General features: G+C 31.6%; 1 protein-coding gene and 1 long non-coding RNA gene across 2 annotated transcripts; both read right to left on the reverse strand.

Moving 5' to 3' along the window:
• Window positions 1-28,891: 28,891 nt before the first annotated feature.
• On the reverse strand, window positions 28,892-96,909 carry LOC139490711 (uncharacterized). Its single transcript, XM_071277641.1, has 22 exons — window positions 96,786-96,909; window positions 91,630-91,873; window positions 90,381-90,590; window positions 79,283-79,543; window positions 77,420-77,662; window positions 74,253-74,489; window positions 70,280-70,429; window positions 67,567-67,821; window positions 65,702-65,944; window positions 62,531-62,767; window positions 58,547-58,696; window positions 55,834-56,046; window positions 53,970-54,212; window positions 50,804-51,040; window positions 46,814-46,963; window positions 44,101-44,355; window positions 42,240-42,482; window positions 36,384-36,620; window positions 34,731-34,880; window positions 32,736-32,893; window positions 32,340-32,517; window positions 28,892-30,265 (listed from the first exon to the last, which is right to left on the reverse strand). The coding sequence occupies exons 3-22, from the start codon at window positions 90,457-90,459 to the stop codon at window positions 29,982-29,984; spliced, it is 4,203 nt and encodes a 1,400-aa protein (XP_071133742.1). The 5' UTR covers window positions 90,460-90,590; window positions 91,630-91,873; window positions 96,786-96,909; the 3' UTR covers window positions 28,892-29,981.
• An 18,043-nt stretch (window positions 96,910-114,952) lies between these two features.
• Window positions 114,953-116,468, reverse strand: LOC139492389 (uncharacterized). The gene is made up of 3 exons (XR_011656812.1): window positions 116,371-116,468; window positions 116,098-116,214; window positions 114,953-115,239 (listed from the first exon to the last, which is right to left on the reverse strand). It is a non-coding gene; the product is annotated as an uncharacterized lncRNA (long non-coding RNA).
• Between the last annotated feature and the right edge of the window lie 27,711 nt (window positions 116,469-144,179).

The following is a 144,179-nucleotide window of genomic DNA, read 5'->3' on the forward strand; positions in this document are numbered from 1 at the left end:
TTAGATATAAATGAATTAAACTGTTTGTTATTTAATATACCACAGGAACTATTCCCATCAATGAGGGCCCTCATGGGGTTTTTGATTATGTGATTACTTGGCCGTTTTTTTAATGATTATTTGATTATTAAGCCAAATATTTCATGATTATTTGATTACCTAGGACTGTATTTTTAGTTTATGATTATTTGATTACTAAAGATAAGCAAATATTTAATGATTATGTGATTATATTGGCAAAAAAATGGTGATTATGTGATTACTAGGACCCCCCCCATGAGGGGCCTCATCAATGTATGCATATGTTTATTCAATTTATCAAATTAGTTATGTTATCAATTCAGGTGGTTTAATTCATACTCTTTTAACACCATATAATGATGACATAATTTTGTTGTCATCCATCATCGACACTTTTTGCAAATTCCGTTTATACTGTTCAAATTTGTCACAAATTCCTCCATATAGTGAATATAGTTTATTCATATTTTATTATGGGGCCGGATCGACTTGGGGACGGATCGACGTGGGCCGGATCGACTTGGGCCGGATCGACTTTGGGCCGGATTGACTTGGGGCCGGATCGGTTTGGGGCCGGAACGACCGGATACCACATAAATATACATGTATCAACCATAAAATACAACTAATTTAATTTACACCACAACTGTTGGAAAAAACCTTTATGTCTATCATGTATATAACTTATCTCATTCTAGTCCATTCAACTGACAGAATCGGTGTAAATTTCATGAATTCTTTAATATCATGTATAATCATGGACTATTCTTTTATATAGCAATATCTGTTAGCCATTTAGAGGTCTTTTGCATTTAAAGTTCAGTTTAAGTGGGCTTATTTTGCGAAAACAAACTCAATTTCCAGATTATAGTTAACATTTTCTTTATATTTTGCTGTGTCAAAATAACCTCAATATCAAGGACAATATATAGACCCAAAAACCATCAATCACATTCTACACATGAGATTTTAGCAGGAAAGACTGCGATTGGAGTATTTAACCATTGCAACTTTTTAATTTGATCTCCTCCACTAATTGAAGTAGAATATTTAATGAAGGTGTGTCCACATTTTGGAATATGTTTATACATGTATAGAAATGATGTTGAGCCTGTTTTATAAATTGAAAAGGTTACATTTTCCCCCTTATTTCAAAATCTAAGCTTGAATGTAGTGCCTACATGTATACTTTCCCAAACTGTTCAGGGTTCAACCTCTGCGGTCTGAAAAAGTTGCGCCCTGCCGGGAATCTGGTTGTAACATGTACAACAATCAAAGATCAACCCACACTAAACTGAATGTAATTGAAAGACATCTAGAGGTTGATATCAGAGGCGGATTTAGGGTTGGGGGCGGGCCCCAGCTTTTTGGTTGCTTATATAGGGAATCACTGAATGGTGACTGGAGTGAGCCCCCTCTTAGGTCAGTCAGTGGGCCCCCACTTACGAAAATTTCTGGATCCGCCACTGGATATACAGTATGGAACAGAAGATGAAAAAGGGAACAATATGGTGAAATTTAGAGATTTATATTATTTTGTGTACATGCATTTGAAATATTTAAGATATATTGTACGATTGTTTTAGTTCTAGGTTCCATGGTGACCTAGCTTCCATTTTAGAAAACTGCCCAAGTCAAAGTGAAATGCAGTTCTTTAGCAGTTAATTAGCATTCACAGTTCCCACTTGACAGCAGTTATTTGGCAGTTTATTAGCATTCACAGTTCCCACTTGACAGCAGTTATTTGGTAGTTTATTAGCATTCACAGTTACCAAATATAAGGCAATGATTAATTTGCATAAAGGCATTCCAATAGCATTCCATAGCTGTTTCTTAGCAGTTTATTTAGCCTTCACAGTTCTTTGGCAGTTATTTTTAACGAAAAATTTAAATGAGATCTGAATATTCATGAGAACTGCTATAATAACAGCTATCAAATAATGAATATTCATGAGAACTGCTATAATAACAGCTATCAAATAATGAATATTCATGAGAACTGCTATAATAACAGCTGTCAATAATGAATATTCATGCCAACTACTAAGTTTCACATCCTAATATGGTTTTATAAACTACTAATAACTGCTGTGGAATGCTATCAGATCTGCCAAAAGTTGCAATACAAAGGCGACACATGAATACTGGTAATCAATATACAGTGTACAAGATATGAAAGCAAAAATTATTAAAATTCTAATATTTTACTGTAAGTCTTATGTGAAATTTCAAAAAGTTGTACTTAAACTTATATTTGTAATTAGAGCAGTAACTATACAATCTAATAACAGACTTAATTTTAAGGGAATGTAAAAAAAAAAAGAGTAGCACTTACTTTAGCTGGTCTTAGACCCTTTATTAATTATAAAAGTGGCCGTAATGATATAGGAACAATTAAAAATGCACTTTAATTATCAAAACTTTTAAAAAAGCAACTTATTTAAGAGCTATTACTGCTAAGAGGCTTATCACTACCTTGACTAAGTGATTTTCAAATAAGAAGTTATTTCATTGTTATCATTATTTTATTACCAAACATGCCAAATGTACTGTTTTTATTCTATTAAATGTGGACCAAAAGACAACAGTTATATCCTCTCAGGGGCGGATGCAGGAATTTTCGAAAGGGGGGGTGCTAACCCAGGGCAAAGGGGGGGTGCAAAGGGGTGCAAAACATATGTCCCGATACAAATGCATTGATCGGCAAAAATAAAGGGGGGGGGTGCGCACCCCCGGAACCCCCCCCCCCCCCCCCCCTGGATCCGCCACTGCCTCTTTCTCTTTTGGAATTTTAAACAAATAAATTCTTGATACATGTCATATATATTATGTTTCTTTTTTCTGAAACAAACTAAAGTAAAATTATATATTATAAATTAATTTCATTAAATTGATTGTTTGGACAATTTTAACCAATCAGCTATTTGCAGTCTAGGTTTACCTATGAATTCCCTCCCCCTTTTTTCAACTCTCGAATGTGATTAGATTTGTTTTTTTAACAAAATAATAGATTAAAATAATCATATCTATTTTTAAATAACATCTTGAACTGTAAGCATATATATGCTAGTATTCTAATACAATCCTGTCAACATCAGATATTCTATTTAAGTAAACAACTATCCCCCCTTTTTGTTGGCTTTCTGTATGATTTCTGTTTCCTCTAACAAAGTTATGTCAGAATATACACAAGCATTAACTGTAACTTTCAACTTACTGTACTGCAGGTGTGTAAAAGTATTCAATTCATCCAAAATTAAGCTTATAAATGACAAAAATACAGTTTTTCACTAGCAAGTATTTCCACACAACATGGAGCCAAAATGCACATTTGAAAATGATCAAATTATCTTCAAATAAATGTTTAACTTCAAGCTGAAAACATAGCCAGATCCAAGCATTTTTATAACAAAGATTAATAGGTCAACTGCTATCGAACTGCTGTCATAACTGTTGTCCTGACTGCTAAGAGGAATGCTAAGACGAATGCTAAGTCGAATGCTAAGATGAATGCTAAGACGAATGCTAAGCCGAATGCTAAGAAATGGTGAAATGTGGCAGTTTTTCAAACTGCTATTAGATTGAATGCTTAGAACAGCTAAAGGACTGCTAAAAATATGAAGAACTGGCAAATAACAGCTAAAAAACAGCTAATAATAGCAGTTCAGTTTGACTTGGGTGTGATTTAAATGCTAGTCTATCAGAGGGATGTTTCCTTTTAATTGGTTGTAGATATGGAATCTTATTTTACCATGAAGTCAGATTTGAACATGACTTTCATAAATACTGAATGTCAGTTTCAGTCTTATATACATGTATGTACTTTATAATTTTAGTCTTGCATGTATATAATTATGTGTACGTATATCACTGATTCAGTGGCAATGGTAAATAGACTGCCAAGTCTTAGATAATATTTATAGTTTTAAATGTTTTGTCCATTGACTAAAACTAGGTGGAGGTTTGTGTGTTCTTATTTCCAACAGAGGTAAACTCAACATATATCAATATGTGCATGAAGCAAATTGATAGTTGCTAGATACGGAATGATTATACCACAAGAAAATTTTAACCTGTGTATGTATACTTAAGAAAATATGATTAAAAAAATCATGTCTTTTTCAGGACTTCCGAATCCAACCATGTAGTATGGAATGTTTTTGAGATATGGTTTTGGTCAATGGATGTTAATGAAGGACCTGTAGTACAAAGTATATCACTGGATTTAGCTCTTTGTCTAAGTGTATTATTAAAATACTTTGCTTTGAGCTCAGTTCATTGTTATGCAATTCATTCTTTGTGAAATAAAGATTTGACGGAAAACTCTCATGTACAAGGATTTGTCAAAGTAGTATCACCTCTATTTACAATGTAAGTATTAGGGAGATAAAAGCATTCTATTTTGATTTGAACCAAACATATTATAAAAAAAAGAACAAATTTACCCCAGAATGCTACTCCCACTACTAGGCTAGCAATATGATGCTAGGTTGTTTTAATACATCTGTAGACTGTACTGCCTACTGATGACTCGGTCCTGAGTGTAAATGGTCCTTCAACTATGTGGGGAAAAAAGTTATAAGGCCTATCTAGGCTTATCAATTTCTAAAACTATATTTCATTGTACATGTTTGAAATTTTATACAACCACAGAAATTTTTGCAGTTGAAATACATGTAGGTATCCAGTCGTCGTCTTCCCAAGACGGATGGTTTCCAGATAATAACTTCTGTATAAGTAAAAAGGAAGCCATAAAATTATAGCATAATATTTATAATCATAAAAGGAAGCTTGGGATTGTTTTGGGGGGTTATATATATATAGTCCCTAAGGTTTATGAATAAAGGTTCCAAATGTGCCCAAAACAAGCATTAATCTCGTGTCAGGACAAAAAGTTGTGTATAAGTATTTCAATTGTTCTGAAATTGTACCATTATATTTAATACCATAAGTAGAAGGTTGGGGTCTATTTTGTGGGTTATGGGGCAAACAGTCTAGGAATTGAGGGCCAAAAACAAATATTTTTTTAGATTCAAGACAATAAATTGGAGTTATCTTTCTTTCTCCAGAATGGTTGTTGAATTACCTAAAACCATTGCTTAATGAAATCTTCGTTAAAAATGGGAGTTATCTTTCTCTGTCCAGAATAGTAGTTGAATCGACTTAAAATAATGCTATATATACAATATACAATGCAAAATTCACTTTACTACCAACTGATAAATTTAAGCAGTCTTTAGTAGCCATTCAGTGATTACAAGCACTTTGATTATCATTCTAGGGTTATGCCCTTTCACAAATGGAAAAATTTCTCAAGTTTGTCTCAACTAAATTTAGTGAAATGTGTATATAATGCTTATTACCTCTAAACTCAGTTTAAGTTCAATTTCTAGCAGCTTCACTTTTACAGTTCTTGATTTATGTACCTTTACAACGTTATATGCTAGCGGGGGCATCATCACCATGACTGTATGACATTTATACTTTATTCTTTTTGATGTATTAAAATGAGTAGTTGAATAATTATTGTTGCAAACTCCATTAAAAATTTGATTTGATATCATTTTTATACGACCGCAAAAATTGAAAACTTTTTGGTTGTACTTTGGTATCACGTTGGCATCATCATCTTCATCCAAAGACATTCGGTTTTCGACTCTAACTTCAGTAAAAGTAAAATAGATATATATGAAATTTAGACACAAGGTTTATGACCATGAAAGGAAGGCTGGGATTGATTTTGGGTAATTTGGTCTCAACAGTTTAGGAATAAGGGGCCAAATTAGCATTGTTCTTGGTTTTTGCTCTATAACTTAAGTATAAGTAAACAGAAATCTATGATATTTTAACATAAGGTCTATGGCCACTAAGGAGGGTTGGGATAGATTTTGGTAATTTTAGTTCCAACAGTAGGTTTTAAGGAGGCTCGCGGGTATAAGATTTTCAGAAAAAAATTAAACATTTAATTTGCATTACAAATTTTATAAATTACCTTAAGTAGTTGTTACTTTATCATATGGCACAAAAATCATTCCAAAAAAACAATTTCATGTTGGCCCCAACTGACTTTTAAAATGTAGATATCATTGAAAAAGCTCAAAATTATCTCCCTTTGGTGCCAAAATGCTATTTTTTGGCATTAAAATTGAAATATCTTTTTTTACTCATCGGTGACCTATATTTTTTATTATTGTTTTCAAAAAAGCTGTACATAAACTTAATAATTGTAAAATTTAAGCAATTTCTGTAATTAGGTTCTTTTTTTATTTCGATATTACCTCTTTTTCTCCTATTAGTTCAACAGACAAAAAGTACTTTTACAAAAATGTATGTTTCTTTCGAAGGCAGATTGTGAGCGTAAATGATCGGTGACCCCTCTTTTTTATTTTATTTTTCTATAAGATATAAGATAAAGTTCATTTATAGAAAAAATTAGCGAAATCTTATATTAAATAAAAAAAATGATTTAGACCCGCGAGCCCCCTTAAGGCCAAAAACAGGTCCCAAATAAGCATTTTTCTTGGTTTTTGAACAATAACTTTAGTGTAAGTTAATAGAAATCTATAAAGGTTTATGACCACAAAAGGAAGGGTTGGATTGATTTTGGGAGTTTTGGTCCCAAGGAATTTAAACTTTGTTTGATTTCATCAAAAAAATGAATTATTGTGCTTCTTTGATATGCCAAATCAAACCGTGTCCAAATTCTTAATCTTAGGTCCTGTTTTCTAATTGGTCTACATTAAGAACCAAAGGGTCCAAAATTAAAATAATTTTGATTTTAATAAAAATTGAATTCTTGGGGTTCTTTGATATGGTGAGTCTTGACATGTACTTAGATTTTTGATTATGGGCCCAGTTTTCAAGTTGGTCCAAATCGGGTTCAAAAATTATTATACAAAATATTGTGCAATAGCAAGAAATTTTCAATTGTGCAGTATTCTGCAATAGCAAGAAATATTCAATTGCACAGTATTGTTCAATAGCAAGAAATGTTCAATTGCACAATAGCAAGAAATTTTTAATTGCACATTATTGTGCAATAGCAAGAAATATGTATTTGCACAATATTGCGCAATAGCAAGAAATTTTCAATTGCACAGTATTGCCAATAGCCAGAAATATTCAATTGCACAGGATTGTCCCGTTTTCAAATTGGTCTACATTAAGATCCAAAGGGTCAAAAATTAAACTTTGTTTCATTTCAACAAAAATTTAATTCTTAGGGTTCAAACACATTGGTCTCAGCAATTTCTTCACTGCCGTTCCCTCAATAACTGCAATAAACAGTTTCTAATCATTATTCATTCAAAACCATTTTATTATACCAACGTCTCACACACAACATATTATAGTATACTGTTGTCTATCAGTCCATCATCCACACTTCAGACAATAACTAGAAAACACTTCCCCCTACTTTCAAGAAACTTTGTTGAAATGTTTATATCTATTGACATTAGCTCCACTTCGATTTTATAAATTGCAGAATTTTCATTTCCATGTTATGAAGAGAGATTTTATCCTTAAAAAAGAGAGAATTTTCCAATTTTGGACAATAACACAAAAATGCATCTATCACCTTTAATTAAACTTTGGTGAATTGTTTACACTATATATATATATATTAACCTAAGGTCCCTTTTGATTGTAATAAATTTCAGATTATACATTTCTGTGTTATGAATTTTTATATATATGCTAAAACAAAGAAGGGATTTTATAGTTTTTGGACACCTATAAGTGCAGGAGTTTCTGGCTACATTGAAAACCCATTGGAGGCCTTCAGCTGTTGTCTACTCTATGATTGGGTTGTTGTCACTTTGACTCTTTCCTCATTTCCCATCTCAATTATTCACATAAACACTTCCACATCATTTTATAAAACTTTGGTGAATTGTCTATGTCTGTTGACTTCAGCTACATTTCAAAATTTAAAACAAGATTAACAACTACAGGTCCCCAAATAGCCTTCAACAATGACAAAAGCTCATACAGCACAGTCAGCTATAAAAGACCTTAAAATGACAAATATAAAACAAATGAAATGAGAAAACAAATAGACTAATAATTGTAAAAAACAAAATAGTTCAACCTTTAAGCAAGCTTAAAAGGAATCAAGACATATCATGCACTTACAGTGCAGCTATTTATTAACAAACTCCATATTCAAACACTCAAACAACATAGAGAGGGGTTGAAGTTGAAGCCCCCTTTTTTATCAGTCAATGCATTTGAATGAAGACATGTACACATCAACTCAATTTGTTAATACACATTTCCAGTCTAGCTTTCAATGCATTTGTAACGACCTTTAACCCCACTGACAATTTGCGTCTGTGTCCATACTTGTATTTAATATTAAAAAATAGATCCTCTTTATTAATATTAAATAATCATTTTTTAATATTAATAAATCATTTTTCTAATATTAATGAATGGACTTATTTTTTTATATAAAAAATGAATATTTAATATTAGATATTCAGGTTGATTTTTTAATAATATTAATAAATACGCCACCTATATATAAGAGTTTTTATTATCATACGTTACTGCAAGCATGTAGCTGAATTAGATCAGTGGAAAATATGAATAACAAAAATAACACAAAACACCTGCTTTTATCCGGCAATCGGCCAATTATTGTATAGATAACAAGTTGAAAAATAAAGTTTTGTTTATTCTTACTTCTACAAATAAAGTCCCTTGTTACTCCAACTCCATATTGAGCAAAGATCAGCAAACGGTAACGAGAATATTACTGTTTCTGCCGTGACCACATCACGGTCCGCGGCAAGAGTTGCTTTTCGTTCTGTTTTTAAATCTTCCCGGAACTGGCAAAAATGTGTGATTTTAACAGGTAAATGTAATTACAGGTGACCAGATTATCAAAGCTTTACTTGTTATATTGCTAATATATGGCAGAAGTTTAATTTTGATAACAACTGCCCCCAATAAATGTTGCCATATTAACCATGATAACAGGAAAAAAGTAATAAAAGTTACTTTCATGACTGTCCAATACCACGGCCGACACTCGGCTAACCGAGAGATTGGTCGGTTAATCTATATTGAGTATGCGGCTATATCGGCGGTTGGTCTGTTAATCGGGTTGGCTAAAGTCTGTTAATCAGGTGTTATCGAGAAAATCATTGAAAGTTCAGCATGTTTCATTGTATAACTTTTTAAAAATATTTTTATCAGAAAAAATATTCATGTCTAACAAAACAATTCAATGTACTGAATCCAGTGGTGTAATTATCATTTTTCTAGCTTCAATGTACGATCTATAAAATGAAAAGGCGGGTTACTCATCAATAAATTTATACACATTTTACACACACAAACTGTACACAAAATGACACGTTGGTTGAATTTACGTGCATGAAATATTTTGAACATCGAGAAAAGACAGGTATTATGTTTGTTAACCATAATGAAATCATTGTGTTAAAAATCTTCACGAAAATCTGTATTTTGGTGACATAAATCAATCTTTATTTAAAACCTTGTCTGTTAATGGGTCGGATGTATAAAACTCAGTCTGTTAATTGGTCTGTTAAGAGTTATGAATGGCAATAAAAGTATAATTTTATTGCTATACAAGTACACACCCGTGATATCGCGGGTCCGTGACTGAATTAAAGTATATAACTATGCCTAAGCCTTATTTTAGTAATTGGTATTGTCATCTGATAAGTCATGTCGATTATAAGATACACAGTTTTCTCTGCTTTCAAATCTTTCTGTTTGAACCCGTCGACCTGGAACTTATCAATTATTGGAAATATTAGTTATTTGGAAAACAAAAGGTCCTGGCTATCCAGGAATGGATAATTTTTTTTTCAAAAGCATTGTCCTATATTAGTTATCTTAGAAAGTCTTGCTGATTGCTGAATAAAACTACAACAGGGAACAATTTGACAATGATTGAATTTAGTAGTGTCAGTCCTTTGATTATGACCCGTGTATAGCAAAATCCTAAATACACCGTTTGATGGTGCGCCTGTCAAATGCGGAACGTACAGATAATGTAATAGCTGAATATACTATTTGTATCGGTATCGGATTCGACCCGGAACTTGTTAATTATTGGCAATATTAATTATGCTGAAAACAAAAGGGTCTGGAGTGGTGTAATTTTTAATCTACACCATTGTCCTAGTATATTAGTTATATATACAGTTGAATTCTTTGATTTGTCGTTTTTACCCGATGACGGCTGACAAATTGGACCTCGTAATTTTAGTATTATAGATGGGGTGTTATCGGATCAAATGGGTAGGCTCAAGACGAGCGGCTAAAATATACGGAAACAACACATGAGCAATGAAACATAAAATATACGGAAACAACACATGAACAATGAACAATTTAAACAATGGAAATTGAAAATTGATAAAAACGGTTTCAACAAGTGTAATATTAAAGTAATGTTAATTTCATCCAAGAATGGTCGCATAAGTCATGTGGATTCTGTTTAATTGTCATGAATAACACCAATTTGTCATCTACATTGGTAACCAGTCATGATATAGATCAGAGATAAACATCCTAATGTAACTAAACATCAGTAAGTAAAATATATTGGGATGCTAAAATATAATGGAGTTATTGTCTGGAAACTAGAACAATGCTTGTTTTTGGCCCTTTTTTGGTCTCCTAATTCCCGCATGAATTGGCCAATTACCCCCAAAACTCAATCCCAGCCTTCCTTTTGTAATATGGAACCTTGTGGTACAATGTAAGAGAGATCCATACACTTACACAAAAGTTATTGTCCAGAAACTACAACAGTGCTAGTTTTTGGTCCCTTTTTGGTCCTTTATACCTAAACTGTTGGCACCATACCCCTCAAAATGAATCCAAACCTTCTACTTGTGGTATTAAACATTGTAGAACAATTTTAGAGCAATTGAAATACTTATACACAAGTTAATATACTGAATGCATGTTTTGAGCCCCTAATTCCAAAACGGTTGGGCCCATCATCCCCAAAATCAATCCCAACTTCCCTTTTGTGGTATTGAACCTTCTTATTAAATTTTATAGAGATATAAATGTGTGGTGTTCAGTTTTTAATGCCTTTGTGTTTCATTTTTGAACACTTGATGTTAAAGACCTTAACATTAGTGTTCAACGATTTAACGTGTCCGAATGTTAAAAATCTTAATACGTCGACGCGTTCAACAGCCATGTAACACTTTTTGAACACACAGAACATGTTTAAAAACCAAAATGTTAAGATTCAGAACACCAGACGTTAACATTCAGAACAGTTGACATAGGTGTTCAAATTGATGGTGTTCAAATGTGGAACATGTTCTATTGTTAAGCGTACATAATTTGCCATAAGTACTAAACTTAATTTAACTGTTATAAAAACTATATTGAATCAGGCAAAATACAACAATAAAACATATTTTAACAAGTAATTCTTTATATAATCAAATGAGCATATATGTAAGAAAAGTGCACAAGAATACCATATGATATCACAAGTAACAGTCAGTGAAATCACATACATAATGTTTTTAAACCGACTTAAATATATCACAAATAATTATTTTCTTCTACATGACAAGATATAGTTGCTACATCATGTGTATCCTAACCAAAAAAGCATGTCAATGTGATAAGTAGATAGTTTATGATATAGATATTTGTCACAATGAAAGTTTAAAAGTTTTCAAATTCCAACAGTTCTAGTGCGATCACACACAATGTACGCTCAACTTTTCAGTGCATCTTCACTAAAAGCTATCAACTGGTTCAACTTGGCATTTTATGTGTTATCATCAACTTCTAATGTCAAAATCCTCCACAACAAGTAATGTCTATGCGCCTATATATCCTGCAAAATAAAATTTAAAATTTATAGAAGAGAGTTGTTCATAAAGCATCAAATTATGCAATAGTTGTTAGGCTTTAATTGGATTTTCGATATATACTAGAGTACAAATTAATATTCTATGGCAGTGAAATGCAAGTTTTGACATTATAAATTACATAAGTCGATTTCTTGACCTAAGTAAGGTATACAGATATAGAAAAGATACACCTACATAAGCTATTAATATACATATATATTGTCATACCTTTTTGACATCTTTCTTTTTTCCAACACATTATAGCATGTAGAAATGGCCTTCGTGGGCTTATTTGCTACCGGTTTCTAATTCAAACATTCCAATCTAACGATTCCTGCAAAATAAAAAAAAAATTGAATTTTCTAAGTCAAAAATGATGTTCCTTATGTTTACACTAGTGTTCATCAATTGAATGTGTGGTGTTCAGTTTTTAATGCCTTTGTGTTTCACTTTTGAACACTTGATGTTAGAGTTATTTAACACTTAGTGTTCATCAATTGAATATGTGGTGTTCAGTTTTTAATGCCTTTGTGTTACATTTTTGAACGCTTGATGTTAGAGTTCTTAACACTTTGTGTTCATCAATTGATTGTGTGGTGTTCATTTTTTAATGCCTTTGTGTTTCATTTTTGAACACTTGATGTTAGAGTTCTTAACACTTAGTGTTCAGCTAATATACGTGGATGTCAAAAATCATCATTTATTCTATATAACAGACAGACGATCACAGACTGGTTATTCAGCAGTTTAGAAAATCACCAGAACAAAGCTGACAGTTATTTACGTTAAATACTGTTCTTTAATTCGTCTTTTATGTTGAATATTGAAAATTTGGATATAACAGTTATGAATATTTGACAAATATATATCTGACATGAGAAAATAACAAGGAAGCCTTCGAACTACCTATGGAGATTATCCTAACTTAATTGTTACTCACTTCTTTCATGTTCATGTGGGATAGAAGTCCATTCTCCAGTTCTCTACCTTATGTGTATCCTTTCTTTGTTTAACCGCCTAAATCACCAGCCGATATCTGTTTCCGGTATTTGGTACCCTGGTATATTTTTTTTAACGCGATGTGTTCAAAATTTCGAGCGATTTGAACACTGATTGAACATGTAATGTTAATAAACTGAACGGATCATGAAATAAGATAAACATCGACATATTTTTATTCCGATATTACCATAACAGGCCTCATTAATATGCATAATTATGTCACTTATAAGTAAAACTAGTAATAATAATAAAATAAGTTCATAAACTATACACGTATGCCAGCTTGGAAGTTTAATATTTCACAATTACTAAATTATTTGTCAAAAATTCACATGATCATCCTCCTGCGTGTACATTCATATTTTTAAATGAATTTCTTTGTAAATTTGCCAATTAGAAATATAGAAAATCGGACAAACAACTATCCTCTTTTTCAGATCAGAATTTGAACACCGGTGTACACTGTGTCTGAACACACATATTAATATTTTAAACACAAAAGTTAAAACTTTGAACACGTCTCTAAGCATGAACATATGACGTTAAAATATTGAACATTCGGTGTACAAATTTTGAACGCGTCCGGACGCGTCAGGCGTCAGGTAGATTTACAGTGCATCTAAACGTTTTATATAGAAAGTCTTTTAAAATATCAGTATTGACTATAGGACATACATCGAGTACCATCTATGACTATGGGACATTTAACAATTACAATGTATCTACTATAGCTATATAACATTCAACAGGTTCCTGTTATAACTATAGGACATTCAACAAGTACCTGCTATATTTATAGGACATTCAACAAGACCTGTTATACCAAGAGGATATTCAACAAGTAACTGCTATATTATAAGGCATTCAACAAATACCTTTTATAACATTAGGACATTCAACAAGTATCTTCTATATCAATAGGATATTTAACAATTACCTGCTATATCTATAGGGCATTCAACAATTCGTATCAGGTCAAAGTGTATGTAAAGGACATTTATCAACTCTAGAAATACTAAAGGACATTCAACAAGTACCTGCTTTGACTAGGAAATTCAACAAGTACCTGCTATTTCTATAGTACATTCAAGAAAATCCGTCTATATATCAATAGGATATCAACATTTTCCTGATAAATCTATAGGACATTCAATCAGTACCTGTTGTATGCAGAGGACATTTATCAACTCTAGAAATACAATAGGACATTCAACAAGTACCTTATATGACTACTGGACATTCAACAAGAAATTACTATACCAAAAGGATATTCAATAAGTACCTCTTATAACTATAGGACATTCAACATGTAACTGCTATCACTATGGAACATTCACTAATTACATGCTATAATTTTAGGTCATTCAACAAGTTTCTTCTAAAGCAATATGATATTCAACAAGGACTGCTTATACCAACAGGACATTCAACAATTACCGGTTATAACTATAGGACATTGAACAAAAAAGTATCTGCTTTAACAATAGGATATTCAACAATTAATATCTGTTATAAGTATATGACATTCAACAAGTACCTGCTATGACTAGGACATTCAACAAGTACCTTCTATATTTATAGTACATTCAAGAAAATCCCTCTATATATCAATAGGATATCAACATTTTACTGCTAAATCTAATGGACATTCAATCAGTACCTGTTGTATGCAGAGGACATTTATCAACTCTAGAAATACTATAGGACATTCAACAAGTACCTCATATCACTACTTGATATTCAACAGGTACCTTATTTGACTACTGGACATTCAATAAGTAATTACTATACCAAAAGTATATTCAATAATTACCTGTTATAACTATAGGACATTCAACAAGTACCTACAAAAACTGTTAGATATTCAATAATTACCTGTATAATAATAACTATAGGACATTCAACAAGTACCTACAATAACTGTAGGACATTCAACAAAAACCTGCTATCACGAAAGGACATCCAACATGTTCCTACTATAGTGATAAGATATTCAACACGTACCTTGTATATATATATAGGATATTCAACAAGTACCTGCTATACCAATAGGATATTCAATAAGTACCTGCTATACCAATAGGATATTCAATAAGTACCTGCTATAACAATAGGACATTCAATAAGTACCTGCTATAACAATATGACATTCAATAAGTACCTGTATATAACAATAGGACATTCAATAAGTACCTGCTATAACAATAGGACATTCAATAAGTACCTGCTATAACAATAGGATATTCAATAAGTACCTGCTATAACAATAGGACATTCAACAAGTACCTGCTATAACAATAGGACATTCAATAAGTACCTGCTATAACAATATGACATTCAATAAGTACCTGCTATAACAATAGGACATTCAATAAGTACCTGCTATAACAACAGGACATTCAATAAGTACCTGCTATACCAATAGGACATTCAATAAGTACCTGCTATACCAATAGGACATTCAATAAGTACCTGCTATAACAATAGGACATTCAATAAGTACCTGCTATAACAATAGGACATTCAATACCAATAGGACATTCAATAAGTACCTGCTATAACAATAGGACATTCAATAAGTACTGCTATAACAATAGGACATTCAATAAGTACCTGCTATAACAATAGGACATTCAATAAGTACCTGCTATAACAATAGGACATTCAATAAGTACCTGCTATAACAATAGGACATTCAATAAGTACCTGCTATACCAATAGGACATTCAATAAGTACCTGCTATACCAATAGGACATTCAATAAGTACCTGCTATAACAATAGGACATTCAATAAGTACCTGCTATAACAATAGGACATTCAATAAGTACCTGCTATAACAATAGGACATTCAATAAGTACCTGCTATAACAATAGGACATTCAACAAGTACCTTCTATAACAATAGGACATTCAACAAGTACCTGCTATAACAATAGGACATTCAACAAGTACCTGCTATAACAATAGGACATTCAATAAGTACCTGCTATAACAATAGGACATTCAACAAGTACCTGCTATAACAATAGGACATTCAACAAGTACCTGCTATAACAATAGGACATTCAACAAGTACCTGCTATAACAATAGGACATTCAACAAGTACCTGCTATAACAATAGGACATTCAATAAGTACCTGCTATAACAATAGGACATTCAACAAGTACCTGCTATAACAATAGGACATTCAACAAGTACCTGCTATAACAATAGGACATTCAATAAGTACCTGCTATAACAATAGGACATTCAATAAGTACCTGCTATAACAATAGGACATTCAATAAGTACCTGCTATAACAATAGGACATTCAATAAGTACCTGCTATAACAATAGGACATTCAATAAGTACCTGCTATAACAACAGGACATTCAATAAGTACCTGCTATAACAATAGGACATTCAATAAGTACCTGCTATAACAATAGGACATTCAATAAGTACCTGCTATGACTGCAGTACAGGGTATAATTATAGGACATTCACCAAGTACTTGCTATAACTATAGGACATTCAATAAGTACCTGCTATAACAATAGGACATTCAACAAGTACCTGCTATAACAATAGGACATTCAATAAGTACCTGCTATAACAATAGGACATTCAATAAGTACCTGCTATAACAATAGGACATTCAATAATTACCTGCTATAACAATAGGACATTCAATAAGTACCTGCTATACCAATAGGACATTCAACAAGTACCTGCTATACCAATAGGACATTCAATAAGTACCTGCTATAACAATAGGACATTCAATAAGTACCTGCTATAACAATAGGACATTCAATAAGTACCTGCTATAACAATAGGACATTCAATAAGTACCTGCTATAACAATGGGACATTCAATAAGTACCTGCTATAACAATGGGACATTCAATAAGTACCTGCTATAACAATAGGACATTCAACAAGTACCTGCTATAACAATAGGACATTCAACAAGTACCTGCTATAACAATAGGACATTCAATAAGTACCTGCTATAACAATAGGACATTCAATAAGTACCTGCTATAACAATAGGACATTCAATAAGTACCTGCTATACCAATAGGACATTCAATAAGTACCTGCTATAACAATAGGACATTCAATAAGTACCTGCTATAACAATAGGACATTCAATAAGTACCTGCTATAACAATAGGACATTCAATAAGTACCTGCTATAACAATAGGACATTCAATAAGTACCTGCTATAACAATAGGACATTCAATAAGTACCTGCTATAACAATAGGACATTCAACAAGTACCTGCTATAACAATGGGACATTCAATAAGTACCTGCTATAACAATAGGACATTCAATAAGTACCTGCTATAACAATAGGACATTCAACAAGTACCTGCTATAACAATAGGACATTCAATAAGTACCTGTATATATATAACAATAGGACATTCAATAAGTACCTGCTATAACAATATGACATTCAATAAGTACCTGCTATAACAATAGGACATTCAATAAGTACCTGCTATAACAACAGGACATTCAATAAGTACCTGCTATACCAATAGGACATTCAATAAGTACCTGCTATAACAACAGGACATTCAATAAGTACCTGCTATAACAATAGGACATTCAATAAGTACCTGCTATAACAATAGGACATTCAACAAGTACCTGCTATAACAATAGGACATTCAACAAGTACCTGCTATAACAATAGGACATTCAATAAGTACCTGCTATAACAATAGGACATTCAATAAGTACCTGCTATAACAATAGGACATTCAATAAGTACCTGCTATAACAATAGGACATTCAACAAGTACCTGCTATAACAATAGGACATTCAATAAGTACCTGCTATAACAATAGGACATTCAATAAGTACCTGCTATACCAATAGGACATTCAATAAGTACCTGCTATAACAATAGGACTGACATTCAACAAGTACCTGCTATGACTGCAGTACAGGGTATAATTATAGGACATTCACCAAGTACTTGCTATTACTATAGGACATTCAACAAGGTCCTACTTTAACAATAAGATAATCAACACGTACTTGTTATATCTATAGGTCCTTCAACAAGAACCTACTATACCAATAAGATATTCAACAAGTACCTGATATAACTAATATCTGTTGTAACTATAGGACATTCAACAATTTAGTTGCAACATTTTGAGTACAAACAAAGATGATGAACTGTTATCACAGAGATATGTCTCGCTTTTTTGTAATTTTGATTATGCAAATGATGACATTAGAATAGCAATACTTAACATGATACATAAGTAAGGCAAATATTCAAAGTCAATGAACCATGATCGAGGTACTTGGCTAAGCAATCTCCATGTAAATAAGATGTTCCAATGCTAGAACAAATATCATTGACTTATTATAAGTCACTAGAACACACCCGCGAAATCGCGGGCATTCAGAGCGTATAGTTTAAAGTATGTAAAGTGTTGTTGGAAGAATTTTGTAAAATACTGAATGACTGAAGAATTTCAGCAAAAGTATCATAAGTCATACTAGGTTATTGGGGACAGGAAAATGATTTTTTTTATCCCTCCACCTTTATTTCTAAAGTTCCTAATTTTTGGTTTTAATTTTGACTTTCACTTTCAAATGGACGTTAAGTTACGAGAGAGATGGTGGCCTCGAGACTCAAATATGCAAATTTTGTAGGAGATCGATGTTTAACATTTAGTAGCCAACCACGATTTTTCACCTCCTTGACAGGAGATCGGTATTAAGCATTTAGTTCCGACCACGAGAACAATCGGAGGCTCTCGGACATTTAGATAACTTGCATCGTAAATGAACGAAGTGTTACATTATGGTCATTTGCATAAATCATCACTGTTTTCTCGTGGTCACGTGATAATCTTTGAAAATGAAAGACAAAATGCAGAAATCGATGGGTCTCTGTGAAAACTGTTAAAATATGGAAAAATAAAGGTTGGCAGGTAGGTGAAACTTACATAAATGAAAAGATAAATAAAAAATGAACAGATTGATGCCCGATTTATATAATTCCAAGGTCGTCAGTCGGCATCAGAAGCGACGAAGCAGCGCATCTATTTTGGGTGGGTAAATATCCACTTTTTGATATGGGACGAGCTCTGACGTCCCACGGCCCCAGCTTGTCTGGCAAAACAGCCGTTAGACGTCAGAGTAATCTCGGACTATGAAGATGGTATCACTATTCTTGACTGAATATTTTTGAGTTTGATGGTTAATATCCCAACAGATAGTTGGTATAATTCCTATTTCTACTAATTGTTTACCACCACAGGCCGAAAGAATATTATCAAAGACAAAAAAGGCCTCAGTCTTTCAAAGTTCTTTAATTCTACTTTCCGATAATATAATTGATGATGATATGTCACTGAATAACCCACATTTCAAAGAGTGGTTACATTTCATATATCATAGTTAACTTATATTATGCTAATGATACTAATTTTGAGACACCAAAATTAAATCCATGATAAACGTGATAAATCAACTCAAAATCAGCTTCCCTCAGCCCCTCGTCTGTTATTTTAATTTCTCAATAAAATGTGCCATGTGCATGTATGCTGCGCCTGGGCTTCAGGGTTCTTTATAAAATTATGCTGTGGATTTTAACTTAACTTTCAGAAGTTTTAAATACAATTTACTTATAAACACGTTGGAATTTGAGTATTGAATGCTTATTGACTATTTGATGGAAACAACATGAAGGCAAATCCAGCTAAATTTCAGGTTATTGTCGTAGGACATATTAAAATGTTTGTAAAATATCCTAACATAAAAAATCACGAACATGTTCTTTCTTGTGAGAAAACTGTCAAGTCTTGGTATCGATATCAGTAAATGACATTTGATGCACCAACATCATCTATACTATTAAACGAGAAGACCTCATTTTGTGTGTCGCTTCTCTTCCTTCCACAATAAATTAATCATCATGCCTCTGTGTCCTATAGGTACCATGTACTGTCGCATTTGTCATCCATTCTTATGATTATTCAGTTTGGGTTATTTTCGGAGAAAAACGAAAAAAACTGCGATCGGATATTTTTCCGTCATTGGAAGAAATTTTAAGTCAGACTAGATATGCGGTTTGCGTTTTTAACACGCCTCTGTGCCCTATAGGTACAGTGCATAGTCACATTTGTCATCCATTCATATGATTATTCAGATTGAGTTATTTGGGGAGAAAAACGAGAAAAAAGGCATCCGGATATTGTCCCGTCGTTGGACGAAATTATAAGTCAGATTATACTTCCGGTTTGCGTTTTTTTGTATACTTTGAACATACATATACTACGAATAAAGTGTATTTTAATTCTATCTGCTATCATTTTCAAGTTTGCTATGCACGGCGGTCACAGAGTTTATTAAATAGAGGGTCTGTATACTATATCAATGACCACCATGGATCGATTAGGCAGCAACCATTTGATTTTCCGGGGGGGGGGGGGGGGGGGGGGGCTATGGTTATTTTTTCTGGACAAACAATCTATTTTTTTCGCGACAAGTCGAAAACAATTTTTTTCTTTCAATTTTAGCATTACATATAGTGGCAGCTGAGCGTGAAACAAACAAATTTATTTCTCAGAATCAAAAACAAATTATTTTTTTTCTCCAAAAACTGGAAACAAACTTTTTTTCCAAAAAAAACCATAGCCCCCCCCCCCCCCCCCCCCCCCCCCCGAAAATCAAATGGTTGCTGCCTTAGTAAACTTAGAATTGAAAGTAAATACACTTTATTTATATAGTAATGAATGTTCATAATATCCATATAAGCGCTAAAATTATTCATGTGAACTTTTGATACCTTTTCTGAAATTCTCCAGTCATTAAATCTTTTACAAAATTCATTGATTACAAAAAAAAAGAAGATGAGGTATGATTGCCATGTGGAGACAACTCTCCACAAGAGACCAAAATGACACAGAAATTAACAAACTATAGGTCACCGTACGGCCTTCAACAACAAGCAAAGCCCATACCGCATACTCAGCTTTAAAGGGCCCCGAAATGACGATGTAAAACAATTGAAACGAGAAAACTAGCGGCCTTATTTATGTACAAAAAATGAACGAAAAACAAATTAATATGTAACACATAAACAAACGACAACCCCTGAATTACAGGCTCCTTACTTAAATGTTCATAACATACTAAAGGTATGTTCATATTAAAATTGATAGAAAACCAAAAATTGGGAATTTTGGAAATAAAGGAGGAGGGATAAAAAAAAAACATTTCCCTGTCCCCAATAACCTATGACACTTTTGCTGAAATTCTCCAGTCATTCAATATTTTTACAAAATTCTTCCAACAACACTTTACATACTTTAAACTACGCTCTGAATGCCCGCGATTTCGCGGGTTTGTTCTAGTAGTTATGAGGCAAAACAACCAAAACGACACCTAATAAATTGCAGTTGGTTCAATTTTATCAATACCGTGTTGGTATGTATCAACTCACTGGGAAATGTTTTTGTGATCAGAGATTTCTATGTCGGTTGATCTCTAGTTCAATTATTAACGTTAACATTTAATTGACCGAGTAAATTCGCATGCTGGAGAATGCATGCATATCAGGAGGTGCTTATCTTGTAGACGCAGCTGGTTTTTCGAATCAAGTCACCAAATGTATTTAAGTTGCCTTGATTTTTCTCTCCTTCCTCTATGTACGTTTTGAAGATTAAAGTTAGTCGATAATTTGCTTATTTTAACATTTTAAAGCGTTGACTTCCAATAAAAAATTTATTGCACCATGATACCATTTCAACAAAAATTTCAATTTGCGACATGAATTTTATCGATATCTTTACAGTGCCTTAGTGTTATGATAAGACGTAAATTTTAATATGTAGTACAATAACTTGATCTGTGACCCCGACATTATTTCCCTTTTCTAGACGTTGTAGTGTATTGAAATTGTTTTCAAAGAAAGGAGAAAGATATCAGAGCAACAAACCCAAAGATAGAAAATATACTGACAACGTCATGACTAACAAAAAAGACCGACAGACAAACAATAATACACAAAATATAACATAGAAAACTAAAGACTGAGCTAGCATTACGAACCCTAACAAAAACGTAGGGTGATCTCGGGTGATCCAGAAGAGTAAGCTGACCCTGCACCACATGTGGCAGCTGTCGAATGGCTCATTTTGTACAAACCCGGCAATAAGTCTTATTCGGTAGGTCCCATTAGGGAAAAGTGACGAGATTGTAGTTACGACATTTTGTATATAATTATCCAATATCATCTGTGAAACGGATATTCAATAACGGTCAACCAACTCGTGAAGTCATCTGTACAATTTACGAAGGATGGTTTCAACTCCAACACTTTTGGTTTGGAAGCTGTCTTTTGAGTCTGAAACATATATCAAGGAAATCATGACAGAAAAGTTAACACAAAGCTTGGAATATAGTGTCAATTGGGAGATATATACTCCACATGCAGGCGGTGCTGGAATGTTGCTAAATCGAAATTAAGAGTTCACAATTGGGAAGCTGAAATCATCTCTTTCTTCATAACGTTTTGTTTTCAACCTTCACTCATTGTCAATTTCTTAATATAAATCAAGATCATTGTATCTGTTGTATTCTTTATCTCAAGTTCGAGTGATAGATGTGTTCAATATGGGCACCATATTTTGAATTATTTAGTGAGAAAACACCGTTATTATAGCAAAAAGTAAACTTAAAGGACACTACTTTAAAACTGATTTCATTTTTCATAAAAATTTCAGCCTCATATAAAAAAAAAAAGGAACAAGTAGGCAAGTAGAGGAAAAACAGTTTATCCCCATGGGATTGACGATTGATTGTTGAAAAACACGACCTCAAAAAATTGCGTAACAAATATGTTGCCAATAAATAAATCAATTGTCTTGATAATATCAGATTCGGCGATTTTGTATGTTTGAAATAGTGATTTTTTACAATGTAGGGTAAATCACTTCCTAAGACAAAAAGCTTGTCATTGGTCATTCTTTTTTTTTATGAAAAAAACCCAAGACCAAGTGTTTCAGTTTGTCCCTTAGTTTGTAATAGGCCATTGTTGTGCAAAGTGTATAAAAGTCAAATGTTTTAATACTATTATCAAGATAACAGAGTCTTACATTGTAGATATATAAATTTAGTATCAACATCTGATTCACGGGACTGCGGACAGGTGCATGTGGTTTTCGAAAAAAAATGATGTTAATTGAGCAATGTAGAAAAATATACCTATGTTGTCAGTTGCTTTGACAGTCGAGAAAAATTAGTGATAACAAAGAAAATATAGTTGGGAGAGACAACTCTAACAAGGAAAAGTGTTCAGTTAAACAATGTCAATTTTCAAATGCATAAAACCTAATTGATATGATATCATTACATATTATATCAAATATATAAGTGACATCTTGCAAAAGCAAACTACCCTACAAGAAATAAAAACAAATCATCAGAACAATTTCTAACGTGCTTTCAACGATAAATTTGAAAGACCTTATATAACATATTCAAAATGTCTTAATCTATGAAAGGTGGATGACCCAATAATCGAAAGAAAACCAGAATTTTATTTCAAGAAAAGTAGTAAGAACAAAATAGAGCAAATAAAAAAACTCCCCACTAAACATATTTATCAATAAGACTAGATCAGAGGTATACATACACAAAAAGAAGAATACAGAAGCAAATAACAGCTTTAATCTGTAAAACTATGAATTCGCTATAGGATAAATATTATCAATACACATTTAAAAAAACAATGTATAACATAAAAATGGAATTAAAATACAACAGAAATTCCTAATATGAAATCAATATAAATTATCACAGTTTTCGTTCCTATTCCTGAGCTGATTATGCAAAGAAAATATATATTAAATAATTAATAGGTATCATTGTATATGTTCTAGAACTACCCGAACTAACATCCAAAAACAATCTCATTAATTACGATTAAGAACTATGTGCAGCAACACCTGTCCAACTTTTTTTCTATCAAAAGACAAAAACTGCTCTACCTGAACTGTTTTGTCTCCTCTGAGGTCAAATTCACACGAATAGCAATTATCATTACAATAATTAATTATAAATAAATTTTATAATACTTCAAAATGGCAAACAAAATCTCCCATAAATAAATTTTATTAGGAGCAAGATATACCCAAAACATCTAATAGCGGTCATCAGGTATTTTTTCTTCATCCTAAATAATAATATACATGTAGAAATAAATGTAAATTAAATATATAGCAAATAAATATACATCATGACCAATCCTATTCTCACTTGGGTACGTGAAAAATAATAAAAATATTTTAAAACTACATGACATGTATCAACGCTACTCATATGAAATAAAATAAAATGCAAACGATTTGTCTCTAAAACAACTAAAACAATCAACTTACAAGTGATAATTTCAAAAATAAGGTTAAAGACATAGATTATTTTTTACCGACTAGTACATGTAAAAACTGCTAACCACATCAGATATAAATAACACATGCAATATTATTAGTTATGCCGTGACTGTAAGGTGATCGCATGCAGACATATTGGGGTCCATGAAAGGAACTTCTTGGTTCAAAATCCAGTGGAATATTTGTTATGGACATTACATATTACCTCATTCAAATGCTCTCAGTATTCAGATAAAATGAATTTATCATCCAGAGACATTTTGTGGTAACAACATTCTGAAAACGTGTTCTTAGCTTTTACAGCTTATTACATAACGTTGAGTTAACTTCAGAACTTAACAATTTGTAAGTCTCAATTTTCATAGGCATTTTTATTCCAATCTTTATTATAAGTAATTTGTTTTTCCTTTTAAAGCTAATGTGCTTTGTCTATATGCCTTTTGTGTTCCTTTATGACGTGGCTTTGTACTTATACAATCTGTCATTGTGTTATTGTGCTTTGTGCTATGGTAAATTTTGTGTTCTTGTCTTTCAAATTTGGAAATGTGCTTTGTCTATATGCCTTTTTTGTGTTTCTTTATTACATATTTGTTTTTTTTTGTATAGTGATTAAGATCATAACACAATGTTGGCTGTTGTACCACTATTTTTGACATTTTTACCTGTTATGTCTGTTTGTTTTGTTCACACATTGTTGTCAATATAATGGAATTGTATGCAACTAAGAGGTGTATCTAGCTATAAAACCAGGTTTAATCTACTATTCTTTGCACAGGAAAATGCCTTTACCAAATCAGGTATACGACTCTATTCGTTTGATGTGTTTAAGTTTTTGATTTTGTCATTTAATTACGGACTTTCCGTTCTGACTTTTCCTCGGAGTTCGGTATTTTTGTTATTTTACTTTATATTTAATCAGAACATTTCTTGGTGCATTTAACATCATATACAATACATGTTTATATCAACAACGAACTTTTAACTATAACATACAAAAATGTGTTTCATATTACAATATATGGCTTCGTTCCTGTACCAAGTAAGGAATATGACAGTTGTTATCCATTCGTTTGATGTGTTTGAACTTTTGATTTTGCCATTTGATTTGGGACTTTCCTTTTTGAATATTCCTCGGAGTTCAGTATTTTTGTGTTTTTACTTTTTACTGGAATTAAAACCATTCTTTAATGAAATGCCTAACTTTTTGTCAGTTTGATATAGAAACAGCTGTCCTTTGATAATATATTTGAGATTCAAGTTCTACATTCAGAATATTATTCGACTATACAAAGGCAAAGTGACGTCAAAATATCTTAAATTAAAATATAAAATAAAAAAATTCTTACAGCTTTTACATTAATGCTAGCAAGACAAAATTTTGTTTGGCTTGCTTGCTTTGTTTGTATCAGTGTTTGCTCAAGCATGGTAATTAAGATAGGCGGGGCTTCAGCTTGTATACATTATACTTAAATTTTATTGGACGTTTTGTTGGAGGTTAAGGACACTAAATTTTAAAACATCACATGACACATATTCTCACATGTTTCCTTACCTGTAAATATACAATACAGACAGGATTCTACTTCGTCGAAATTATCTTCCTATTACGCCAGTTCATTTTCGCAATCGTAAAAATGGAAGACAATTTTTTTTCAAAGATCCAACTTAAAGACTGTCGTCAAGCACTTTTAGTAAAATAACTATTCGAACACACCTACTCTGATTTTGTGATCCATTGGATAGGTATTTCACTTGACCCCTATATTTCATCTTTTAGTACTGTGATTTTTTTATGTTATAAAGTCAACCTGTAGCTTTGCTATATAAAATGATATAGTCTGAAGCGAGATGATGTATCAAATACTCTTGTTTTGTACATTTTCAAGACAAAATATTCATCTCAAACACACCCTAACATAAAAAAAAGGTGCACTCGATTTTCTCTTTTCGATACAATTGTTTCCCATTTTTTGGAATATTTTCTTGAGTTACATAATCGAAGGACAGACATATAAATAACTGGCTGAACTAATAGATTGATATGTTATAAAAACAATATTAGGTCAATTAATTTCTCAGCCTCATACAAGAAAAAAGTTTATATTTTTCTTTCATTGACAAATTATTGTATTTTTACAGGTGAGAAAACATGTGAGAATATTTGTCATGTGATGTTTTAAAATTAAGTGTCCTTAACCTCAGACATAACGTCCAATAAAATCTAAGTATGATGTATACAAGCTGAAGCCCCGCCTATCTTAACTGCCATGCTTGAGCAAACATTGATACAAACAAAGCAAGCAAGCCAAACAAAGATTTGTCTTGCTAGCATTAATGTAAAAGCTGTAAAAAGTTCTTTGTAAAATAAAATAAATATCCATTATCCATTTATTTGATGTGTTTGAGGTTTTTTATTTTGCCATTAGCTACGAGGCGCCGAATGGGACTCTTGTGGTTTTGTACTCGAAATTCAATTTTGTACGGACAAAAGTGGGTTTTGTTCAACAAAAATGAGTTCAGTTTAACAAAATTTGTAGCATACTACAAATTTAAAATTTTGTCATACAAATTTAAAATTTTGTCATACAAAATTATCTTTCAGTGGACAAAAGTTACTTTTGTCATGACAAAATTCATTTTTGTAACACAGACTTTACTTTTGTGACCTAATTTGAAAATTGGGCGACAAAAGTCAATTTTGTATGCAAATTAGTTTAGTTTGGATTCTGTGAACTAATTTGCATACAAAATCGACTTTTGTGAGACAAAATTGACTTTTGTGAGACAAAATTGAATGTTGTGAGACAAAATTGACTTTTGTGAGACAAAATTGAGTTTTGTCTCACAAAAGTCAATTTTGTCTCACAAAATTGAATCTTGTCTCACACAATTGACTTTTATGTTTTAATTTCCATATCAGGTTACAAAAGTCAATTTTGTAATGTTGTATGCTAATAAGTTTATATTTGCATACCTTTTTGACAAAATTGACTTTTGTCATAACAAAAATGAATTATGTATACAAAAATAAATTTTGTCATGACAAAATGAATTTTGTCATCACAAAATTGAAGTTCTCATAAAACAAGTCTGTATCACATAGTTTTGTAAGGCAAACATGATTTTGTTATGACAGAATTGAATTTTGTACAAAACCACAAGAGTCCCATTCGGCGCCCCGTATTAGCTCAATGACTTCCTGCTTAGAATTTTCATCGGAGTTCGGTATTTCTGTTATTTTACTTTATTGTTATTCAGGAATGTTAATACAATAACCTTTTTTTTTATTGCATTGCAATATAATATTTCCCACAGAAAGTAACTAAAAAATTAGCGTGCAATAAATTCCAATATTGCACTAGTGCAATAATTCTTCAAAATTCATGACGTCATCAACGACAAAATCTTAGTTTAAACCAATTTTTACTTTCAAATATAATATTGCTATTCAATAAAAGGATTATTGCATGAATATTTGGGAAAATTGTCCCTCGTAGAACATATATTGCACTCGCAAGCTCGTGCAATATAAAATTCTACTCGGGACAATATTCCCTTATATTCATGCAATAACCCTATAATATTATTTCATATAAATCTATTCTGTTTTATTTGATAGAAGCACGAATTTCTAGCATATAAGAAAAAGGAGAGATGGCTAGGCAATATAGACAACTGTATGGTTTAAAATAACAAGAAAAACCAATACAGTATTGTCGGGTTCCAAAGGCTCCGACATGCAAAATGTAATAAAATTTAGAAGAAACAAGTGGTTCTAAAGAGCCCGAATCACTTAGCTGTTATTTTTTGCTGAAATATTTCAGCAATGAGTGTTTTTGCTTTTCAATATATATATATCTACAAGTGGCTTAAACATGTCATTTAAATGTTCTTTGTATCTATTATATTTTCTTCAAAAGCAAATAAATGCATTTAAGGAGGCTCGCGGGTATAAGATTTTCAGAAAAAAAATTTAACATTTATTTTTCATTACAAATTTTACTAATTACCTTAAGTAGTTGTTACTTTATCATATGGCACAAAAATCATTCCAAAAAATCAATTCGTGTTGGCCCCAGACTTTTAAAATGTAGCTATCATTGAAAAAGCTCCAAATTATCTCCATTTGGTGCAAAAATGCCATTTTTTTGGCATTAAAATTGAAATATCTTTTTTAACTCATCGGTGACCTATATGTTTATTGTTGTTTTCGAATAAGCTGTACATAAACTAAATAATTGTAAAATTTAAGCGATTTCTGTAATATAGTTCTTTTTTTTATTTCGATATTACCGCTATCTTCCTATTAGTTCAACAGAAAAAAAGGACATTAACAAACATGTCTGCTTCTTTCGAAGGCAGATTGTGAGCGTAAATGATCGGTGACCCCATTTTTTTTATTTCATTTTTCTATTAAGTATAAGACAAAGTTCATTTATAGAAAAATATATCGAAATCCTATATTAAATAAAAAAATCGATATAGACCCGCGAGCCCCCTTAACCCATATGTTCCATTTGAGCAATAGTGGCTGTTTCTTGACGTAATAGGAAATAAATACCAAATTTATACTAGATTCATTTAAGAAGAATTTTTTTAATGGTTTTAGAAAACATAAACATGTTGTGTAAAATAGTCCTTATGAGGTCAATTGACAATTTTTGTCATTTTGATTTATTTGTAAATCTTACTTTGCTGAACAATTTTACTGTTTACAGTTTATCTCTATCTATTATAATATTCAAGATAACGACCAAAACTGCAACATTACCTATTCAGGGACAGCAACCCAACAGCAGGTTGTTTAATCGTCTGAAAATATCATAGCAGATAGATCGCGATCTAATGAATAATTTTACCACATGTCAGATTTGCTCTAAATGCTTTAGTTTTTGAGATATAAGCCAAACACTGCATTTAATCTCTACATGTGTATGTTCAATTTTTAGCCATTGCTGCAATGTTTGTTGATGGATCAAAAATTCAGATACAATTCACAAACTAGATTCCTAAAGGAACATTCATTTAAATAAATGTTTAAAAGTACTAGGCACAGTAGTTTCAGAGGAGAATATTTTTAAATGTTAGCAAACATGAGGAACACATTGTGTAAAATTGTATTCAAAGTGCAATAACTCCTTAATATAAAAGGTTGATTGATAATTTTGGTTATGTTAACAATATTGCTGTTAACAATTTATCTATAGTTATTATGATATCCAAGATAATAACAAAAAACTTTCTCTAAAATTACTAATTCAGTGACAGCAACACAACAATGGGTTGTTCGATTCATTTGAAAATTTCAGGGCTGATAGATCTTGACCAATTGAACATTTTTACCCCATATGCTCTAAAAGCTTTTAAATTAGTTTTTTTCAGATATCAGCCAAAAACTGCATTTGTGTCAGATATGCTCTAAAAGCTTTTAAATTAGTTTTGTTAGATATCAGCCAAAACTGCATTTGACCCTTGTATTCTATTTTTAGCCCTGGCGGTAATGTTTGTTGTTGGATCAAAACCTAGGATACAATTTTTACACTGGATACCATAAGAAACATTCAGTTCAAGTTTGAAGATATTTGGCCCAGTAGGTTCTGAGAAGATTTTTGAAATAGTTTAGGACAACAGACGACGATGACGACATCAAACAATTATTTGAAACCTTATCTAAAAGTTATCATATATGCAGGATAGGCCTGTGTATCATGGAAAATGATATATATGGTCGGATCTGTAGTGTTGTTCACAACACAATCGTATAAAATATCATGAGTCCCAGTCTTGTTCGGAGGGATTTTCATTCCTCTTCCCCCTAATGTAAATTCTCCTGTCAATACTTTGCAAAGGTACATTCTTTTGTTGCCACTGGAGTCCGGCACCGAATACGTATCTGATGCAGAAAGGCTTGCATCTCTAGCAAAATACACACCTTCACCATATGCTATAGCTGTAATAAAGTAAATTACCAAATCATACGTGTGAGTGCAAAAAAATCAATGTTCATAGTGACTGACTTTATTACAGGTTATAACAGTTACAGCATTGTACAAGAGGTTAAAGGAAAATGGGGAGGAGAGTGGTTTTGAAGCAAGTGTTATTGTATTAGCCTAAATAAAAAAAACTGTTACTGTTGACAAGCCGACTTACTGACCTGTTAATGAGAGTGACATATTGAAGCAACATAAACTGTTACCGCAGTGATATGTCTCACCTTTATTTAGTTTTGATAGTAAAAGGCACATGTTGAAATACAAATAGCAACTCTTTAACCTGTTTTAAACTATGCACTCATACCACATTATCCTTATAACTATATGCAAATATAATTGGCTTCCCTTTAAACTGAACTCATCACAAACGTCAACATTTAAACTATGATAAAGTTTAGTAGTCTATGCACCATAATGTAGTGAGTAGAGCCATTCAATTTCCACGGAAAGGAGATATGTAAATAATCATTGAACATCATGTCAAATACCATTGACTTTCAATTTGTGGTTCATTTTAAACTGACCAAATTAAAAAAAAAAGATATTTACTATGCAAAGATATAAAAGGTAATCGACCATGACTGAGGGGGCGAAACAAAACAATCGCCATGAATATAAAATGTGCTAATTTTGACATAAAACAAGCTATCATTGGTGTACCATGAGTGGTTCCCCTTGAACAGACCTTTATTGCCAGAAAGTAGTAATTGACTTACTTAATGCGTTCAAATTTAAACTGACTCACAAATTTTATCAACTCGTCGACGCCACAAACCACTACCGAAACAGCACACCACAGTTCAGTCTCTACCTCTTCGTATGGTTGATACAAATAACCAGAAGACATTTAAGTCAACATATATTCGTCAATAATACACAAGTGTCAAACTGTAAATTGACATGAACCAATTCGTTGTAAACAAATAAAATTATAAGGTCTAGCTGCATCAATACAAATTTAAATTCCATAAAAAACAAACACATTTAGATTTATCAGGAAATAACCACTCACAAAATACCGGAGGGTTAAGCTACATTTAAGTACTGTAGAAGTTACTCTTCACCTTTGTATAAACAAACTATTTACAGGAAAATGTAAAATAAGTTCATAATGACTATTTTAACTCCCCTATTTATATCATGATAACGACATATTTTACAACAAAATAAAACATGCCCTTCTTAAATGCTCCTCAACTTCCGAAATGCTCTTCAACTTTGTACTTGTGTGGCTTTATAACTCTTTTGATCTGAGCGTCACTGATGAGTCTTATGTAGACGGAACGCGCGTCTGGCGTATTAAATTATAATCCTGGTACCTTTGATAACTTCTTTCTCTAATATAGGAGGGTTAACCTTGGGGAACATTGCAAAGTTTGACTTCTCATATCTTTGTTTTAATCCATCATAATTGCTTTCAAAACATTTTGTCCTGTAATTCCTAATCCAAAACAGTTTTTTTTAAAGCCAATCATAGTCCAAGATTATATTGGGCTGTTATTTTTCTCATTAGATCGAATTCCCATCAAGTTTCAGTGCGATATACATATATGTGACAGTGAAATGCCAAATGCTGCCAATTTGCCACACAACCAACATTACATTGGGTCATTAATGAATTTTTTCAAATAATCAATAAAATTGTTTATAGAGTGGCATAAGGTTATTTTTATTTCCATATCATTACTATAAAGTTTTATTCTAATATCTAAAACTAGAAAACAATTCCATTCTGTAAATATTTAAATTTTGGAAGGGGTACAGATATTTTTCATTTTCTGTTTTTTTTTATTCTTGTCATTTTTGATTTAATTGATATGAAAAAACTATTTTTTAAAAGGATAAATTCTTTTTTTTTAAATTCAGTTCATATTTTCTAAGAGGCATTTAACAAATGTAAGTTTCTCCTTTTTATTTAAATGGGTGATAATTTCCAGTTTTATAATCTACTCTGTCTCTTTTCAGTTGTTTTCAAGAATTTTATGTACAGTTAGAAATAAGAACCTTTGTATATTTGAACAAGTATCTCACCATTTTTACCACAATAGCTTCTATTAAATCCACGACTATTGATACTACCCATAGCATTCTTGGCAAATCCATGCCACAGCGACCTTTCATTTTGATGACCAGGTAAATTGGTACTGTCGATCATCTTCTTCTTGGCTGCATATTGTTGGTAAAGGGTTTTGTTTTGAATTCTGTGTATCTGAAAAATTATTTATGCATATTCAAAAATTAGGTTTTTTTGGCTTTTAAATATATCGATTTAAACAAAATTGTTAATATAAACTTTTTTAATATAACCAAGAATATCTTGTTGATATTTCTATTATGGTACTTATTTCTAGGGTCATCAACCATAAAACTTCATGATATAGATCATGAAAGTGGGAATATAAGTATAAATTGCATTAAATCTCATACCTCAACGATAGTTCTATGACCTCCCACACTAGAAAAGAATTTCTTGGATACGTCCTTGTATTCTGAGGTACGGGTATTCAAAATAACAGCTCTGGAGATCTCTCTATCATCTGTGATTTCCCAATGATCGGGAATCTGAAATGTACTATATGTACTATCTGAAAAAGATTTCATTAGTGTGATAATCAAAGTCCTAGAAAATGCTTCACCATTATTATCGTACTTTGCAGACACTTCAACTGAATAGTATTTTAATTTAAAAATGAGAATTTCTTATACACATTTTTGTTTACAACTTAGATACATTTAACATATATATGCACGTTAAAAATATTAATCAATGTTGTGTGTACATTTTTTAATAACTATATAAAATTTAAGCGAGGTTTTGCGATTTAAATTCTAAATCTTTATGGATGTAATTTTCCATTTATTTTGATATTAGAAAGAATCTATAACAGATCAATTCATTGTAAAAGTACGTACTTTTTATTATCTTAAAAGGAGTTTATCTATGTTTAAAACGGGTAAACTTTCATCACTTAAAACAATGTGTTCTACATACTCTTTATATTGCTTATTAATTGATAAATTAAAGGAAAAGACTATGTTACGAAGTCACTTTGTTTCACAAAAAGTAATTTCCAGTGATAAAAATTCCCTCTTTGCCAAATTAAATGATTCATAGATCTTAAAAGCCCCCAAACAAACATTATTGCAAAGACTACACAACCTTTCATGTGAATCAGATATTGCTGTTCAGGGAATTTTCATATTTTTAAGTCAAACTGTCTCATTGAAAACAAAAGTGTCTATATTTATTTTTGTTCTTCATATAATGTTATAATTTAAACGTGTTCTTTACCGGATTAATTATCTAAACAGATAAAAATAAATTTTGAAACGGAATTTGGCTATGTTCCCTGTGACTTTCAATTTAATTTTGTTTGACTTTTATAAACTTGAAAATATAACTGTAAAACATTTGCATGCCACCCTGAATACATGCATTTTATTTGTAAACATCAATTTACCACATAGCTAAAGGAAAACAGTTCCCAAAAGAATAACAGTAATTTCCTTTCAGAAAGTGACAAATATACTGGTCTTTGATACACATTTTGTAAATCTTGGTGACCTATTTGATGAGGAAGCCATATTGATCATAGGAACTTGGGAACTAGACATTTATTTTGGCATTCTCCCTTTTTGCGAAATCCTTTAAATTTAAATGAAATTTGCGTTTGATCAGTGACCGTTGTGGATAGTAAACTTGAAATTAATTGATAGATAATAGCAAATACAAGTTATATCTTAGTAAATATATGTTCATATAACCCAGACAAACGCTAAATAATTGAAATTAATAGAAAACCAAACAATCACATGAATAACAGATTTAAAAAACGGGGTAGGGCCAAAATTAGTGTCATGTCCTGAAAGTACCTATTGTTTTAATGTTGTTTGTATTTTTCATCCTTGTAATTCAATCAATATATTGAAACCCTCTCTGATGTTAAAAAATTGAAGAACAATGTACAAAACAAAAAAACTCTGGATTGAAGACTGGTACTAATGAATAAAGAAAATGCTCGCAAATCATATACCTAAATGAATTAAGAAAACATGTAATAATTCTCTGTCAATAGTCTATAATTGACCTACAATTGTGATCATTGCTATAAAAATGTGTGTATTTAATACGATTCAGTATTGGTACATGTATTTACATGTTTTGAAATTGATCATTATTTTACTTTATCTATCCATTAATGTAAATTCTATATTTTCTTTTCCTCAACACTCAAAGCAACAAGTTTGTCAATCACTTGTATCTATACACACTAATATTTCACATTTTTTATATTGAATGGAAAGTAAGCACATATGATTGTGTCTTAACATTTCGACAATATTCCAAAGTTTTGACAAGTTTTTTGCAGTCTTTTGTTTCAGCAGTAAGAGCACATTCCATGATTATCTAAGTAAATTTACCTGTAGGCATCTTTTGAACACATGCATTGTTTGATTTAAATTTTGGTTCATCTCCAGTAGCAGTGCCACTAAGACATTTATAGTATATCTCAACTTTGACGACACTTCCTTCTATTTTGTGTATCTTTTTACAGACTGTTGTTACAGGGGCTTAGCATGAAATGAATATAAAAATACATGTGAATTTTGATTTCTATTTGGATTTTGGGTGGGTATACACAAATTTATAACTAAATACCGAAATCCAAGACATCGTGAATTCAAACGTAATAAATTCTGTTTATGAAACAAAACTACAGCTAACTTCTAAAACATCTTAATTATTGAAAGTTATGTATTTGAATTCGAGAGTGTGATATTTTCATGGGGCATAATTTAACATAAATTCATTTTGGTTTTGAAACTATGTATAAATATTGGTAAAACACAATGGATCCTATCTTAGATATTTATTACTCCCTCCTTTTTTGAAAAATGTATTATGTGTGAACTTGGTGAATAACATATCTTTAATCAAAGCTAACATAAAAAGTTATTTAGGTGATACTTATACTATCTCTGTAGCATATTGTAATGTAAATAGTAATGCGAATTCACAGACACGAATAATTTTATATCAGAATGGTGTAAAAAAGAAAAATCAGAAAGATTTAATTTTTGAAATACATTAGTTTGTTAGTTTTTAAGTCAGAAAGACGATAGGTTCTATGATTTGTTAGGTTGAACGTATATTACATAATCATGATCTTGAATTGAATGCTGAATGATTGTTTGAATTCGTGGTAAAGGTTTAAAGCAGAAAATAGTTTCCGCGTGAACCTTGTAACAGTAGTATACAAGCCTTTTAGTAATTTCCCCTAAACAAATCTAGTATTAACCCCATTACTTGAGCATTAAAGTAATGAAACTTGCCAGTAATTGACTTTGTACATATAAAAATACTCATAAGTTAATTGAAACATTTGTTGTAAGTTGAGGATCTAAGACATGATCTATTCAAATGGTTCAGAATACTTTTCCTATCTATATATGTGCATGCGTTCGAATCCCTGTGAGAGAGGATTTTTTTTGTTTGAAATTTGCAGATTTAATATTGTTGTGCTGATATTTAAAGTAATTATGAATATAAAATGTGTTTTCATCCGTTTATCAGCTTCACTGGCGATACAATGGTTTGATCTATTGTAGAGTTGTTACTTGTATAGACGTACTTATCAAATAATTATTTATGCTCTTTAACAACAGATAATTTAACTAATCTGCAAACAATTCCATGTTCATGTATTATGTCTTCTATGCTTAGTCTTATCCAGTAACAACTCGAGTTTCTACTGACGAGGAAATGTAACACTAGGTAACAAAAAACTGAATTTTGAGTTCAGTCAAGGCTGCTGAGTTTCACAGTCCAGCACCTGGAGGCAGGCAAAACAAAATACGTAATAGTTCAGTGAAAATGGAAGTCACACTAAACTTAGACACATATAAGTGAATTGAAAGAAGTCTTTTTGTTTTCAATAGATGATTTAGCTTTCTTTTGTTAACTTTTCTGAAGAGTTATTACAGAAATGATGAGGTTTTCTCGTCTTAACTGGAAAACAATTAAATACAAAGTCTTTTCAATGATAATAATATACTCATAATGGAACATCCTACCTTTACAGTCTACAAAATGAACTATCCATGTATTTTTTTTAGTATCAAGGTGAACCTCCTCTACTCCAGTGACACCCGACTTTCTCTCATTGTCGAAGTAGAACATTACAGCATCCCTTGTTGTACCTGGTTTAATCTTTGATACAATAATTGACTTTGATACTGGTACAGACTCTACTTTCAGAAAACATCCATTAAGCTGTCTATTCTTACATTCACTAGTAAGCTTTCCCATGTCTGTAGAGAAAAAAAAAGAAACACATATAATACAAATTTAAATAACATTGTTTTATAAACCTCAAATGGTGTTGTCTAAGTCTGCAATACGACAGACAAAAATCATCAAATTTATAAACTTAACAGTTTGCATTATGACTTTGAATGGTATTTTACCTATTAAAATTATAGTTGAACTTCACAAGCTTAAACTTGAACGATATTTCGAGTGTGTAAAGAACTTCTCAATATTTTTTCGGGAATTTAAACTCAATATTTAAAAAGCTTACTAAATAAGAATTTCACATTTACATGGCTTGAGTGTTTGGCTTTTCTAGCTATTTTGACCAAATGTTATCAACCCGTACATCATTAAAAGATAAATAATAAACTGATCATCACAAAGAACAATCTAACGATGGAAGCTACAATGACAAGTAACTACAATCTGTACATATAAACTACATCTTACATGACAGATCTAGTATTTGTTGCTTTTTTTTTCTTTTTAAAGTAGATAATAATATGATTTCAAAATTATCTTTATCTGATAGGCAGTAGGTTTTCAATTGTGTTTTTTTTTTATACATACAGAAATATTTCAGAAACAATTTTAGCAAACCTGATTTTATCATGAATGAAAGTATATCTGTGATGAACAGAGAAAACTATGTTGAGCACTTGTAATAGAATATTCAAATCAAATAGGAAATTCATACTTGGCACAAGCACAAATTGTACAACAACATTTTTCCCAAATGGTATTACTGAAAAAAAAGGTAATCTTATGTTTGCCTCTATCTATTAAAAAAGATCAATTTGTATAGTGTCCTAATTGAATCTCTAATCAAAGTATAGTAATATATTTAAATTCTCCTCAACACTTAAAGATTTTCTCCTATAAAATTCATACAGAATTTGTAACCTATATTTCAAAAAATAAAATGCAAACTTTTTAATAATGATACATTTTACAATTACAAGGTGTAACACCACTAATTAAGGCCCGGCCAGAAAGCACATACCAGAAAGTAGTACATATTTAACACAAAATAGTTCCTACGCATGAGTGTAACTTCCAAAATATGTAGAATATTTACGTGTTTTTGGTATGAAATGAAAGCTGAAGGACTGGTGATCATTGTAGAACACTTTTGGACTTTTAATTATGAATATTAAAAAAACTGCATCAAATTTTAAAATGAGGGTTCATTTTGTCTGTTTGTCAGATTTGAAGTACCTGTTTTGGTACATCCGAAGTTCCGGGAACCAGTTCTTTCTTATATGCCATGTAAGGTATATTGATTTTTTCAGTAGAAGACACCATAAAGTGTTGCTTTGAAATGCAATGATTGCCACTTTATTTGAACTTAAAACAAAAGAGGTGTTCCTTCTTGAAACGGAGGAATTTAACATAGAAAGCAATGGGACCATGAATTAGTGGTGTACTTCCTATTACAGAGAATCATCAGAAATCAATTTTTTTGAAGTTGTACCTATTCCAATGAAAATAAGTCAAATTTGATGTTAGTAATCATGTTTAATCATCTTTTTTTGGTGAACCATCCTGTTTATGGGAAATTTAAGCTCTTTAATTGGCATACTCAAGTATTTTAGCCTTTTATGGTCATACAACATGCATGCAGTTAAGACTTGACTCAGAATTCTTATTTTTGCAGTGTTTGTGATTGAAATCAATAAAACATGCATTTTATGATATGTATATAGTACAAAATAGCTCTTGGTCAAAATAATCATATGATTTTTCAAGTTTTATTGTTTCTCTTATGGTAGCCTTTTACAATCTAGGCATATGGTATATACTCATATAAGAATTCTAAAATCTCAATGTACATGCAATTTTGAACCAGTTTAGCAAGTTATCTAGCTGAGGGATATATAAATTGCTCTTAATAATATATGTTTAACCACAGAATTATGGTTTATACAAAACAAAAGCAATTTTCCAATTTAAAGAAAAAAGGGGGGACAATTTTCTCATTTATGTCTTAAGTTTGGACTAATATATTTTTATTTAATGAAGAACCTCTGATAAAAAAATGACTATTGGTAAGCACATATCTTTCCTAATAGAAATTAATAAATAAAACAATGATACTGAGAATAAAAAAAGTATATTGGCCATTGGTAATATCCATATGCAGTTTTCTTTGAATAACCCATATGTTACTACCAGTCCAATTTGAGCTTAAAATTAGTAAAATAGTATTTGGACTAAAGCTTTATATGTTTTTTTTTGCTTGAAATAGATCATAGAATGAAATAAGGTAATGCTCAAGTCAATATAGCAAGTTAGGTTCTGTATTACAGAGAATCATCAGAAATCCATTTTTTTGAAGTTGTACCTATTCCAATGAAAATAAGTCAAATTTGATGTTAGTAATCATGTTTAATCATCTTTTTTTGGTGAACCATCCTGTTTATGGGAAATTTAAGCTCTTTAATTGGCATACTCAAGTATTTTAGCCTTTTATGGTCATACAACATGCATGCAGTTAAGACTTGACTCAGAATTCTTATTTTTGCAGTGTTTGTGATTGAAATCAATAAAACATGTATTTTATGACTTGTATATAGTACAAAATAGCTCTTGGTCAAAATAATCATATGATTTTTCAAGTTTTATTGTTTCTCTTATGGTAGCCTTTTACAATCTAGGCATATGGTATATACTCATATAAGAATTCTAAAATCTCAATGTACATGCAATTTTGAACCAGTTTAGCAAGTTATCTAGCTGAGGGATATATAAATTGCTCTTAATAATCTATGTTTAACCACAGAATTATGGTTTATACAAAACAAAAGCAATTTTCCAATTTAAAGAAAAAAGGGGGGACAATTTTCTCATTTATGTCTTAAGTTTGGACTAATATATTTTTATTTAATGAAGAACCTCTGATAAAAAAATGACTATTGGTAAGCACATATCTTTCCTAATAGAAATTAATAAATAAAACAATGATACTGATAATAAAAAAAGTATATTGGCCATTGGTAATATCCATATGCAGTTTTCTTTGAATAACCCATATGTTACTACCAGTCCAATTTGAGCTTAAAATTAGTAAAATAGTATTTGGACTAAAGCTTTATATGTTTTTTTTTGCTTGAAATAGATCATAGAATGAAATAAAGTAATGCTCAAGTCAATATAGCAAGTTAGGTTCTGTTATAGGTGTAACACCACTAATTAAGGCCCGGCCAGAAAGCACATACCAGAAAGTAGTACATATTTAACACAAAATAGTTCCTACGCATGAGTGTAACTTCCAAAATATGTAGAATATTTAGGTGTTTTTGGTATGAAATGAAAGCTGAAGGACTGGTGATCATTGTAGAACACTTTTGGACTTTTAATTATGAATATTAAAAAAACTGCATCAAATTTTAAAAAGAGGGTTCATTTTGTCTGTTTGTCAGATTTGAAGTACCTGTTTTGGTACATCCGAAGTTCCGGGAACCAGTTCTTTCTTATATGCCATGTAAGGTATATTGATTTTTTCAGTAGAAGACACCATAAAGTGTTGCTTTGAAATGCAATGATTGCCACTTTATTTGAACTTAAAACAAAAGAGGTGTTCCTTCTTGAAACGGAGGAATTTAACATAGAAAGCAATGGGACCATGAATTAGTGGTGTACTTCCACAACTCGTTTTTTTTTTTGCAATGACTTTATAAAAAAACTTTTATAATTTGGTATAAATCAATATGGCTTTTCACTAAAAACAAAATAAGATAGCAAAAATGAATATTTAAGCTACTGCAAAGCAAGGATAAAAAAAAATAATTTGCCTTATGAATGAAATTATGACCGCAAAGATCAAACCTTGAACAGTTGATACAAGCTTGGACACAATATTCAAGCTTGATACTGTCTGAATTTGGATTGTTATCATTTTCTATAACATGAAATAGGTTTCTGACACAAAATAAATGTTGTCAATGATCTTAAACTTTTGAAATGGAACATATAATTTACCTAGAATGGTCTGATACTATAATCTAACAATATGGTTAGATTCAGCATTAAAAAAAAAAAAAAAAAAAAAAATTAAGTTGAAATCAAACAAAGTTAAATTTTGAACCCTTTTTACCTGAATGTAGACTAATTTAAAATGTGGCCCATTAACCAAGATATTGTTGCTCACCTGACTCTTCTTTGGCTTTGGATATCACGTAAAAAAATAGATGAAATCATAACAGATACGCAAATAATGATTGAGGCCAAATTTGGATTAACATGGCACCATATTTTAAAATAAAATCCTGGTGGTCATCTTGAACAGTAAATCGGCAACAAAGTAGCAACACTTCATCAACACCACATAAGTAACATTTATGCCAAGTTTGGTTTGTTCCATTCAGTGGTTGTCTAAAAGAAGACATTTGTATGTATTTTCTTTAGGATCCTTTGTAAAACTAAATCTCCTTCTGGCGGCCATCTTGGAAAATAAATCAGCTTCAAGTAACAACACTTGGTCAGTACCTAAGAAAAATTCATGCCATCTTTGGTTTCATTCCATTCAGTGGTTCTCTAAAAGAAGGCATTTTTATGTACTTACAACAAGGTCCTATGTTAAACTAAGCCCCCTGTTGGCAGCAATCTCGGATGATAGGTGGGGTTCAAAGTATCATCATTTGGACAGTACCTCATAAAGACCATTTATGCCATGTTTGGTTTCAGTCCATTCAGTGCTTCTCTTAAAGAAGACATTAAATGTATAAGAAAAAAATATGAACCACATTTAAAAATTGGAAAAAATCCCCCCCAAACTTTTGAACCCCATTCCGCCTCTTAAAGTAATTACCCCAAACTTAATCCCAGCATTCCCTTTGTTGTATGGAACCTTTTGGTACAATTTTTAATACAGATCCAAACTCTGAAGAAAAGTTTAGTTTAAACATTTTTATTTTTATAGTGGATTGGGAAACAAGTTTTGCAAAAGTTATTGTCTAAAAACTAGAAAAATGCTTGTTTTTGGCTCAAATTTTGCCCCTAATTCCTGAATGTTTAAGACAATTGCCCTTAAAGTCAATTATAGCCTTCCTTTTATGATATGGAATCTTGTGGTACAATTTTAGAGAGATCCATACACTTACACACTAGTTATTGTACAAAAATGCTGGTTTTGACCCTTTTTGCCACCTAAATCCTTAACTGTTGGTACCATAACCCCTACAATCAGTCCCAACCTTCCTTTTATGGTATTGGCCCTTCTGGTATTTTTTTTTTTATATATCCATCCCTTAAACTAAAGTTATTGGCCTAAACCCAAATGTGTCTTCTGACGACGCCAATGCTGACGCATAGACGACGACATCATAGCATTATAAAACACAATTTTTCCCCCTTCGTATAAAAAGGACATGTAGTGTGGAGGAATAATGCTTTAATGATAACAAATCTTGCAGACAGCTGTGTAGCTTTGGGATCTGAAACACATTTTTTCAAATAAAATTCTAATTGAGTTTGGAAAAGCTTACATCAGAATTTCTTAAGGAGTACTTTTTCAAATTTTGAACTTCAGGTTAATGGTTTTAGATGAAAAATTAAAGAAAACAATTTTAAATATTCCCTTATGATGAGCATAAAAAAACATGTTTACACAATTATACCTGGTTGTGTTTTGAATTCAACAATAGCTGCGCCTTCAATATCTCCAAATATAATTTTGTTCACATCAGTTCTAGATCTGGCCTCAAGGTAGTTTCTTAAAGCTCCCTCTGTAGTATTCATATTGAAGCCAGAAACAAAAGCTTGTTTTGGATAAATAGCGTATGGTTGAAGAGGGATATGTTTTCTTACATATAAATCAGTCTGATCTAGTCTGTGAGTCTTCTTCAGACATTCATCAACCACTAAAATCAAAAGGTTTTAACTTATATTAATCTTATAAATAAAAGTGAAAATGAATATTTAAGATGCTAAAATACCACATAATGTTTTGTAAATTTTAATTTCATCAATATGTCTTGTGTCAGTTTCTGATTTTTATTACCAAGAATTTTACAGTCCATTCAGCAAAAATAGTATTTTTCCTGACGCCTGATACATATAGGAGAATACCTTAAATAATTATTGCTAACCTTTTTTCTATTGATAATCAGAAGAAAAACACAATTTACAGATCTATGTTTGTTTTTATTTTACTAGTTAATAATTTTAGGGCTTCAAAAATTTACTTCAAATGTAAAATTTATACATATTAAAAATAGACGAGAAAAATGTCATATTTAAAACAAAAAACATGTTGTTTAACATTACGATAAAGTAAATTGATTAATATCAATAAACATGTACATATTGCATGTATTGTTGGCATTGCACATAGTCATGTTTATTCAGTCTGTTTTTGATGTCCTTTTACTGAATTCATTGGAAGTGAACTGGTTGATACTTAAGTCTGTGAGAACATGATTACCTTATCAGTTATTATCAGCTATTAACTAGCTTTAGGCAATTGTACAATTAGATCAGTAGTTAATATATTTTGTCTTTATATAAAATATCAATAAACTTGTAAATATTGTTGGCATTGAACAGTCATGTTAATTAGACTGTTTTTGTTATGTCCTTTTACTAGATTTGTTGGAAGTGAACTTGTTGATACTTAAGCCTATGAGAACATTATTACCTTATTAGTGATCGTCAGCTTTGAAATAGCTTTAAAAAATTGTACAATTAGATCAGTAGTTAATATATTTTGTCTTTATATTGAATGTTTTTGTGCTTTATGATGATGAATCAATCAATTCCAACTGATTTGTTATTACGTTACATTTTAACACCACTGACCAAAGTTAGTGGACGTTTAAAGTGCTCACAAACATTCTACATGTGCTTGTCATTGAGTACTTGTTGGTTTGTCTTGTCATATCTTTTTTATTGTTTTGTCATAACTTTTGCTGTTGGTTTTTTAGTTTGAATTGTTTCACATTTTGTCATGCCAGGGCCTTTGTTAACTGACTTTAGCAATGTTTTTTCTCATTGTTGTTGTACAGTAAACTCTGTTATATAGTTGTCTCATTAGCAATAATTCCACATCTCCTTATTTTATACTGACAGTAGTGTGTCACTGGCATTAATATCACATCTCCTAATTCTTAATTTATATCAATAAACCTACTTGTCTCATTGGCAATTGTTCAACATATTCTTTTTTTTAATAAACATAGTTTAACCATTATGATCACTGTTGGATTGCAGTCACATTGACATATACATGCATGTATCCAACATCTCCATTTGTTCATAACAATGATATTGGTGCAAAATGTATTATTTCCCTACATAAGAATAGCTTTTTTATCTGGGTATCAAAACTTTTCTAGTAAAGTCACATTAAACTTTACTTGATTCCATTTTTAATTGTCTCATCAAAGATACCATGTTAGAGTTTTAAAAGTCTGAACATTAATTAGTCTTCAAAAATTTTGATATCAATAAATCTAGTTTAACCATTTGAATTTTAAATACCTTCTTCACTTTCAAATTTAATAAGGTACATTTCCTCCTCTTCAACATAGTCTAAACTCAATACATCTGCATTAGCACCTCGTTTAGACTCGAAGTATAACTTTACACCATTTCTAGAAGAGAACTGGCTCATTCGTGTCACCTCAATAGTACATCTATTGTATTCCTCAGTGTCTGGCTCATCCTCAACATCTATTTTTTCTATTTGTATTGCTGTGTCATTAAATACAAAAGGTGTTTTAGATAGAACTGCTTCTTGATCAATGAGTTTCGAACAGTGGTATACTATTGTTGCCTTTATTTATCAAACATGGCTGGTACTTATAATCAATATTTAAAGACAGTAAAGTAAATTCGTGTTGAGATTGTGTAAGATTTTATAGGTTTTAGCATATAGTAGTGTTAATAGTTGTCCACCTTTTATACAGAAATATACTTATAAACAAGTGGACACTTCTGCCTAAACATTTCTCACTAGTATCTATTATGCTAAAAAAGCACAAATAAACTGTAAAATATATCTTCCAAGAAAATAACTCCTTTAAGAGGTCAATTGATGTTTCCTTCATATTGAATTTCTTGTAGATCATATTTCATTGAACATTTGTACTGTGAAACGATTCTCTTTATCAACTTTAGTTTCCAAATAAAATGCACAAAGGGTTAACATAATTAATAACTCTATAAAGGTCATTTAGAAAAAAATATGTATCTATCTAAATATATAAATATTTGCTCTCACTGCTTTAGTTTCAAAGCTGCATTTGACATCTTCGTTCTATTTGACACAATAATGGCCATAGTTGATTATAGATCAAAGTAACAGATAACATTTTAAAGTAGATACCCTAAGGAACTTTCAGGTCAAGTTTGGTGGCATGTAACCCAGCAGTTTAAGAGAAGGTTTACTAAAAAGTTGAAAGGGGGGAGGGGGCCTTTAACCCTTTCTGTCAGGTTGACTAGAAAAGAATTTCTTGGATACGTCCTTGTATTCTGATGTACTGGTATTCAAAATACATTTGTAACAGCTCTGGAACTATATGAAATAAGAAATATAATACTGAGTATTTACAATATTGATTAAGTTAGTATCGTGAGGTTTTGCGATTTAAATTCTAAATCTTTATGGATGTAATTTTCCATTTATTTTGATATTAGAAAGAATCTATAACAGATCAATTAATTGTAAAAGTACGTACTTTTTATTATCTTATAAGGAGTTTATCTATGTTTAAAAAGGGTAAACTTTCATCACTTAAAACAATGTGTTCTACATACTCTTTATATTGCTTATTAATTGATAAATTAAAGGAAAAGACTATGTTACGAAGTCACTTTGTTTCACAAAAAGTAATTTCCAGAGATAAAAATTCCCTCTTTGCCAAATTAAATGATTCATAGATCTTGAAAGCCCCCAAACAAACATTATTACAAAAGTTACACAACCTTTCATGTGAATCAGATATTTCTGTTCAGGGAATTTTCATATTTTTAAGTCAAACTGTCTCATTGAAAACAAAAGTGCCTATATTTATTTTTGTTTTTCATATAATGTTATAATTTAAACGTGTTCTTTAACGGATTAATTATCTAAACAGATACAAATAAATTTTGAAACGGTATTTGGCTATGTTCCTTGTGACTTTCAATTTAATTTTGTTTGACTTTTATAAACTTGAAAATATAACTGTAAAACATTTGCATGCCACCCTGAATGCATGCATTTTATTTGTAAACATCAATTTACCACATAGGTAAAGGAAAACAGTTCCCAAAAGAATAACAGTAATTTACTTTTAGAAAGTGACAAATATACTGGTCTTTGATACACATTTTGTAAATCTTGGTGACCTATTTGATGAGAAAGCCATAATGATCACAGGAACTTGGGAACTAGACATTTTTTTGGGGCATTTTCCCTTTTTGCGAAATCCATTAAATTTAAATGAAATCTGCGTTTTATCAGTGACCGTTGTGGATAGTAAACTTGCAATTGATAGATAATAGCAAATACAAGTTATGTCTTAGTAAATATATGTTCATATAACACAGACAAACGCTAAATAATTGAAATTAATAGAAAAACAAACAATAACATGAATAACAGATTTAAAAACCGGGGTAGGGCCAAAAATAGTGTCCTGTCCTGAAAGTACCTATTGTTTTGATGTTGTTTGTATTTTTCATCCTTGTAATCTAATCAATATATTGAAACCCTCTCTGGTGTTAAAAAATTGGAAAACAATGTACAAAACAAACAAATCTGGATTGAAGACTGGTACTAATGAATAAAGAAAATGCTTGCAAATCATATACCTAAATGAATTAAGAAAACATGTAATAATTCTCTATCAATAGTCTATAATTGACCTACAATTGTGATCATTGCTATGCAAATGTGTGTATTTAATACGATTCAGTAATGGTACATGTATTTACATGCTTTGCAATTTATCATTATTTTACTTTATCTATCCATTAATGTAAAATCTATATTTTCTTTTCCTCAACACTCAAAGCAACAAATTCAAGTTTGTCAATCACTTGTATCTATACACACTAATATTTCACATTTTTTTTAATATTGAATGGAAAGTAAGCACATATGATTGTGTCTTAACATTTCGACAATATTCCAAAGTTTTGACAAGTTTTTTACAGTCTTTTGTTTCAGCAGTAAGAGCACATTCCATGATTATCTAAGTAAAATTACCTGTAGGCATCTTTTGAACACATGCATTGTTTGATTTAAATTTTGGTCCATCTCCAGTAGCAGTGCCACCAAGACATTTATAGTATATCTCAACTTTGACGACACTTCCTTCTATTTTGTGTATCTTTTTACAGACTGTTGTTACAGGGGCTTAGCATGAAATGAATATAAAAATACATGTCAATTCTGATATCTATTTGGATTTTGGGTATACAAAAATTTATAACTAAATACCGAAATCCAAGACATAATGAATTCAAACGTAATAAATTTTGTTTATTAAACAAAACTACAGCTAACTTCTAAAACATCTTAATTATTGAAAGTTATGTATTTGAATTCGAGAGTGTGATATTTTCATGGGGCATAATTTAACATAAATTCATTTTGGTTTTGAAACTATGTATAAATATTGGTAAAACACAATGGATCCTATCTTAGATATTTATTACTCCCTCCTTTTTTGAAAAATGTATTATGTGTGAACTTGGTGAATTACATATCTTTAATCAAAGCTAACATAAAAAGTTATTTAGGTGATACTTATACTATCTCTGTAGCATATTGTAATGTAGATAGTAATGCGAATTCACAGACACGAATAATTTTATATCAGAATGGTGTAAAAACTAGAGGCTCTAAAGAGCCTGTGTCGCTCACCTTGGTCTATGTGCATATTAAACAAAGGACACAAATGGATTCATGACAAAATTGTATTTTGGTGATGGTGATGTGTTTGAAGTTCTTACTTTACTGAACATTCTTGCTTCTTACAATTATATCTATAATGAACTTTGCCCATTAGTAACAGAGAAAAATATTTGGTAAAAATTTACATAAATTTACCAAATTAATGAAAATTGTTAAAAATTGCCTATAAAGGGCAATAACTCCTTAAGGGGTCAATTGACCATTTAGGTCATGTGAACTTATTTGTAGATCTTACTTTGATGAACATTATCGCTGTTTACAGTTTATCGCTATCTATAATAGTATTCAAGATAATAACCAAAAACAGCAAAATTTCTTTAAAAATTACCAATTGGAGGGCAGCAACCCAACAACCGGTTGTCCAATTCATTTGAATATTTCAGGGCACATATATATTGACTTGATTAACAATTTAACTCCTTGTCAGATTTCCTCTAAATGATTTGGGTTTCAGAGTTATAAGCAAAAAACTACATTTTACCCGTGTTCTATTTTTAGCCGTGGTGGCCATCTTGGTTGGATGGCCAGGTCATCGGACACATTTTTCAAACAAGGTACCTCAAAGATGATTGTGGCCAAGTTTGAATTAATTTGGCCCAGTAGTTTCAGAGGAGAAGATTTTTGTAAAAGATAACTAAGATTTACGAAAAATGGTTAAAAATTGACTATAAAGGGCAATAACTCCTAAAGGGGTCAACTGACCATTTCGGTCATGTTGACTTATTTGTAAATCTTACTTTGATGAACATTATTGCTGTTTACTGTTTATCTCTATCTATAATAATATTCAAGATAATAACCAAAAACGGCAAAATTTTTCTCAAAATTACCAATTCAGGGGCAGCAACCCAACAACAGGTTGACCGATTCATCTGAAAATTTCAGGGCAGATAGATCTTGACCTGATAAACATTTTTGTTCATGTCAGATTTCCTCTAAAAGTTTTGGTTTTTGAGTTATAAGCCAAAAACTGCATTTTACCCCTATGTTCTATTTTTAGCCGTGGCGGCCATCTTGGTTGGTTGACTGGGTCACGCCACACATTTTTTTAATTAGATACCCCAAAGATGATTGTGGCCAACTTTGGATTAATTTGGCCCATTAGTTTCAGAGGAGAAGATTTTTGTAAAAGATTACTTAGATTTATGAAAAATGGTTAAAAATTGACTATAAAGGGCAATAACTCCTTAAGGGGTCAACTGACCATTTCGGTCATGTTGACTTATTTGTAAATCTTACTTTGATGAACATTATTGCTGTTTACTGTTTATCTCTATCTATAATAATATTCAAGATAATAACCAAAAACGGCAAAATTTTTCTCAAAATTACCAATTCAGGGGCAGCAACCCAACAACAGGTTGACCGATTCATCTGAAAATTTCAGGGCAGATAGATCTTGACCTGATAAACATTTTTACCCCCACATCAGATTTCCTCTAAATGCTTTGGTTTTTGAGTTATAAGCCAAAAACTGCATTTTACCCCTATGTTCTATTTTTAGCCGTGGCGGCCATCTTGGTTGGTTGACCGGGTCACGCCACACATTTTTTAAACTAGATACCCCAAAGATGATTGTGGCCAAGTTTGGATTAATTTGGCCCAGTAGTTTCAGAGGAGAAGATTTTTGTAAAAGATTTCTTATATTTATGAAAAATGGTTAAAAATTGACTATAAAGGGCAATAACTCCTAAAGGGGTCAACTGACCATTTCGGTCATGTTGACTTATTTGTAAATCTAACTTTGCCGAACATTATTGCTGTTTACAGTTTATCTCTATCTATAATAATATTCAAGATAATAACCAAAAACAGAAAAATTTCCTCAAAATGACCAATTCAGGGGCAGCAACCCAACAACGGGTTGACTGATTCATCTGAAAATTTCAGGGCAGATAGATCTTGACCTGATAAACATATTTACTCCTGTCAGATTTCCTCTAAATGCTTTGGTTTTTGAGTTATAAGCCAAAAACTGCATTTTACCCCTATGTTCTATTTTTAGCCGTGGCGGCCATCTTTGTTGGTTGACCGGGTCACGCCACACATTTTTTAAACTAGATACCCCAATGATGATTGTGGCCAAGTTTGGTTTAATTTGGCCCAGTAGTTTCAGAGGAGAAGATTTTTGTAAAAGTTAACGACGACGGACGACGGACGACGGACGACGGACGACAGACGACGGACGACGACGACGACGACGGACGCCGGACGCAAAGTGATGGGAAAAGCTCACTTGGCCCTTCGGGCCAGGTGAGCTAAAAAAATCAGAAAGATTTAATTTTTGAAATACATTAATTTGTTAGTTTTTAGTCAGAAAGACGATAGGTTCTATGATTTGTTAGGTTGAACGTATATTACATAATCATGATCTTGAATTGAATGCTGAATGATTGTTTGAATTCGTGGTAAAGGTTTAAAGCAGAAAATAGTTTCCGCGAGAGCTTTGTAACAGTAGTATACAAGCCTTTTAGTAATTTCCCCTAAACATATCTAGTATTAACCCCATTACTTGAGCATTAAAGTAATGAAACTGGCCAGTAATTGACTTTGTACATATAAAAATACTCATAAGTTAATTGAAACATTTGTTGTAAGTTGAGGATCTAAGACATGATCTATTCAAATGGTTCAGAATACTTTTCCTGTCTATATATATGCATGCGTTCGAATCCCTGTGAGAGAGGATTTTTTTTGTTTGAAATTTGCAGATTTAATATTGTTGTGCTGATATTTAAAGTAATTATGAATATAAAATGTGTTTTCATCCGTTTATCAGCTTCACTGGCGATACAATGGTTTGATCTATCGTAGAGTTGTTACTTGTATAGACGTACTTATCAAATAATTATTTATGCTCCTTTACAACAGATAATTTAGCTAATCTGCAAACAATTCCATCTTCATGTATTATGTCTTCTATGCTTAGTCTTATCCAGTAACAACTCGAGCTTCTACTGACGAGGAAATGTAACACTAGGTAACCAAAAACTGAATTTTGAGTTCAGTCAAGGCTGCTGAGTTTCACAGTCCAGCACCTGGAGGCAGGCAAAACAAAATGTGTACTAGTTCAGTGAAAATGGAAGTCACACTAAACTTAGACACATATAAGTGAATTGAAAGAAGTCTTTTTGTTTTCAATAGATGATTTAGCTTTCTTTTGTTAACTTTTCTGAGGAGTTTTTGCAGAAATGATGAGGTTTTCTCGTCTTAACCGGAAAACAATTAAATACAAGGTCTTTTCAATGATAATAATATACTCATAATGGAACCTCTTACCTTTACAGTCTACAAAATGAACTATACATGTATTTTTTTTAGTATCAAGGTGAACCTCCTCTACTCCAGTGACACCCGACTTTTTCTCATTGTCGAAGTAGAACATTACAGCATCCCTTGTTGTACCTGGTTTAATCTTTGATACAATAATTGACTTTGATACTGGTACAGACTCTACTTTCAGAAAACATCCATTAAGCTGTCTATTCTTACATTCACTAATAAGCTTTCCCATGTCTGTAGAGAAAAAAAGAAACACATATAATACAAATTTAAATAACATTGTCTTATAAACCTCAAATGGTGTTGTCTAAGTCTGCAATACGACAGACAAAAATCATCAAATTTATAAACTTAACTATTTGCATTATGACTTTGAATGGTATTTTACCTATTAAAATTATAGTTGAACTTCACAAGCTTAAACTTGAACGATATTTCGAGTGTGTAAAGAACTTCTCAATATTTTTTCGGGAATTTAAACTCAATATTTAAAAAGCTTACTAAATAAGAATTTCACATTTACATGACTTGAGTGTTTGGCTTTTCTAGCTATTTTGACCAAATGTTATCAACCCGTACATCATTAAAAGATAAATAATAAACTGATCATCACAAAGAACAATCTAAAGATGGAAGCTACAATGATTAGTAACTACAATCTGTACATATAAACTACATGTTACATGACAGATCTAGTATTTGTTGCTTTTTTTTTTTTTTTTTTTTTAAAGTAGATAATAATATGATTTCAAAATTATCTTTATCTGATAGGCAGTAGGTTTTCAATTGTGTTTTTCTTTATACATACAGAAATATTTCAGAAACAATTTTAGCAAACCTGATTTTATCATGAATGAAAGTATATCTGTGATGAACAGAGAAAACTATGTTGCGCACTTGTAATAGTATATTCAAATCAAATAGGAAATTCATACTTGGCACAAGCACAAATTGTACAACAACATTTTTCCCAAATGGTATTACTGAAAAAAAGGGTAATCTTATGTTTGCCTCTATCTATTAAAAAAGATCAATTTGTATAGTGTCCTAATTGAATCTCTAATCAAAGTATAGTCATATATTTAAATTCTCCTCAACATTTACAGATTTTCCCCTATAAAATTCATACAGAATTTGTAACCTATATTTCTAAAAATAAAGTGCAAACTTTTTAATAATGACACATTTTACAATTACAACTGTTTTTTTTTTGCAATGACTTTAAAAAAATTATTATAATTTGGTATAAATCAATATGGCTTTTCACTAAAAACAAAATAAGATAGCAAAAATGAATATTTAAGCTACTGCAAAGCAAGGATAAAAAAAAAATAATTTGCCTTATGAATGAAATTATGACCGCAAAGATCAAACCTTGAACAGTTGAGACAAGCTTGGACACAATATTCAAGCTTGATACTGTCTGAATTTGGATTGTTATCATTTTTTATAACATAAAATAGGTTTCTGACACAAAATAAATGTTGTCAATGATCTTAAACTTTTGAAATGGAACATATAATTTACCTAGAATGGTCTGATACTATAATCTAACAATATGGTTAGATTCAGCATAAAAAAAAAAAAAAAAAAAAAATTAAGTTGAAATCAAACAAAGTTAAATTTTGAACCCTTTTGACCTCAATGTAGACTAATTTAAAATGGGGCCCATTAACCAAGATATTGTTGCTCACCTGACTCTTCTTTGGCTTTGGATATCACGGAAAAAAATAGATGAAATCATAACAGATACGCAAATAATGATTGAGGCCAAATTTGGATTAACATGGCACCATATTTTAAAATAAAATCCTGGTGGTCATCTTGAACAGTAAATCGGTAACAAAGTAGAAACACTTCATCAGCACCTCATAAGTAACATTTATGCCAAGTTTGGTTTGTTCCATTCAGTGGTTGTCTAAAAGAAGACATTTGTATGTATTTTCTTTAGGATCCTTTGTAAAACTAAATCTCCGTCTGGCGGCCATCTTGGAAAATAAATCAGCTTCAAGTAACAACACTTGGTCAGTACCTAAGAAAAATTCATGCCATCTTTGGTTTCATTCCATTCAGTGGTTCTCTAAAAGAAGACATTTTTATGTACTTCCAACAAGGTCCTATGTTAAACTAAGTCCCCTGTTGGCAGCAATCTCGGATGATAGGTGGGGTTCAAAGTATCATCATTTGGACAGTACATCATAAAGACCATTTATGCCATGTTTGGTTTCAGTCCATTCAGTGCTTCTCTTAAAGAAGACATTAAATGTATAAGAAAAAAATATGAACCACATTTAAAATCCCCCCCAAACTTTTGAACCCCATTCCGCCTCTTAAAGTAATTACCCCAAACTTTATCCCAGCATTCCCTTTGTTGTATGGAACCTTTTGGTACAATTTTTAATACAGATCCAAACAAACTCTAAACAAAAGTTTAGTTTAAACATATTTATTTTTATAGTGGATTGGGAAGCAAGTTTTGCAAAAGTTATTGTCTAAAAACTAGAAAACTGCTTGTTTTTGGCCCAAATTTTGCCCCTAATTCCTGAATGTTTAAGACAATTGCCCTTAAAGTCAATTACAGCCTTCCTTTTGTGAAATGGAATCTTGTGGTACAATTTTAGAGAGATCCATACACTTACACACTAGTTATTGTACAAAAATGCTGGTTTTGACCCTTTTTGCCACCTAAATCCTAAACTGTTGGTACCATAACCCCTACAATCAGTCCCAACCTTCCTTTTATGGTATTGGCCCTTCTGGTATTTTTTTTTTTATATATCCATCTCTTAAACTAAAGATATTGGCCTAAACCCAAATGTGTCTTCTGACGACGCCAATGCTGACGCATAGACGACGACATCATAGCATTATAAAACACAATGTTTTCCCCCTTCGTATAAAAAGGACATGTAGTGGAGAGGAATAATGCTTTAATGATAACAAATCTTGCAGACAGCTGTGTAGCTTTGGGATCTGAAACACATTTTTTCGAATAAAATTCTAATTGAGTTTGGAAAAGCTTACATCAGAATTTCTTAAGGAGTACTTTAATTTTCAAATTTTGAACTTCAGGTTAATGGTTTTAGATGACAAATTAAAGAAAACAATTTTAAATATTCCCTTATGGTGAGCATAAAACAAAAACATGTTTACACAATTATACCTGGTTGTGTTTTGAATTCAACAATAGCTGCGCCTTCAATATCTCCAAATATAATTTTGTTCACATCAGTTTTAGATCTGGCCTCAAGGTAGTTTCTTAAAAATCCTTCTGTAGTATTCATTTTGAAGCCAGAAACAAAAGCTTGTTTTGGATAAATAGCGTATGGTTGAAGAGGGATATGTTTTCTTACATATAAATCAGTCTTATCTAGTCTGTGAGTCTTCTTCAGACATTCATCAACCACTAAAATCAAAAGGTTTTAACTTATATTAATCTTATAAATAAAAGTGAAAATGAATATTTAAGATGTCAAAATACCACATAATGTTTTGTAAATTTTAATTTCATCAATATGTCTTGTGTCAGTTTCTGATGTTTATTACCAAGAATTTAACAGTCCATTCAGCAAAAATAGGATTTTTCCTGACGCCTGATACATATAGGAGAATAGTTACCTTAAATAATTATTGCTAACCTTTTTTCTATTGATAATCAGAAGAAAAACACAATTTACAGATCTATGTTTGTTTTTATTTTACTAGTTAATAATTTTAGGGCTTCAAAAATTTACTTCAAATGTAAAATTTATACATATTAAAAATAGACGAGAAAAATGTCATATTTAAAACAAAAAACATGTTGTTTAAAATTACGATAAAGTAAATTGATTAATATCAATAAACATGTACATATTGCATGTATTGTTGGCATTGCACATAGTCATGTTTATTCAGTCTGTTTTGATGTCCTTTTACTGAATTCATAGGAAGTAAACTGGTTGATACTTAAGTCTGTGAGAACATGATTACCTTATTAGTTATTATCAGCTATTAACTAGCTTTAGGCAATTGTACAATTAGATCAGTAGTTAATATATTTTGTCTTTATATAAAATATCAATAAACTTGTAAATATTGTTGGCATTGAACAGTCATGTTAATTAGACTGTTTTTGTTATGTCCTTTTACTAGATTTGTTGGAAGTGAACTTGTTGATACTTAAGCCTATGAGAACATGATTACCTTATTAGTGATCGTCAGCTTTGAAATAGCTTTAAAAAATTGTACAATTAGATCAGTAGTTAATATATTTTGTCTTTATATTGAATGTTTTTGTGCTTTATGATGATGAATCAATCAATTCCAACTGATTTGTTATTACGTTACATTTTAACACCACTGACCAAAGTTAGTGGACGTTTAAAGTGCTCACAAACATTCTACATGTGCTTGTCATTGAGTACTTGTTGGTTTGTCTTGTCATATCTTTTTTATTGTTTTGTCATAACTTTTGCTGTTGGTTTTTTAGTTTGAATTGTTTCACATTTTGTCATGCCAGGGCCTTTGTTAACTGACTTTAGCAATGTTTTTTCTCATTGTTGTTGTACAGTAAACTCTGTTATATAGTTGTCTCATTAGCAATAATTCCACATCTCCTTATTTTATACTGACAGTAGTGTGTCACTGGCATTAATATCACATCTCCTAATTCTTAATTTATATCAATAAACCTACTTGTCTCATTGGCAATTGTTCAACATATTCTTTTTTTTAATAAACATAGTTTAACCATTATGATCACTGTTGGATTGCAGTCACATTGACATATACATGCATGTATCCAACATCTCCATTTGTTCATAACAATGATATTGGTGCAAAATGTATTATTTCCCTACATAAGAATAGCTTTTTTATCTGGGTATCAAAACTTTTCTAGTAAAGTCACATTAAACTTTACTTGATTCCATTTTTAATTGTCTCATCAAAGATACCATGTTAGAGTTTTAAAAGTCTGAACATTAATTAGTCTTCAAAAATTTTGATATCAATAAATCTAGTTTAACCATTTGAATTTTAAATACCTTCTTCACTTTCAAATTTAATAAGGTACATTTCCTCCTCTTCAACATAGTCTAAACTCAATACATCTGCATTAGCACCTCGTTTAGACTCGAAGTATAACTTTACACCATTTCTAGAAGAGAACTGGCTCATTCGTGTCACCTCAATAGTACATCTATTGTATTCCTCAGTGTCTGGCTCATCCTCAACATCTATTTTTTCTATTTGTATTGCTGTGTCATTAAATACAAAAGGTGTTTTAGATAGAACTGCTTCTTGATCAATGAGTTTCGAACAGTGGTATACTATTGTTGCCTTTATTTATCAAACATGGCTGGTACTTATAATCAATATTTAAAGACAGTAAAGTAAATTCGTGTTGAGATTGTGTAAGATTTTATAGGTTTTAGCATATAGTAGTGTTAATAGTTGTCCACCTTTTATACAGAAATATACTTATAAACAAGTGGACACTTCTGCCTAAACATTTCTCACTAGTATCTATTATGCTAAAAAAGCACAAATAAACTGTAAAATATATCTTCCAAGAAAATAACTCCTTTAAGAGGTCAATTGATGTTTCCTTCATATTGAATTTCTTGTAGATCATATTTCATTGAACATTTGTACTGTGAAACGATTCTCTTTATCAACTTTAGTTTCCAAATAAAATGCACAAAGGGTTAACATAATTAATAACTCTATAAAGGTCATTTAGAAAAAAATATGTATCTATCTAAATATATAAATATTTGCTCTCACTGCTTTAGTTTCAAAGCTGCATTTGACATCTTCGTTCTATTTGACACAATAATGGCCATAGTTGATTATAGATCAAAGTAACAGATAACATTTTAAAGTAGATACCCTAAGGAACTTTCAGGTCAAGTTTGGTGGCATGTAACCCAGCAGTTTAAGAGAAGGTTTACTAAAAAGTTGAAAGGGGGGAGGGGGCCTTTAACCCTTTCTGTCAGGTTGACTAGAAAAGAATTTCTTGGATACGTCCTTGTATTCTGATGTACTGGTATTCAAAATACATTTGTAACAGCTCTGGAACTATATGAAATAAGAAATATAATACTGAGTATTTACAATATTGATTAAGTTAGTATCGTGAGGTTTTGCGATTTAAATTCTAAATCTTTATGGATGTAATTTTCCATTTATTTTGATATTAGAAAGAATCTATAACAGATCAATTAATTGTAAAAGTACGTACTTTTTATTATCTTATAAGGAGTTTATCTATGTTTAAAAAGGGTAAACTTTCATCACTTAAAACAATGTGTTCTACATACTCTTTATATTGCTTATTAATTGATAAATTAAAGGAAAAGACTATGTTACGAAGTCACTTTGTTTCACAAAAAGTAATTTCCAGAGATAAAAATTCCCTCTTTGCCAAATTAAATGATTCATAGATCTTGAAAGCCCCCAAACAAACATTATTACAAAAGTTACACAACCTTTCATGTGAATCAGATATTTCTGTTCAGGGAATTTTCATATTTTTAAGTCAAACTGTCTCATTGAAAACAAAAGTGCCTATATTTATTTTTGTTTTTCATATAATGTTATAATTTAAACGTGTTCTTTAACGGATTAATTATCTAAACAGATACAAATAAATTTTGAAACGGTATTTGGCTATGTTCCTTGTGACTTTCAATTTAATTTTGTTTGACTTTTATAAACTTGAAAATATAACTGTAAAACATTTGCATGCCACCCTGAATGCATGCATTTTATTTGTAAACATCAATTTACCACATAGGTAAAGGAAAACAGTTCCCAAAAGAATAACAGTAATTTACTTTTAGAAAGTGACAAATATACTGGTCTTTGATACACATTTTGTAAATCTTGGTGACCTATTTGATGAGAAAGCCATAATGATCACAGGAACTTGGGAACTAGACATTTTTTTGGGGCATTTTCCCTTTTTGCGAAATCCATTAAATTTAAATGAAATCTGCGTTTTATCAGTGACCGTTGTGGATAGTAAACTTGCAATTGATAGATAATAGCAAATACAAGTTATGTCTTAGTAAATATATGTTCATATAACACAGACAAACGCTAAATAATTGAAATTAATAGAAAAACAAACAATAACATGAATAACAGATTTAAAAACCGGGGTAGGGCCAAAAATAGTGTCCTGTCCTGAAAGTACCTATTGTTTTGATGTTGTTTGTATTTTTCATCCTTGTAATCTAATCAATATATTGAAACCCTCTCTGGTGTTAAAAAATTGGAAAACAATGTACAAAACAAACAAATCTGGATTGAAGACTGGTACTAATGAATAAAGAAAATGCTTGCAAATCATATACCTAAATGAATTAAGAAAACATGTAATAATTCTCTATCAATAGTCTATAATTGACCTACAATTGTGATCATTGCTATGCAAATGTGTGTATTTAATACGATTCAGTAATGGTACATGTATTTACATGCTTTGCAATTTATCATTATTTTACTTTATCTATCCATTAATGTAAAATCTATATTTTCTTTTCCTCAACACTCAAAGCAACAAATTCAAGTTTGTCAATCACTTGTATCTATACACACTAATATTTCACATTTTTTTTAATATTGAATGGAAAGTAAGCACATATGATTGTGTCTTAACATTTCGACAATATTCCAAAGTTTTGACAAGTTTTTTACAGTCTTTTGTTTCAGCAGTAAGAGCACATTCCATGATTATCTAAGTAAAATTACCTGTAGGCATCTTTTGAACACATGCATTGTTTGATTTAAATTTTGGTCCATCTCCAGTAGCAGTGCCACCAAGACATTTATAGTATATCTCAACTTTGACGACACTTCCTTCTATTTTGTGTATCTTTTTACAGACTGTTGTTACAGGGGCTTAGCATGAAATGAATATAAAAATACATGTCAATTCTGATATCTATTTGGATTTTGGGTATACAAAAATTTATAACTAAATACCGAAATCCAAGACATAATGAATTCAAACGTAATAAATTTTGTTTATTAAACAAAACTACAGCTAACTTCTAAAACATCTTAATTATTGAAAGTTATGTATTTGAATTCGAGAGTGTGATATTTTCATGGGGCATAATTTAACATAAATTCATTTTGGTTTTGAAACTATGTATAAATATTGGTAAAACACAATGGATCCTATCTTAGATATTTATTACTCCCTCCTTTTTTGAAAAATGTATTATGTGTGAACTTGGTGAATTACATATCTTTAATCAAAGCTAACATAAAAAGTTATTTAGGTGATACTTATACTATCTCTGTAGCATATTGTAATGTAGATAGTAATGCGAATTCACAGACACGAATAATTTTATATCAGAATGGTGTAAAAACTAGAGGCTCTAAAGAGCCTGTGTCGCTCACCTTGGTCTATGTGCATATTAAACAAAGGACACAAATGGATTCATGACAAAATTGTATTTTGGTGATGGTGATGTGTTTGAAGTTCTTACTTTACTGAACATTCTTGCTTCTTACAATTATATCTATAATGAACTTTGCCCATTAGTAACAGAGAAAAATATTTGGTAAAAATTTACATAAATTTACCAAATTAATGAAAATTGTTAAAAATTGCCTATAAAGGGCAATAACTCCTTAAGGGGTCAATTGACCATTTAGGTCATGTGAACTTATTTGTAGATCTTACTTTGATGAACATTATCGCTGTTTACAGTTTATCGCTATCTATAATAGTATTCAAGATAATAACCAAAAACAGCAAAATTTCTTTAAAAATTACCAATTGGAGGGCAGCAACCCAACAACCGGTTGTCCAATTCATTTGAATATTTCAGGGCACATATATATTGACTTGATTAACAATTTAACTCCTTGTCAGATTTCCTCTAAATGATTTGGGTTTCAGAGTTATAAGCAAAAAACTACATTTTACCCGTGTTCTATTTTTAGCCGTGGTGGCCATCTTGGTTGGATGGCCAGGTCATCGGACACATTTTTCAAACAAGGTACCTCAAAGATGATTGTGGCCAAGTTTGAATTAATTTGGCCCAGTAGTTTCAGAGGAGAAGATTTTTGTAAAAGATAACTAAGATTTACGAAAAATGGTTAAAAATTGACTATAAAGGGCAATAACTCCTAAAGGGGTCAACTGACCATTTCGGTCATGTTGACTTATTTGTAAATCTTACTTTGATGAACATTATTGCTGTTTACTGTTTATCTCTATCTATAATAATATTCAAGATAATAACCAAAAACGGCAAAATTTTTCTCAAAATTACCAATTCAGGGGCAGCAACCCAACAACAGGTTGACCGATTCATCTGAAAATTTCAGGGCAGATAGATCTTGACCTGATAAACATTTTTTCTCATGTCAGATTTCCTCTAAAAGTTTTGGTTTTTGAGTTATAAGCCAAAAACTGCATTTTACCCCTATGTTCTATTTTTAGCCGTGGCGGCCATCTTGGTTGGTTGACTGGGTCACGCCACACATTTTTTAAACTAGATACCCCAAAGATGATTGTGGCCAACTTTGGATTAATTTGGCCCATTAGTTTCAGAGGAGAAGATTTTTGTAAAAGATTACTTAGATTTATGAAAAATGGTTAAAAATTGACTATAAAGGGCAATAACTCCTTAAGGGGTCAAGTGACCAATTCGGTCATGTTGACTTATTTGTAAATCTAACTTTGCTGAACATTATTGCTGTTTACTGTTTATCTCTATCTATAATAATATTCAAGATAATAACCAAAAACGGCAAAAATTTCCTCAAAATTACCAATTCAGGGGCAGCAACCCAACAACAGGTTGACCGATTCATCTGAAAATTTCAGGGCAGATAGATCTTGACCTGATAAACATTTTTACCCCCACATCAGATTTCCTCTAAATGCTTTGGTTTTTGAGTTATAAGCCAAAAACTGCATTTTACCCCTATGTTCTATTTTTAGCCGTGGCGGCCATCTTGGTTGGTTGACCGGGTCACGCCACACATTTTTTAAACTAGATACCCCAAAGATGATTGTGGCCAAGTTTGGATTAATTTGGCCCAGTAGTTTCAGAGGAGAAGATTTTTGTAAAAGATTTCTTATATTTATGAAAAATGGTTAAAAATTGACTATAAAGGGCAATAACTCCTAAAGGGGTCAACTGACCATTTCGGTCATGTTGACTTATTTGTAAATCTAACTTTGCCGAACATTATTGCTGTTTACAGTTTATCTCTATCTATAATAATATTCAAGATAATAACCAAAAACAGAAAAATTTCCTCAAAATGACCAATTCAGGGGCAGCAACCCAACAACGGGTTGACTGATTCATCTGACAATTTCAGGGCAGATAGATCTTGACCTGATAAACATATTTACTCCTGTCAGATTTCCTCTAAATGCTTTGGTTTTTGAGTTATAAGCCAAAAACTGCATTTTACCCCTATGTTCTATTTTTAGCCGTGGCGGCCATCTTTGTTGGTTGACCGGGTCACGCCACACATTTTTTAAACTAGATACCCCAATGATGATTGTGGCCAAGTTTGGTTTAATTTGGCCCAGTAGTTTCAGAGGAGAAGATTTTTGTAAAAGTTAACGACGACGGACGACGGACGACGGACGACAGACGACGGACGACGACGACGACGACGGACGCCGGACGCAAAGTGATGGGAAAAGCTCACTTGGCCCTTCGGGCCAGGTGAGCTAAAAAAATCAGAAAGATTTAATTTTTGAAATACATTAATTTGTTAGTTTTTAGTCAGAAAGACGATAGGTTCTATGATTTGTTAGGTTGAACGTATATTACATAATCATGATCTTGAATTGAATGCTGAATGATTGTTTGAATTCGTGGTAAAGGTTTAAAGCAGAAAATAGTTTCCGCGAGAGCTTTGTAACAGTAGTATACAAGCCTTTTAGTAATTTCCCCTAAACATATCTAGTATTAACCCCATTACTTGAGCATTAAAGTAATGAAACTGGCCAGTAATTGACTTTGTACATATAAAAATACTCATAAGTTAATTGAAACATTTGTTGTAAGTTGAGGATCTAAGACATGATCTATTCAAATGGTTCAGAATACTTTTCCCTTTCTATATATATGCATGCGTTCGAATCCCTGTGAGAGAGGATTTTTTTTGTTTGAAATTTGCAGATTTAATATTGTTGTGCTGATATTTAAAGTAATTATGAATATAAAATGTGTTTTCATCCGTTTATCAGCTTCACTGGCGATACAATGGTTTGATCTATCGTAGAGTTGTTACTTGTATAGACGTACTTATCAAATAATTATTTATGCTCCTTTACAACAGATAATTTAGCTAATCTGCAAACAATTCCATCTTCATGTATTATGTCTTCTATGCTTAGTCTTATCCAGTAACAACTCGAGCTTCTACTGACGAGGAAATGTAACACTAGGTAACCAAAAACTGAATTTTGAGTTCAGTCAAGGCTGCTGAGTTTCACAGTCCAGCACCTGGAGGCAGGCAAAACAAAATGTGTACTAGTTCAGTGAAAATGGAAGTCACACTAAACTTAGACACATATAAGTGAATTGAAAGAAGTCTTTTTGTTTTCAATAGATGATTTAGCTTTCTTTTGTTAACTTTTCTGAGGAGTTTTTGCAGAAATGATGAGGTTTTCTCGTCTTAACCGGAAAACAATTAAATACAAGGTCTTTTCAATGATAATAATATACTCATAATGGAACCTCTTACCTTTACAGTCTACAAAATGAACTATACATGTATTTTTTTTAGTATCAAGGTGAACCTCCTCTACTCCAGTGACACCCGACTTTTTCTCATTGTCGAAGTAGAACATTACAGCATCCCTTGTTGTACCTGGTTTAATCTTTGATACAATAATTGACTTTGATACTGGTACAGACTCTACTTTCAGAAAACATCCATTAAGCTGTCTATTCTTACATTCACTAATAAGCTTTCCCATGTCTGTAGAGAAAAAAAGAAACACATATAATACAAATTTAAATAACATTGTCTTATAAACCTCAAATGGTGTTGTCTAAGTCTGCAATACGACAGACAAAAATCATCAAATTTATAAACTTAACTATTTGCATTATGACTTTGAATGGTATTTTACCTATTAAAATTATAGTTGAACTTCACAAGCTTAAACTTGAACGATATTTCGAGTGTGTAAAGAACTTCTCAATATTTTTTCGGGAATTTAAACTCAATATTTAAAAAGCTTACTAAATAAGAATTTCACATTTACATGACTTGAGTGTTTGGCTTTTCTAGCTATTTTGACCAAATGTTATCAACCCGTACATCATTAAAAGATAAATAATAAACTGATCATCACAAAGAACAATCTAAAGATGGAAGCTACAATGATTAGTAACTACAATCTGTACATATAAACTACATGTTACATGACAGATCTAGTATTTGTTGCTTTTTTTTTTTTTTTTTTTTTTTTTTTAAAGTAGATAATAATATGATTTCAAAATTATCTTTATCTGATAGGCAGTAGGTTTTCAATTGTGTTTTTCTTTATACATACAGAAATATTTCAGAAACAATTTTAGCAAACCTGATTTTATCATGAATGAAAGTATATCTGTGATGAACAGAGAAAACTATGTTGCGCACTTGTAATAGTATATTCAAATCAAATAGGAAATTCATACTTGGCACAAGCACAAATTGTACAACAACATTTTTCCCAAATGGTATTACTGAAAAAAAGGGTAATCTTATGTTTGCCTCTATCTATTAAAAAAGATCAATTTGTATAGTGTCCTAATTGAATCTCTAATCAAAGTATAGTCATATATTTAAATTCTCCTCAACATTTACAGATTTTCCCCTATAAAATTCATACAGAATTTGTAACCTATATTTCTAAAAATAAAGTGCAAACTTTTTAATAATGACACATTTTACAATTACAACTGTTTTTTTTTTGCAATGACTTTAAAAAAATTATTATAATTTGGTATAAATCAATATGGCTTTTCACTAAAAACAAAATAAGATAGCAAAAATGAATATTTAAGCTACTGCAAAGCAAGGATAAAAAAAAAATAATTTGCCTTATGAATGAAATTATGACCGCAAAGATCAAACCTTGAACAGTTGAGACAAGCTTGGACACAATATTCAAGCTTGATACTGTCTGAATTTGGATTGTTATCATTTTTTATAACATAAAATAGGTTTCTGACACAAAATAAATGTTGTCAATGATCTTAAACTTTTGAAATGGAACATATAATTTACCTAGAATGGTCTGATACTATAATCTAACAATATGGTTAGATTCAGCATAAAAAAAAAAAAAAAAAAAAAATTAAGTTGAAATCAAACAAAGTTAAATTTTGAACCCTTTTGACCTCAATGTAGACTAATTTAAAATGGGGCCCATTAACCAAGATATTGTTGCTCACCTGACTCTTCTTTGGCTTTGGATATCACGGAAAAAAATAGATGAAATCATAACAGATACGCAAATAATGATTGAGGCCAAATTTGGATTAACATGGCACCATATTTTAAAATAAAATCCTGGTGGTCATCTTGAACAGTAAATCGGTAACAAAGTAGAAACACTTCATCAGCACCTCATAAGTAACATTTATGCCAAGTTTGGTTTGTTCCATTCAGTGGTTGTCTAAAAGAAGACATTTGTATGTATTTTCTTTAGGATCCTTTGTAAAACTAAATCTCCGTCTGGCGGCCATCTTGGAAAATAAATCAGCTTCAAGTAACAACACTTGGTCAGTACCTAAGAAAAATTCATGCCATCTTTGGTTTCATTCCATTCAGTGGTTCTCTAAACGAAGACATTTTTATGTACTTCCAACAAGGTCCTATGTTAAACTAAGTCCCCTGTTGGCAGCAATCTCGGATGATAGGTGGGGTTCAAAGTATCATCATTTGGACAGTACATCATAAAGACCATTTATGCCATGTTTGGTTTCAGTCCATTCAGTGCTTCTCTTAAAGAAGACATTAAATGTATAAGAAAAAAATATGAACCACATTTAAAATCCCCCCCAAACTTTTGAACCCCATTCCGCCTCTTAAAGTAATTACCCCAAACTTTATCCCAGCATTCCCTTTGTTGTATGGAACCTTTTGGTACAATTTTTAATACAGATCCAAACAAACTCTAAACAAAAGTTTAGTTTAAACATATTTATTTTTATAGTGGATTGGGAAGCAAGTTTTGCAAAAGTTATTGTCTAAAAACTAGAAAACTGCTTGTTTTTGGCCCAAATTTTGCCCCTAATTCCTGAATGTTTAAGACAATTGCCCTTAAAGTCAATTACAGCCTTCCTTTTGTGAAATGGAATCTTGTGGTACAATTTTAGAGAGATCCATACACTTACACACTAGTTATTGTACACAAATGCTGGTTTTGACCCTTTTTGCCACCTAAATCCTAAACTGTTGGTACCATAACCCCTACAATCAGTCCCAACCTTCCTTTTATGGTATTGGCCCTTCTGGTATTTTTTTTTTATATATCCATCTCTTAAACTAAAGTTATTGGCCTAAACCCAAATGTGTCTTCTGACGACGCCAATGCTGACGCATAGACGACGACATCATAGCATTATAAAACACAATGTTTTCCCCCTTCGTATAAAAAGGACATGTAGTGGAGAGGAATAATGCTTTAATGATAACAAATCTTGCAGACAGCTGTGTAGCTTTGGGATCTGAAACACATTTTTTCGAATAAAATTCTAATTGAGTTTGGAAAAGCTTACATCAGAATTTCTTAAGGAGTACTTTAATTTTCAAATTTTGAACTTCAGGTTAATGGTTTTAGATGACAAATTAAAGAAAACAATTTTAAATATTCCCTTATGGTGAGCATAAAACAAAAACATGTTTACACAATTATACCTGGTTGTGTTTTGAATTCAACAATAGCTGCGCCTTCAATATCTCCAAATATAATTTTGTTCACATCAGTTTTAGATCTGGCCTCAAGGTAGTTTCTTAAAAATCCTTCTGTAGTATTCATTTTGAAGCCAGAAACAAAAGCTTGTTTTGGATAAATAGCGTATGGTTGAAGAGGGATATGTTTTCTTACATATAAATCAGTCTTATCTAGTCTGTGAGTCTTCTTCAGACATTCATCAACCACTAAAATCAAAAGGTTTTAACTTATATTAATCTTATAAATAAAAGTGAAAATGAATATTTAAGATGTCAAAATACCACATAATGTTTTGTAAATTTTAATTTCATCAATATGTCTTGTGTCAGTTTCTGATGTTTATTACCAAGAATTTAACAGTCCATTCAGCAAAAATAGGATTTTTCCTGACGCCTGATACATATAGGAGAATAGTTACCTTAAATAATTATTGCTAACCTTTTTTCTATTGATAATCAGAAGAAAAACACAATTTACAGATCTATGTTTGTTTTTATTTTACTAGTTAATAATTTTAGGGCTTCAAAAATTTACTTCAAATGTAAAATTTATACATATTAAAAATAGACGAGAAAAATGTCATATTTAAAACAAAAAACATGTTGTTTAAAATTACGATAAAGTACATTGATTAATATCAATAAACATGTACATATTGCATGTATTGTTGGCATTGCACATAGTCATGTTTATTCAGTCTGTTTTGATGTCCTTTTACTGAATTCATAGGAAGTGAACTGGTTGATACTTAAGTCTGTGAGAACATGATTACCTTATTAGTTATTATCAGCTATTAACTAGCTTTAGGCAATTGTACAATTAGATCAGTAGTTAATATATTTTGTCTTTATATAAAATATCAATAAACTTGTAAATATTGTTGGCATTGAACAGTCATGTTAATTAGACTGTTTTTGTTATGTCCTTTTACTAGATTTGTTGGAAGTGAACTTGTTGATACTTAAGCCTATGAGAACATGATTACCTTATTAGTGATCGTCAGCTTTGAAATAGCTTTAAAAAATTGTACAATTAGATCAGTAGTTAATATATTTTGTCTTTATATTGAATGTTTTTGTGCTTTATGATGATGAATCAATCAATTCCAACTGATTTGTTATTACGTTACATTTTAACACCACTGACCAAAGTTAGTGGACGTTTAAAGTGCTCACAAACATTCTACATGTGCTTGTCATTGAGTACTTGTTGGTTTGTCTTGTCATATCTTTTTTATTGTTTTGTCATAACTTTTGCTGTTGGTTTTTTAGTTTGAATTGTTTCACATTTTGTCATGCCAGGGCCTTTGTTAACTGACTTTAGCAATGTTTTTTCTCATTGTTGTTGTACAGTAAACTCTGTTATATAGTTGTCTCATTAGCAATAATTCCACATCTCCTTATTTTATACTGACAGTAGTGTGTCACTGGCATTAATATCACATCTCCTAATTCTAAATTTATATCAATAAACCTACTTGTCTCATTGGCAATTGTTCAACATATTCTTTTTTTTAATAAACATAGTTTAACCATTATGATCACTGTTGGATTGCAGTCACATTGACATATACATGCATGTATCCAACATCTCCATTTGTTCATAACAATGATATTGGTGCAAGATGTATTATTTCCCTACATAAGAATAGCTTTTTTTATCTGGGTATCAAAACTTTTCTAGTAAAGTCACATTAAACTTTACTTGATTCCATTTTTAATTGTCTCATCAAAGATACCATGTTAGAGTTTTAAAAGTCTGAACATTAATTAGTCTTCAAAAATTTTGATATCAATAAATCTAGTTTAACCATTTGAATTTTAAATACCTTCTTCACTTTCAAATTTAATAAGGTACATTTCCTCCTCTTCAACATAGTCTAAACTCAATACATCTGCATTAGCACCTCGTTTAGACTCGAAGTATAACTTTACACCATTTCTAGAAGAGAACTGGCTCATTCGTGTCACCTCAATAGTACATCTATTGTATTCCTCAGTGTCTGGCTCATCCTCAACATCTATTTTTTCTATTTGTATTGCTGTGTCATTAAATACAAAAGGTGTTTTAGATAGAACTGCTTCTTGATCAATGAGTTTCGAACAGTGGTATACTATTGTTGCCTTTATTTATCAAACATGGCTGGTACTTATAATCAATATTTAAAGACAGTAAAGTAAATTCGTGTTGAGATTGTGTAAGATTTTATAGGTTTTAGCATATAGTAGTGTTAATAGTTGTCCACCTTTTATACAGAAATATACTTATAAACAAGTGGACACTTCTGCCTAAACATTTCTCACTAGTATCTATTATGCTAAAAAAGCACAAATAAACTGTAAAATATATCTTCCAAGAAAATAACTCCTTTAAGAGGTCAATTGATGTTTCCTTCATATTGAATTTCTTGTAGATCATATTTCATTGAACATTTGTACTGTGAAACGATTCTCTTTATCAACTTTAGTTTCCAAATAAAATGCACAAAGGGTTAACATAATTAATAACTCTATAAAGGTCATTTAGAAAAAAATATGTATCTATCTAAATATATAAATATTTGCTCTCACTGCTTTAGTTTCAAAGCTGCATTTGACATCTTCGTTCTATTTGACACAATAATGGCCATAGTTGATTATAGATCAAAGTAACAGATAACATTTTAAAGTAGATACCCTAAGGAACTTTCAGGTCAAGTTTGGTGGCATGTAACCCAGCAGTTTAAGAGAAGGTTTACTAAAAAGTTGAAAGGGGGGAGGGGGCCTTTAACCCTTTCTGTCAGGTTGACTAGAAAAGAATTTCTTGGATACGTCCTTGTATTCTGATGTACTGGTATTCAAAATACATTTGTAACAGCTCTGGAACTATATGAAATAAGAAATATAATACTGAGTATTTACAATATTGATTAAGTTAGTATCGTGAGGTTTTGCGATTTAAATTCTAAATCTTTATGGATGTAATTTTCCATTTATTTTGATATTAGAAAGAATCTATAACAGATCAATTAATTGTAAAAGTACGTACTTTTTATTATCTTATAAGGAGTTTATCTATGTTTAAAAAGGGTAAACTTTCATCACTTAAAACAATGTGTTCTACATACTCTTTATATTGCTTATTAATTGATAAATTAAAGGAAAAGACTATGTTACGAAGTCACTTTGTTTCACAAAAAGTAATTTCCAGAGATAAAAATTCCCTCTTTGCCAAATTAAATGATTCATAGATCTTGAAAGCCCCCAAACAAACATTATTACAAAAGTTACACAACCTTTCATGTGAATCAGATATTTCTGTTCAGGGAATTTTCATATTTTTAAGTCAAACTGTCTCATTGAAAACAAAAGTGCCTATATTTATTTTTGTTTTTCATATAATGTTATAATTTAAACGTGTTCTTTAACGGATTAATTATCTAAACAGATACAAATAAATTTTGAAACGGTATTTGGCTATGTTCCTTGTGACTTTCAATTTAATTTTGTTTGACTTTTATAAACTTGAAAATATAACTGTAAAACATTTGCATGCCACCCTGAATGCATGCATTTTATTTGTAAACATCAATTTACCACATAGGTAAAGGAAAACAGTTCCCAAAAGAATAACAGTAATTTACTTTTAGAAAGTGACAAATATACTGGTCTTTGATACACATTTTGTAAATCTTGGTGACCTATTTGATGAGAAAGCCATAATGATCACAGGAACTTGGGAACTAGACATTTTTTTGGGGCATTTTCCCTTTTTGCGAAATCCATTAAATTTAAATGAAATCTGCGTTTTATCAGTGACCGTTGTGGATAGTAAACTTGCAATTGATAGATAATAGCAAATACAAGTTATGTCTTAGTAAATATATGTTCATATAACACAGACAAACGCTAAATAATTGAAATTAATAGAAAAACAAACAATAACATGAATAACAGATTTAAAAACCGGGGTAGGGCCAAAAATAGTGTCCTGTCCTGAAAGTACCTATTGTTTTGATGTTGTTTGTATTTTTCATCCTTGTAATCTAATCAATATATTGAAACCCTCTCTGGTGTTAAAAAATTGGAAAACAATGTACAAAACAAACAAATCTGGATTGAAGACTGGTACTAATGAATAAAGAAAATGCTTGCAAATCATATACCTAAATGAATTAAGAAAACATGTAATAATTCTCTATCAATAGTCTATAATTGACCTACAATTGTGATCATTGCTATGCAAATGTGTGTATTTAATACGATTCAGTAATGGTACATGTATTTACATGCTTTGCAATTTATCATTATTTTACTTTATCTATCCATTAATGTAAAATCTATATTTTCTTTTCCTCAACACTCAAAGCAACAAATTCAAGTTTGTCAATCACTTGTATCTATACACACTAATATTTCACATTTTTTTTAATATTGAATGGAAAGTAAGCACATATGATTGTGTCTTAACATTTCGACAATATTCCAAAGTTTTGACAAGTTTTTTACAGTCTTTTGTTTCAGCAGTAAGAGCACATTCCATGATTATCTAAGTAAAATTACCTGTAGGCATCTTTTGAACACATGCATTGTTTGATTTAAATTTTGGTCCATCTCCAGTAGCAGTGCCACCAAGACATTTATAGTATATCTCAACTTTGACGACACTTCCTTCTATTTTGTGTATCTTTTTACAGACTGTTGTTACAGGGGCTTAGCATGAAATGAATATAAAAATACATGTCAATTCTGATATCTATTTGGATTTTGGGTATACAAAAATTTATAACTAAATACCGAAATCCAAGACATAATGAATTCAAACGTAATAAATTTTGTTTATTAAACAAAACTACAGCTAACTTCTAAAACATCTTAATTATTGAAAGTTATGTATTTGAATTCGAGAGTGTGATATTTTCATGGGGCATAATTTAACATAAATTCATTTTGGTTTTGAAACTATGTATAAATATTGGTAAAACACAATGGATCCTATCTTAGATATTTATTACTCCCTCCTTTTTTGAAAAATGTATTATGTGTGAACTTGGTGAATTACATATCTTTAATCAAAGCTAACATAAAAAGTTATTTAGGTGATACTTATACTATCTCTGTAGCATATTGTAATGTAGATAGTAATGCGAATTCACAGACACGAATAATTTTATATCAGAATGGTGTAAAAACTAGAGGCTCTAAAGAGCCTGTGTCGCTCACCTTGGTCTATGTGCATATTAAACAAAGGACACAAATGGATTCATGACAAAATTGTATTTTGGTGATGGTGATGTGTTTGAAGTTCTTACTTTACTGAACATTCTTGCTTCTTACAATTATATCTATAATGAACTTTGCCCATTAGTAACAGAGAAAAATATTTGGTAAAAATTTACATAAATTTACCAAATTAATGAAAATTGTTAAAAATTGACTATAAAGGGCAATAACTCCTTAAGGGGTCAATTGACCATTTAGGTCATGTGAACTTATTTGTAGATCTTACTTTGATGAACATTATCGCTGTTTACAGTTTATCGCTATCTATAATAGTATTCAAGATAATAACCAAAAACAGCAAAATTTCTTTAAAAATTACCAATTGGAGGGCAGCAACCCAACAACCGGTTGTCCAATTCATTTGAATATTTCAGGGCACATATATATTGACTTGATTAACAATTTAACTCCTTGTCAGATTTCCTCTAAATGATTTGGGTTTCAGAGTTATAAGCAAAAAACTACATTTTACCCGTGTTCTATTTTTAGCCGTGGTGGCCATCTTGGTTGGATGGCCAGGTCATCGGACACATTTTTCAAACAAGGTACCTCAAAGATGATTGTGGCCAAGTTTGAATTAATTTGGCCCAGTAGTTTCAGAGGAGAAGATTTTTGTAAAAGATAACTAAGATTTACGAAAAATGGTTAAAAATTGACTATAAAGGGCAATAACTCCTAAAGGGGTCAACTGACCATTTCGGTCATGTTGACTTATTTGTAAATCTTACTTTGATGAACATTATTGCTGTTTACTGTTTATCTCTATCTATAATAATATTCAAGACAATAACCAAAAACGGCAAAATTTTTCTCAAAATTACCAATTCAGGGGCAGCAACCCAACAACAGGTTGACCGATTCATCTGAAAATTTCAGGGCAGATAGATCTTGACCTGATAAACATTTTTTCTCATGTCAGATTTCCTCTAAAAGTTTTGGTTTTTGAGTTATAAGCCAAAAACTGCATTTTACCCCTATGTTCTATTTTTAGCCGTGGCGGCCATCTTGGTTGGTTGACTGGGTCACGCCACACATTTTTTAAACTAGATACCCCAAAGATGATTGTGGCCAACTTTGGATTAATTTGGCCCATTAGTTTCAGAGGAGAAGATTTTTGTAAAAGATTACTTAGATTTATGAAAAATGGTTAAAAATTGACTATAAAGGGCAATAACTCCTTAAGGGGTCAAGTGACCATTTCGGTCATGTTGACTTATTTGTAAATCTAACTTTGCTGAACATTATTGCTGTTTACTGTTTATCTCTATCTATAATAATATTCAAGATAATAACCAAAAACGGCAAAAATTTCCTCAAAATTACCAATTCAGGGGCAGCAACCCAACAACAGGTTGACCGATTCATCTGAAAATTTCAGGGCAGATAGATCTTGACCTGATAAACATTTTTACCCCCACATCAGATTTCCTCTAAATGCTTTGGTTTTTGAGTTATAAGCCAAAAACTGCATTTTACCCCTATGTTCTATTTTTAGCCGTGGCGGCCATCTTGGTTGGTTGACCGGGTCACGCCACACATTTTTTAAACTAGATACCCCAAAGATGATTGTGGCCAAGTTTGGATTAATTTGGCCCAGTAGTTTCAGAGGAGAAGATTTTTGTAAAAGATTTCTTATATTTATGAAAAATGGTTAAAAATTGACTATAAAGGGCAATAACTCCTAAAGGGGTCAACTGACCATTTCGGTCATGTTGACTTATTTGTAAATCTAACTTTGCCGAACATTATTGCTGTTTACAGTTTATCTCTATCTATAATAATATTCAAGATAATAACCAAAAACAGAAAAATTTCCTCAAAATGACCAATTCAGGGGCAGCAACCCAACAACGGGTTGACTGATTCATCTGAAAATTTCAGGGCAGATAGATCTTGACCTGATAAACATATTTACTCCTGTCAGATTTCCTCTAAATGCTTTGGTTTTTGAGTTATAAGCCAAAAACTGCATTTTACCCCTATGTTCTATTTTTAGCCGTGGCGGCCATCTTTGTTGGTTGACCGGGTCACGCCACACATTTTTTAAACTAGATACCCCAATGATGATTGTGGCCAAGTTTGGTTTAATTTGGCCCAGTAGTTTCAGAGGAGAAGATTTTTGTAAAAGTTAACGACGACGGACGACGGACGACAGACGACGGACGACGACGACGACGGACGCCGGACGCAAAGTGATGGGAAAAGCTCACTTGGCCCTTCGGGCCAGGTGAGCTAAAAAAATCAGAAAGATTTAATTTTTGAAATACATTAATTTGTTAGTTTTTAGTCAGAAAGACGATAGGTTCTATGATTTGTTAGGTTGAACGTATATTACATAATCATGATCTTGAATTGAATGCTGAATGATTGTTTGAATTCGTGGTAAAGGTTTAAAGCAGAAAATAGTTTCCGCGAGAGCTTTGTAACAGTAGTATACAAGCCTTTTAGTAATTTCCCCTAAACATATCTAGTATTAACCCCATTACTTGAGCATTAAAGTAATGAAACTGGCCAGTAATTGACTTTGTACATATAAAAATACTCATAAGTTAATTGAAACATTTGTTGTAAGTTGAGGATCTAAGACATGATCTATTCAAATGGTTCAGAATACTTTTCCTGTCTATATATATGCATGCGTTCGAATCCCTGTGAGAGAGGATTTTTTTTGTTTGAAATTTGCAGATTTAATATTGTTGTGCTGATATTTAAAGTAATTATGAATATAAAATGTGTTTTCATCCGTTTATCAGCTTCACTGGCGATACAATGGTTTGATCTATCGTAGAGTTGTTACTTGTATAGACGTACTTATCAAATAATTATTTATGCTCCTTTACAACAGATAATTTAGCTAATCTGCAAACAATTCCATCTTCATGTATTATGTCTTCTATGCTTAGTCTTATCCAGTAACAACTCGAGCTTCTACTGACGAGGAAATGTAACACTAGGTAACCAAAAACTGAATTTTGAGTTCAGTCAAGGCTGCTGAGTTTCACAGTCCAGCACCTGGAGGCAGGCAAAACAAAATGTGTACTAGTTCAGTGAAAATGGAAGTCACACTAAACTTAGACACATATAAGTGAATTGAAAGAAGTCTTTTTGTTTTCAATAGATGATTTAGCTTTCTTTTGTTAACTTTTCTGAGGAGTTTTTGCAGAAATGATGAGGTTTTCTCGTCTTAACCGGAAAACAATTAAATACAAGGTCTTTTCAATGATAATAATATACTCATAATGGAACCTCTTACCTTTACAGTCTACAAAATGAACTATACATGTATTTTTTTTAGTATCAAGGTGAACCTCCTCTACTCCAGTGACACCCGACTTTTTCTCATTGTCGAAGTAGAACATTACAGCATCCCTTGTTGTACCTGGTTTAATCTTTGATACAATAATTGACTTTGATACTGGTACAGACTCTACTTTCAGAAAACATCCATTAAGCTGTCTATTCTTACATTCACTAATAAGCTTTCCCATGTCTGTAGAGAAAAAAAGAAACACATATAATACAAATTTAAATAACATTGTCTTATAAACCTCAAATGGTGTTGTCTAAGTCTGCAATACGACAGACAAAAATCATCAAATTTATAAACTTAACTATTTGCATTATGACTTTGAATGGAATTTTACCTATTAAAATTATAGTTGAACTTCACAAGCTTAAACTTGAACGATATTTCGAGTGTGTAAAGAACTTCTCAATATTTTTTCGGGAATTTAAACTCAATATTTAAAAAGCTTACTAAATAAGAATTTCACATTTACATGACTTGAGTGTTTGGCTTTTCTAGCTATTTTGACCAAATGTTATCAACCCGTACATCATTAAAAGATAAATAATAAACTGATCATCACAAAGAACAATCTAAAGATGGAAGCTACAATGATTAGTAACTACAATCTGTACATATAAACTACATGTTACATGACAGATCTAGTATTTGTTGCTTTTTTTTTTTTTTTTTTTTTTTTTTAAAGTAGATAATAATATGATTTCAAAATTATCTTTATCTGATAGGCAGTAGGTTTTCAATTTTGTTTTTCTTTATACATACAGAAATATTTCAGAAACAATTTTAGCAAACCTGATTTTATCATGAATGAAAGTATATCTGTGATGAACAGAGAAAACTATGTTGCGCACTTGTAATAGTATATTCAAATCAAATAGGAAATTCATACTTGGCACAAGCACAAATTGTACAACAACATTTTTCCCAAATGGTATTACTGAAAAAAGGGTAATCTTATGTTTGCCTCTATCTATTAAAAAAGATCAATTTGTATAGTGTCCTAATTGAATCTCTAATCAAAGTATAGTCATATATTTAAATTCTCCTCAACATTTACAGATTTTCCCCTATAAAATTCATACAGAATTTGTAACCTATATTTCTAAAAATAAAGTGCAAACTTTTTAATAATGACACATTTTACAATTACAACTGTTTTTTTTTTGCAATGACTTTAAAAAAATTATTATAATTTGGTATAAATCAATATGGCTTTTCACTAAAAACAAAATAAGATAGCAAAAATGAATATTTAAGCTACTGCAAAGCAAGGATAAAAAAAAATAATTTGCCTTATGAATGAAATTATGACCGCAAAGATCAAACCTTGAACAGTTGAGACAAGCTTGGACACAATATTCAAGCTTGATACTGTCTGAATTTGGATTGTTATCATTTTTTATAACATAAAATAGGTTTCTGACACAAAATAAATGTTGTCAATGATCTTAAACTTTTGAAATGGAACATATAATTTACCTAGAATGGTCTGATACTATAATCTAACAATATGGTTAGATTCAGCATAAAAAAAAAAAAAAAAAAAAATTAAGTTGAAATCAAACAAAGTTAAATTTTGAACCCTTTTGACCTCAATGTAGACTAATTTAAAATGGGGCCCATTAACCAAGATATTGTTGCTCACCTGACTCTTCTTTGGCTTTGGATATCACGGAAAAAAATAGATGAAATCATAACAGATACGCAAATAATGATTGAGGCCAAATTTGGATTAACATGGCACCATATTTTAAAATAAAATCCTGGTGGTCATCTTGAACAGTAAATCGGTAACAAAGTAGAAACACTTCATCAGCACCTCATAAGTAACATTTATGCCAAGTTTGGTTTGTTCCATTCAGTGGTTGTCTAAAAGAAGACATTTGTATGTATTTTCTTTAGGATCCTTTGTAAAACTAAATCTCCGTCTGGCGGCCATCTTGGAAAATAAATCAGCTTCAAGTAACAACACTTGGTCAGTACCTAAGAAAAATTCATGCCATCTTTGGTTTCATTCCATTCAGTGGTTCTCTAAAAGAAGACATTTTTATGTACTTCCAACAAGGTCCTATGTTAAACTAAGTCCCCTGTTGGCAGCAATCTCGGATGATAGGTGGGGTTCAAAGTATCATCATTTGGACAGTACATCATAAAGACCATTTATGCCATGTTTGGTTTCAGTCCATTCAGTGCTTCTCTTAAAGAAGACATTAAATGTATAAGAAAAAAATATGAACCACATTTAAAATCCCCCCCAAACTTTTGAACCCCATTCCGCCTCTTAAAGTAATTACCCCAAACTTTATCCCAGCATTCCCTTTGTTGTATGGAACCTTTTGGTACAATTTTTAATACAGATCCAAACAAACTCTAAACAAAAGTTTAGTTTAAACATATTTATTTTTATAGTGGATTGGGAAGCAAGTTTTGCAAAAGTTATTGTCTAAAAACTAGAAAACTGCTTGTTTTTGGCCCAAATTTTGCCCCTAATTCCTGAATGTTTAAGACAATTGCCCTTAAAGTCAATTACAGCCTTCCTTTTGTGAAATGGATTCTTGTGGTACAATTTTAGAGAGATCCATACACTTACACACTAGTTATTGTACAAAAATGCTGGTTTTGACCCTTTTTGCCACCTAAATCCTAAACTGTTGGTACCATAACCCCTACAATCAGTCCCAACCTTCCTTTTATGGTATTGGCCCTTCTGGTATTTTTTTTTTATATATCCATCTCTTAAACTAAAGTTATTGGCCTAAACCCAAATGTGTCTTCTGACGACGCCAATGCTGACGCATAGACGACGACATCATAGCATTATAAAACACAATGTTTTCCCCCTTCGTATAAAAAGGACATGTAGTGGAGAGGAATAATGCTTTAATGATAACAAATCTTGCAGACAGCTGTGTAGCTTTGGGATCTGAAACACATTTTTTCGAATAAAATTCTAATTGAGTTTGGAAAAGCTTACATCAGAATTTCTTAAGGAGTACTTTAATTTTCAAATTTTGAACTTCAGGTTAATGGTTTTAGATGACAAATTAAAGAAAACAATTTTAAATATTCCCTTATGGTGAGCATAAAACAAAAACATGTTTACACAATTATACCTGGTTGTGTTTTGAATTCAACAATAGCTGCGCCTTCAATATCTCCAAATATAATTTTGTTCACATCAGTTTTAGATCTGGCCTCAAGGTAGTTTCTTAAAAATCCTTCTGTAGTATTCATTTTGAAGCCAGAAACAAAAGCTTGTTTTGGATAAATAGCGTATGGTTGAAGAGGGATATGTTTTCTTACATATAAATCAGTCTTATCTAGTCTGTGAGTCTTCTTCAGACATTCATCAACCACTAAAATCAAAAGGTTTTAACTTATATTAATCTTATAAATAAAAGTGAAAATGAATATTTAAGATGTCAAAATACCACATAATGTTTTGTAAATTTTAATTTCATCAATATGTCTTGTGTCAGTTTCTGATGTTTATTACCAAGAATTTAACAGTCCATTCAGCAAAAATAGGATTTTTCCTGACGCCTGATACATATAGGAGAATAGTTACCTTAAATAATTATTGCTAACCTTTTTTCTATTGATAATCAGAAGAAAAACACAATTTACAGATCTATGTTTGTTTTTATTTTACTAGTTAATAATTTTAGGGCTTCAAAAATTTACTTCAAATGTAAAATTTATACATATTAAAAATAGACGAGAAAAATGTCATATTTAAAACAAAAAACATGTTGTTTAAAATTACGATAAAGTAAATTGATTAATATCAATAAACATGTACATATTGCATGTATTGTTGGCATTGCACATAGTCATGTTTATTCAGTCTGTTTTGATGTCCTTTTACTGAATTCATAGGAAGTGAACTGGTTGATACTTAAGTCTGTGAGAACATGATTACCTTATTAGTTATTATCAGCTATTAACTAGCTTTAGGCAATTGTACAATTAGATCAGTAGTTAATATATTTTGTCTTTATATAAAATATCAATAAACTTGTAAATATTGTTGGCATTGAACAGTCATGTTAATTAGACTGTTTTTGTTATGTCCTTTTACTAGATTTGTTGGAAGTGAACTTGTTGATACTTAAGCCTATGAGAACATGATTACCTTATTAGTGATCGTCAGCTTTGAAATAGCTTTAAAAAATTGTACAATTAGATCAGTAGTTAATATATTTTGTCTTTATATTGAATGTTTTTGTGCTTTATGATGATGAATCAATCAATTCCAACTGATTTGTTATTACGTTACATTTTAACACCACTGACCAAAGTTAGTGGACGTTTAAAGTGCTCACAAACATTCTACATGTGCTTGTCATTGAGTACTTGTTGGTTTGTCTTGTCATATCTTTTTTATTGTTTTGTCATAACTTTTGCTGTTGGTTTTTTAGTTTGAATTGTTTCACATTTTGTCATGCCAGGGCCTTTGTTAACTGACTTTAGCAATGTTTTTTCTCATTGTTGTTGTACAGTAAACTCTGTTATATAGTTGTCTCATTAGCAATAATTCCACATCTCCTTATTTTATACTGACAGTAGTGTGTCACTGGCATTAATATCACATCTCCTAATTCTTAATTTATATCAATAAACCTACTTGTCTCATTTGCAATTTAACTACATATTCTTTTTTTAATAAACATAGTTTAACCATTATGATCACTGTTGGATTGCAGTCACATTGACATATACATGCATGTATCCAACATCTCCATTTGTTCATAACACTGATATTGGTGCAAGATGTATTCTTTCCCTACATAAGAATAGCTTTTTTATCTGAGTATCAAAACTTTACTAGTAAAGTCACATTAAACTTTACTTTATTCCATTTTTAATTGTCTCATCAAAGATACCATGTTAGAGTTTTAAAAGTCTGAACATTACTTAGTCTTCAATAACTTCGATATCAATAAATCTAGTTTAACCATTTGAATTTTAAATACCTTCTTCACTTTCAAATTTAATAAGGTACATTTCCTCCTCTTCAACATAGTCTAAACTCAATACATCTGCATTAGCACCTCGTTTAGACTCAAAGTATAACTTTACACCATTTCTAGTAGAGAACTGGCTCATTCCTGTCACCTCAATAGTACATCTATTGTATTCCTCAGTGTCTGGCTCATCCTCCACATATACTTTTTCTATTTGTATTGCTGTGTCATTTAATAACAAAGGTGTTTTGGAAAGAACTGCTTCTACAGCTTCAATGAAGATAAATTAATAAATACTAGTAAGTGGTAGAGGTTAGCAAGAAAAATCTCTTATATTTAATGCGTTTTCCTCAGTTTTAATTTGTAACCCGGATTTGTTTTTTTTCTATTGATTTATGAGTTTCGAACAGTGGTATACTTCTGTTAACTTTATTTATCAAACATGGCTGGTACTTATAATCAATATTTAAAGACTGTAAAGTAAATTCTTGTTGAGATTGTGTAAGATTGTATAGGTTTTAGCATATAGTAGTGTTAATAGTTGTCCACCTTTTATACAGAAATATACTTATAAACAAGTGGACACTTCTGCCTAAACATTTCTCATTAGTATCTATTATGCTAAAAAAGCACAAATAAACTGTAAAATATATTTTCCAAGAAAATAACTCCTTTAAGAGGTCAATTGATGTTTCCTTCATATTGAATTTCTTGTAGATCATATTTTATTGAACATTTGTACTGTGAAACGATTCTCTTTATCAACTTTAGTTTCCAAATAAAATGCACAAAGGGTTAACATAATTAATAACTCTATAAAGGTCATTTAGAAACAAAAATGTATCTATCTAAATAAAAAATATTTGCTCTCACTGCTTTAGTTTGAAAGCTGCATTTGACATCTTTGTTCTATGTGACACAATAGTGGCCATAGTTGATGATAGATCAAATCCCCAGATAACATTTTAAAGTAGATAACCTAAGGAAGTTTCAGGTCAAGTTTGGTGGCATGTAACCAAGCAGTTAAAGAGAAGGTTTACTAAAAAGTTGAAAGGGGGGGAGGGGGCCTTTAACCCTTTCTGTCAGGTTGACTAATTTGAAGAATTATTGTACTGGACATTTTACTTCTAAAATTTCTTTCTATCTGATATAGTTTCTAGATAATTGCATGCATGCTTTAATATCATCCTCGTAAATTGTATGAAAATTATAATGAAACTCATGTCAATAACTTAAAGCACTATTTTTATGTGTTGTTACTTCTATGTGTTTTTATGATTGTTTGTGCAATTATTGGGTCAAGTGTATCCTCTATTGACTTTATAATGACTGTATTTTCATTTTATGTATTGAATAGTCTGTAGATCAAAATTGAAGTGGCATAGTTAAGAACTATAACAAAAACATTAACCACTATAATCGCATGTTCATTTGTATGGTTGTCCCAGTCGTGTGAACCGTGTCTTTCTAATATTTTCATTGAATTTTGTCTTTTTAGGGGGGGATCGGTGTTGATGATAGATCTTTGATAGTCTCCGTTAAATTTTAATATTCCAAACTTAACAAAAAGTAAAAATAAAACAAGAATGTGTCCCCAGTACACGAATGCCCCATCATTTTCTATGTTCAATGGACTGTGAAAATAGAGAAAAATCTCTAATTTGGCATTCAAACGAAAGATCATGTCATAGGGAACCTGTGTACTAAGCTTCAAGTTGAAGACTTGAACTTCATCAAAAACTATCTTGACCAAAAACTTTAACCCGAAGCGGGAATAACAGACGGACAGATAAACGAACAAACGAACAAACAGACAGACGCACAGACCAGAAAACATAATGCCCATAAATGGGGCATAAACACATAGAATAAAGTATCAAAATAGAGTACTGAGCAAACCTTTAACTTCCTTAAATATAACATATGCAGTGTTTGAGTTCTTCTCAAAATCAACAAATTCCACATCACGACCACCAGAAACTTTACGGTTTTCAAAGAAATGCTTGATTTCACCTTCTGTGGTATTGCTTGGCAGATTGGATACTTTTATTCTGTTTGTAGAAACATCTTCTGAAAATATAATAATTCAAGCATGTCAAACCAAGATTAGAAGAGTGTGCTGCAGAGGAAATCTGTTACAAAAAAATCAGTGCATAATTCATAAAGTATAAAATAAAGGGTATGCAATTGAGGTGATTGTCATATACAGACAACTTATTCATCAGAGATCAATGGACAACTATAGGTCACTGAAATGCTTAAAATACAAAGTACTGAACATCAGATGACCGCAAAATCCTGTAGATGGTCACAATCACTTGTCTCAGAAAAAAATCCAATCTCTATATTGGTTAAGGTACATAGATAAAAAAAAATCTGAGAAAAATTCAAATTTGAATAACAGAATACAACGTTATAAACTGTTCAGTCAAAGATAATCGATTTCATCTTCTTTGGCACTGCTTGGAAGATTTGATACTTTTATTCTGTTTGTAAGATCTTCTGAAAGAAATATGAGCATGTCAAACCAAGAGTACTAGTAGGCTGCAGAGGAAATCTAAAAAAAAATATTCTGTAAAAATTCTTAAAGTATGAAATATAGGGTTGCAATTTGGTATGAATGCCATACAGACAACTATCCATCAGAGCTCAAAGTCCAATAAACAAACGAAAACTGGCAATTCATTTGGAATCCACAGAGTTGTTCCGGTTCTGTACACCTTAATTGATTAGTAATTCCATACATATATTAATTTCAAAATAGTTCTTTTTGGAAATGACTAGGACTCGAACATTTGCGAGTATGGTCTTGAGGAAACGATGATAGTCCGTCGGAAGGGGACGATAAATGGATGACCCGTGTTAAGAGAGAGCCATATCTCTTGCACGTTAAAGACACCCTGGTAGATTTTGAAAAAGAGCAGGCTAATGCCGCTACAAGGCAGCACTCGCACCCGCAAAGTGAAAAGGGATTAATATAAGTTGCAAAACTTGTTTCCCAATCCACTATAAATAAATATGTTTAAACTAAATGACAAGGACTTGGTTTATTTAATACCAGGGTCATTTTCAAAATGTCTTTCAGCCTGAACTAAAATTCCCAGTATCACAAATCCAGGTCTATGAGTTGGTTCCAACTGTATTTTTAAAAGAGTTCCAAGGTCACCACGTTGCACTTATTTGATATTTACATGGGGTATAACTTTTTTTTTAAAAGTCGATAGTCCACTATTTAAAAACCTGTCAGAGATATTACTGATATTAACCTATAGTATAAGTTTTAAAAAATCTAACAAGAATTGTACCTGTTAAAACGCTAATGAGGCCATGTCCCTAAATCTTACATTTTAAAGGGACATAACTCTTCTTAAAAAGGTCGATTGTCCAGTATTTAAAAACTTGTATGAGATATTACTGACATTGACTTTTCATATAAGTTTTATAAAAATTTGATAAGAGTTGCACTCGCCAGAGCGCTAGCGAGGCCATTTTCCTTACATTTATTATTTCCAAGGGACGTCACCCTTTTGAAGAAATGCGATCGCCCACCATCGTCAGAGATATTGCTGATAATAATCTATAGTAAAAGTTATATAAAAACATGGCAGGAAATGTACCCTTGAGAACGCTTATGAGGCCATTTTATATAAACTAATATTTTCAAGGGACATAACTCTTCTAAAAAGAGGGACGAAAGATACCAGAGGGACAGTCAAACTCATAAATCGAATATAAACTGACAACGCCATGGCTAAAAATGAAAAAGACCAACAGACAAACAACAGTACACATGACACAACATAGAAAACTAAAGAATAAGCAACATAAACCCCACCAAAAACTAGGGGTGAGTCAACCAACTCGTGATGGCGTTCGTAAAATTAACGAAGGGATGGTTTCGACTTCACCATTTGGAACTCTAAGTTTAATAGTTTCCTTGTGAGCAGCAACCCTCTATCAAGAAAATCATAATAGGAAATGCAAGCACGGGAATATCGTATCAATTGGGAGATATATACCCCGTATGTAGGTGCTGCTGGAATGTTGCTACTTAGAAATGGAAAGTTCACAATTGGAAAAGCATCCCTTTTGTCGTAAAGTTTTGTTTTCAACCGACCCTCAAAAAGTCTGTCGTCCACCATTTAAGCAGTTGTCCGAGATACAGGCTGTTATTGTACGGAAATGAATATCAAAACACATGTGAATTATAATTTCAATATAGATTTTGGGTATACAAAAAGTATAACAAATACCAAAGGGAAGTTCAAGGTGAATGTAAATGTAACAAATTTTGTGGATAAAACAAAACTGCCCTTACTTCTTAAATATCTTTATGCTTGATAGTTATGTATATCAGTTGCAGATTGTTATATTTTCATCATTTTCATTGAGGTCATAATTGAATGTGAATCTATTTTTTTTTTAATATATAGTTCATTATTCCTGTACAGAAATAAAGCTAACATGAAAAGTGATTTAGGTGATACTTATACTATCTCTGTAGCACATTGTAATGTAAATAGTAATGTGAATTTACAGACAAGAATAATTTTATATCATAATGGTGTAAACAAAAATCAGAACGATTTATTTTTGAAATATATATTTGTTAGTTGTTAAATCTGAAAGACAATAAGTTCTATGATTTGTTAAATTGACCATCATTTACATTATTTTAATCATGATCTGAATACTGATTGGTTGAATTTGTGGTAAAGGTTGAAAGCACACAATGGTTTCGACAAGGGCCTTGTAACTTAAGTTTAATGGCCTTTCAGTCATTTCGCCTCACAAAATCTACCGTTTGCCCATTACTTGAGCATAAAAGTAATGAAACTTGCCAGTAATTGACTTTATACATATAAAAATACTCATTAGTTAATTAAAGAATTTGTTGTAAATTGTGGATCTAAGACAATATCTATTTAAATGGTTCAGAATACTTTTCATATATATAATCGTACAAATTAATTTACTCGAACATCTATAAATGTGTTAAACTTTTATTCCATCTTTATGTAGTTGTAGCTACAAACATATTTTATGCAACATCAATAAATATGTAACACTTTTCCTCAAATCTTGTATAGATTAAGCTACAAAAATATGTTTTTGTCATGCATTCGATTTCACCTTGAGAGATGCACACCCTGATGAAGCTTATTTGTTTAGCGAAATATTGCGTATTTCTATTTAAAATCTAATAGAACTTTTTAATGTATTAATTAGCGTGTTGAAATTATATTCTTAGACATTTATATAAATTTAATTCAGTAACTGTATCAGTTTATTTTAAGAAACTAATCCACGCTTACATAGATTGAATGTTGATTGTTGCTGTTTTTAATCATTATATATACAACTCGTCTAAATATCAACCCAACAATGTTAGATCTGTAAATTTGCTTTCGCAAATTTTTTGTTCTTCACTCGCCGGGATTCGAACCTATGCTACTAAGATATCGTGACACCTAATCGCCTGCACTGTAGCCGTTCCGCTAGACCACACGACCACCTGGGCTTCACAAAAATAAAGCTTTCGGTGGCCGTGTGTTACCTTTCCTCGACAGTTTTAATCTAGCGTCGTACTACAGTACATGATATATAAGGCATGGAGATGTTATTGTTACAGATCAGCTCAATTATCTATAGTAAAGGATCCTACAAATTAATGCAAGATACAGTCACAGAAAATAATTATATTTATAAGTACGTCTGAGCCAGTGACAACTCTACATCATATAATATATATAAATGTCTAAGAATATAACTTAAACACACTAATTAATACATTACAAAGTTCTATTAGATTATAGATTAAGCTACAAAAATATTTTTTTGTCCTGCATCCGATTTCACCTTGAGAGATGCACACGCCTGATGAAGCTAATTTGTTTAGCGAAATATTGCGTATTTCTATTTAACATCTAATAGAACTTTTGAATGTATTAATTAGTGTGTTTAAGTTATATTCTTAGACATTTATATAATTTTAATTCAATAAAATTGAGAATGGAAATGGGGAATGTGTCAAAGAGACAACAACCCGACCAAATAAAAAACAACAGCAGAGGGTCACCAACAGGTCTTCAATGTAGCGAGACATTCCCGCACCCGGAGGCGTCCTTCAGCTGGCCCCTAAACAAATATATACTAGTCCAGTGATAATGAACGCCATACTAATTTCCAAATTGTACACAAGAAACTAAAATTAAAATAATACAAGACTAACAAAGGCCAGAGGCTCCTGACTTGGGACAGGCGCAAAAATGCGACGGGGTTAAACATGTTTGTGAGATCTCATCCCTCCCCCTATACCTCTAACCAATGTAGTAAAGTAAACGCATAACAATACGCACATTAAAATTCAGTTCAAGAGAAATCCGAGTCTGATGTCAGAAGATGTAACCAAAGAAAATAAACAAAATGACAATAATACATAAATAACAACAGACTACTAGCAGTTAACTGACATGCCAGCTCCAGACTTCAATTAAACTGACTGAAAGATTGTGATTTCATCATATGAACATCAGGCACAATCCTTCCCGTTAGGGGTTTAGTATCATACCATCATAACATATATGAGAAGAACATAACCCGTGTCATGCCAACAACTGTTTTTAGAATAAATGTGTTTAGTTCCGATGCAAAGACCTTATCAGTGACTCAATATTAACGCCAAAATATGCAATCTTTAATGACTTGACAACAGTATCTAATTATATCCCTTCTTAATAAGTCTATTCAAAGGTTTTGTAAGTTTCTGAGGTGAATACTGACACTTTTGTGCTTTATAAAGAATATTACCATAAAAAATTGGATGTGAAATACCTGAACGTATTAGAAGTCTGCATGTTGAGCTATATTTACGAATGATGTCTTTATACCGATGATAAAATTTAGTAAATGTTTTGACTAGTTTGTGATATCGAAAACCCTGGTGTAATAATTTTTCAGTAATACATAAATTTCTCTCGTTAAAATCTAAAACATTGTTACATACACGAGCGAATCTTACAAGTTGAGATATATAAACACCGTAAGATGGTGACAAGGGAACGTCACCATCTAAAAACGGATAATTAACGATAGGAAATGAAAAATCATCCCTTTTATCATAAATTTTAGTATTTAGCTTTCCATTAGTGATATAGATATCAAGAGCGAGAAAAGGGCAGTGGTCATTGTTAGTATTAGCTTTATTTAAAGTAAGTTCAACAGGATAAATTTCATTAATATACATACTGAAGTCGTCATTATTGAGAGCCAAAATATCATCCAAATATCTAAAAGTATTATTAAATTTGTTTATCAGATGTTGTTTCGATGGGTGTTTGCTTATTTTTGTCATAAATTGTAACTCATAACAATACCAAAACAGGTCCGCAATAAGTGGTGCACAGTTAGTCCCCATTGGAATTCCGATAATCTGACGATATACGGAATCCCCAAAGCGAACAAAAATGTTAAGTAGTAAAAATTCAAGGACATATATAGTATCAAAGCATTTCCAATTAACATAGTTTTTTTGTTTATTGCTACTAAAAAATGACCTAAAAGTGTTTGAACATATATATTCACATTCTGATTTTTTGAATGCCCATTTAATTAGGTTAGTGAATTTTTTCTTAATGAGAATGTGAGGCAATGTGGTATACAGGGTAGCAAAAATCAAAACTTTGAACAGATTCAAAATCACCAATATAAGCATGCAATTTATCAAGTACTTCCAACGAGTTCTTGACACTCCAAAAGTAATTTATTCCACTATTTTCGAAGGCCTCATTTGAACAATTTATTATCAGGTTTTTAATTGTACCAAGTGTGCTGGTAAAAAGAATAGACAATTTAGTAGTTGAACAATGGCTTGAAGACGAAATAAATCTATATTTGTAAGGGGTTTTGTGTAGCTTCGGAAGCCAATACATAGTTGGGACTTTCATTGTATTTGGCTCTGCTTGTAAAGCAGTGGCTAAAAGTTTATGTTTGTTACATATTTCGTTTTCTGAAAATAGAGTCAGTTGGAATGTTGGTGAATTGGTGATTTCCTTTTTCAGAACCTCAATGTAAAATTTACGTCAAACAATAATAATATTATTAGCAGCTTTATCTGCCGGGACAAAAACAAATTCCTTGGCTAGTTCTTTTAGTTTATGTTTGATACGAGAAATAGGTTTATTGTGGTTATTGTTTATAGTAAAATGTTCTTTAAAATGTTGAATACGTATATCAACTATCTTCATTACTGAATTAAAAAAAGAGTCCAAAGATTTTTTGTCAGCTTTTTCCCGTTTTATCCATTTCATACAGTAAGTATGGAGTGAGTCGTGGATGATATTACGACACTCATTCCAATTAATAATTGACGGGGGACGATATTTAGTTCCTTTACTGAGAAATGATTTTAACTCTCGGTCTTGAACGATGTTAAGATCTCCTGTTATAACATGGGAAATGGGTCCATAAATATATTCGGAATTACTGCAATAACATGAAGTAGGTGTATTTTCACTGATATTAACATCTTTACACAATTGACTATAATTGAACACAAATTTCCGGGTAGATTTCTTGTAAATATAAAAAATAAGAGGTAGCTCAGTATTGTCAAAATTTCCAGGAATTTGTTCTTTAACAGAATGGTCGTTAAATATACCGGCAATATTTACAAAATCAAAGCCTTTATTGACATACTTAATTTTAATAAAATGTTTTTTATGATCTTCAGGGCGATCAATTTTGGGAAATAATTTAGAATAACAATATGCCATAATAATTTGAACAATTTCATACTTAGGACTGCTATATGAAATTGTGTTGCAATCCTCCAAAATTTTATTTAACTTATCAACCGGTAACGAACAGAGTTTTGTTAACAGATAATGTCTGCCGTTGTTTTTTGAAATAGAAATTAGGTCCGAAATATTGGTATGATTGGCCCGAAATTTTCTTTGATTGCGATTTGTTCTACGACCGTGAGAACGTTTTTTACGAACAGTTTTAGAAACTATATCCAAAATGTTAACGGAATTGGTTCTAGATATATTACCAATTCCCATGATATTATCATTTAGACCGAGAGGGTAAACTGTCTGTAATTTTTTAATCCAATTTAATTCAATTATTTTCCGTGATCGTACAAACTTTGAATGCGATTCACCAGGCTGCTTATTTACTACTTCTAAAGGTTGAACTGCTAAATATTTAAAATGATGGTTGTGCTTCTTAAGGTGTTGGTAAATGATACTTTTGAATTTATTGGGTCTTTTGAAACGATACAGATGTTCTTGAGTGCGTTTAGATAAATATCGTCCAGTTTCTCCTACGTACTGAATACCACAACCCGGTTTGTTTCATGTGAGTAAATAAATTATACTGTTTGTTAATAACTGTATCAGTTTATTTTCACAAACTGATCCACGCTTAAATAGATTGAATGTTGATTGTTGTCATTTTTGGACATTATATGTATATAATTTTTTTGAGAGCCCAGGTGGTCGTGTGGTCTAGCGGGACGGCTGCAGTGCAGGCGATTTGGTGTCACGATATCACAGTAGCATGGGTTCGAATCCCGGCGAGGGAAGAACCAAAAATTTGCGAAAGCAAATTTACAGATCTAACATTGTTGGGTTGATGTTTATACGAGTTGTATATACATTATGTACACAGCCATGTATCACCATCATTGATGGCGATCCGATGGATACATCTGTTGTAGGGTTGTCACTGACTCAGACGTACTTATAAATATAATTATTTTCTGTGACTGTATCTTACATTAATTTGTAGGATCCTTTACTATAGATAATTTAGCTGATCTGTAACAATAACATCTTCATGCCTTATATATCATGTACTGCAGTACGCCGCTAGATTAAAACTGACGTGGAAAGGTAACACATGGCCAGCGAAAGCTCTTTTTTGAGAGCCCAGGTGGTCGTGTGGTCTAGCGGGACGGCTGCAGTGCAGGCGATTTGGTGTCACGATATCACAGTAGCATGGGTTCGAATCCCGGCGAGGGAATAACCAAAAATTTGCGAAAGCAAAATTACAGATCTAACATTGTTGGGTTGATGTTTGACGAGTTGTATATACATTATGTACACAGCCATGTATCACCATCATTGATGGCGATCCGATGGATACATCTGTTGTAGGGTTGTCACTGACTCAGACGTACTTATAAATATAATTATTTTCTGTGACTGTATCTTACATTAATTTGTAGGATCCTTTACTATAGATAATTTAGCTGATCTGTAACAATAACATCTTCATGCCTTATATATCATGTACTGCAGTACGCCGCTAGATTAAAACTGACGTGGAAAGGTAACACATGGCCAGCGAAAGCTCTTTTTTGAGAGCCCAGGTGGTCGTGTGGTCTAGCGGGACGGCTGCAGTGCAGGCGATTTGGTGTCACGATATCACAGTAGCATGGGTTCGAATCCCGGCGAGGGAAGAACCTAAAATTTGCGAAAGCAAATTTACAGATCTAACATTGTTGGGTTGATGTTTAGACGAGTTGTATATATATAAATATATATACATGAGTTTGAAATCCTGGCGAGGGAAGAAAAACAAATTGCTTCTGCAAATTTGCAGATAATACATTGTTTGGCTGATATTGAGAGTTATTATGAATACAATATGTTTTCATCTGTGTATCACCTTCACTGGCAATACAATGAATGGATCTGTCGTAGAGTTGTCACTTGTTCAGATAATTTAGCTAATCTGCAATTAATTCCATCTTAATGGCTTATAGTATGTACTGTGTTACAACTCTCGATTCTACTGACAAGGAATGGTAACAATACACAACAGAGCGCTGAATTTTTAGTTCAGTCTAGGTGGCCAAGTGTCCAAGTCAAACACCAGAGGCTGTCCTGAACCTCACAACCCCAAAACATGTGTACTTGTTCAGTGAAAATGGAAGTCCCACTAAACTCAGGTCCTTTTTGGTAACTTTAATGTAGTGTTTTTACAGAATATGAGGTTTTATTGTCCTCCCTGAAAAAACAATATAATACAAGGTCTTTTTTCAATAAGATATTCTCATAATGGAACCTTTTACCTTCACAGTCTACAAAATCAACTATACCTGTATTATTTCTAGTTTCAAAGTCAACCTCCTTTACTCCTATGACACCTGAATTTTTCTCGTTATCGAAGTAGAACATTATAGAATCCTTTGTTGTTCCTGGATTAATTTTTGATATAAAATTTGACTTTGACACAGCAACAGACTCTACTTTCAGAAAACATCCATTAAGTTGTCTTTTCTTGCATTCATTAGTAAGCTTTTCTATATCTGTAGAGTAGAAAAGAAAACTTTTATATCACATACTTACATCATCTTATGAAAACTGATGAACCTTAAAAACAGTGAGTTCATTTACATAATACTTGGTTTATGTAAATATGTGCCAAAAAGATATGTATTCTGTACTATATATCTTCTCACAGTATTATGACCAAACACAGACTCTCAACTGCTTTTCACGTGTTATCTGTATAAACAATGTTATATACTATCTTGATGTGTAGCTTGTTATGAAGTGAAGTTTGAAATATGTCTTGAATGAATTAGTTGTAGACCTATATATGTCAAATGCCCAGGACATAACATCTTCATTTGTTTTTCAAACAACAAAGAAAAACATTAAACGCAAAAATAAAAGTCTATGGAGCATTGCATTGACAAGTAATATTTCATCAGTACAAATAAACTTGATTTCAGAAGATAGTTTTTGAATGTGTTGCTATTGTTATAATAATGACTCAGCAATAAGATGATTTTAAAGTTTGTTAATATCAATACAAACTTATATAATTTTTGTTTGAAAGACAATGCATTTTTGTTCTGAATAATATTCAAAAAAGACTAGAGTAACTGACTTTTTTTATGAATAATTTTTTTCTATGATGAGAAAGGGAGATAACTTTTGCACAATTTTATTGTTTGATTCAAATCTGTGAAGATATTCAAAATTATTATTAACATAATTAAAAATTAAACAAAAAAAATAATTCCAATTAGTATTAAGACAAGGACAGTGAGGAGAAATTGAACTAAATTTCACAGATTTTAATTTATGCATTGATGATGAGATTTAACCCTGCAAAAACCCATGATTGTATAATCTGGAGCTTTAAAAATGTTTTTTTCCAATTAAGATTAGATTATAATCATGTAAGAAATTTCCCCTTTACTGTATGAAGTACTGAATACTTTTGGAAAATTGTGAATCTTAAGTCAAATTAGCAAATGGTTGAAGCTGAGAAATTTAACTCAATTCCATATATTCACTTGTGGTGAACATCTAAAATTGTTAACAAAAATTCTATACCTGGCTGTGTTTTGAATTCAACATTAGCTGTGCCTTTAATATGTCCAAATATAATTTTGTTTTACATCAGTTTTAGATCTGGCCGCAAGGTAATTTCTTAAAGCTCCCTCTGTAGTTTTTATATTAAAGTCAGAAACAAAAGCTTGTTTTGAATAAAAAGCCTCTGGTTGAAGAGGGATATGCATTCTAACAATTAAATCAGTCCCATATAATCTGTGAGTCCTCTTCAGACATTCATCAACAACTAAAATCAAAAATTTTTAACTTATATTAATCTTATAAATAAAAGTGAAAATGAATATTTAAGATGTTGAAACCACATAATGTTTTGTAAATTTAATTTTATCAATTGTCTTTTGTCAATTTGTGATGTTTGTTTCCAAGAATTTTACCGTCGATTCAGATAAAATACTATTTTCAAGACGCCTGATATAAATAGAGGAATACCTTCAATCATTATTCATTACCCTTTTTTTTAATTGAAAATCAGAAGAAAAACACAATTTAAAGATCTATGTTTGTATTTATCATACTAGTTAATAATGTTGGGGCTTACACATTTACTGCAAATGTAAACTTTATACATATTAAAAAAGATCAGAAAAATGTCATAATTTAAAAAAAAAATACCATGTTGTTTTACATTATGATAAAGTAAATATACCTTCAATACGGAACCTAGGCTTACACCGAACAACAAGCTATAAAGGGCCCCAAAATTACTAGTGTAAAACCATTCAAACGGGAAAACCAACGGTCTAATCTATATAAAAAACGAGAAATCAGAAACACGTATAAATTACATAAACAAACGACAACTATTGTACATCAGATTCCTGACTTAGGACAGGTGCAAACATTTGTATCCCTGCACTATAAACGATCATCAAGCTTTTTAGTTATCGTCATTATGCAGGATAAACAAGAAATACAGTTTGTTTTGTAAGTACTTAATTAAAATCCCCTAATGACAGAAGTGCTGATTGTCAATTATGATAATTTAATTTGCCGAATAATTCGTGCAATATAGCATTATAGTTTTCCAACCGCTCGCTCAACATTGGAAATGAAATGAGTATGCCCCTAAACGCACGAATGATGTTCACCAAGACCAGAGTTTTTGACGAAAATGCATCAAACTCGAAAGTTGTCTTTTGATAAATATAAATAAACGTGCACATTTTAATGGCATTGCACATAATCATGTTCTTTCAGACTGTTTTTTTGGTGTCCTATCAACATAATTACCTTTAAGTTATTAGTCATTATCAGCTTTGAAATAGCTTTAAAGAATTGTACAATTAGATCAGTAGTTTATATATTTTGTCTTTATATCAAATTCTTTTGTGCTTTATGATGACGAATCAACCAATTCCAACTGATTTGTTATTATGTTACAGTTTAACACCACTGACCAAAGTTAGTGGACGTTTTAAGTGCTCATAAACATTCTACATGTGCTTGTCCCACATCATCAGTCATTGAGTACTTGTTCTTGGTTTGTCTTGTCGTATGTTTTTTTTTTTATATACATGCATGTTTCCCACATCCCTATTTGTTCATAACAATGATATTGGTGCAAGATGTATTGTTTCCCTACATAAGAATAGCTTTTTTTTTTTTATCTGATATCAAAACTTTACTAGTAAAGTCACATTAAACTTTACTTTATTCCATTCTTAATTGTCTTTGCAAAAACTAATCAAAGATACCATGTTAGAGTTTTAAAAGTCTTTACATTAATTAGTCTTCAAAAACTTTGATATCAATAAATCTAGTTTAATTTTTCGTAAAACTAAGCATTTTCTTATCCCAGGCATAGATCACCTCAGCCGCAGTGGACCCTGAAAATGGAGTAAAAAGTCTAATTTGTCATTAATATTATAAAGATCATATCATAACGAACATGATGTGTACTAAGTTTCAAGTTGATTGGATTTCAACTTCATCAAAATCTACCTCGACCAAAAACTTTAACCTGAAGTGTGACAGACAGACGAACAGACGAACTGACTGAGGAACGAAAGAACAAACATATGTATAATTATTTGGACTACAATGAAACAATAAATAATTATGCTTTGCACAAAGTTTCACCTTGGTATATATACAAAATGGCCTATCTCTATTATTCATTGTATTTGTCGTTTTGATACTAATTGCTGTTAGAAAATTTCGTACAGAAGGGATCATAAACCTTAAAGGAACCTACTTGAGTACTTCAAACCTGAGACTTGTTATTGTAGTCTCATTTCAAACACAACAATAAAAGTATTGTGACGAAAAAGTTCAAGTTTAGTTGGTTTAGTTGTCATGCAACTTGAACTTTGAATTTTTTGAAAAACTAAGCATTTTCTTATCCCAGGCATAGATTACCTTAGCCGTATTTAGCACAATGTTTTGGAATTTTGGATCCTCAATGCTCTTCAACTTTGTAGTTGTTTGGCTTTATGAATATTTTGATATGAGCGTCACTAATGAGTCTTATGTAGACGAAACGCGCGTCTGGCGTACTAAATTATAATACTGGTACCTTTCATAACTCTTTACACCACTGGGTCGATGCCACTGCTTATGGACGTTTCGTCCCCGAGGGTATCACCAGCCCAGTAGTCAACACCGTAGTCAACACTTCGGTGTTGACATGAAAATTAATAATGTGGTCATTTTTATAAATTTCCTGTTAACAAAACTTTGAATTTTTGAAAAACTAAGGATTTTCTTATCCCAGGCATAGGTTAACTTAACCGTATTTGGCAAAACATTTTGGAATTTTGGATGCTCAATGCTCTTTAATTTTGTACTTGTTTGGCTTTATGAATAATTTGATATGAGCGTCACTGATGAGTCTTATGTAGACGAAACGCGCGTCTGGCGCACTAAGTTATAATCCTGGTACCTTTGATAACTAATTGAACTCAAGTGTGTATTCTTGTGTTTGTGCTCTGTTGTTGGGTGTCTAAGTTTCACTCGTACAGGGACGACACATGCTAAGTATACTCTTTAACAGGGTTCCCTCAAAATTTCTGGTAGCGTGATTACGGGAATCCTGGTCACATAAATAAATAAATGAATCCTGGTGTAGTCTGAACGAAGTCTTGCAAGTTAACATAAAGACAAAGTCGATTAAAAGTTCAATACTGAATTATTTAAAATCAAAAGTACATGTAGCAGTAATGTATGTTTATAACATCTTAACTGCAGGCTCAACAATACGGTGACATAATCCTATATCGTAAGTACACACCTCTCGTACACAAAATCTCCCCGTATATCGTATATCTTCTCACTATCTATTTCTCTCTTTGTACTACTCTAGTAACCTGATTACAATATGATTAAATGACTCTGAACAAAGAAATATTCTACAGGAGCTATATTACAGGAGCCTGAAGCCCGGAGGCCGGAGCTAAGGTCAACCGAAACACCTGTATGCACAAAGCAACGGGGCATCAGCTGATTAACATGATTAATTTGACATTTAACAAGTACAATCTGATTGAAGGCGATACACATAGATTGTAAGGAATTACTTTATAACTGTTAATGAGAATAATTAATCTAATTATACCATGATAATAAAACCCAGTGATGCGTGTAATAAACGAAAAACGTTACACAGCCCCCCTCTTAGCCTTGAACTTTCACTGTTCAGTTATGCACCATAAAAAAAATAATAAAACTATTAAAATTACTCATCTCATAGTGATATCCTAACTATTTCTTGAACACTAAATAAAACTTGGGATCCAAGAGTAACTTAAAAGACAAAATAAAATTTGTTCCGATTGAAACCAAGCTAATAGTAGGGTCACAGGTTCCAAATTTTCATAACGACTTTAAAATAATTTTTGCGAACAAAATTGAAGTCTATTAAAAAAAAAATAAGCACCTATCAAAATAAGAAATATAACAAAATATATTTGCTAACTAGTGCTGACAATGATATATTTTAAGCCTACAATTTTTTTTTTAGATTTAAAACTTTTATAACAATAGAATTTACTGTTCTTTAAAAAAAAATGTAGTTAATCATTGTTTAAAGGACACCGTGACACCATAACAATATGTTTAGGGTCTCGTGCACCAATTTGTACTTTTAAAGGGCTCCGTGACACCATAACAATACGTTTAGGATCTTGAGCACCAAATAAAGTTTAAATTTCGACTATTAACAGTCACAGAAAAACTTTTGTATAAAACAACATAGTTTACACAATAAATAAACAACTGTTCATAAAGGCACTTGGTTTATTTACTATCTTCTTCCGTCGTTTCATTCTGTTTTTTTCTTCTTTTCATTAGGCCGTCCATGCAGGGTGACCGACACCTGGCCTCTGGTGTCGATCTCCTCTGTGTAAATATGTCTCTCGAGAATCTCTACGGTCCCGTTCTCGGTTCCGGAAATTCTAGTGGACGATTTTTAAACATCGGGGATCTGCCTCTTCCACGCCATCTATCACGGTTATAGAACCGTCCTTGGGATTCTATACCGTTATTCCGTGGGTAATTATCAAAGATTCTTCCGGTTTTTTCTTTTTCAGTTTTGCCTCTGTCACATACTTTTCTTTCATCGCCGTATGTCCTTTCAGGGTAATATTGTATTGAATAAACTCATCCCAAACATCATTCTCTGCTCTGGAAAAGATCATCCGAACTGCATACTCATTAATATTAGATTGAGGAACGTTCCTTCCACGGATTCCGTAGTAGTTTCGTTTATATCAGTACATTCTTTTTCCCGACTATCAGTCTCTGGTAATTGAACATGTCCTGGTGACATCTTAACTGCAGGCTCAACAATATGGTGACATATAATCCTAAATGATACACACCTCTCGTACACAAAATCGTCTCCCCGTATATCGTATATCTTCTCACTATCTATTTCTTTTATACTACTCTAGTAACCTGATTACAATATGGTTTAAAAATGACTCTGAACAAAGAAATAGGAGCCCGGAGCTAAGGTCAACCGAAACACCTGTATACACAACGGATTGATTTGACATTTTACAAGTACAATCTGGTTGAAGGCGATAAATATTATAGATTGTAAGGAATAACTTTATGACTGTTAATGAGAATAATTAATCTATAATTATACCATGATAATAAAACCCAGTGATGCATGTGTAATAAATGAAAAAAGTTACAGTATCATGATGCTCGCATTCCACCAACGTATTCATTTTCTCGTTTTCTCGACAACCAATCACTTCCTCTTATATTACTGAGGAACAAGCTTTGCCAGGTGAGGACTTTCCAGAAACGTCAAACAGAAAGTAGAAAATAATGATTGGGAAACGTTTACGAGTAAGTTCCAATCAGACTGTACTAACTGGGAATCTCTAAAAATATAATCTGAATACCGGGAAATTTAATGTACAACATTCAACAACGTAACTTTTCGAGCAATCTGGTATTATGAACAGCATTTCAAAAGAAAACACTTATCATAATTAGATATAAAAGATTAGAAGAAATCAAGGTTCAGTAAATATTTGAAAACAAAACATATTGATTTTAGATTTAAGTTATAGCTATCACAGTTATTACAAACGGAATGACGTTATATATATAGAGAACCATCAAATACAGTTATGAACCGAATACATGCGGATAATAGCAAAGGCATTGTATTTGCATGGGGGACTGGGCATTATTTTCTGGCCCTCATCCTAATTTCAAAAATCCGTTATTTTTTTAAGTTTTCAATCAATTTCAATTAATTTTTGTATTTTCTGTATTGTATGTACTAAGTAGTTATTCTCGAAATAACTGCAGGTATTTGCTTTTTTCTATCAATTTAAAGTTTACTGTTCACAGCAGACAATGATATATTATATACAGAACTCTATATATACAATGTTGGGTAAATGGTCTACTCTTGTTTGAATATACGCACCAGGATACTAAACGACGTCGGTCCAACTTCTGGTAAAGGGTCTACAGTTGGTTGAATTTATGCATTGATATATACAGAAGTAACGTTGACCAAATATTGGATTTCAAACACATGACTACGTAGATTTCTACATACGTTTGTGTAACATTTGGTCTTTTTCAGATGATTTGTTGACATCAGTTATGTTGGAAATATATATATAATGTTGACAAAACGTTTCTTCCAACTTTGATTCCAATAACTACCGGCAGTGGTTGATGGTTCACGGTATTATTTGAAAAAAAACAATGGTTATAATTGTTGTTTAATAATTTGACTTTTAGAATCATGTTGACGTTTTTTGAATTTCAATAAGAAAAACTGTTTGTTGCATGCATCGATATCGTTGGCTAAGGCATAATCATAATTAGTGTCGAACGTTGGGCTATCTTTGGAAAAATACCTTTCTGTACGCTCACCTGAGCGTTTGATTGCTATTGATATCTGTCTTATCAAGGTGGAGTGATCGACTTATTAGTTGAATACATTGCATTTAAAAAGATACGAATTAATGGTGTTTAAACTTTTTAATTTATTAAAAGAACTTTGTCATTAGACCTGCTTTGATTGGATAACAGCACTTGATTTTTACTAGATATCATTTGTGGTTGCTATTGAAATTCCGTATATCGTAATATTATCGGAATTCCAATGGGGACTAACTGTGAACCACTTATGGTTGACTTGTTTCTGTATTGTGTTTAATTATCTCAACGTGTTCAATTCGCTCGTGTTTGTCACAATGTATTTGATTTTAAGAAGGAAGTCCCTCACTGTATTACAAAAAAATTATTACACAAGGGTGTTCGATATCACAAACTTCTAAAATAAAGGCAACAGTAATAAATCGCTGTTTTTATGAATCGATTGAGAGAAAACATATCGGTTTACAAACTAAAACGGAGGGAAACATATCAACTATAAGAGGAAAACAACGGAAACGGAACAACAGAAACACTGAACAGAAGTGCAACAAAAACAAACGCATCCATACATAGAAACGGACTATTTAAAAACAATTACTGCATTATTCTTGACTTGGTACAGTAAATTTTAGAAACAATGATGGGTTTAACCTGATTTGATGGTCACAATACTTACTAAATAATATCCAGTACAAGGACATCATTCATTAATATAAATCAACGTACAGACATCTTATACGTTCAGGTATTTTATATCCCATTTTTTCGACAATATGCTATACAAAGCACACAAATGTCGTCATAAGCCTCAAAGCTTACTAAACAGACTTACTCAAAATGGATATAATTACGATACTTTTGTCAGTTCCTTACATATATGGTATTGTTGAAACTAATATTGATTTGCTCATTGGGTCTTTGCATCTGAAATAGACACTTATTCTGAAACCAGTTACTTTCACTATACGGGTTAAGATCTTCTCGTATATTGTATGATAGTAAGAATCTAAACAACCTACGGAAGAGATTGACCTCTGACTTCTTTAAAACTGAGGTTTACCGTGCTTATTGTTGTGTGTTTATTTATTTCACTTTGGATAGAGGAATAGGGGAGGATTGCTATCTTGCAAAACGTGTTTAACCCCACTGCATGTTTGCGCCTGTTCCAGCTCTGTCCTTTATACGTCTTGTGTATTTTATAATAACGTTAACGGTACCAATTTCCTGCACCAGATGCGCATTTCGACAATATATGTCTCTTCAGTTATGCTCGTGGCCAAAATATTTGAAATCCAAAGCTTATATAAAAGATGAAGAGCTATAATCCAAGAGGTCCAAAAAGTATAGCCAAATCCGTGAAAGGAATCAGAGCTTTGCATGAGGAAGATACATTCCTAACATTTTGTAACAGCAAATTTTAATAACACAAAAAAAAATCCGTATTTTCATGCCAGTACCGAAGTACTGGCTACTGGGCTGGTAATACCCTTGGGGACTTATAGTCCACCAGCAGAGGCATCGACCCAGTGGTAGTAGTAACGTTAACGGTACCAATTTTTCTGCACCAGATGCGCATTTCGACAATTCATGTCTATGGAACGCCACAGCTGTCTTATGTGGAACTCTGATATTACTTTATGTTGTTTTATCATTACTTAATAATAGTTTGTCTTTATTTGATATGGTTTTGACATTACGTAATGATGTTTTAATATAAATCAATATGAATAGTCATTACTTAATGATATTTCGATATTACACGATATGATTTCGTATTGACTTGATATAATTTTGTCATTATTCAATATGGTTTTGTCATTACTCGATGTGGTTTCACCATTATCTAATATGGTTGTGTCATAAGTCAATGATGTTGCACCATTACTTGATGTTTATGTGACTTAACGCAATGTAGTTGTTTTATTACATGATGTGGTTTTGTTATTTCGTAATGATGATTTGTCTATTCTTTATATGGTTTTAACAATACGTAATGATGTTTCAAAATTTGACCATTTTACACTACTTGATGTGTTTGTTTCATTATTTGATGTGGTCTTGTCATTCTTTGATGTGGTCTCGTCATTCTTTGATGTGGTTATCCCATTACTTGATGAGGTAAAACCACGTGACCAATTCGGAAAAACCTGTTCTATTTTTAGATAGATTTCCATATTGTATGTGCCTTGAATGCGTTTGGCCATCCATCTAATTAGTGTTCAAATTAAAGTTCAGGTTACTGTTTGAGTTAAACTTTTAGTTAGTTTTCGAATTCAAGTCAATACATACTTATAATTAAAGTTCTAGTTAGCATTGAGTTTCGAGTTGGACTTCGAGTTCGAGTCACATTTAAAGGCAGAGTTCTAGTTACAACTTTGAATTTGAGTTACTTTTTGAGGTAGAGTTTGAGTAGGATTCGAATTTAAGTCTTATTTTTATTAATTAAGATTTCGAGCTGAAATTCGAGCTATTTTATATGTCTTTTTGAGTTCGTAATTAAATTTTCTATCGCCGGGAACAAGGGCTTTTGCTCGAGCTTCCGAAAAGAGGGCTCCGGATATGCGTACTAAATAAACAATGTTGCAGTATACAAAACGCAACATAGGAGTTGAAATAAAGTTAGATGTGGTGTGATTGCCAATGAGACAACTATCCACCAGAGTTTTACTTAAATGCAGTGGATGTAAGAAATCATATATCGGCAACCGTAAAGCCTTCAACACTCCGTATAGTCAGCTACAAAAGGCCACCATGCAAATGTGAAAAAGATCTATTTTTTAACAGATTTCAATATGTCGTTTGTTTAATGTGCTTTGGATGGGTATCGCCAAAGTTAAAATTCAAATAAAAGTTCGAGTGGTTGTTCAGAGTTATTTGGTATGAAAAAAGGGAACGGCAGACAAAACTAAAAATAATAAATTCCTAAAAATTTTACAGTATTTCGGACATAATTGAGATACCCCCAAACCACTTGGTCCTGTTATTTGATCTATAAGTTTTCAAATAGAAGCAGTATTATAATAAATTTGTAAAAAAAAATCCACTGAACGCTGTGTCTCGCCTGATATTGCTGCTTTCAGTGTAAAAGCGTAATGTTGATGAGCTGTACATTCATCGGTCAAAAAATATAAAAAAAAAAATGTTTTTCTGTAGATGCGTTTTCTAGATATTGAAGAACAACTCCAATACAAGTTTTAAAACACTTCATGGAGGTAATAAATTTATCAGGTCAAAACAGTTTAATTCGGTTTTATTTTACTAAAACAAAACTGTATGGTTTTCAACAATGAGCAAAACCCATACCCCATAGTAAGCTATAAAAGGTCCCGAAATGACGCCACTTTCAATGACGTTGTTGTGTCTCACTGCCGCTAAATTTATGTCACAGGCTCGACACAAATCAAAAGACTAATACGTTTTCGTTAAAAAAAATCAACTCACACTTAAGTCACAGTAAAATCGGAGGAGGGGGGCTCGGACTAAGCGACAAGCATCAATACTATAAAATAAGAATTCTCTAAAAAAAAATAATGATCATTTGAACATATATACGAATATCAATCTTTTTACTTTTAATCAATTGAATTCTCTGATCTACCTCGCACTAATTGAAAAATAAACTTTTTGGAATATCTGTTTCACATGTTACGGCGAACATGTTCCTTCATCTTTTACTCGAAAGTGAACTTCAAAATAAGACCACATCACTCGGTTTGTAATTTCGCAAATAACACGACGGATGCCACTAGTTGAGCAAAATCTCCTTACCTTTCTAGGGAACCGGAGATCACCCCGATGGATTTAAATTACCCAGTCATACCGATCTATTGAGCCAGCAAATTGAAATGTTTTTTAAGCCACCGCAACTTTACAGCAACTGAAAGTTGGGGGCATAGTGTTTAACATGTGTCCGTCCGTCTTTCCGTCCCATTATGGGTATATACATGTAGTTATTCCGCATAACTCCTCCAACAGTTTGAATCCTAGGAAGTTTTCTCCTTACTGTCTGTTTGTACATATATGTTGAAGCTGTGCTGTATGTGGTCAATGTTTAATTTTTATTAATATGTGCTCTTCGGGAGAAAGTTGAACTTTGTTATTTTTGGGAAATTTACTTGCATAAGTAAGGCGTTTCCAGATAACTCCTCCTACAAATTGAATGCTAGGAATTTATCACTCTGCTAGCTGTTTGTACATGTATTGATGGTGTGTATGTGGTCAGGGTTTTTTCTTTTCATTATTTTTCCTCTTATGGGAGAAAAATTATTGAACTTTGTCCTTTTTGGGGTACAAGTGGTTCAATGAGTGGAGTGCGGAGGCATCGATTTGTCTAGTTTTTCTCGTGTTGTGCTGTTACACTACTGTTACACTACTGTTACAGTTCGATGTTCTCTCAAATACATGTTAAACTCTGCCACGTGCACTTTCTTTATGTACCTGACCCAAGTCAGGAGCATGAAGTTCAATTTTTGTCGTTGTATACATATGTGTCATATTTGTTTTTTTGTAAAATAGACCGTTAGTTTTTTCGTTTGAATTTTTTTCACATAGTGCATGGTGGCTTTTTTGTAGCTGACTATACGGAGTGTTGAAGGCTGTACGGTTGCCGATATATGATTTCTTACATCCACTGCATTTAAGTAAAACTCTGGTGGATAGTTGTCTCATTGGCAATCACACCACATCTAACTTTATTTCAACTTCTATGTTGCGTTTTGTATACTCCAACATTGTTTATTTAGTACGCATATCACGGAGCCCTCTTTTTGGAAGCCCAAGCAAAAGCCCTTGTTCCCGGCGATAGAAAATTTAATTACGAACTCAAAAAGACATATAAAATAGCTCGAATTTCAAATCAAAATCTTAATAATTTCTAAATGAGACTTAAATTCGAATCCAACTCAAACTCTACCTCAAGAAGTGACTCAAATTCAAAGTTGTAACTAGAACTCTGCCTTTAAATGTGACTCAAACTCGAAGTCCAATTCGAAAATCAATTCTAACTAGAACTTTAATTATAAGTATGACTTTCATTCGAAAACTCACTCAAAGTTTAACTTAAACAGTAACCCGAACTTTAGTTTGATGGATGGCCTAACGCATTAAAGGCACAGTCATACAACATAGAAATCTATCTAAAAATAGAACAGGTTTTTCCGAATTGGTCACGTGGTTTTACCTCATCAAGTAATGGGATAACCACATCAAAGAATGACAGGACCACATCGAAGAATGACAATACCACTTCAAATAATGAAACAAGCACATCAAGTAGTGTAAAATGGTCAAATTTTGAAACATCATTACGTATTAAATGTTAAAACCATATAAAGAATAGACAAATCATCATTACGAAATAACAAAATCACATCATGTAATAAAACAACTACATTACGTCAAGTCAAATACACATCAAGTAATGTTATAACCACATTGACTAATGACACAACCATATTAAATAATGGTGAAACCACATCGAGTAATGACAAAACCATATTGAGTAATGACAAAACTAGTATCGAATTCATAACAGTGTGGCTATGGACATTGATTGGCGCACTTTAATATCCCATTGACTGGGACAGATTAGGTGAACGTTCGTCTATAACGCCCATTGCTCACGACGTCCTTAATATAAACATTTAAACCGTGGGGTCACCAAAGGTTCTCAACGCCTATATAAAATAATTCGAAATACTAATCAGGAATTTGTGTTTTGATTTATATTGATTAATTAAACGTCCTTTACTTGTGTTTTTGTTATGTTTCGACAATCAATTTTCATAATAAGATATCGCAAAGCCATGTTCTTTCAGAAAAAAGAATGACTTACTGAATGCATGTATTGATTGGTTATCTTTTTCGGATTTAACAATTGCGATTGTCGAGTTATGTAATCTTTTAACTTTTATCTGGTCTAATTTTATTTTAGAACGAATGCATAATCCACTTTCAAAAGTTGTGCAAATACGAAACATAAAGACAAAATATACTTCTGCCCTGTCTTTTTTGTACTTGAAAGTTATTGGATAGTAAGAAAGCTATTTGGATTAAACCTTGTGAAATTTGCATGCATTTACGTTATTGTATTGGCAAAATGTATCATTTGGTGTATATAGGAAACTTAAACCGTTCTGCTATACTGCTACTATACTTGTGAAAAACACTTGGCAACAGAAACGCATTCATCTTATCTATATAAAAAAAATCGACCCAATTTACATAGAAATGGACGTCTTCGTGCATTTGTGATTGCAAATAAAATATGTTCTGGACCTTATGAGTATTTGGACCATACGTGCATGGTTGGACCATATTAGTATACCCTTATGGTCATGATATATGCGTATGGTCCAAATACTCATATGGTCCGGAACACATACATGATATTCTGTGCGTTGTCGGTCGTCTATTAATTTTTTTCTTTTGTTGATGGATTTGACGTCTTTCTGTGAGTGATTATTTGTTCATGACTTAAAACTTACTTGCAAATAATTTAAAAACAAGACTTGATTTAAAAAAATGTCCAAACAAACCATGATTTTTTTTAAGCATACATCACATCCATTGCAAAAGGCTAAAATTCGCCAGGTCTTTAATTTCAACTAAGTGAGTTGACTAAATTAATGTTGCGGACCATTTTCCAATTTCCATGCGGTATCCATATTTTTTTTTCTCGCTCATCTTTTATGTTTGTTTTTTTCATCCCAAGACCTCTTGGAGCTTTCATTCTATAAAGTGTGTATTTTGCCAATGGTCGAAGGCCATACGGGGACCTATAGCTTGATAACGCCTGTTGGTCCCTGGAAAGAATGTGTCTGATTGCCTATCACACTTCATATTCTTATTTTAACATGCAGTTATATCTATGATAAGAATGAAAATTGAATTGTCATTGAGACAAAAACCCAACCAAAGAGCAAAAAAAAAGAAGAAAAAAAAAGCCCAAGGCAACATGTAGATCTTTCGTATCAAGGGAATTGCTATAAATATATTTATTTCAGGTTAATAGTATTAGGCCATACACAAGTTATAAAATAGATCTTGTCGTCAACTTTTGCAACCAGCTTCTATGTTTCTATAATGCACTGTTCATCTTTGTTGGGCTTCGACTTTTCCATTGGACAGACAATTTTGTTTTCGACTGTTTTAAAAAGATGCATTTTTTTACAAAATCATACAAGTAAGGAGTCTCTGGCCTTTGGTAGTGTTGTATGTTAATTAATGTTTGTTTATTTATTTGTTTAGGAAATAAGTATGACGTACATTTTCACTGAACTAGGACACTTTTTATAATAGTTTTTCGATATCGCTCGGGCAAAAATAATCACGAATATAATGCCTACCCATGTTAAAACTACAATAAAGTAATTCAACAGTTTGATTTTCATTGAAATAAAATAATTGTTATGATTTACACACCGTTACTTTTTCCAATATAAATATTCGAACTATTTTGTTTGTTGTTTCCTTTATAAATTTACATCATTTTTAAAAAGACAACGCGTCTTCGACATTTAGAAGACTATAAAAGCGATGTTCATTATCTTTCTTCTGCTGTAAGTTTAATTTAGTTATTTTGTGTCATAATTGCCATCTCGTATGTTTTAAATTTGAATAAAGAAGATTCAGGTTGTCTTATACGTCAATGATACACACAAAAAAAAAACGATAACAAATAAAATAAGGTGCAACATTCATTCTCCATGAAAAGAATACATCACATGGATGTAATTTTTGTAAGAAAAATACCAATTTCGTGAGAAGTTGTGTGTTGGACTTGAAGAGCCAAGGCAAACTGACAAATATCTGAATGAACGAATCGATTTATGGTTTATAAAAAAAAAAACCCAAAGCACACATGGTTAGCATTAAATAAATAGAAGGCCACTCTTAAATGATCACAACGTAGAAGTTTTTGTTCTCTTAATCAATAAGATATTTTCTGAAATAACGCGGGTCCCTATTAACTTAAAAGTTTTTTTTGTTTTTTTTTACCATGAATAAACTTTTTTTTTATTATTATTTATTGATATCAGCTCTGGACATTAATATTCTTAAAAGTGAAACTGTTGTAAGTGATGGTATAACAATTATTTAAAATAAATTCCTTAAATGATATGTGAAAAGAAAGTTTCATTTTATGTATCAAAATGTGTAACAAATGATTATTTAAATCCCCACTTGAAGGCCTCTGATAGACTGAGTGAGCATAAAATCATCGCCCACGACAAACAAGTTAAAGGTAAACTTTTCAGTACAATTACTAATAAACGTTTTACTGTCGACCACACTGTTATGAATTTCGTTCTATATCAAGTCAATACGAAACCATATCGTGTAATATCGAATTATCAGTAAGTAATGACTATTCCATATTGAGTTATATTAAAACATTATTACGTAATGTCAAAACCATATCAAATAAAGACAAACTATTATTAAGTAATGGTAAAACAACATAAAGTAATATCAGAGAACCACATAAGACAGCTGTGGCGTTCCATACATGTCTCTTCAGTGATGCTCGTTGCCAAAATATTTGAAATCCAAAGCTTATATAAAAGATGAAGAACTATAATCCAAAAGGTCCAAAACGTATATGTTGATTTTTTTACATGTTTCGGAGTTAATTGTGTCGTCCAGCTTCGCTGGACATGTGTACATTATTGGCAAGGGACCAGCTGCATCCCACCTCCAGTTGCGGGTTGCTCGATGGGAAAGACGGATTGGTGGCCTTGCATCGGTTTTCTGCTCTTTGGTCGGGTTATTTCCCTTTGAAACGTTCCCTGTTTCCATTACCAATTTGATTTCCCCCCAAAATGCGAACAACACGTTATAAATTTTATACGCCCAAGGCGCTTTTCTAGATTTACCTTCATCAGAAACATCATTTAAAAGCCAATAATAATAAGAACAAAAACAGTCGAAGAGCTATATAACCAAAAAGGACCTACAAATGTATAGCCGAATCCATCTCAGATCAACTTTGCTTGAGAACATTTGTAACCTCAGTTTCTAATAAATTCAAAATTTCATTAACGTACAATTTTAGAAAGGTCTTTTATAAATCATGTCAGTACCGAAGTACTGACTACTGGGCTGATGATACCCTCGTGGATTAGTAGTCCACCAACAGAGGTATCGACCGAGGGATGCAAAAAATAAAATTAACACGTTATAAACTATATGCTTCCGATGCGTTTTTCATGAATCTAAGCGGTGCGGTCATGCATTCAGAGGCATACAAGAAAGCTACAATGCACCATGCTCACAATCCTTAAAGAAGTCAGAAGGCGTCGATATTTTTCATCTCTTCAAGACAAATATGTTGTTTTTTCAAACAGTCAAAGCCAAAACAAAAGGGGTTTATATGCCCCCCAAAAAGTTATATGGAATTTTACCTTAAAGAACTTGGAATTCATAGCAAATATCTGACCTATATACACACTCTGCATTGATATTTTTATAGACCGTCAGTATTCCTAAGTTTATACCCCTTCTGGCCTACCTATTTATAACATAATTCATACAAAGTCTTGCCAAAGAAAAATGAAAAAAAGTCTGACAAACTTATTTAATTTCACTTTATGTCTTTAATATCCTTCATGTTAGTGAATGCATGCATGAGTGCTTACATTTATGTATAATAGTGAACCTGATATTAAGGATACTGCAGAAACAAGAACGTCTGCTCCATATCTTGATCTTCTTCTCCAGGTTTATTAAAGATGTACAAATTCGAACAATCTGTGACAATCGTGATGATTTCAACTTTTTAATTGTGAACTGTCCATTTCTGAGCAGTAACATAACCTCTGACACATCGTGTTGTGTTTAAATATATCAATTCATACGTTACGATGTTCATGTTCACACTAAACGAACTTTATAAACAGGTACATGTACGTGCACTGGATAATTTGATGGTCCCGGGTTTGTTTTGTTTTTTTCTCAATCGATTTATGAATTTCGTACAGCGGTATGGTCCGTGTATATCTGCGTCCAATCGTTTTTCGTTTTGAAATATCAAAAACAAAAAACGAAAGTGTTTTCATTTTTCGTTTTTGATTTCTTAAAAACCATAATGAAAAACAAAAGTGTTTTCGTTTTTCGTTTTTGATTTCACAAAACAAAAAACGAAAACAAAAGTATTTTCAATTTTCAATTTTGATTTCTCAAAAATTAAAATCGAAAAATGAAAGTGTTTTCATTTTTCATTTTTGATTTCACAAAAACAAAAAACGAAAAACGAAAGTGTATTCAATTTATCTTTCCCCACACTGTTTAATTGTCATTCAAAAAATGGCAATGTTGTCTTTTGTCATTCATTTAAAGGTCATTAAAGTATACATGCACAGCGGTTGTCAGATCAATACTACTTTAAATAATCGAAGATAATGTCGACGGATGCAAAAGTCTTTATCAATCTAAACAATAAGGGTGCGTGATCTTTACTTTTAAGTTTGAAGAGGTTAATCTAAGATGATAATAAAGAAGCGTAACTTGCCTCTTTTACAAATAAAGCAAACTATATATTGTTGGCGAGGGAAGGGCTCAAGGACCCCAGAAGAACTGGAAAAATCTTTCAGACCCTTTCTTAATCTAAAGCGCAAGTTTTGTTTTATCTATTTTATTATGTTCTTGTATCTGAGCAAAATATATAGATACAGTGTAAGACTTTTAGTATTAACATTTATCGCTATTTTGTGCATTTTTCCTTTGATCTTTTTTTGTGATAATTTTTCATCTCATGCTACTCGCTTGAGATGGAAAATTATCGCTAGAAACTAAGCAGGCACGTGTTGTTTCTAACGAAACTGACATGAAATTGACAACGTCGTCATAGGTAAAACAGCGATAAACAGATTATCATTGGTCATCTCAACTCGATTGCCTTTCTCGCTTTCGCCGAGAGAAAATCAATCTCGTTGAGATAATCAACGATAATCTATAAGTATGAACAATATCAAAAGACATGTGTATGAAAAAATTAATTAATTTTAATAAGATTGTTGAACGAACACGTTCAATCTTATGATTTTATTCTTGTCAATTTTCCGAGCAGAGCGAGTCGAAAACAATTAAACAGACGTCTTTCAAGCCAAAGTTAATATGTTTGCTATACACACATATGTTTTAAGAAACTTGGTAATCAATTATTAATCAAAAATAGTCCTAGATAATAAAAAATCATGAAATATTTGGTCTAGTAATAAAAAAATCACACAAAAAAACAGTAGTTGTCGTTTGTTGATGTCGTTCTCGCTTCTCGTTTTTTAGCTCACCCGGCCCGAAGGGTCAAGTGAGCTTTTCTCATATCTTGGCGTCCGTCGTCCGTCGTCGTCCGTCGTCGTAACTTTTACAAAAATCTTCTCCTCTGAAACTAATGAGCCAAATTCAACCAAACTTGGCCACCATCATCATTTGGGTATCTAGTATACAAAATGTGTCCGGTGACCTGTCCAACTAACCAAGATGGTCGCCATGGCTAAAAATAGAACATAGGAGTAAAATGTAGATTTTGGCTTATATCTCAAAAACCAAAGCTCTAAGAGCAAATCTGACATGGGGTAAAATTGTTTATTAGGTCGTTATCCTTTATAGTAAATTTTTAACAATTTTCATAAATTTGTACATTTTTACCAAAAAAATTCCACTGAAACTACTAGGCTAAGTTCATTATAGATAGAGATAATTGTAAGCATCAAAAATGTTTAGTAAAGTAAGATCTACGAACACATCACCATCACCAACACACATAAACCAAGGTGAGCGATACAGGCTCTTTAGAGCCTCTAGTTATATATATAGTTTAGACCTTTGGTTTTCCCGTTTGAATGGTTTTACACTAGTCATTTTGGGGGATCCTTATAACTTGCTATTCGGTGTGAGCCAAGGATTTGTGTTGAAGAGGGTACTTTAACCTATAATAGTTTCCTTCTACACACTGTGACTTGGATGGAGAGTTGTCTCATTATCACTCATACCACATCTTCTTATATCTATGTATTATTTCGATATGTTTAATTGGGGTCTGGAGCTGGCATTTCAGTTACTGCTAGTAGTTCTTTGTTAATTTATGAATCATATTCATTTTGTGTAGTTTCTTTTGTTTACTATTTTGTCATCGGACTCGGATTTCTTTTAAACTGAGTTTTTCTGTGCATATTTGTGTGTGTTTGTTTATTCTACATGAGCTAGATATAGTTGTATGGCGGGAGGGTTGAGATCTCACAAAGCATGTTTAGCCCCGCCGTATTTTTGCGCCTGTCCCAAGACAGGAGACTCTGATCTTTGTTAGTTTTTTATGTCTTTTTTTTTTTTTTATCTAAGTTAAGTGTGACGTCCATTTTCACATATTAACTAGTATATATTTTTATTTAGAGACGAGCTGAAGCCCGCTTCTGGTTGCGGGATTTTCTCGTTGTGTTGAAGACTCATTGTTGGCCTTCGGTTGTGCTCTTTGGTTAGGCTGTTGTTTCTTTGACACGTTTTTTATTTCCATTCTCAATTTTATTGATTGATCAATTGATTGATTGATTGATTGATTGATTGATTGATTGATTGATTGATTGATCATTTTACTACAAGCAAAAGTCATGATCATTTGAGAATCCTTTATTTGTATTGTAGTGTTAATTTCACCAATGAAGCTCTACATTAATTGTTGTCTCAATATTAAATTTCTTTGTAAACTCTCAAATTACCGTCTGATTATAATAAGACACGCAAGAATAAAAAAAAAATATTTGGCCTTCAATGTCTCAACCTTTTTTAATGTGAGTAACTTCATTGTTCAGTTAGATTTCGATTTTTATATTGTTTTTGCAAGTTTCAATAATAGATTTCCTGTAATTGTTCTGCATTAAACCCTATGGGAAAGCACATTGACTTAATTTTCCATGCGTTTATTAGAACCCAATGATTTGGCAAGGTGTTGCAACCTGTAATGTAATTAAGGTACAGCCGATTGCATTGAGTGTGTAGGCAAAGGTGGCACATCCTTGGTTAGCTTGCTTGTATTATTAGCTTAGGTAAGCTACCCTCCTTTAAAAGTAGACTAGTTCGACAGATAACCAATCAATCTGTCTGTACGACTAGGCTCCTTCTACAGGAAGGTGTTATACCTTACCTAGTTACTTCATAGTTCAGCTAACAAACAAGCGATCCAAAGATATTACCTTTGTCTACACACTCAATGTAATCGGCTGTAATGAAAATGTGGAGTTTGTGAGACCAGGCTCAAGCAGTCAGTCGGTAGCAGCCAGTTTTCAAATATATAAACACAAATATTGCACAAGACTCAAACGTAATTCAAGTGTTTTTATTAATATATAACCACTATATCATTAGTTTTTAATATATAATTAAGCAGTCAAAGACACTATTCAATGAATTTTAAAATTTCATTTCTGGTTCATTTAAGAATTGAATGCTTTTTTTTTTGTTACTTCATTGAGGTGTAAAGCGTTGACCGAAATACATTTTGTATGAAACGCGTAAGCGCTTCATTCTGAAAATGTGCGCACGGTCAACGCTTTTACAACCCTATGAAGTTACAAAAAGAAGCCTTCAATATTTATAATTACATTTTTTAGCTAGGATCATGAAAACACGATTTTTATCAAGTTTTTATTAAATTCACCTTTGCACTTCATTGTGGGACCTCGTATCATCATGAATGACGAATTTCATTGTGTAATGCAATTGCGTAAGGAATTACATGAGATGTGCAGTTAGCCAATCAGAATAACGAATTATAATGAAACATACATCTTATGTAATTATTAGTTATATAAAGGCAAAATCAGTCGCTTTAGATTTATTACACGTACTGCCCGCTTTACATTTTAAATAGTCAACACTTTGAGTGTTGAATCGTAAATAATTATGATTTTTTTTAATGATGGCAAAATTGCACTATTGGGTGAAATAGCTTTCCTTATTATCGGCATCCTGTCAAATAGTTCCTGAAAAGTAATAATAATTCTGCATTAAAAGAAAAGAAAGTTGCACTCGTGCTTTAACTTTTTTTTTGCCACACAAAACTGTTTTTACAAAACATTATACCTCTGAGCTAGTGGATTTCGCTTAAATATGACTGGACAAAAGGTTTATTGTTTGTATTCAAAGTATGGTGGGCAAGTAAATTATTTATTAGCTTAAACAAGATTGATCCGTGCTATAAATTAACTTGTAATTTTGATCAAGTAGGCCCTAGATCTCTAGCTTCCGTTCTCACTTAGTGCAGATAAAAGTATTGCCGCAGAATTTTTTTATTAACTGTCCGGTAAGCCAGGGTTGGGTAGGGTATACGACCTCAACTTTAGACCTACTTTAGAAAAAAAACTAAGCAGAACAACACCCTGGATTTTTCTACTGTAGACCCCAGCTACCCAGCTCCCCTTCGCACCTAGTGAAGACAATTCTTATTACATTTTTGGTAAGGGTGGGGTGTTTGACCCCAACTTTGGACCTATCTTTGAAAAATTATAAGCTAAACAGCAATCTTGATTTTTTTTCTCCAGCAGACATCAGCTACCCAGCTCCCCTTTACAATTGTGCGGACAGAAGTATTTCCGTAGACTTTTGTTTATTTAAGAATTGAATGCTCTTTTTTGTACATTTATTTGGGTGTAAAAGCGTTGACCGAAGTACATTTTGTATGAAGCGTGGAAGCGCTTCATACTAAAAATGTGCGCACGGTCAACGCTTTTACAACCCTATAAAGTTACAAAAAAAAAGCATTCAATACTTATAATTACATTTTTACCTATAGGATCATGAAAACACGCCTTTTATCAAGTTTTTATTTAATTTACCTGTGTTCTTTATTGTGGGACCTCGTGTCATCAGGAATGAAAAGTTTTGTACAACTGCTTATTAAGGAAAAACACGTGATGTACAGTTAGCCAATCAGAATAACGTATTATAGTGAAACATACATTTAATGTAATTATTAACTTTTATGTAATGATGGGGTAGGGTGGGTAACTGAGGTCCACTTGAAAAAAATTACAGGGACTCCAATGTGGTGTGGTCTATGCAGAACACTTACCGGAAATCTATGGTAGTTTGCAAAATAATAGTCTTTTTTTATAATGTGATATGTAAAATGTTGGCAAATAATGAACGCACGCTTCTCAATTAATACACATAGAAATAAAGAAAAACCGTATAACCAATAACAATCTCCCAGAGACAAACTAACGTTCATTAAGGCAGCTAGTATGATGGTCTGAATTCGGGGTTCTTAATTTCTGTATTCTTTGATATTTTAGGCCATATTTCTCTATTCTTTATACTTTTTGACAATAATTATTATTCTCTTATCATTACATTTTAACACCATTATTCTAGCTATTTTATTTATTTCTTAGTCCATTGTCTCTATTATTTAAATTTTTTGTCCGCTATTCTCAATTCCATAATTCCTCATCAACGGCCTCTACTTAATGTCACCTTATAGTCTTCACAAATAAGCAAAATTAACAGCTTAAAGGCTCTAATGGCAAACTAACGCTTTTATATCCCAGTTTGATTGTGAAATTGCGAAAATTTTGAAAATTTGATCAAGCAAAATACATTATCGTCCTCGTAGTTCGTAAAATACTGGCAAATGGACCTTGGTCATCAATTCTAATAATCTTTGATCGACCTTTCTAAACTTAAAAGTAATAAAGTTCACGCACCCATATCGTTCCGATTGCTAAAGACATCCGTCGACATTATCTTCGATGAAAGTAGTGTTGATCTGACAACCGCTGTGCATGACATACTTTAACGACCTTTAAATGAATGACAAATGACAACATTGTCATTTTTTGAATGACAATTAAACAGTGTGGGGAAAGATAAATTGAATACACTTTCGTTCTTCGTTTTTGTTTTTGTGAATCAAAAATGAAAAATGAAAACACTTTCATTTTTCGATTTTAGTTTTTGAGAATCAAAACTGAAAAATGAAAATACTTTTGTTTTTCGATTTTTGTTTTGTGAAATCAAAAATGGAAAACGAAAACACTTTTGTTTTTCATTTTGGTTTTTAAGAAATAAAAAACAAAAAAACAAAACACTTTCGTTTTTTGTTTTTGTTTTGTATACCCGGTATACTACTTTTGCCTTTATTTGCGAATTATAATATAATCATCAGACTAATACTTTCGCGTTCTTTACAAATCTAAATACAAGAATACCAAAGTTGTCACCAGTTCTGTAAATTTACAGAATATTGCCATATTCCTGCGACAAGTATGTATTTGCATGACTGTAATGATGGTATTTCCTGTACCTAGTCAGGGAAATGGCCATTGTTACATTATAGTTCGTTACTGTATGTGTTACATTTTGGTGTTGCGTCTCCGTTGTATCGTAGTTCTCTTATATTTGATACGTTTCCCTCAGTTTTAGTTTGTATAAACCCGGATTTGTTTTTTCTCTATCGATTTATGAATTTTGAACAGCGGTATACTACTGTTGCCTTTATTAATCCATGTACAACAGAAAACGCCGGGTTGTCACGCACCCGATCTTCCTCGTTTTGGAATTCTTGCAGTTCCCTCAGTTTTTGGTTTTACCCTGATTTGTATCTGCATAATGGATTTATGTTGATGGTCAATTTTTTTAAATATAGAAGAGATGCTATGAAATACAATGAGACACTGATATATCAATGACCGAATGATCATAACTTAGATGTAAACAGCCATGGGAGTTATACAATAACGTTATTTCAATTCATATAATACTAAATAGTTTAATGAACAAAGCTATAGTTAAAGGTCGTTATCGTCAGTAACCATTTAGACAAACAAAACATCGCAATTTGAAATACTTTGTAGACATAAATTGATCGGTTGTTTAAAATTGTATTTTGAATTCCAAAAACATTTTGTTTGGTTTCTTTTTCGTTTCCTTGATGTATTATTTGGCGGAAACAACTAAGATCGACAGCCCAAGACATTTTAATTTTATCCAATCATACTTATATTTCTGCTTTATATTGACCTCAGTTGAAATATGACATATGCATTTCGAACAAAGAAATTAAATTAACGAATAAAATAGTAATAATATCCATGTACATGTTTACGTGTTTCTATGGGGTTGTTTTGAATATCATACATCATATATTCTAATGATTGCACTGGCAGACAAAATTTACGCAATCAGCATGACCATCAGGACATCCAACACCATGACCTGTTGGACAGTCGCTTTTCTGTTGACATTTATCTGAAAGTGATAGGAAATGCATTGTTATACGATGTTCGATGTTATATGATATAAACTATATTTTGTCAAATTATAAAAAAAAAATCAATGGACTATAATTTAGACACCCCATCTACCTTAAATCACCAAAATGTAACGCGTTACCTGGGGTTTTCGTGTAATAATTTAGCAATATGATTGGTTCTACCAAAAGAGTAGGAATGGATATTCTTCCAGAACATAATTTTCCTTTAGGTCTTTATCGTAATATTAAGGTTACTCTGTCTTATATTTTGTTTTTGTCTTTTTCCTTTTGTACATAATGCTAACTGCTTATTTGGAACTAAAGATATATTCAAATTCTTCTAAATGTTAGCATTTTTGGATGTTGTTTTTTTTTGTTCGCTGGCATATCAGTGACATGACACATAAACGTTCCATTTATCCTACACATATGTCTTCGGACATCGTTTATTAATTAATTCGTTGAAAGGCAGCATTGCACCGGAGTTGTGTAAATATCAATACTACACATGTTATAATAAAATATTATAATGTAATGTGTTAAATAAAATACTTGAAACGTAAACAGTGTGAATGCTTTATAGGGTCTTTTGTATATGAAACGCAACTCTGTCGGTACAAAATTATAACTTGGTATTCTTGATCTGTTAAATGTTGATGAAGAATACATACGGTTTACATATACCATCTTGTGAATGCAACCAGTATGATAACGAGTTTGTTTGTTTTTTTGACAGAACATGTAGCACCGCTTGTTCAATGCAAAATCAATATAGATAATTGAATATTTTTAATTAAATGTCTTTAAAGTATGTGAGATTTATTTCTAACAAGAAAATATTTATATAAACTTACGTTCGGGACAATTACATTTGCCAACACCATCAATCATTGTACAGTGTCCATGGTAACCACCATGACATAAATGTGTGCAATCATGATTAGATGAGCAATGCTTGCCAAGAGCAACAGCTGTGAAACAAAATACCAGTAAAGAATTTCATTATTCGATTTTATAAAGTGTGTTAAAATAATTTAAAGAGGCGTACAGTTTAAGAGCAAAATAAAACCTTAAGAAATATCGACATTTTGAAATAGATGTAATTTTGCAAATATCGAAATACATACCTACAAGAGCTACAAGAAGAGCAATAGTTATTTTCATACTAAGTGTCGATAAGATTGATTATGTGACCAATTTTTCTACGTGTTTGCTTGTATATACCTTGTATCAGAAGAATATTAAGTTCTGATAAGACTTTGGAATGATATTGAAGGTCATCAACCTATAAACATGGTCAACATCAAGGGCATATGGATTTATATTTATTTTCGGATATAATTTAGATTGTTTTGCGCATATGAGTTGAAATTAGATTATAGGGGTTCTTCAATATGTAAATATTTCTACGATAGTGTCGATAGATGCAGCCAAAAATAGGTATTTTGTTACGTAGAACAGATACACAAGATATTATTACACTGTAGCAAAACAAGTGAATAAACCAGAATTGCGTTTTGTCTACAGAACATCAGTGACACTCGAATTTAAAAAAGTTAAGAGGGTCAAATACAGTAGGAAGTTGAAAAGCATTGAGGATCACAAAATTCCTAAATGTTTTGCCAAATACAACCAAGGTAATATATTCCTGAGGTAGAAAAGCCTTTAAGTCAGTATTTCAAAAACTCAAAGTATTGTTAACATTTAATTTATAGTTGTGACCATTTCAATGAAAACTCATGTCAACACCAAAGTGCTGACTACTGGGCTTGTATATACTAAATTGCAGTGTTCAGATAATTTTTCAGACCAGTTTCCTTATAGTTTACCTTAATTTAAACTTCATAGAAAACAGGTATATTCTGAATTGTAAAATTGAGAAAGGAAATGGAGAATGTGTCAAAGCGACAACAACCCGACCATAGAGCAGACAACAGCCGAAGGCCACCAATGGGTATTCAATGTAGCGAGAATTCCCGCACCCGTAGGTGTCCTTCAACTGGCCCCTAAAAATATGTATACTAGTACAGTGATAATTGACGTCATACTTAACTCCGATTTATACACAAGAAACTAAAATTAAAAACATACAAGACTAACAAAGGCCAGAGGCTCCTGACTTGGGACAGGCGCAAAATTGCGGCGGGGTTAAAGATGTTTATGAGATCTCAACCCTCCCCCTATATCTCTAGCCAATGTAGAAAAGTAAACGCATAACAATACGCACATTAAAATATACATGTATCACGTTTCTATGTGCCATTAAAAACCTATGCTTAAAGTCCTGTAGTGGAATACTACAAATAAATCTTGGTTTGCTGGAAATCTTGAAGAAGGATACTATGGAGCACATTAATTTTCTTTTAATGCAAACTCACGAACAAGTTGATAAAAAGCTTCATTTCTTCCAATTTGTTGGTTGTTTTAGTAAACAAGGACTTCAAAAGCACTTTTTTGTCAGGGAATTGATACTTTAGTCTGGTAATCCTGTCATGAAATATTGTCATTTTAATGTTATATTAACGTTGACATAAAAGCGTGAGGTTTGGCTAGCCACAAAACCAGGTTAAACCTACCAATTTTCTTAAAATGTCCTGTACAGGAAAAAGGCCATTATTATATTATAGTTCGTTTCTGTGTGTGTTGCATTTAAGTATTGTGTTTCTGTTGTGCCGTTGTTCCCCTCTTGTAATTGATGTGTTTCTCTCAGTTTTGGTTTGTAGCCCGAATTTGTTTTTTTCTCAATCGATCTATGAATTTCGAACAGCGGTATACTACTGCTGCTTTAATTTAACATACGTTCTAAATTGGAGTGAGTGAATTGATGGTCCGACACCTTTAGCATTAGTTTGTATCCTCATAATTATTTCTGATTAAATTGTGACAACATGATTGTCATCTTTTAAAGAGGCAAGAATAGAACTACAAATATCAAAGTAGTACTATATTAGCATATTAATCTATTGCAATAAAAAATCATAATATCTGATAAAATTTGTAGATTTAGCTAACAAAGTACTTATATTTGTATAAAGTAACATTCGTTTATATTGGAAAATTGTGTTAACGTTAAATAAGCTACAATTAAAAATTGCTTGCTGGTCCCTCTCTGTGATTACCATTATATTACGCTGGTTCTTTCCCAATCAATCTGTCACCAAGGGAAGATAAACAAATCGATTTTCGTTCATAATCTTTTTCAAAAATGATGAACGGTTCTTTATATTGGTATGTAATCATTTTATACGTTTCAAATTTATGAAATTATATTCGTACATCAATGTTTTTGATACACCAATAACAAAAACTGAAATATATTGAATTGATACATCTTGTAATTATTCAAAATTATATCAGAAACCTAAACTTAATTATAAAATAATGAACCTGTTAAGGGGAGAGAATACTCGCATAACTTTTTCGAATTGGAACATAATACAACGAAATGTCACTCTTGCATACAAATGGCACATCAATATAAATAATTATCTGTGAAATCGTCCCCCACCTTCAATGATGATTCTAAATTATAAATGTAACCAAAAGTTGTTAATCTATAGACAGTTAAGACTAATGAAAGCTAACCCAATGTAAAAATATTTCTTTGCAATTTTTTAAAACTTCCTCAGAAAAATACTCGAGCCACTTCACTTTCATAGCTCAAAATTAACGTTTTTACACAATATTTGAATAAAGTAATTGAAGATTATTCGCTTCTCAAAGTGTAAGTCGCAATAAAAATCGTATGCTTGCACCATCCTACCGAAATACGGATTTAATTAAGTCCTGAACATTTCGACATTTCTTCGTATATTTTAAACAAAACCGGTTTTAACCAAATAACAAGTACGTGTTAAGATCCGACTAAATACCTATTTTCCTATATGGTCAGGTATAGTTGCTAACTATATGCTCAAATTATCAATTCTAGATATATACTTGTTATTATGTTTTTATGGGTTACCGTTTGTTTATATTCAAAGTCAATCAATACGGTATGTCATTGAGTGATGTTATTGTTCAAACGATTCCATTTCTAAATTCAGAATCGAGGAGAAACTCATCGGTGAGTTCTTATTCTAAGGCTGTAGATAGTTGGCTTCTTTGTCGAGTTTTATATGCATATATACACGATGGTCTTGAAGTATAGATTCTGGGTTAATCATCTTAATAACGTTCTTTAGTAATTTTTTTTCTTTATGAATATTACTTTTACTGCTTAGTCTGTTTTTGGTGGTATCCATTTGATGTGGTACTGTACATAACGACATTGTGTTATTGATTTCTATATTCTTGTCTTTCTTTTTTGCTAATATGCTTTGCCTATATCCTTTTTGTGGGTTATTTTTCTAACATATGACTTGGCGCTGTACTAGTAGTAGTCATAGTGTTTTTTTAGCAGGGTTAAGTTTTTGTTATATATTTGTTTGTTTTTATAATGTTTAGACAATACCACAATGTTGACTGTTGTACCCATTATCTTTTACATTTTTACCTATAATGTCTGTTTGTTTTGTTCATAATTTGTTGTCAATATAGTCGAATCGTATGCAACTGTCATACAAGTGAAAGCTTTAGCTAGCTATAAAAAACAGGTTTAATCCACATAAGAAAATGCCTATATGACAGTTGTTGTCCATTTTCCGTTTTGAATTTTTCTCGGAGTTCAGTAGTTTTGTGTTTTTACATTTTCAGAACAGGAGTGGAACTTTTATTGGTAAAAATTTAATTCAGAAAGAAAACAAATCGTGAGGTATGCAGATCAGATGTGCTACATTTAAAGAAAGATGTATCGCTATAAGATGTCTCTTCTGAGAAAGAAAATTATTGTTAGGCTATAGACAGTTTGTCTATTTTTCACGTTTTATATGCATTTGTAGCAAAAATATAATTAAAAAAGAAAGCCAATGGGGAGATTTCTAAAACACCTGTGTCACATTCAAAACAATTGTCTAGCTATCTACACATTTAAGATAAGACTCTTCCAAGAAAACTTGAGTTGTTCCTCTTGACATGTTATTAAAATTCTGATAAAATTCATGTGTGATCTCAGGAAATGATTTCTGATACAATAATTATGTATACATAATTCTAAAAGTTCTAAGTTCAAACATTCTAAATAATTTTATTTTGTGTTTTAAACTCTTCATACAATTTTACAAGGCTTAACAGTTCCTACGCCAAACGCACGTTTCGTGTAAAAAGTTTAAATATAAAAGTAAAGAAGGCAAAAATAAAAAAAATGAAGATGCAATTGTCGACAATTAATGTCTGTTCAGTGATGCACGAATCCCAAAACTTGAAAACTAAAAAAAAAAAAAAGGATAAGTGAATTGATACTAATTTACAAAAAGAAAAGAGAATCGCTGATCACGACAACAAATGTCCGTACGACTTTAATCAAAATTAATAAGTACTTTTAATTCAAAATGAGCACTCTGGTAATCCCATGTACAAAGACATATCATTTGACAAGGATGAGATTTTAGCAAATCATAAGTCCTTCATGGCTTCAATGAACATTACATTGAACACCAAATCGGAGGACTTACCTTGTTAGTATTGGATACCTAAGCTTCATAAAATTCTGTACAAACAACGGTATATTGCTGGCTCATCTTCATGTTCCACTAAAGAATTGTCCATTAGATTGACTCAAGTTCTGTCCGCAGTGAAAGAGGGTCTTCAGAAACACGTGAAACTGTTTACTCGCGTAGTGGTATTAACCAGATGTGGATTCTTAAAAATTCTAAAGAACTTCTAGATAATTTTGAATCTCGGTCTTTTTCTGAAATTAGTTCTATCAAAACTTTTGATTTTTCAACCCTGTAAACCAACATTCCCCATGTGAAATTGAAAAATCGCCTGAAAGAAATAATCCACAATGCCTTTCAACCTAAAAATGATAGCATACGCTATAAATTTATCACTTTGGGATATCATAAGGCGTATTGTGTTAATAGTGAAAAACAAAAAAGGTGAAACATGCTACACAGAAGAACAAGTGATCAGTATGCTGGAGTTTCTTATCGACATCATATTTGTTGAGTTTGGAGGTAGATTTTTTCAACAAATTGTCAGCATTCCTATGGGAACAAACTGCGCATCTCCTTGTCGACCTTTTCTTATTTTCATACGAATCGGAGTTCCATCAGACACTTGTCAAAAACAAGAAGATCAAAGAAGCCAGATTATTTAATTTCACTTTCAGATATATTGATGATGTTCCTACCATAAACAATCCGAACTTTTCTGATTGGGTTTCATTAACATATCTCCAGAACTAGAAATTAAAGAAACAACAGACACGGCTTCCTCCGCTCATTTTTAGACTTATATCTCGAATTTGACTTACACAGTCATCTCAGTATCAGAATCTATTAAAAACGAGACGATTTCAATTTTTAAATTATAGATTTCCCCCACCTTAGTAGCAATATACCAACTTCACCTGCATGTGGGATATACATTTCCGAACTTACTCAATATTCAAGAGCTTGCAGCTCCTACTCAGACTTATTAGAACGTTATCAGTGTCTGAGCAGAAAGTTGATGAACCAGAGGTATGTCAAAGAACTTCTCGTCCTTTTGCTAAAATAAGTTCATCGGAAGGTACCAAGACCTTGTTGATAAATATTCCGTATCAACTTCACAAATAATACATGATGGTTTTAGTGTATAGCTTCTGCGTACTGACGTTGTTTATCATCTTAACAACGTGTTATATTGTTTTTTCATTTGTCTTTGTTCTATTATTAATATTACTTTTACTGTTGGGTTATTTTCTGTGATATCCATTTAACGTGGCTCGGTACTTATTCATCCCGTCAATGTGTTTGTATCATCTTTTATTTTCTGGTGTGTTTTATATATGCGACTTTTTGTGTTTCGTTGGCTCTTATAACGTGACTCTGTACTTTAAAAGATCATGTCAGTATAATATTGTTCTATTATATGTCATTATGTTATATTTATATAAAAGATTAGAAATACGTGGAACCACAAACGTCAAAATTATTCAATCACCCAGTGGAATGAACCATTTGTGGATTCTTATAAATTCTATCGAATTTTTGGATTATTTTAAATATCGGTCTATTTCTGAAATTAATTCTTACATACTTTTGATTTTTCAACCCTGTATGCTAACATTGCCCATGTGAAATTTTAAAATTGTTTGTATAAACATTGAACGACAAAAATATGTGACGTATACATTTTCTGACGTCAGACACGCGAAATTGTTTCTTTTAAAAATGTAACACGATGATGTCTGCAGTACCCATATTTTGACTATTTTATTTATTATGTTTGTTTAGTTCACGCATCATTGTAAATATAATATACCAAGTCAGGAATATGACAGTTGTTGTCCATTCGTTTTGATGTGTTTTGTCATTTGATTTTGCCATGTGATTATGGACTTTCCGATTTGATTTTCCTCTGAGTTCAATACTTTTGTTATTTTACTTTCATTCTATAATGTCATTTTAAATATCAACGCCTCATTCCGAAAATATCTAGGCGAAAAATATAATGAAGTTAATTTACTGCTTTCAAATGAAGGCTTCGTTCAAAATATCAAGCTGCAGTCACATTTGCATGCAACGGGAACACTAATAATATCTCAATCTGCAGCTGGTTCGAAATAATGATGTTTAATTAAAATTGCAATTACTTTTTTCCGGAACCTTTATCATCATTTTAATGAATAATGAAAAGAAATAATCACTGTAAATTTACAAGATCTTTAAAGTACATTGGAAAGACAGAAAACTGAAAGGGTTATGCGAGTACAACTAAATAGGACACAATTAAGATTTTTCTTACATTTGATATTATATGAGTTAACAAATCCACATTCATTTTAGTCTAATTATACTGTGAGAAAATGTCGAATGTTTACCGTTGCAAAAGTTCATAAATTAGTGTACAGATGATCAAATCTCATAATTCGATTAAGAATAAAACTCTAGGCAAAACAAAATAAAAAATGAAAATCGCCTAAACTCCAGAAGTAGCAATTTAGTGCTCCTGTGTCAGATGATGGACTGCAGTCGAAAACGTATTCCGTTTCTGGCAGATTCGAAACCAAAAACGGCTGGATTCATTGTTAAAGGCCGTACTGTGAACTAAAGCCGTTAGTTTTTGTGTCATTTGGTCTCTTGTGGAAAGTTATCTCATTGGCAATCATACCACATCTTCTTTTTCATTACTAAAACCGAAATGTGCAAATACTATTCTTTCTTGATAAAATGTAATTTCCACTTATTTTAAAGTACATTATGATTACATATTTATATCGTAAACTTTTTATACAATTGCAGTAAAAGTCGCCCACAACAACTGAATGTAGAAAGAAATTAGTCTAGACTCTGATTTGTTAATATTGCGTTTTTATTAACATTTATCTTACCTTATAGTACACATTGACATTAATATCTGTAAAACTGCTAATACATGTATCAATCAACTGCGACGTTATATTAAAACAACAACCCATTATATCTTTTCAAATTCAAACTTTATATTGCTGACTAGTTTTCTTTAAATAATCAAGAATTTATTTCATATACTATACCGAAGTTTACACAAAGGAAATTACTTTGAATAAATCAAATATAAACGTCGATAACTGTCCCTTCTTCGATTTATAAATATTCTACACAAAAATGTACGACAATCGACGATATTCTTTCCTTATTGTCAATTTTACTTTTTTACACGGTGGTGTTCCTTTTGGACCATCTCACGGTTTTCATATACTACAACTCGTTCAATATGCCCATGTCTCTAGTGACGTTTTGGATTTCAATGAAAGGAACCTATGTCTTACTTGTATATTATTAGGTCAAGGATTTCGTTACCACAAATTGCTTAATAAATGCAAGAGTAGTATACCGCTGTTCGAAAGTCAAAAATCGATCGAAAGAAAACTAAAACCGAGCGAAACAAATCAGCTATAAGAGGAAAACAACGAAATAACAGAAAAACCTTTACTATTTCTTACATAAAACAGAGATCTGGTAATGAAGTTTGTCTGCAGAAAACGAAACGAAACATCCTATCTGTTACGGAGATGAAATTTACTGAGCCCGGCAATTTGAATATGGTAAACTTATTTATCAGTCTTTTAAATAAACTTTTTTTAAATGTTTCCAATTTAACACTGTCATTAGGTCGCTGAATATTGTTTTATTGCTATAAAATTGGTTAAGTCATAAATAAATTTAAACACAACTTATATCAATATATACATTAGGAATATGACCATGATGACAGTTGTTTTTCATTCGTCTGATGTGTGGGAAACTTTTGATTAAGACATTTGACTAGGGACTTCCCAATTTGAATTTTCATTGGAGTTCGGTATTTTTTGTTATTTAACTTTTCACGGTTTTCAACTAGGTCAAGTTTTTTTCTCTGACTGTCAAAGAGAGAATAAAGATACCAAAAGGAAGTTTAAACTCATCCGTAAAAAAAACCCAACTCACAACGAAAGTCTTAAAAACAAAAAGATCAACAGACAACAATAGTCATAGAAAACTAAAGACCGAGCAACACAAATCCCACGAAAAAACTGGGGGTATGCATTTTGGAAGGGTAAGCAGAGGCCTGCTTCAAATTTAACCCCCGTCGTGTTGGTCATGTTAGAGCAAAACATGTAATAAATCTTAATCCTGTCACGAATATTCCATAACGGTCAACCAATCTGTGGAGGCGTTGTTAAAATTTTCGAAAAGAAGAGTTCAATTTCACCACGTAAACTCTTGGTTTTAAAATTCCCTTGTGCGCAACAATCCTTCATTAAGGAAATAATGATTATCGTATCAACATGGAGATATATACTTCATATGCAGACGAGGCTGGAATGTTGATAATAAGAAATGGAAAGTTAACAATTCGGAAGCGGAAATCATATCTTTGTCTTAAAGTTTTGTTTTCAACTGACCCTCATTGTCAATGTCAGTTGTTGAAATAGAGCGATTTTTTATAGAAACATTTTTACACCTCCTTAAGACAAGTTACATTGCACTTGTATCTACGTTGGTCGATCAATATCAGAACGTCTTTACACCCCTATTTGTTTTATGATAGCCTCAAAGGATAAAAATTTGACACTCAAAGGTACAATAAGGGTCTTATTGACTCCAAATATAAAGTCTTACAATTTTTAAAATGTTAAATAACATTATTCATTACGAAGATAAAGTCAAACACTAACAGATTATGGAACTTCAAAAATAGCGAAACCGTTTGTGTAAACTGGGTGAGCGCATCTGGCAATACATGCATCACCTGTCTACTCAATGCATATCAGCCAAACTGTCATAACCAGGAATAGCACACATTTGTAAAATTTACAGATCAGACTACGTTTCTGGTACTTATGTGTTTCCGGTAAATGCCTATATGTGTTAAAGTGAACAAGAAATATTAGTGGCGAGGTCTTCTTACACAGCTGAGATGGTTAAATTCAAATTAAGAAAACTATTATGATTTTGGTGAATTTAAGAAAAATAATAATCTTACTTCCACATAACACCACAAGATTTGAAAATTCAGGTGAAGTGGAACAAACAAACATGTTCTGTTGAATTATTATATTGTCCGGCACATGCACTAACTATATCTGGTTCACATTAACATTTTCATGTTTTAATTGAATGTAATAAAAACGTATACTTAAGTTCATCATAATATTACAAAACGAACTCTTATGTATAAGTTTTGGTTTACCTATGACAGACTGTACTTGTGCCTGTTTCTTACTTAAATGAAATGTAGCTTAAAGAAGGGGCAGTATCGAGATTTCATAGAAAGTTTTTCTTTACGTCACACAATTGCACTTATTAGTTAACAGTCGTAAGTGGAAATAGAAAAAAACCATTCGCTGTTAAAAAATTACGTCATACAGGATACAAAATAGAACTGTAAATTGGAAATAAATCACTCGAAAAAGAGTAAAAACCGCCAATTTTATTCTAAAGGAAGCTTTATAGCAAAACTTGATGTCTGCACTCATTTTCATGATCTCATCATACAAGTGAATGCGTTTTCAAAACAGTGTTATAATGTTTTTAAAGTACAATTACGGTTTTTCAATATGTTTTTGCATCTGTACTCTCATCGTTATTTTTTTGTGGGTGTAATTTCTCAAAAAGAACTTTCTGAAGACGAAACATGAACGGTATAAATATGTTTGCACCAGACGCGCATTTTGACAATAATTATAACTTGTTCAGAAATGAAAAAGATGTGAAAAAGTCTTTAAAAGAAAATTTGAAACCTAAAAAAAATTAAAAAAATTGAAGAGATAATCAAACAAACTTTTGGATATGGTATCAGCATTATATATAATTAGGGAATTTGGAGATTTATTGCTTAATTTGGAAAAAAAACTCCAAATTTTGTAACAGTTATTTCAGTAAAACAACAGCCTTTGTTTTTCCTGCTAGCGCTGATGTTCTATCTACTGGGTTGTTGACATCATCAGAAACAAACAGTTTATCATCACATGTTTCGATTCAGTGGAGATAATAACATGAACGGTACCAATTTTACTACATTAGATTCACATTTCGACAATTATTGTCTCTTCAGGTGATAATTGGTGATATGTTTTAGCGTACTTAATTCTCTGTCTAGAATCCTTGCTGATGTTTATTTAAAAAATAAAGTTTAAACTACAATAAATGAAGACTTTAAATGTCAAAATAATTATTACGTACAGGGATCCAGAATTTAATCCGTTAAAATTTATCTATACACTGAATACATGCATTTACTTTAGAGAAATTTTGTTTTTTAGATAAACATCTGTAAAATGAATACCTGTGAATCGAAAATCCATATAGTGTGTTGCCTGTTAACAAAGTCATCCATACCACAGAAGAGTTTCAATTAAAGAAGAATGTACAAATTAAATTTTCTTTTGAAAATGCACTTCAAGCAATGGTATTGTCTATCTAACATGTGCTAGGCATCTTTCGCAGAATAAAAAAAAGCATAAGGTGAAATAGGACTTGAACAAATATCTATATATATTCTACAGAAGTATGGAATTAAAACACGTCAATGATCAAATGATAATAGGATAACATCGCTTAATGCTTAATTTCATAGTATAATGTTCTGATGAAGGTTATTCAAGAAAACCGTGTCCAATGCACCAATTTTTTAAAATGTCGTTTTCATTTCTCTTCACTGGGTCGATACCCCATGTCCAAATGCTCGTTGTCAGTGCTTCAGTTCTGATATTATGTATAAAAACACTTTCTTAAATTTCCCATTGATGAATTTAGAAATAATTTCATAACTAGGGTTCCAATTCCTCCAGTTGACCTTTTTCCAGGTGGATTGGTCATCGGTTTTTATTTTGTTGGCTTGGAGGATTCCTGGTTATGGTTAACTGCATTTTCATTATTATACGTTATTTGATTGGCTAACAGCAATCTCGCGGCATTCTTCAATTCAAAATGAATTGCAGGAATTGTAATATACATGATGACACACGTTTCCACATTAAATTGCAAAGGTAAATAAATAGCTTGATGGTTATCATGTTTCTTGATCATAGCGAAAGACTGGAATTATATTAATAATTTTTCAAAGGGGTGTAAAAGCATTGACCGTGCGTACATTATTAGAATGAAGCGCTTCTGCGCTTCATACAAAATGTACTTTGGTCAACGCTTTTACACCCCAATTAATTTACAAAAAGAAGCATTCAATTCTTAAAAATAAACTGTTATTTAAAAGATTCACAACTATCTTTCATATACGAACAAATCGTTTATTTTAAGCCATACACCGGTATTTCATAAATAACTGATTAATGTTCTGCCATATTAGGAAACTAAATTTAACAATCCGTTAAAGAGTTCAGCAAATACTATTTTAGAAACTAAGATGTTAACGCCACCACAGTTATACTATAACTAGTGGCAAATTGAAAGATATTTCGAAAACAGTTATTCTTGTATTCAAATCTTTCAAATTACATCAGAATAATGTTCTCAATAATCAGTTATTAAAACTTAAATTTGCCAAATCCCAAACTCGATTTTATGATGAAAACATTAGAATGTTAGAATGTATTTTTAATGAGAAGTCTCTGATTACTTTGTTGACGCATTTGGTATTAAAGCTTTAAGACATATTTAGTTATTTGTGTAATTGTGTTATTTTATCTTATAACAAGCTACTGAGATATCGTGAAACCAAATCGCCTGCACTGTAGCCGTCCCACTAGACAACACGACCAACTAGGCTTCACTAAAATAAAGCTTTCGGTGGCCGTGTGTTACCTTTCCTCGTCAGTTTTAATCTAGCGGCGTACTACAGTACATGATATATAAGACATGGAGATGTTATTGTTACAGATCAGCTCAATTATCTATAGTAAGGATCCTTCAAATTAATGCAAGATACAGTCACAGAAAATAATTATATTAATAAGTACGTCTGAGTCAGTGACAACTCTACAACAAATGTATCCATCGGATCACCAGCAATGCTGGTGATACATTGATGTGTACATTATGTATATACAACTCGTCTAAACATCAACCAAACAATGTTAGATCTGTAAATTTGCTTTTGCAAAATTTTTTGTTCTTCCCTCGCCGGGATTCGAACCCAAGCTACTGAGATATCGTGACACCAAATCGCCTGCACTGTAGCCGTCCCGCTAGACCACACCACCACCTAGGCTTCACTAAAATAAAGCTTTCAGTGGCCGTGTGTTACCTTTCCTCGTCAGTTTTAATCTAGCGGCGTACTACAGTACATGATATATAAGGCATGGAGATGTTATTGTTACAGATCAGCTCAATTATCTATAGTAAAGGATCCTTCAAATTAATGCAAGATACAGTCGCAGAAAATAATTATATTAATAAGTACGTCTGAGTCAGGGACAACTTTACAACAAATTTATCAATCGGATCACCAGCAATGATGGTGATACATGGCTGTGTACATTATGTATATACAACTCGTCTAAACATCATCCCAACAATGTTAGATCTGTAAATTTACTTTCGCAAAATGTTTTGTTCTTCCCTCGCCGGGATTCGAACCCAAGCTACTGAGATATCGTGACACCAAAACGCCTGCACTGTAGCCGTCCCGCTAGACCACACGACCAACTAGGCTTCACTAAAATAAAGCTTTCGGTGGCCGTGTGTTACCTTTCCTCGTCAGTTTTAATCTAGCGGCGTACTACAGTACATGATATATAAGGCATGGAGATGTTATTGTTACAGATCAGCTCAATTATCTATAGTAAAGGATCCTTCAAATTAATGCAAGATACAGTCACAGAAAATAATTATATTAATAAGTACGTCTGAGTCAGTGACAACTCTACAACAAATTTTTCCATCGGATCACCAGCAATGATGGTGATACATGGCTGTGTACATTATGTATATACAACTCGTCTAAACATCAACCCAACAATGTTAGATCTGTAAATTTGCTAACGTGTATATTTATAGTGTTTTAAAGACAAAAACCAAATTTGAATTGGCTAATGAGGAAATAATATTTTTTTAAATGATGTTGTTAATACGATCGAGTCAAATTTTTTCTACTCAAAAGTCACAGTTTATATTTAAAACCGTTTTGTGTGTTGAAGTACTGTCTCACAATTTTTTCTCAATACCATGCAGTCATATAATTAAAATAAAATGTTTCAGTATTTGAAATGTCTACAACAAAAAACAGATTTTAAATATTGGATAGGTATACTGGATTAAATAGTTCTTTCCGTGTCCAAAGATCTTTGATTCTTATAACCGCTTTAGAATTATTCTTATTTTTTTGTACTATCTTTTTAACTTTTTCGATTCGAGCGTCATTGATTAGTCTAATGTAGACGAAACGCGCGTCTGGCATACATACAAAATTTAATCCTGGTATCTATGATGAGTATATTTACAACCACTGGGTCGATGCCACTGCTGCTGGAGTTTTAATTCCCCCGAGGTTATCACCACCTCAGTAGTCAGCACGACTGTGCTAACATGAATTATCATTGATATGGTCATATTTATAAATTAACTGTCTACAATAATTTTGAATTTTTGAAATACTAAGCCTTTTTTTTTTTTTTACCTCAGGAAGATATTACCTTAGCTGTATTTGGTAACACTTTTAGGAATTTTGGTCCTTATTGCTCATCTACTTCGTACTTTATTTGGCCTTTTTAACTTTTTCGATTTGAGCGTCACTGATTAGTCTAATGTAGACGAAACGCGCGTCTGGCATACATACAAAATTTAATCCTGGTATCTATGATGAGTATATTTACAACCACTGGGTCGATGCCACTGCTGCTGGAGTTTTAATTCCCCCGAGGTTATCACCACCTCAGTAGTCAGCAGGACTGTGCTAACATGAACTATCATTGGTATGGTCATATTTATAAATTAACTGTCTACAAAAATTTTGAATTTTTGAAATACTAAGGCTTTTTTACCTCAGGAAGAGATTACCTTAGCTGTATTTGGTAAAACTTTTAGGAATTTTGGTCCTTATTGCTCATCTACTTCGTACTTTATTTGGCCTTTTTAACTGACACTGACGAGTCCTGTGTAGACGAAACGCGCGTCTGGCGTATATATGGAAATTTTATCATGGTATCTATGATGAGTTTTTTTTATGATATATTTTTAATTAAAAGCTGTGGCTCAATGTCGCCAACACATACAGGCATATATTAAGTTTATCTATGACTATGAGATAATGAAATATTCTACGCAAATGGAAAAATTCTTATAGATAGACATTTCTTATTCAGATTGATATAATTAATTAGAATGTCCTTTCAAATTCCTGTGTTAAAGCGTTATAAAAATTACAGAAATAGACATACAACGGGGAACATAGTCTGTTTTTATATATGACTTCATATCTTGATCCGGCTTAGATATAAAAAGCAATATTTACAGACAGAAATCACTTACTCACTTCTGACGAATGGAAATAAACCCGTTGGTGGTCTATTTCAAAATTATTTCATGTTGATGTAGGAAAAGAATTGGGACATTTCCTTTAAATGGTTATGAAATTCAATAGAATAGAGAATCAAAACGAGAATTGTGTCATAGAAACAACAACACCGACTAAAGAGCAGAAAATCGCAGGCCACTTAAGGATGTACACCTCTGAGGAGCCAAAACCTGATTTTTGGGTTTATATGACTGTAAAAAATAATTGGTGAAGAGAAAATCATTTGGTGGTGCACTTCTTTTTTTGTTACGACTGTTTGAAAGTACCCAATTTTGATGATTTTTCCATTTTTCATCAATTTTTTTGGGCTATGATCGTGAAAAAAATCACAGTTCCAAAATTAAACTTTTTGTCATACTTTCAATATGGATACAGTGGACCTATATGAGTTGATATAAGAAAGTTTTATCATAGTTTGATGTTTTTTTTGTGTCAAATTTACCGTGTTCTCAATTTTGTAAATTTGTGATTTTTCTCTGTTTTAGTACAAAATGCATATTTTTTCAACTTCTTTATTATAAATGATTGAAAAAGTTCATATCTAAGAAATTTGAAAAGGAAAAAAGGGATGTTGGATGTACATGTTTCTTGTAAAATCATTTTTTTTTTGTATCCCTCATCCATTTTCCCAAAATTTTGGCCAAAAAGACTGAAATGATTGGTAATAATTTTTTCACAGAGTTAAGTTTGAATATAATATTTTTTAAATTCATTGCTATTTTTCACTTGTGTCACTTATTTTGGAAATAGTTCCAGAACGAGATTTCAACGAGACTAATACGTCATTAGAATACATCCTTAAATGGGTCTGAGATGCAGCCTTTCCGCAAATAAAAGCAAATATAAAAACACATGGAAGTTAACATTGAATGCTTTACATAAAAAAAGAAGATGTGGTATGACTGCCAATGAGACAACTCTCCACAAGAGACCAACATGACACAGAAATTAACAACTATAGGTCACCGTATGGCCTTCAACAATGAGCAAAGCCCATACCACATAGTCAGCTATAAAAGGCCCCGAAATGACAATGTAAAACAATTCAAACGAGAAAACTAACGGCGTTATTTATGTACAAAACATTTACGAAAAACAAATATGTAACACATAAACAAACGCCAACCACTGAATTATATTCATTAAATGCAGAACTGGACCATTACTCGACAAGAGTATTACAACACATTTATTTTGTATCTTCGTGAATCCTTAATGATGTTTATTTTAAAATGTCGTTTAAACTACTTAAAATGAAGATTGTAAATGCCAAAACTATAAATAGTTACAGGGTTCTTGAATTTAATCCGTTAAGATTAAACCTATCCAGCGACTAAATACATTCACTTTTGAGATATCTCGATCTGTAAAATAAATTTCATTTAATCGAAAATTTTAATAGTGAGTTTCCTGTTGAAAAAGTCATTCATATTATAAAATATGTTTAATTAAAGAATAAGTACAACATAAATTTTCTATAAACAATTCAATTAAAGCAAAGGTACTGTCTATCCAATATGTGCGAAGCTTCTTTTGCAGAATAGAAACATCTCAAGGTGATATATAACTTGAAAAATAATCTTTATTACAAACATTTATAGAATTAAAAACATGTAAAAGTAAAGTTAAATGATATTAGATATTTGCGGAAACTAGGTCTACACTTAGGATTACACCTTAGACTTACGATTACAGTTAAAATAAACAAAGGGTCATCTCAAAATGAAAAAAAAAAAACAAAAACAAATAAAGATACATAGTAAAATGATTTTTTTCATTATGTAAATAAGTCTTTACGGCGACAAACGAAGTCAGCGCATATGGTCACAACAGGTGTTACTTGCTGTCGTGGATGTCTCAAAAAGTCCCCATAACTTTATATTTTTTTAATTCTCCGATTGCGTGTTCAACCTTAACTCTATAGTGGGTTATCAGTCTATTTAACTTTCTACATTTTCTCTGCAAATATATATATTCCGGGGTATAAGCTGTCAGTACTGGATGTCTGTTTTGATAAATTTTGTCGCCCAGCAGAAATAGCTCATCCGGGAAAGGAAGTTGTTGTCCAATATTTCGCATGAATATATATTGCTGAGCATCGTTTTGATGTCCAAGAAATCCAGATTCGACATAGCATATTATCCTGCCTTCGTTCAATGTAACACCTTGAGTATGAATGCAGTGATATTGTCCCGAATAATATTGTTCCTGTGGTTCTGTTATCGGCCTATAAATTTCAGTTGAATTTCCGTCAATAGCCCCTTCCGCAAACGGAAGTTTTCCCCACCCACCTTGTAAGTCCTGCCATTCATCCTAAGAAGGCCAATGAATGAGACAAATATATGTTTCTTCAAAAATAGGTATACATGCATGCATTTCATCTCTAATAGTCGAAACACTAACGTCAAATATTACAGAAAGCATGTGATATGACGGATACGATCGTAACCAGAGCATAAAAAGAAGTATTCTGTTTCTTGGAGAAAGCGTATGATTTCGACCAGTGTCTGAAAAGAGCGTTCACATCGGCTACAATTTTGAGCAAAGTTTCAGGAGTTTCATCTGTTACTTCAAAGAAAGAATATCTGTTGCTTGTAAAAAAAAAAAACAGTTATCAACGAAATTCTTTATGTCGCTACATGTAGTTCTTAAACAACAACTTGTTGAATCTCATTCTTCTTAAAAAAAATCTCAGTTGTCAAATCATTTTATGAAATGATGTTCTTTCATTTTTTCATATAAAGATATATGAAGATGTGGTATCCGTGCCAATGAGACAACTCTCCATCCAAATAACAATTTATAAAAGTAAATCATTATAGGTCAATGTACGACCTTCAACATATGCATACTTTAGAGTGGCATGCTTAAACTATAGTTTAACACAACGACCAATATTAAATATGTTAATTATAGTGTCATATTTTGCTTGAAACTCAATTGTTCAACATTTAAAATCATCATAAATGAAATAGCATTGGTTTTGAAAGAAAGTTTGTACTTACACTTTGAGACGATCAAAGTTTAAATGTTACCTGTAAGTGTAATCGTAATCGTAATCGTAGGTGTATGCGAGTTTTCGCAAATGTCTAATAGGATCAGGTCGCAAAATACTGAATTTCATAATGTAGCGTTCTGGTCAAGTTAAATCAAATGCACGAATTTTGGAAAATATTTTCATTTTCCAGCACTGGCTGAGTGATACCCCTTGCCCCTGTTTCAATTCTGATATGATTGATAACATACCTTTCGTAAATGTCCCATTGATAAATTCAGAATATTTGTATAACTAGGGCTCCAATTTCCTCCCATGACCTTATGTTTTGTGGATTTTTGTAATGAATTTAAGATCCATTTTAGTCATAGAGCATATCAAGTTTTCAAGTAATTATACATAATTGGTTTTTATTATGTTGTGTTTGAGGAGACCTTTTTTTAAGGTAAACCAGAACATTGCGTCATTAATCAATTTATAAACTATTATTTTCATATACATATATACATAGGTTCACAAGTATATGTCATATATGAAAGAATTGTTTATTTTAATCCATACACCGGTATTCTATAAATAATTGATTAGCGTTATGACATATGGGGAAACTGAATTAGAAGAACTGTTTAAGAGAGTTCATGACGAACTATTTTAGGAACTTATATATTGACACCACCAGCGTTATATTGCATGTATTTCTAGTTTAAAATTGAAAAATATTGAAACCAAGTTATTCAAAAACTTATATCTGCAAAATCCAAAAGTCGATTTTTTGAAGAAAACATAAGAATGTTAGAATTTCTTTTTAATTGGAAAGTCTTTGATTACTTTGTTGACGCATTTGCTATAAATGCTTTACTGAATATGTAGTTATTTGTGTAATAGTGTAATTATATCTTATATCATATATATATTTATCTGCATATTTATGGTATTTTGAGGACCACAAACAAATTTGAATTGGTTAATGAGGTTATTTTCTATTTTTAATGATGTTGTTGATCACAGTTTGAATTTAAAATCATTTTGTGTATTGAAGTACTTTCTCACGATTTCTTCCAAATACATTAATATAATTAGAATAAAAAACATTCAGTATTTGAAATCTCTACAACAAAAACGGATTTTTAAATATTGAATAGGTAAACTGGGTTAAATAGTTCTTTCGGCGTCCAAAGACTAATGATTATAATAACTGCTGTAGAATCATTCTTACTTTTTTGTACTATCTTTGGAAATATTTGTTCAATTAAAAGCTGTGGCTGCTTAATATCGTCAACACATACAGGCAGATATTTAGTTTTAGTATGACAATCTGAGGTATTGAATTATTTCTGAGCAAATGGGGAAATAAAATTGAGAATGGAAATGGGGGAGTGTCAAAGAGACAACAACCCGAATAAAGAACAGACAACAGCAGCAGGTCACCAACAGGTCTTTAATGCAGCGAGAAATTCCAACACCCGGAGGCGTCCTTCAGCTGGGGCAATATGCGCAATTGTTTCTACATAGGCGGTAATGGTAACGTTTTCTTCTGTTGCTCAGCTCATATCATAAACTTGTATATGTATGATGGCTTGTTTCGAAGCTGAAACATTTTTACATATGTGGTTACATTTTCGGGGTACGAAGTGTGATTCATTTTCCCATAAATTAGCAAACCCCGAGTATCCTTTTGCGATGTGGCTCCTCATGGTAAAATATCCCATTTTTGACACAATAAGTTCTTTAAAAATTTAATACTTTGAACACATTTAATGGCTCCATAGTTTTTACACATTTATTCTGTGTTCCCTTACTTTCTAAATTAACACAAATGGTTTAGCTCAGTCATTTGTTTATCATAGAAATGTGTCAAATATCACTACACAGAGATTTTTTGTTTACATGTGACTTTTGAGTTCCTCATTTCAAGGCGCATTAGGGATATTGTCCCAGCTGGCCCCTAAACAAATATATATACTAGTTCAATGATAATGAACGCCATACTATACTCCTAATTGTACACAAGAAACTAAAATTAAAAATAATGCAAGACTAACAAAGGCCAGAGGCTCCTGACTTGGGACAGGTGCAAAAGAGGTGTATAAAAAGTCTGCATGTTGAGCTATATTTACGAATGATGTCCTTATACCGTTGATAAAATTTAGAAAATGTTTTGACTAGTTTGTTATATCGAAAACCCTGGTGTTATCATTTTTCAGTAATACATAAATTTCTCTCGGTAAAACCTAAAAGGTTGTTACATACACGAGCCAAATGTACAAGTTGAGATATATAAACACTGTAAGATGGCGACAAGGGAACGTCACCATCTAAAAATGGATAATTAACGATAGAAAATGAAAAATCATCTCTTTTATCATAAATTTTAGTTTTAAGCTTTCCGATAATGAAATAGATATCAAGATCGATGAAAGGGAATTGGTCTTTGTTAGTATTAGCTTTATTTAAAATAAGTTCAACAGGATAAATTTCTTTAGTATCGTACTGAATTCGTCATTATTGAGCGTTAAAATATCATCCAAATATCTAAAAGAATTATTAAATTTTTGTATCAGATGTTGTCTTTGCTTATTTTTGTCATAAATTGTGACTCATAGCAATACAAAAACAGGTCCGCAATAAGTGGTGCACAGTTAGTCCCCATTTGATGCATATAACCTGACGATATACGGAATCTCCAAAGCAAACAAAAATGTTATCTAGTAAAAATTCAAACATGTACAATTGATATAGCTCTTTTGTTTATTGCCACTAAACAATTACCTAAAAGAGTTTGAACATATATATTCACATTCTGACTTTTTAAATGCCCATGTAATTAGGTGCGTGAATTTTTTCTTAATGAGAATGTGAGGCAATGTGGTATATAGGGTAGGAAAATCTAAACTTTGAACAGATTCAAAATCACCAATATAAGCATGCAATTTATCAAGTACTTCCAACGAGTTCTTGACACTCCAAAAGTAATTAATAACACCTTTTCCGAAGGTCCTTTGAACAATTTATTATCTGGTTTTGGATTGTACCAAGTGTACTGGTAAGAAGTATAGACAATTTAGTAGTGGAAAAATGGCTTGAAAACGAAATAAATCTATATTTGTAAAGTGTTTTGTGTAGCTTCGGAAGCCAATACATAGTTGGGACTTTCATTGTATTTGGTTCTGCTTGTAAAGCGGTAGCTAAAAGTTTCTGTTTGTTACAGATGTCGTTTTCTGAAAATGGAGTCAGTTGGAATGTTGGTGAATTGGTGATTTCTTTTGTCAGAACCTCAATATAAAATTTACATCAAACAATAATAATATTATTTGCAGCTTTATCGGCTGGGACAAAAACAAATTCCTTGGCTAGTTCTTTTAGTTTATGTTTGATACGAGAAATAGGTTTATTGTGGTTATTGTTAAGAGTAAAATGTTCTTTAAAATGTTGAATACATATATTAACTAATTTCATTACTGAATTAAAAAAAGAGTCCAAAGATTTTTTGTCAGCTTTTTCCCGTTTTATCCATTTCAAACAATAAGTACGGAGTGACTCGTGGATGATATTACGACACTCACTCCAATTAATAATTGACGGTGGACGATATTTAGGTCCTTTACTGAGGAATGATTTTAATTCTCGGTCTTGAACGATGTTCATAGACATGTATAGACATTTTTTATTCAGATTGCAATAATTTATTAGACTGTTCTTTCACATTCCTGTGTTAAAGCGTTATAAATATTACAGAAATAGACATAAAAGGAGGTACATGGCATGTCTTTAGATATGGCTTCAGATCTTGATCCGGCATAGACAATATTGCATAATTCAAAATAGATTTACAGACTGAAAATACTTACTAACTTCTGACGAACAGAAATAAACCCGTTGACGGCTATTGCAAAATAATGTCATACTCATGTAGGAAAAGAATTGAATGGTTATAAAAGTCAATAGAATAGAGAATGGTGTCAAAGAAACAACAACACCGATCAAAGATCAGAAAATCGTACAAGGCCACTTAAATGGGTCTTAGATGCAGCCTATCACAAAATAAAAGCAAGTTACCAATAAATGTTTTATATTCATTAAATGCAGAACTGGACCATTACTCGAGAAGATTATTAAAACAAATTCATTTTGTATGCACAATACGTCTAAGTATCGTAATGATAAATACAAAAACTGACAGAAAAGATACTATACTTAAGGTCGCGCTTGTTAATTCTCTTCACGAATCCTTTGTGATTATAAAAAAGAAGATGTGGTATTATTGCTTATGAGACAACTTTCCACACGAGAGCAAAATGACACAGAAATTAACAACTATAGGTCACCTTATGGCCTTCAACAATGAGCAAATACAATACCGCATAGTAAGCTATAAAAGACCCCGAAATGACAATGTAAAACAATTCAAACGATAAAACTGATTTTTATTATAAAATGAAGTTTAAACTACAATAAATGAAGACTGTAAATGTCAAAAAAATTAGTACATACAGGGTTCTTGAATTTAATCATTTTATACCTATACAGCGAATAAATACATTCATTTTTAAGATATTTTGATATTTAGGTCAACATCTGTAAAATGAATTCCATTTAATCGAAAATCTTGATAGTAAGGTTCAATCCACCATGTTCTACATTTGAAAATATCTGTACCAAGTCAGGAATATGTTTTCCATTTGTTTTTGATGTGTTTTGTCAATTGATTTTGCCATATGATTAGGGACTTTCCGATTGAACTTTACTCGGAGTTCAGTATTTTTGTGATTTTACTTTTGTCTGTTAACAAAGTCATCCATACTATAAAAGATTTTCAATTAAAGAATAACGTGCAATATAAATTTTCTATAAACAATTCAATTAAAGCAATGGTATTGTCAATCCAATGTGTGTGAAGTATGTTTCACAGAATGAAAATAGCTCAAGGTGATATATGACTAAAAATAATATGTTCTACAGAAGTATGAGCACTGTAAATATCAAATGATAATAGCATTTGGTCCCCAAAATTAGTTGTATAGTTCTGGTGAAGGTAAACAAAGAAAAGCATCCCTAATGCACCAATATTATAAAAGTATTTTCTTTTTCCAGCGTTGGGTCGAAAACCCCTGCACCTGTTTAAGTTCTGATATCATTGATAACATAACTTTCTTTAATTTCCGGAGTTTTAGGTAGCTTTGTCTATAAATTTAGATCTATTTTAATTTTATAGCATAGCAAGTTTTCAAGTACATCGTCGCTTTTCATTATGTACGGTTTGAGGATTCCTAGTGAAGATTAACCATAAAATTGAGTCAGATTTATCAATTTATACAGTTTTATTTGTGTTTACAAAAGGTTAACTAGTATCGGTATATGTGCGAACAAATTGTTTATTTTAATCCATACACCGGTATTCTATAAATATTTGATTATTGTTATGCCATAAGGGGAAACTAAATTAGAAAAACTGTTAAAGATTACACAAAATACTATTTTAGAAACTAAGATGTTGACGTCACCACAGTTATATTATAACTAGTTGCAAATTGAAAAGTATTGCGAAAAAAGTTATTCTGGTATTCTAATCCTTCAAATTATATCGGAATATTGTTCTCATCAATCAGTCATTAAAACTTATATCTGCAAAATCCAAAACTCGATTTTATAAAGACAACATTAGAATGTTAGTAAAAGAATGTCTTTTTAATGAGCAGTCTCTGATTACTTTGTTGACGCATTTGGTATTAAAGCTTTAATACATATTTAGTTATTTATGTAATAGTGTATTTTTATCTTATATCATATATATATACACATGTATATTTTATGGTGTTTTTTAAAAAAGAACTACAAACAAATTTGAATTGGCTAATGAGGATCTGATCTTTTTTTAATGATGTGGTTTATACGGTGGAGTCAGATTTATATTTAAAACTGTTGTGTGTGTTGGAGTATTTTATCAACAGTACTCCCCATTACCATGAACTCATGTAAATAAACAATACGATTTATATATCTGTAATGTATACAAGAAAATGGATTTTAGATATTGAATGGGTTGATAGGGATAAACTGTGGTTTATATATCATGTTGTGTGTTACAACATTGAATTTACCAGACGAGGAAAGATAATACTAGTTCACCTAAAGCTAAATTATTAGTTCAGTCTTTGTGACGAGTGGTCTAGAGCAATCGAAACAGTACATACTGTGTTGTCTCTATATCACAATAGCATGAGTTCAACTCTGGCGAGGAAAGAACAAAAGTTTGCCTCCTCAAATTTACAGATTTAACATTGTTTTTTAATATTTATAGAAGTTACATTTTTATATACATTTCTTCCTATATCTGCTTGTTTTTTTGCATATAATTCGTTTTGTTTCTTTTGAGCAATATATTGCTCCTGATGAATTTTAATTCAAACAAACCCATGCATTGGAGACATAAAATAAACAAAGTGTTATGTTTTGATTTTCAAATGTATGTAAGTCAAGATATGAGGCAGACTTGACCACTTTTATAAAGTTCGATGGGAAACAGGCTTTCAACATAGTCACACAACTTTAAATTATTTAGTGAGAGATATTCTACAAGAGAAGCTCTCTGCATCAGATGGTATAGCGATATATATAATATAAGACTTTTGGTTTTAAAGCTTTTGATGTAACCAATTTGGCTCAATTAAGCCAACAATAACAGGCATGTATTTAGTTTTAGTACGAACATCTTAGATAATGAATCATTTTTAAGCAAATGGTAAATGTTTTACATGTTATAGATATACATTTCTAATCAGATGGTTATAATTAATTAGAATGCCATTTCTTTATTCAGACAATATGTACTAGAAAATCCCTGTACGAAAACGTACATAGAATATAGCATCAAAACGAGGATTATGTTAAAAAAAAACACACCACCGAGGGGTAGAAAAGCGCACAAGGCCACCAAAATGGGAATCACAGTCAGGATTCTGTTTCGTCAAAATTATCTCCCCATTACCTCAGTCAATTTTTATGATTGAAAGCCATTATCGGAATGAAGCGTTGCAAATGTAGCTCTTGAAAACCTATAAATGTATTCACATATCACCATTACTATCCTTATATGCCACTTGAATTTTAAAAGTGGATCATGTTGTGTACTTTTCTGCATTTAGTCAACTTAAAACTATTATCTAATCGGTTGTCAGGTGAAATTTTCGAACGTTCAAAAACATTTAAAAAAATTCTAATTAAATATTTCGTAGAAAGGCAGACTAAACAATTTTTAGAGTTCGGTGACTCTAGAAAACAAACACAAAAAAGAATGATTTAAAAAAACAATTGTTAAGATCAAGTTGAAAAGTCCGTCGTCAAGTACTTTTAGTTAAAAAAATTGTTATTCTGTTGTTATGAGTAAAAAAAAAATTGTTATTCTCTTGTATGACTCAAAAAATTGTTATTCTGTGTTTATGAAAAAGTAGAAAGGTATTTCACTTGACCCATATAATTGTTTCTTTTTTTTTTGCTGTAATTTTTTTAATATTATAAAATCAAATAGATATATAAAATAATAGAATCTGAAGCCAGATGATGTATCGAATATTTGTGCAATCTACGTTTTCAAGACAAAACAGTCATCCCAACACGCCCGAACATGAAAAGGTGCGCTCGACTCTCTCTTTTCGATACGATTATTGTCCATGTTAGGGATTTGTTCCCCAAAAACCTATGATATCAACATGAAAACAACACGTTTAAAACTCAAAAAGTCTGAAAAGCTTTCTGGATATACCATCGTTAGAACCGTGTAATGCATAATGATTTGCAAATATATATTTTTTTTATTAAAAGCTCAATAAAGTCAACACACACATGCACGTATTTAGTTTCAGTTTGATCATCAGAGATTATTAACTATTTTTAAGCGTATGGTAAATGACTTATAGATAGATATTTCTAATTCAGAGTGCTATAATTAATTAGACTGCCATTTCTTTTCAGAATATATGTTCTAGGAAATCCCTGTACGAAAACGTTATAAATATTACAGATATAAACATAAAAGGAGTTAAATCGCCTGTCTTAATATATGGCTTCAGATCTTGATCTGACATAGACAATATTGCATAATTCAAAATAGATTTACAGACAGAAAGTACTTACTAACTTCTGACGAACGGAAATAAACCCGATGGTTGTTAATTTAAAAAATAATGTCATATTCATGTAAGAAAAGAATTTGGACATTTCCTTGAAATGGTAATAAAGATCAATAGAATAGAGAATCGAAACAAGGACTGAGTCAGAAAAATAACACAGACCAAAGAGCAGAAAATCGCACATGGCCGAATGGGTCTAAGATGCAGCCTATCACATCATAAAAGCAAATATAAACACAGATGGAAGTTAACATTGAATGCTTCATATTTATTAAACGCAGAACTGGAGCATTACTGGAGAAGATTATTACAAAAAACTTATTTGATATTCAAAAGACGTCTAAGTATCGTCATAATAGATACGAAAAGTGATAGAAAATATACTGTACTAAAAGTTGCGCTTGTAAATACTCTTCACGAATCCTTGCTGATGTTTATTTTTAAAAGAATGTGTAAACTACAATATTTGAAGACTATAAATGTCAAAACAATTAGTACGTACAGGGTTCTTGTATTCGATCCAATTAGATTATACCTATGCAGCGAATAAATACATTCACTTTTGAGATATTTTAATTTTTTTAGATATACATCTGTAAAATTAATTCAAACTAATCGAAAATCCGAATAGTGTGTTGCTTGAAAGAACGTTATGTATACCATAAATGATTTTCAAATGAAGAATAAAGTACAAGATAAATTTTCTGTTAAAAATTAAATTTCCCATTGAAAAATTCAGAATGGTTGTAAAACTTAAAGTCAAATAGGGTTCTAATTCCCTCTAATTAACCTTATGTTATGTGGATTTTTCTTTGAATTTTAGATCCATTTTAGTCATAGAACACATCAAGTTTTCAAGTAATTATACATACTCGGTTTTTATCATGCTGGGTTTGAGGATTCCTTTTGTAGGTAAACCAGAACATTGCGTCATTTATCAATTCATAAACTGTTATTTTCATTAACAAAGGTTCACAAGTATCTGTCATATACGAAAGGAATTGTTTATTTTAATCCATACACCGGTATTCTTTGAATAATTGATTATTGTTGTGCTATAAGGGGAAACTGAATTAGACGAACTGTTAAAGAGGTCAGCAAAAGTCATTTTAGAAACTAAGATGTTGACGCCACCACCGTCATACTATTACTAGTTTAAATTGAAAAATATTGCGACAAAAAGTTACTCGTGTATTCAAATATTTCATATAATTTGAGAATAACGTTCTCAATAATTAGTCATTTAAACTTATATCTGCAAAATATAAAACTCAATTTATGAAGAAAACCTTAGAATGTTAATTGTCTTTATAGTGAACAGTCTCTGATTACTTTGTTGACGCATTTTGGTATGAAAGCTTTAATAAATATTTAGTTATTTTTGTAATAGTGTAATTTTATCTTATATCATATATATATATAATATATATATACGTGTATATTTATTGTGTTTCAATGATCACAAACAAATTTGAATAGGCTAATGAGGTTATTATCTTTTTTAAATGAAGTTGTTCATACAATAGAGTCATATTTTTTTCTACTCTAAGGTCACAGTTTATATTTAAAACCGATTTTGTGTTGAAGTGCTGTCTTACGTGTACTCCCCAATACCATGAATTGATATAATTAGAACAAAATATTTCAGTATTTGAAATGTCTACAAAATAAACGGATTCTAAATATTGAAATATTGGATAGGTTAACTGGGAATAAAGTGTTCTTTTGGTGTCCAAAGACAAATGATTCTGATAACCGCTTTAGAATCATTCTTACTTATTGTTGTCTGCTCTAT

This window comes from Mytilus edulis, chromosome 10 (assembly GCF_963676685.1).
Source record: "Mytilus edulis chromosome 10, xbMytEdul2.2, whole genome shotgun sequence".
Lineage (NCBI taxonomy): Eukaryota > Metazoa > Mollusca > Bivalvia > Mytilida > Mytilidae > Mytilus > Mytilus edulis.

What these genes read in the sequence shown, in the direction of transcription:
- LOC139490711 (XM_071277641.1), bottom strand. Translation starts at nt 90,459, where the DNA reads ATGTTCTACTTCGATAACGAGAAAAATTCAGGTGTCATAGGAGTAAAG. An exon ending in TGAATTCAAAACACAACCAG is followed by an intron (nt 62,768 to 65,701) that starts GTATAATTGTGT and finishes TTTTCTCTACAG; the next exon opens with ACATGGGAAAGCTTATTAGT. An exon ending in TGAATTCAAAACACAACCAG is followed by an intron (nt 36,621 to 42,239) that starts GTATAATTGTGT and finishes TTTTCTCTACAG; the next exon opens with ACATGGGAAAGCTTACTAGT.